The sequence below is a fragment of the Anopheles moucheti genome, chromosome 3, assembly GCF_943734755.1.
Source record: "Anopheles moucheti chromosome 3, idAnoMoucSN_F20_07, whole genome shotgun sequence".
In the NCBI taxonomy this organism is placed as follows: Eukaryota; Metazoa; Arthropoda; class Insecta; order Diptera; family Culicidae; genus Anopheles; species Anopheles moucheti.
In genome coordinates, this window is record NC_069141.1 from 19,196,035 (window position 1) to 19,327,640 (window position 131,606).

Sequence of the window (131,606 nt, forward strand, 5' to 3'; positions counted from 1 at the left end):
GCCATCTTGGCCGCCATCTTGTCCGCCATCTTGTCCGCCATCTTGTCCGCCATCTTGTCCGCCATCTTGGCCGCCATCTTGTCCGCCATCTTGTCCGCCATCTTGTCCGCCATCTTGGCCGCCATCTTGTCCGCCATCTTGTCCGCCATCTTGGCCGCCATCTTGTCCGCCATCTTGGCCGCCATCTTGTCCGCCATCTTGTCCGCCATCTTGTCCGCCATCTTGGCCGCCATCTTTTGTCCGCCATCTTTTGTCCGCCATCTTGTCCGCCATCTTGTCCGCCATCTTGTGTCCGCCATCTTGTCCGCCATCTGGTCCACCATCTTGGCCGCCATCTTGTCCGCCATCTTTTGTCCGCCATCTTGTCCGCCATCTTTTGTCCGCCATCTTGTCCGCCATCTTGTCCGCCATCTTGTCCGCCATCTTGTCCGCCATCTTGTCCGCCATCTTGGCCGCCATCTTGTCCGCCATCTTGTCCGCCATTTTGTCCGCCATCTTGTCCGCCATCTTTTGTCCGCCATCTTGGCCGCCATCTTGTCCGCCATCTTGGCCGCCATCTTGTCCGCCATCTTGTCCGCCATCTTGTCCGCCATCTTGTCCGCCATCTTGGCCGCCATCTTGTCCGCCATCTTGTCCGCCATCTTGTCCGCCATCTTGGCCGCCATCTTAGCCGCCATCTTGTCCGCCATCTTGGCCGCCATCTTGTCCGCCATCTTGGCCGCCATCTTGTCCGCCATCTTGTCCGCCATCTTGTCCGCCATCTTGGCCGCCATCTTGACCGCCATTTTGCATCCGCCATCTTGTCCGCCATCTTGTCCGCCATCTTGTCCGCCATCTTGGCCGCCATCTTGTCCGCCATCTTGGCCGCCATCTTGGCCGCCATCTTGTGTCCGCCATCTTGGCCGCTATCTTGTCCGCCATCTTGTCCGCCATCTTGACCGCCATCTTGTCCGCCATCTTGTCCGCCATCTTGTCCGCCATCTTGGCCGCCATCTTGTGTCCGCCATCTTGTATCCGCCATCTTGGCCGCCATCTTGTCCGCCATCTTGTCCGCCATCTTGTCCGCCATCTTGGCCGCCATCTTGTCCGCCATCTTGTCCGCCATCCTGTCCGCCATCTTGGCCGCCATCTTAGCCGCCATCTTGTCCGCCATCTTGGCCGCCATCTTGTCCGCCATCTTGGCCGCCATCTTGTCCGCCATCTTGTCCGCCATCTTGTCCGCCATCTTGGCCGCCATCTTGTCCATCATCTTGTCCGCCATCTTGTCCGCCATCTTGTCCGCCATCTTGGCCGCCATCTTGTCCGCCATCTTGTCCGCCATCTTGTCCGCCATTTTGGCCGCCATCTTGGCCGCCATCTTAGCCGCCATCTTAGCCGCCATCTTGTCCGCCATCTTGTCCGCCATCTTGTGTCCGCCATCTTGTCCGCCATCTTGGCCGCCATCTTGTCCATCATCTTGTCCGCCATCTTGTCCGCCATCTTGTCCGCCATCTTGGCCGCCATCTTGTCCGCCATCTTGGCCGCCATCTTGGCCGCCATCTTGTCCGCCATCTTGTCCGCCATCTTGTGTCCGCCATCTTGGTCGCCATCTTTTCCGCCATCTTGGTCGCCATCTTTTCCGCCGTCTTGGCCGCCATCTTGGCCGCCATTTTGTGTCCGCCATATTGTCCGCCATCTTGGCCGCCATCTTGTCCGCCATCTTGTCCGCCATCTTGTGTCCGCCATCTTGTCCGCCATCTGGTCCACCATCTTGGCCGCCATCTTGTCCGCCATCTTTTGTCCGCCATCTTGGCCGCCATCTTGTCCGCCATCTTGGCCGCCATCTTGTCCGCCATCTTGTCCGCCATCTTGTCCGCCATCTTGTCCGCCATCTTGGCCGCCATCTTGTCCGCCATCTTGTCCGCCATCTTGTCCGCCATCTTGTCCGCCATCTTAGCCGCCATCTTGTCCGCCATCTTGGCCGCCATCTTGTCCGCCATCTTGGCCGCCATCTTGTCCGCCATCTTGTCCGCCATCTTGTCCGCCATCTTGGCCGCCATCTTGACCGCCATTTTGCATCCGCCATCTTGTCCGCCATCTTGGCCGCCATCTTGTCCGCCATCTTGGCCGCCATCTTGTCCGCCATCTTGGCCGCCATCTTGGCCGCCATCTTGTGTCCGCCATCTTGGCCGCTATCTTGTCCGCCATCTTGTCCGCCATCTTGACCGCCATCTTGTGTCCGCCATTTTGGCCGCCATCTTGGCCGCCATCTTGACCGCCATCTTGTCCGCCATCTTGTGCGCCATCTTGGCCGCCATCTTGTGTCCGCCATCTTGTCCGCCATCTTGTCCGCCATCTTGTCCGCCATCTTGTCCGCCATCTTGTGTCCGCCATCTTGTCCGCCATCTTGGCCTCCATCTTGTCCATCATCTTGTCCGCCATCTTGTCCGCCATCTTGGCCGCCATCTTAGCCGCCATCTTGTCCGCCATCTTGGCCGCCATCTTGTCCGCCATCTTGGCCGCCATCTTGTCCGCCATCTTGTCCGCCATCTTGTCCGCCATCTTGGCCGCCATCTTGACCGCCATTTTGCATCCGCCATCTTGTCCGCCATCTTGGCCGCCATCTTGTCCGCCATCTTGGCCGCCATCTTGTCCGCCATCTTGGCCGCCATCTTGGCCGCCATCTTGTGTCCGCCATCTTGGCCGCTATCTTGTCCGCCATCTTGTCCGCCATCTTGACCGCCATCTTGTCCGCCATCTTGTCCGCCATCTTGTCCGCCATCTTGGCCGCCATCTTGTGTCCGCCATCTTGTGTCCGCCATCTTGGCCGCCATCTTGTCCGCCATCTTGTCCGCCATCTTGTCCGCCATCTTGTCCGCCATCTTGGCCGCCATCTTGTCCGCCATCTTGTCCGCCATCTTGTCCGCCATCTTGGCCGCCATCTTAGCCGCCATCTTGTCCGCCATCTTGGCCGCCATCTTGTCCGCCATCTTGGCCGCCATCTTGTCCGCCATCTTGTCCGCCATCTTGTCCGCCATCTTGGCCGCCATCTTGACCGCCATTTTGCATCCGCCATCTTGTCCGCCATCTTGGCCGCCATCTTGTCCGCCATCTTGGCCGCCATCTTGGCCGCCATCTTGTCCGCCATCTTGTCCGCCATCTTGTGTCCGCCATCTTGTCCGCCATCTTGTCCGCCATCTTAGTCGCCATCTTTTCCGCCGTCTTGGCCGCCATCTTGGCCGCCATTTTGTGTCCGCCATATTGTCCGCCATCTTGGCCGCCATCTTGTCCGCCATCTTGTCCGCCATCTTGTGTCCGCCATCTTGTCCGCCATCTGGTCCACCATCTTGGCCGCCATCTTGTCCGCCATCTTTTGTCCGCCATCTTGGCCGCCATCTTGTCCGCCATCTTGGCCGCCATCTTGTCCGCCATCTTGTCCGCCATCTTGTCCGCCATCTTGTCCGCCATCTTGGCCGCCATCTTGTCCGCCATCTTGTCCGCCATCTTGTCCGCCATCTTGGCCGCCATCTTAGCCGCCATCTTGTCCGCCATCTTGGCCGCCATCTTGACCGCCATCTGGTCCACCATCTTGGCCGTTATCTTGTGTCCGCCATCTTGTCCGCCATCTTGTCCGCCATCTTGTCCGCCATCTTGTCCGCCATCTTGTCCGCCATCTTGTCCGCCATCTTGTGTCCGCCATCTTGTCCGCCATCTTGGCCGCCATCTTGTCCATCATCTTGTCCGCCATCTTGTCCGCCATCTTGACCGCCATCTTGTGTCCGCCATCTTGTCCGCCATCTTGTTCGCCATCTTGGCCGCCATCTTGTCCGCCATCTTGTCCGCCATCTTGTCCGCCATCTTGTCCGCCATCTTGGCCGCCATCTTGTGTCCGCCATCTTGTCCGCCATCTTGTGTCCGCCATCTTGTCCGCCATCTGGTCCACCATCTTGGCCGCCATCTTGTCCGCCATCTTTTGTCCGCCATCTTGTCCGCCATCTTTTGTCCGCCATCTTGTCCGCCATCTTGTCCGCCATCTTGTCCGCCATCTTGTCCGCCATCTTGGCCGCCATCTTGTCCGCCATCTTGTCCGCCATTTTGTCCGCCATCTTGGCCGCCATCTTGTCCGCCATCTTGGCCGCCATCTTGTCCGCCATCTTTTCCGCCATCTTGTCCGCCATCTTGGCCGCCATCTTAGCCGCCATCTTGTCCGCCATCTTGGCCGCCATCTTGTCCGCCATCTTGGCCGCCATCTTGTCCGCCATCTTGTCCGCCATCTTGTCCGCCATCTTGTCCGCCATCTTGGCCGCCATCTTGTCCGCCATCTTGTCCGCCATCTTGACCGCCATTTTGCATCCGCCATCTTGCCCGCCATCTTGGCCGCCATCTTGTCCGCCATCTTGGCCGCCATCTTGTCCGCCATCTTGGCCGCCATCTTGGCCGCCATCTTGTGTCCGCCATCTTGGCCGCTATCTTGTCCGCCATCTTGTCCGCCATCTTGACCGCCATCTTGTGTCCGCCATTTTGGCCGCCATCTTGGCCGCCATCTTGACCGCCATCTTGTCCGCCATCTTGTGCGCCATCTTGGCCGCCATCTTGTGTCCGCCATCTTGTCCGCCATCTTGTCCGCCATCTTGTCCGCCATCTTGTCCGCCATCTTGTGTCCGCCATCTTGTCCGCCATCTTGGCCGCCATCTTGTCCATCATCTTGTCCGCCATCTTGTCCGCCATCTTGACCGCCATCTTGTGTCCGCCATCTTGTCCGCCATCTTGTTCGCCATCTTGGCCGCCATCTTGTCCGCCATCTTGTCCGCCATCTTGTCCGCCATCTTGTCCGCCATCTTGTCCGCCATCTTGTCCGCCATCTTGGCCGCCATCTTGTGTCCGCCATCTTGTGTCCGCCATCTTGTGTCCGCCATCTTGTCCGCCATCTTGTGTCCGCCATCTTGTCCGCCATCTTGTTCGCCATCTTGGCCGCCATCTTGTCCGCCATCTTGTCCGCCATCTTGTCCGCCATCTTGTCCGCCATCTTGTCCGCCATCTTGTCCGCCATCTTGGCCGCCATCTTGTGTCCGCCATCTTGTGTCCGCCATCTTGTCCGCCATCTTGTGTCCGCCATCTTGTCCGCCATCTGGTCCACCATCTTGGCCGCCATCTTGTCCGCCATCTTTTGTCCGCCATCTTGTCCGCCATCTTTTGTCCGCCATCTTGTCCGCCATCTTGTCCGCCATCTTGGCCGCCATCTTGTCCGCCATCTTGTCCGCCATCTTGTCCGCCATCTTGTCCGCCATCTTGGCCGCCATCTTGTCCGCCATCTTGTCCGCCATCTTGACCGCCATTTTGCATCCGCCATCTTGTCCGCCATCTTGGCCGCCTTTTTGTCCGCCATCTTGGCCGCCATCTTGTCCGCCATCTTGGCCGCCATCTTGGCCGCCATCTTGTGTCCGCCATCTTGGCCGCTATCTTGTCCGCCATCTTGTCCGCCATCTTGACCGCCATCTTGTGTCCGCCATTTTGGCCGCCATCTTGGCCGCCATCTTGACCGCCATCTTGTCCGCCATCTTGTGCGCCATCTTGGCCGCCATCTTGTGTCCGCCATCTTGTCCGCCATCTTGTCCGCCATCTTGTCCGCCATCTTGTCCGCCATCTTGTGTCCGCCATCTTGTCCGCCATCTTGGCCGCCATCTTGTCCATCATCTTGTCCGCCATCTTGTCCGCCATCTTGTTCGCCATCTTGGCCGCCATCTTGTCCGCCATCTTGTCCGCCATCTTGTCCGCCATCTTGTCCGCCATCTTGTCCGCCATCTTGTCCGCCATCTTGGCCGCCATCTTGTGTCCGCCATCTTGTGTCCGCCATCTTGTCCGCCATCTTGTGTCCGCCATCTTGTCCGCCATCTGGTCCACCATCTTGGCCGCCATCTTGTCCGCCATCTTTTGTCCGCCATCTTGTCCGCCATCTTTTGTCCGCCATCTTGTCCGCCATCTTGTCCGCCATCTTGGCCTCCATCTTGTCCGCCATCTTGTCCGCCATCTTGTCCGCCATCTTGTCCGCCATCTTGGCCGCCATCTTGTCCGCCATCTTGTCCGCCATCTTGACCGCCATTTTGCATCCGCCATCTTGTCCGCCATCTTGGCCGCCATCTTGTCCGCCATCTTGGCCGCCATCTTGTCCGCCATCTTGGCCGCCATCTTGGCCGCCATCTTGTGTCCGCCATCTTGGCCGCTATCTTGTCCGCCATCTTGTCCGCCATCTTGACCGCCATCTTGTGTCCGCCATTTTGGCCGCCATCTTGGCCGCCATCTTGACCGCCATCTTGTCCGCCATCTTGTGCGCCATCTTGGCCGCCATCTTGTGTCCGCCATCTTGTCCGCCATCTTGTCCGCCATCTTGTCCGCCATCTTGTCCGCCATCTTGTGTCCGCCATCTTGTCCGCCATCTTGGCCGCCATCTTGTCCATCATCTTGTCCGCCATCTTGTCCGCCATCTTGACCGCCATCTTGTGTCCGCCATCTTGTCCGCCATCTTGTTCGCCATCTTGGCCGCCATCTTGTCCGCCATCTTGTCCGCCATCTTGTCCGCCATCTTGTCCGCCATCTTGGCCGCCATCTTGTGTCCGCCATCTTGTGTCCGCCATCTTGTCCGCCATCTTGTGTCCGCCATCTTGTCCGCCATCTGGTCCACCATCTTGGCCGCCATCTTGTCCGCCATCTTTTGTCCGCCATCTTGTCCGCCATCTTTTGTCCGCCATCTTGTCCGCCATCTTGTCCGCCATCTTGTCCGCCATCTTGGCCGCCATCTTGTCCGCCATCTTGTCCGCCATTTTGTCCGCCATCTTGGCCGCCATCTTAGCCGCCATCTTGTCCGCCATCTTGGCCGCTATCTTGTCCGCCATCTTGTCCGCCATCTTGACCGCCATCTTGTGTCCGCCATTTTGGCCGCCATCTAGGCCGCCATCTTGACCGCCATTTTGCATCCGCCATCTTGTCCGCCATCTTGGCCGCCATCTTGTCCGCCATCTTGGCCGCCATCTTGTCCGCCATCTTGGCCGCCATCTTGGCCGCCATCTTGTGTCCGCCATCTTGGCCGCTATCTTGTCCGCCATCTTGGCCGCCATCTTGTCCGCCATCTTGGCCGCCATCTTGGCCGCCATTTTGTCCGCCATCTTGTTCGCCATTTTGCATCCGCCAACTTGGCCGCCATCTTGACCGCCATCTTTTGTCCGCCATCTTGTCCGCCATCTTGTCCGCCATCTTGGCCGCCATCTTGTCCGCCATCTTGTCCGCCATCTTGGCCGCCATCTTGTCCGCCATCTTGTCCGCCATCTTGGCCGCCATCTTGTCCGCCATCTTGTCCGCCATCTTGTCCGCCATCTTGTGTCCGCCATCTTTTGTCCGCCATCTTGTCCGCCATCTTGTCCGCCATCTTGTCCGCCATCTTGGCCGCCATCTTGACCGCCATTTTGCATCCGCCATCTTGGCCGCCATCTTGTCCGCCATCTTGGCCGCCATCTTGTCCGCCATCTTGGCCGCCATCTTGGCCGCCATTTTGTCCGCCATCTTGTTCGCCATTTTGCGTCCGCCATCTTAGCCGCCATCTTGTCCGCCATCTTGTCCGCCATCTTGTCCGCCATCTTAGCCGCCATCTTGTGTCCGCCATCTTGGCCGCCATTTTGTGTCCGCCATATTGTCCGCCATCTTGGCCGCCATCTTGTCCGCCATCTTGTGTCCGCCATCTTGTCCGCCATCTGGTCCACCATCTTGGCCGCCATCTTGTCCGCCATCTTTTGTCCGCCATCTTGGCCGCCATCTTGTCCGCCATCTTGGCTGCCATCTTGTCCGCCATCTTGTGTCCGCCATGTTGTCCGCCATCTTGTCCGCCATCTTGGCCGCCATCTTGTGTCCGCCATCTTGTCCGCCATCGTGGCCGCCATCTTGTCCGCCATATTGGCCGCCATCTTGTGTCCGCCATCTTGTCCGCCATCTTGGCCGCCATCTTGGTCGCCATCTTTTCCGCCGTCTTGGCCGCCATCTTGGCCGCCATTTTGTGTCCGCCATATTGTCCGCCATCTTGGCCGCCATCTTGTCCGCCATCTTGTGTCCGCCATCTTGTCCGCCATCTGGTCCACCATCTTGGCCGCCATCTTGTCCGCCATCTTTTGTCCGCCATCTTGGCCGCCATCTTGTCCGCCATCTTGGCTGCCATCTTGTCCGCCATCTTGTCCGCCATCTTGTCCGCCATTTTGTCCGCCATCTTGGCCGCCATCTTGTCCGCCATCTTGTCCGCCATCTTGTCCGCCATCTTGTCCGCCATCTTGTCCGCCATCTTGGCCGCCATCTTGTCCGCCATCTTGGCCGCCATCTTGTCCGCCATCTTGGCCGCCATCTTGACCGCCATTTTGCATCCGCCATCTTGGCCGCCATCTTGTCCGCCATCTTGGCCGCCATCTTGTCCGCCATCTTGGCCGCCATCTTGGCCGCCATCTTGGCCGCCATTTTGTCCGCCATCTTGTTCGCCATTTTGCATCCGCCATCTTGGCCGCCATCTTGTCCGCCATCTTGGCCGCCATCTTGTCCGCCATCTTGTCCGCCATCTTGGCCGCCATCTTGTGTCCGCCATCTTGGCCGCTATCTTGTCCGCCATCTTGTCCGCCATCTTGACCGCCATCTTGTGTCCGCCATTTTGGCCGCCATCTTGGCCGCCATCTTGACCGCCATCTTGTCCGCCATCTTGTCCGCCATCTTGGCCGCCATCTTGTGTCCGCCATCTTGTCCGCCATTTCGGTCGCCATCTTGTGTCCGCCATCTTGTCCGCCATTTTGTGTCCGCCATCTTGTCCGCCATCTTGGCCGCCATCTTGTCCATCATCTTGTCCGCCATCTTGTCCGCCATCTTGACCGCCATCTTGTGTCCGCCATCTTGTCCGCCATCTTGTTCGCCATCTTGGCCGCCATCTTGTCCGCCATCTTGTGTCCGCCATCTTGTCCGCCATCTTGGCCGCCATCTTGTGTCCGCCATCTTGTGTCCGCCATCTTGTCCGCCATCTTGTCCGCCATCTTGTCCGCCATCTGGTCCACCATCTTGGCCGCCATCTTGTCCGCCATCTTTTGTCCGCCATCTTGTCCGCCATCTTTGGTCCGCCATCTTGTCCGCCATCTTGTCCGCCATCTTGTCCGCCATCTTGTCCGCCATCTTGTCCGCCATCTTGGCCGCCATTTTGTCCGCCATCTTGGCCGCCATCTTGTCCGCCATCTTGTCCGCCATCTTGGCCGCCATCTTAGCCGCCATCTTGTCCGCCATCTTGGCCGCCATCTTGTCCGCCATCTTGGCCGCCATCTTATCCGCCATCTTGTCCGCCATCTTGGCCGCCATCTTGACCGCCATTTTGCATCCGCCATCTTGTCCGCCATCTTCTCCGCCATCTTGGCCGCCATCTTGTGTCCGCCATCTTGTCCGCCATCTTTTCCGCCATCTTGTCCGCCATCTTGTCCGCCATCTTGTGTCCGCCATCTTGAGTCCGCCATCTTGTCCGCCATCTTGTCCGCCATATTGTCCGCCATCTTGTCCGCCATCTTGGCCGCCATCTTGACCGCCATCTTTTGTCCGCCATCTTGTCCGCCATCTTGTCCGCCATCTTGGCCGCCATCTTGTCCGCCATCTTGTCCGCCATCTTGTCCGCCATCTTGGCCGCCATTTTGGCCGCCATCTTGTCCGCCATCTTGGCCGCCATCTTGTCCGCCATCTTGTCCGCCATCTTGTCCGCCATCTTGTCCGCCATCTTGTGTCCGCCATCTTTTGTCCGCCATCTTGTCCGCCATCTTGTCCGCCATCTTGTCCGCCATCTTGGCCGCCATCTTGTGTCCGCCATCTTGACCGCCATTTTGCATCCGCCATCTTGGCCGCCATCTTGTCCGCCATCTTGGCCGCCATCTTGTCCGCCATCTTGTCCGCCATCTTGGCCGCCATCTTGGCCGCCATTTGGTCCGCCATCTTGTCCGCCATTTTGCATCCGCCATCTTGGCCGCCATCTTGTCCGCCATCTTGGTCGCCATCTTGTCCGCCATCTTGGCCGCCATCTTGTGTCCGCCATCTTGGCCGCTATCTTGTCCGCCATCTTGTCCGCCATCTTGTCCGCCATCTTGACCGCCATCTTGTGTCCGCCATTTTGGCCGCCATCTTGGCCGCCATCTTGACCGCCATCTTGTCCGCCATCTTTCCCGCCATCTTGGCCGCCATCTTGTGTCCGCCATCTTGTCCGCCATCTTTTCAGCCATCTTGTCCGCCATCTTGTCCGCCATCTTGTGTCCGCCATCTTGTCCGCCATTTTGTGTCCGCCATCTTGTCCGCCATCTTGGCCGCCATCTTGTCCATCATCTTGTCCGCCATCTTGTCCGCCATCTTGACCGCCATCTTGTGTCCGCCATCTTGTCCGCCATCTAGTTCGCCATCTTGGCCGCCATCTTGTCCGCCATCTTGTCCGCCATCTTGTGTCCGCCATCTTGTCCGCCATCTTGGCCGCCATCTTGTGTCCGCCATCTTGTGTCCGCCATCTTGTCCGCCATCTTGTCCGCCATCTGGTCCACCATCTTGGCCGCCATCTTGTCCGCCATCTTTTGTCCGCCATCTTGTCCGCCATCTTTTGTCCGCCATCTTGTCCGCCATCTTGTCCGCCATCTTGTCCGCCATCTTGTCCGCCATCTTGGCCGCCATTTTGTCCGCCATTTTGTCCGCCATCTTGGCCGCCATCTTGTCCGCCATCTTGTCCGCCATCTTGTCCGCCATCTTGGCCGCCATCTTAGCCGCCATCTTGTCCGCCATCTTGGCCGCCATCTTGTCCGCCATCTTGGCCGCCATCTTATCCGCCATCTTGTCCGCCATCTTGGCCGCCATCTTGACCGCCATTTTGCATCCGCCATCTTGTCCGCCATCTTTTCCGCCATCTTGGCCGCCATCTTGTGTCCGCCATCTTGTCCGCCATCTTTTCCGCCATCTTGTCCGCCATCTTGTCCGCCATCTTGTGTCCGCCATCTTGAGTCCGCCATCTTGTCCGCCATCTTGTCCGCCATCTTGTCCGCCATCTTGTCCGCCATCTTGGCCGCCATCTTGACCGCCATCTTTTGTCCGCCATCTTGTCCGCCATCTTGTCCGCCATCTTGGCCGCCATCTTGTCCGCCATCTTGTCCGCCATCTTGTCCGCCATCTTGGCCGCCATCTTGGCCGCCATCTTGTCCGCCATCTTGGCCGCCATCTTGTCCGCCATCTTGTCCGCCATCTTGTCCGCCATCTTGTCCGCCATCTTGTGTCCGCCATCTTTTGTCCGCCATCTTGTCCGCCATCTTGTCCGCCATCTTGTCCGCCATCTTGGCCGCCATCTTGTGTCCGCCATGTTTTCCGCTATCTTGTCCGCCAACTTGGCCGCCATCTTGTGTCCGCCATCTTGTTCGCCATCTTGTCCGCCATCGTGGTCGCCATCTTGTCCGCCATATTGGCCGCCATCTTGTGTCCGCCATCTTGTCCGCCATCTTGTCCGCCATCTTGGTCGCCATCTTTTCCGCCGTCTTGGCCGCCATCTTGGCCGCCATTTTGTGTCCGCCATATTGTCCGCCATCTTGTCCGCCATCTTGTGTCCGCCATCTTGTCCGCCATCTGGTCCACCATCTTGGCCGCCATCTTGTCCGCCATCTTTTGTCCGCCATCTTGGCCGCCATCTTGTCCGCCATCTTGGCTGCCATCTTGTCCGCCATCTTGTCCGCCATCTTGTCCGCCATTTTGTCCGCCATCTTGGCCGCCATCTTGTCCGCCATCTTGTCCGCCATCTTGTCCGCCATCTTGGCCGCCATCTTAGCCGCCATCTTGTCCGCCATCTTGGCCGCCATCTTGTCCGCCATCTTGGCCGCCATCTTGTCCGCCATCTTGGCCGCCATCTTGTCCGCCATCTTGGCCGCCATCTTGACCGCCATTTTGCATCCGCCATCTTGGCCGCCATCTTGTCCGCCATCGTGGCCGCCATCTTGTCCGCCATCTTGGCCGCCATCTTGGCCGCCATTTTGTCCGCCATCTTGTTCGCCATTTTGCATCCGCCATCTTGGCCGCCATCTTGTCCGCCATCTTGGCCGCCATCTTGTCCGCCATCTTGGCCGCCATCTTGTCCGCCATCTTGGCCGCCATCTTGGCCGCCATCTTGTGTCCGCCATCTTGGCCGCTATCTTGTCCGCCATCTTGTCCGCCATCTTGACCGCCATCTTGTGTCCGCCATTTTGGCCGCCATCTTGGCCGCCATCTTGACCGCCATCTTGTCCGCCATCTTGTCCGCCATCTTGGCCGCCATCTTGTGTCCGCCATCTTGTCCGCCATCTTTTCCGCCATCTTGTCCGCCATCTTGTCCGCCATCTTGTGTCCGCCATCTTGTCCGCCATCTTGGCCGCCATCTTGGCCGCCATCTTGGCCGCCATCTTGTCCGCCATCTTGTCCGCCATCTTGGCCGCCATCTTGTGTCCGCCATCTTGTCCATCATCTTGTCCGCCATCTTGTCCGCCATCTTGACCGCCATCTTGTGTCCGCCATCTTGCCCGCCATCTTGTTCGCCATCTTGGCTGCCATCTTGTCCGCCATCTTGTCCGCCATCTTGTCCGCCATCTTGTCCGCCATCTTGTCCGCCATCTTGGCCGCCATCTTGTGTCCGCCATCTTGTGTCCGCCATCTTGTCCGCCATCTTGTGTCCGCCATCTTGTCCGCCATCTGGTCCACCATCTTGGCCGCCATCTTGTCCGCCATCTTTTGTCCGCCATCTTGTCCGCCATCTTTTGTCCGCCATCTTGTCCGCCATCTTGTCCGCCATCTTGTCCGCCATCTTGGCCGCCATCTTGTCCGCCATCTTGTCCGCCATTTTGTCCGCCATCTTGGCCGCCATCTTGTCCGCCATCTTGTCCGCCATCTTGGCCGCCATCTTGTCCGCCATCTTGTCCGCCATCTTGGCCGCCATCTTGTCCGCCATCTTGTCCGCCATCTTGTCCGCCATCTTGTCCGCCATCTTGGCCGCCATCTTGACCGCCATTTTGCATCCGCCATCTTGGCCGCCATCTTGTCCGCCATCTTGGCCGCCATCTTGTCCGCCATCTTGGCCGCCATCTTGGCCGCCATCTTGTCCGCCATCTTGTCCGCCATTTTGCATCCGCCATCTTGGCCGCCATCTTGTCCGCCATCTTGGCCGCCATCTTGTCCGCCATCTTGGCCGCCATCTTGTGTCCGCCATCTTGGCCGCTATCTTGTCCGCCATCTTGTCCGCCATCTTGTCCGCCATCTTGACCGCCATCTTGTGTCCGCCATTTTGGCCGCCATCTTGGCCGCCATCTTGACCGCCATCTTGTCCGCCATCTTTTCCGCCATCTTGGCCGCCATCTTGTGTCCGCCATCTTGTCCGCCATCTTTTCCGCCATCTTGTCCGCCATCTTGTCCGCCATCTTGTGTCCGCCATCTTGAGTCCGGCATCTTGTCCGCCATCTTGTCCGCCATCTTGTCCGCCATCTTGTCCGCCAACTTGGCCGCCATCTTGACCGCCATCTTTTGTCCGCCATCTTGTCCGCCATCTTGTCCGCCATCTTGGCCGCCATCTTGTCCGCCATCTTGTCCGCCATCTTGGCCGCCATCTTGGCCGCCATCTTGTCCGCCATCTTGGCCGCCATCTTGTCCGCCATCTTGTCCGCCATCTTGTCCGCCATCTTGTCCGCCATCTTGTGTCCGCCATCTTTTGTCCGCCATCTTGTCCGCCATCTTGTCCGCCATCTTGTCCGCCATCTTGTCCGCCATCTTGGCCGCCATCTTGACCGCCATTTTGCATCCGCCATCTTGGCCGCCATCTTGTCCGCCATCTTGGCCGCCATCTTGTCCGCCATCTTGGCCGCCATCTTGGCCGCCATTTTGTCCGCCATCTTGTTCGCCATTTTGCATCCGCCATCTTGGCCGCCATCTTGTCCGCCATCTTGGCCGCCATCTTGTCCGCCATCTTGTCCGCCATCTTGGCCGCCATCTTGTGTCCGCCATCTTGGCCGCCATTTTGTGTCCGCCATATTGTCCGCCATCTTGGCCGCCATCTTGTCCGCCATCTTGTGTCCGCCATCTTGTCCGCCATCTGGTCCACCATCTTGGCCGCCATCTTGTCCGCCATCTTTTGTCCGCCATCTTGGCCGCCATCTTGTCCGCCATCTTGGCTGCCATCTTGTCCGCCATCTTGTGTCCGCCATGTTGTCCGCCATCTTGTCCGCCATCTTGGCCGCCATTTTGTGTCCGCCATCTTGTCCGCCATCTTGTCCGCCATCGTGGCCGCCATCTTGTCCGCCATATTGGCCGCCATCTTGTGTCCGCCATCTTGTCCGCCATCTTGTCCGCCATCTTGGTCGCCATCTTTTCCGCCGTCTTGGCCACCATCTTGGCCGCCATTTTGTGTCCGCCATATTGTCCGCCATCTTGGCCGCCATCTTGTCCGCCATCTTGTGTCCGCCATCTTGTCCGCCATCTGGTCCACCATCTTGGCCGCCATCTTGTCCACCATCTTTTGTCCGCCATCTTGGCCGCCATCTTGTCCGCCATCTTGGCTGCCATCTTGTCCGCCATCTTGTCCGCCATCTTGTCCGCCATTTTGTCCGCCATCTTGGCCGCCATCTTGTCCGCCATCTTGTCCGCCATCTTGTCCGCCATCTTGGCCGCCATCTTAGCCGCCATCTTGTCCGCCATCTTGGCCGCCATCTTGTCCGCCATCTTGGCCGCCATCTTGTCCGCCATCTTGGCCGCCATCTTGACCGCCATTTTGCATCCGCCATCTTGGCCGCCATCTTGTCCGCCATCTTGTCCGCCATCTTGTCCGCCATCTTGGCCGCCATCTTGGCCGCCATTTTGTCCGCCATCTTGTTCGCCATTTTGCATCCGCCATTTTGTCCGCCATCTTGTTCGCCATTTTGCATCCGCCATCTTGTCCGCCATCTTGGCCGCCATCTTAGCCGCCATCTTGTCCGCCATCTTGGCCGCCATCTTGTCCGCCATCTTGTGTCCGCCATCTTGGCCGCTATCTTGTCCGCCATCTTGTCCGCCATCTTGACCGCCATCTTGTGTCCGCCATTTTGGCCGCCATCTTGGCCGCCATCTTGACCGCCATCTTGTCCGCCATCTTGTCCGCCATCTTGTCCGCCATCTTGTCCGCCATCTTGGCCGCCATCTTGGCCGCCATTTTGTCCGTCATCTTGTCCGCCATTTTGCATCCGCCATCTTGGCCGCCATCTTGTCCGCCATCTTGGCCGCCATCTTGTCCGCCATCTTGGCCGCCATCTTGTGTCCGCCATCTTGGCCGCTATCTTGTCCGCCATCTTGTCCGCCATCTTGTCCGCCATCTTGACCGCCATCTTGTGTCCGCCATTTTGTCCGCCATCTTGGCCGCCATCTTGACCGCCATCTTGTCCGCCATCTTTTCCGCCATCTTGGCCGCCATCTTGTGTCCGCCATCTTGTCCGCCATCTTTTCAGCCATCTTGTCCGCCATCTTGTCCGCCATCTTGTGTCCGCCATCTTGAGTCCGCCATCTTGTCCGCCATCTTGTCCGCCATCTTGTCCGCCATCTTGTCCGCCATCTTGGCCGCCATCTTGACCGCCATCTTTTGTCCGCCATCTTGTCCGCCATCTTGTCCGCCATCTTGGCCGCCATCTTGTCCGCCATCTTGTCCGCCATCTTGTCCGCCATCTTGGCCGCCATCTTGTCCGCCATCTTGTCCGCCATCTTGTCCGCCATCTTGTCCGCCATCTTGTCCGCCATCTTGGCCGCCATCTTGTGTCCGCCATGTTGTCCGCCATCTTGTCCGCCATCTTGGCCGCCATCTTGTGTCCGCCATCTTGTCCGCCATCTTGTCCGCCATCGTGGCCGCCATCTTGTACGCCATATTGGCCGCCATCTTGGCCGCCATCTTGACCGCCATCTTTTGTCCGCCATCTTGTCCGCCATCTTGGCCGCCATCTTGGCCGCCATCTTGTCCGCCATCTTGTCCGCCATCTTGGCCGCCATCTTGGCCGCCATCTTGGCCGCCATCTTGTCCGCCATCTTGGCCGCCATCTTGTCCGCCATCTTGTGTCCGCCATCTTGAGTCCGCCATCTTGTCCGCCATCTTGTCCGCCATCTTGTCCGCCATCTTGGCCGCCATCTTGTCCGCCATCTTGTCCGCCATCTTGTCCGCCATCTTGTCCGCCATCTTGTGTCCGCCATCTTTTGTCCGCCATCTTGTCCGCCATCTTGTCCGCCATCTTGGCCGCCATCTTGTCCGCCATCTTGTCCGCCATCTTGTCCGCCATCTTGTCCGCCATCTTGTGTCCGCCATCTTTTGTCCGCCATCTTGTCCGCCATCTTGTCCGCCATCTTGTCCGCCATCTTGTCCGCCATCTTGGCCGCCATCTTGTGTCCGCCATGTTGTCCGCCATCTTGTCCGCCATCTTGGCCGCCATCTTGTGTCCGCCATCTTGTCCGCCATCTTGTCCGCCATCGTGGCCGCCATCTTGTCCGCCATATTGGCCGCCATCTTGGCCGCCATCTTGACCGCCATCTTTTGTCCGCCATCTTGTCCGCCATCTTGGCCGCCATCTTGGCCGCCATCTTGTCCGCCATCTTGTCCGCCATCTTGGCCGCCATCTTGGCCGCCATCTTGTCCGCCATCTTGGCCGCCATCTTGTCCGCCATCTTGTGTCCGCCATCTTGAGTCCGCCATCTTGTCCGCCATCTTGTCCGCCATCTTGTCCGCCATCTTGTCCGCCATCTTGGCCGCCATCTTGACCGCCATCTTTTGTCCGCCATCTTGTCCGCCATCTTGGCCGCCATCTTGTCCGCCATCTTGTCCGCCATCTTGGCCGCCATCTTGTGTCCGCCATCTTGGCCGCCATTTTGTGTCCGCCATATTGTCCGCCATCTTGGCCGCCATCTTGTCCGCCATCTTTTCCGCCATCTTGTCCGCCATCTTGTCCGCCATCTTGTGTCCGCCATCTTGTCCGCCATCTTGTCCGCCATCTTGTCCGCCATCTTGTCCGCCATCTTGTCCGCCATCTTGGCCGCCATCTTGTGTCCGCCATGTTGTCCGCCATCTTGTCCGCCATCTTGGCCGCCATCTTGTGTCCGCCATCTTGTCCGCCATCTTGTCCGCCATCGTGGCCGCCATCTTGTCCGCCATATTGGCCGCCATCTTGGCCGCCATCTTGATCGCTATTTTGGGCGAGGGGGAAGGGGGGAGGGGGAAGGAAGATGTCACCTCTTGAGAGACATGCTCTCCTGGTATCGGAAATCTGAAAACAGCTGGTTTGTGTAAAAAGTTAGTGTATAAACATTGCATACCTTACGGCGGAAAATTGGTTGCAAAGTTAGTGTATAAACATTGCATACCTTACGGCGGAAAATTGGTTGCAAAGTAAGTGTATGCACATTGCATACCTTTCGGCGCAGTACCAGGAGCTACCGCTTCCGTGCATGCTCTCCTGGTGCTATAAATTCGGAAACTGGTAGTTTTCGAAGAAATTTTTCTCGACCTACGGGAAAGTTAGTGTTTAAACATTGCATAACTTTCGGCTTATTTTGAGCAAAATTGCTGCAAAATTTTACTCGACCAACGGGAAATTTAGTGTTTAAATATTGCATACCTTTCGGCGGTTTTCGACCAAAATTGCTGTACTAGGTGCTACCTCTTCCGTGGATGCTTTCCTGGTATCGGAAATCTCAAAATAGCTGGTTTTGAATGGAATTTCGTACCAGCCGACGGAAAGTGAGCGAGATGAAGGATGCTTTCCGTTTTATTGATCTTCCTTATTATCGATCGTTCTCACGTGTTTGATAGTATGCAATAGCAATAGTGATGGGCAAATTTGTCCCAAGCTGCAGATGTCACCTCTGGAAAAACAAGAAAGACAGAAATGGTATTCCAAGAACCATGAGGTATCAAATATCAAACGGAAGAGAGAATTCTAATGAATGTAATATGATGTTATTCATAATCTATAACAATGCTAGCTATTTCGTAGTACCGGCTTGCAAACTTGCAGAAATTGTGACAATCGGAATACTAAACACAATACTCCACCACAATACTGTTCCGAAATACGCAGGCAGGACATTTGCACGGTTCAATCAGTGAAAGATACCACACCACGAGTATCGCAATGGCAATAGCTTGCGAATATTGCGGAAGTGAAAACAAGCATGGTTTCCATTCTAGCATCTAACGGTAGGATCATTTACGAACAGATGAAAAAATATGAAAATCTTGAGATCGAAAAACCCGTTCAAAAAATAGAGTACATGAATAGGTTGAAGTAAAAGGACATATAAGGGTTCACGGGGCGGCCAGATGTTGTATTGGTAGCGCAGCCAGACCGGCAAAAGACAGGACCACGGAAAAATTTCATTTGAACCACCAAACCTCCGTAAGCAGCACTGACTATCCTACGGGTAAATAAATTTAAAAAAAACTAGAAATGGTAAGCTTAAACATCCTGAAGATGTCATGCCGATAAAGAAGAAGGAGTTTGAATACACTGCATACTTCTCTTGCGTAGCCGTGTAACCGGGCCGATATAGCTAATCAAATAGAAACAAATGTTTTATATAACCAAGGATATATAAAATCCAAGGAAATTTTCGATATACCAAGGATATTTTCGATCAATTTTTTTACCTTTTGAATAAGATTTTGTGCTATAAATTAACTCTGCTGCTTAATTTCCAAAAATCGCACAATCAGCACAAATTGTTTGGGGCCCCCAACACGGCGAGGCCCTAGGCGACCGCCTACTCCGCCTACCGTTTGATCCCCCGCTGGACGTCACCACTATCTGTGTTTGTCCCCGTGCTCGATGGTCTCGACTGTCTTCCTCGGCGACGTATCTTAAACATACCATGAGTCCAACACCCCGTGGAAACCGGATCGGGTACTGTAGTGGACGCATCATCTGGTTGGTCTCATACACTGGCCTTAAGGATCCTGTACACGATGTTGCAGCACAATCTTCCGTGTATATACCGTGCTACCGGCGATATCGTCACAAACACACATGACCCAACTGACCTGCAGTCGGTGCGTTGTTTCGGCACTGGTCAATACCTGGTATACGTGAAAGGAGGCAAAGGCGCAGCTCATCGCGAACAGACATGCGTTCATACGTATGACTGAACATCCGAGTTAGGAGATTGCGTGTGATAAATACTCGCTGCAGGATAAACAATAGCAATTAAGTTCACCACCAAATGCTGGTGCTTGAGTGTTTTGTTAAGTTAAGTTAAGATCGAAGAAGTATAACTGAGTGTTGCATGGCAAATATCCCGGAAGCACTGTGAGCGAACCAATTCGATGGCAAAGTGCTCCTTGGATGCTGTAGTTGTAAATTCCACCACGTGCTGCTTCTCGAAGTTGGGGCACGTATGATTGTAGCTCCATTTAGAAGAGTACAGATACAGTGGTAACTGGTGTTGGTGGTGATATAGCCGGTTCCGATATTGTATTCGAAGATGGTGATGGCCCTAGCGGACCATTTGAAGAAGATAGTTAGGGACGGCCCAGCGGCCGATCAAACGGTAGGCGGAGTAGGCCCCTTTTTACTGCGCTTTTCGCCTTGTCTGATTTCAAGTCCCCTCAATGTCCCCCTTCTCTCCTGCATCGTTTTTAAAATTAGAGACCCCAACTATAATTCCGCCCTGGGCCTCCAAGGGGATTGATCCTCCACTGTCCATGGTGATTCGGAAATGAATCGAAATTGAGCCATCACTCCTATTTTCGCTTCATAAACTCTGCGATCGGTCCTTTTAACATACCTTGTCCCATTGGAATGCAGGGTAGGATCCGGTTAGGGGTTGAGAACTACATTTTCCACTCCATTTCAGCAACGAACCTGAAGATACTACGAGCATCGTCTGTTCGGGAGGGTTGCATGGTACATGACGCACTCTGCCGCCACGTGCCCTTCACGTAATACGTGCACCAGGACCGGTACCGCTCTATTGTTTATGCAACAATTAAGTGCATCATCAAAAGCCATTTAGTAATGTTTGGTGTACCGTACGTATGTAGGTGCGCCTGTGGGACCACCGTAGGGGAATCTTTCCATGAAAAGGTGAAAAACACAATACGGTTAAAAAAAACCTCTTCGGATTCTTTATCCAGAAACGTTAGAACAACACACATCCACGTAGCACGTTTTCCCACCGGACCGTAACAGATCCGTCCCGGGTGAAATAAAAAAAAAAGGTATCGGTTTGTTATGTTTTCCACGCTCCCTTTAGCCCTTATTTTTGCTTTAACAAATCGGAAAAATTCTACCAAGCAAACCCGGAAAAGACCCTTCGTTAAGTGCGGAACTGTGCGAACGGGATGAAAGTAATGCGCGAATTTAGCGCGCCACGTGCTCACCTTCCGTTTTTTTTTTATGATATTTACAAATCACTCCACAAATCGTGTTCCGAATGTGTTATTCTACCGTGTGGATTAGGGTAAAAGTTCGTTTTTCATCCCTATTTTATAACGGCACACAGGTATTTGAAGGCTTTTGAGCTAAAGAGAAGAAAACAAATGGAAAAACCTCCCTCTTTGGAAAATGGGTTTCAATCAAGCGGAAGAATAACTATCCAAAAAAGGTGAATAGTTTTTCTACATAATTCTCCCACACAAGAACATGAAGAGGGTTTTGAGGTCATTTTGAGGACTTTTTATCCGATTTTGGTTGTTTTGTTGTTGTCGTACTGCTTTAGTTCTGTCAATCAATCATTATGATGCGACATTGGTAACATATCAGTCAATCGTTTTATTGTTAAAAAAGTTAACATAGTACAGTAAAGGGCTTAAAATTATTAGTGGACTTCAACACACTTGTTATTGTATGTTACTGTGATAAAAGACGCAAGAATATTATAACTCATGGAGAATAAACAAACAAACAAAAAAGCAGGGCAATATGCAATAAGCAATATCACATATTTAAGCATTTACCCTTCAAACATGACTGATGCGGTTGAAGTTTCGAAAAACATAGGATATTTCCAGTGCGAAGATATATTTTTGTATTAAAGAAATACACTTTTTCTCTGATCTTTACTCGAAATGCTGAACCTTAAGTATAAAATATATAATAAAAAAATAAATTATAATAAAATTCAAATAAATTAAAAACAAAATGTATAGAATTATAAAATATTTCACCAGTTAAAATTACCAGGTGGGTCATTGTAGTGTTTAAAAGATTTTAATATCTTTAATTTCAACTGTTTATTAATATTTATTATATTCTTATTTATTTCTTCTTGATAGTAATAAAATAACAGTCATTGGTGTGCTAGAATAATTAAAATTTTGTGTTAATTGAGGGATCTTGCGTTTAGAACATTTTTAGTTCATGGTAAAAAAAACTTCTTGTATATTATGTACAATAAGTAATTTTTTTTTCCTTATTTTTTCACAATACAATTCTCTTCCCAAGTATCATTCACAGCACACCGTACCGACGATACTTCACATTTCCATCACTTTTCGGAAGCATCAATAGATCGTGACCGATAGCATTCGAACGTGGCTTCCCGGAACGCAAGGACAAGATCAATCGGCAATCAATCGTCACCTAGCCGATTGGATCGATGGGTTGTACGGTTTATTTTATACCTTTTTTTTCCATCGGCGATATCCGCCACATTTACGGCCCCCGTGGGTCCGGCAGAACTTACGGCTTGACGATGACACCTGAAAAGGCCGCGGCTACAACCGAACAGAATTCTGGCCGCTGAGAGCGCTGGCGACGGTTGTGCAGGCCCACGTGAACGTGAGAGATAACCCATCAGCCCCAACATCGGGGGTACGTTGATGAAGTGCTATAAATCATGGCCGTGTTCTGCCGCGACACACGTCGGGGTTGAAGCGTCGGTTTACGGGTTTCCGCGGAATCAATAAAACTCCCCGTCCGCACTTAACACGCGCAACCGTGCTTCTCGCCAATTCCTCCCACGTGTACGCGAAACGGGGATTTAATCCTTTTATGCCACCGTTTTGAATGGTGGCACCGCCGAAGGGTTTCGAGCGAAAAGCGTTAAAACAACGCACGGGAGGCGGTGCAGCAAATAAAAAAAGCAACCTCAAAGTGTGAATGCTACATGATGTTTGCGGTGACCTGACCACCCTTTTTTCCCGTGGGTGCTCGAACGGAAAATTCCAACTCGCGTTCAGGCTCCCTTTTGTGAGTGTTTCCCATCGAGTTTGTAAATAAAATTGGAAAAATACTTACACGAACAGTGCACGCACGAGTGGGTCGATATTGTCGAGAAGTGATTGAGACGAAGGTTTTTTTTTCGTTAATAATTATTTTCAAACACCGATAGGGCACCGATACCGGTATCGTGATTCACGTGTTTCGCGGAGGCGTTGCGTTTGCAATGTGAAATAAGAGCCACATTTCATTTGCGCTTGCTGGATCGCATAAAGTTTCAACACTCTATGTTTATTGTTTTGATGTGTGTTTGTGTGATGTTTCTTTTTCGCTTAAATTCCTGTCATGCTTGCACTATAGCAGCCGAAACAGGAGCTGACTGTGATGCTGAGGGCTTTTGAAACAGTTTCAAGTTTATTTATCGGAATGCTTCGGTATAGATGGATGATTAGGTTGCCGGAATGGAGGAAAAACAAGGTTTCATCTGTACATTCTGCTTATCTCATAACGAGCTTTCTAGGAACGTTGCCTAATATGTTAAATAGATGATTTTTAAAGGAGAGCAACATGTTTCAAATTCGCTTTGGTTTACTGAATTTTACGCAACAATTCAATTTTTCTTATTTACTTATCAAATTTTGGCACTTAACATTTCATTTTTAATTAGTCGGTTTAATAATTGTTATTTTTGAGTTTCTGATTTACTCGTTTAATTCTCAGGCAAGTGCTTTATTTTTGCTGCGAAATTTAATATTTGAGCATTCTTTAAAAGAACATAAATCTTTTACCGAAGATAAACTGTAAAACATTTCACGATTAATGCACAGATCTTGATCTTAATATTTATTTAAATTAAACATCCCAACATAAAATAGCGAGGAAACTTGAAATTGATGTGAGTTCCCTTGATTCAGCTGCTACTCATTTTCACTTTGTGAGGTAGTCTGGAGCTCCATTTCTCACCCTTGTTGCATTCCTGAATAATCTCAAATTGGTGATCGAAAATTGGTGGTTGGAATTCCCTTAATCGAAACCCAAGAACCAGGTTAAAACATTTGTCCTCTGTCAACACATCGGTGAACGCATTCATAATCATTTCTGACAACCAATAACAGGTGATTTGGGGTGCTATTGTGTCCACAGGCCGTGTGGTTGGCTTCCTAAACTCTCATTTGTGTTAAAGCGTGGTAGGACTCCCTACTAGTAGTCCCACAACGATCGAAGGGCTTGGAAGGATGTCGTACACTTCCCACATATATCTATGCACTGCAGTTGGAAGCAACTTCGATATCTCCTGCACCCAAAGCGTCATTAAGATATAACGATGCCACCGAATTTCCATATATTTTGTATCGCTTTATTCGGTTTTAGGAAAACGGGAACCACGGACGAACGCGTTCGGTCTGCAGCCTGTTCTGGAATGACGGAGAAATCTCAGACACCCGATTGGGACACGGTCGGGGAACGCAATAGCAAGTAGCTGAGGTGGAATTTTTGGAGCTTGAGAAAATTGTCTAAATCTATCGTGGACTCCCATCATCATCAACATCATCGTCTTCAATTAATGCATATTCTAACTGGTTCGCACGTAGGAGTTGGAAGCGGACTTCCGCGGGTTGAACATAAAGATGGATACCAAATGATGTCATTCCATCCGTTGTCTTCCTGAATGATCCTCACATTGGACAGTGTGATGAGATTTGTTACTGCTCTTTCGGCTCCTTCCTCCACCTTCACCACAGACCGGGGAAACATTATTATTTGCAACATTTGTGACATTCTTCTTCCACCGTTTGATTGGTTGGGAGTTTACTGGTGTCCCGCGAGTGACAATGTTTGGCCGGTTCCTCCCACCATCGGGGAGACCTTCGCCTCCGAAAAGGTGGCGATCGTATTCTGCCGGTTTATTAGCGCCTCCATCGTCTACTGCTGTCGCGCGATCTCCGGTGGCACAAAATTAGAAGTATAAATAACGAACCTGTTGCTGGAGGAAGTGGCCGATTGTTTGTTGGACGCTCGGAAACGGAACATATTTATGTACTGGAATCTAAGCTTCGAACTGTTTCTCGTGGGGATTTTGGAGCCGAGCGTGATGGACTGGATTTCAACCGGCCATGTCTATTAGTATGGTTTTTCGTTTCCTATTTTTTCTTCGGTTAAAATATTGCTTGTTACTCGCTGTTTCGCCCTTGTTCCACCTTCCTTAAACTCAATTCCGTTCCATTCAATCTCGTTCATCGGTGTCATTGGTACAATATTTATCGTCGTTTGATGATGGCTCGGAAAAATGCAAAGTCCAACGGTTGTTTTTTTTCTCGTTTGTCTGTTTGTTTATTTGTTGTTGCTTCTTCAACGCATTAGGTTTCATGCGAATAAAATAAAATGAAAAAAAAACAGACCAAAGTCTTGCATTGTCACCGGCAGTGACATTATTCGGTGGAATTTCATTTTGGCTGCTGGTGTACCGTTGATCATTAGCACGGATGTTATGCGATCGGTTTGTCGGCGCTTCGTATACGGTAGCCGAAGGAGTGGTATCAAATTTTACGTCACATTTCATCGAAAGACCTTCGTTAGGGAGGTCTCATGAAAGGAATCATACCCAGGTTTTGTGACGTGACGTGCCACAGAAACATTTTCTTTAGTGATTGATGTTTTATTATCAACTTGATACAATGTATTATAAATATGGTTGTATCAACAAAATAAATAAGTTGCAGCAGTTATGTCACATGATAACATACTCCATAAAAGATTCAAAAAGCCTGTATTTATTTCAAAGTATGATAAAATTAAAGATAATGCAAAATTACGTCTTTTTAATTGGGTGTTGTTTGTTTCAATGAAGAAATCAAAATTAGTTAAATTATTTTAAAAGAATTGCTTTTGTTGATTATTTCAGGATACTAATAACTAATAATAAAACTAACTAATAATAACTAATAATGAAAATCTTTACGTAAACAGTTAAATTGATTATAATACCATAATCTAATAAAATCAGCTATAAAGTTTTAAGATCTATAGATAAAGAACTTTAACAAAGAGAAAACACAATCAACAAATCATTTATTTAATACGAGTCACAAAAAGATACACACAAAATAGAATACACACGGACTAATATCAGAATAAGACAGTGAGAAACAAACGGCGATAGTCGAAGCGAAAAAACACGTTTTATCTCATTTTATAAATTGCCTCGGTTGCTACTACCGGTCGCAAGTATACGCATTTGTGTCGACTTTGAGCCGGCTGATGGACGACGATCGTTCGGCTTGATCGTCCAACGAGAAAGCTGCATCCAGTGCGGGATGCTGACGTGATGCGCGCACGGCCGAAGATGTTACCACCGGAGCCCCCAAAATAATATGGGCAGCAGGGAAACAAAACATTAAAAAAACGAAATACTCGCTCCGTATACGCGCGAAAAGGTCGCAAGAGGCGCACTCGCGAGAGCGCGAAACGTAAGAACGCGACACGCGAAGAGATAACATACATAAAAACATTAACGGTTGCTTCTTATATGCGGGGTAAGTATATAAGGGTGAAGCTGGAGAAGTGCGAGAGACCGAAAGAGCGAGAAAGAGAATGAGGTAAAGGGATGAGAAAAGGAGAGACAAATTATGTTAAAGGGGAAATCAGATGCACCAAGAAACACAGAAAAAGCGAGATAATAAAAAGAAAATTTCATTCATGCTATTGTGACTGTTGCTGTCTTGCTATAAACATATTATTTTTTATAACGATTTACTAGGATAAATATATTTTCCATGAGACGATACAAATAATACTCAAACAAAAATGACAAAATAGTTAAAGAATTTCTCTTTCACACGAGAAAATTCCAATTTTCCCCACTTTACGCTACCACGACAATGTTTATGAGCCACCCTGTGCGTAAACAATTTGAGCTTCGTTTTCATTTTGTTCGCCTACCCCTTGTTTTTCCTTTTGTTGTACAGGGGTTGTTGAATCAAAAGCGTAAGCCACGCCTTCTCTTTGCTTCATCTCGCTCGTTCGCCATATGTTTTTGAAAAGCGCTTTTTCGCGGTCTCGGCATTCACGTCGCGCCAGTCGAACGGAAACCAACGCCGCAACAACGCATGCGCCCGCGCCCGTCGGTCAGAAAACAAACAGCTCGTTGTCGTCGCCGTCGTTGTCGTCATTGTCAGCAGCAGCAAAAGTGTTTCCCGGTTGTCGAGTGAATTTCGCGAGATTTTGTGGCGGTGTCGCGGACGATTTGTGTCTTTTTTTTGTGCTGCGTCGTGCGTCGTCCTTATTTGTTCCTTCCGCACAGTGATAATTTTCCCCTGATGTGTTCACGTGTGTATTGATCGAAGAGAGAGCGTGTACACGTTGCTGGCTTTGGTTTGGTTTTGCTTCCAATGGTGTGTCCTGTTGCTTTGGTGGGTCACTGTAACGCGCGATTCCTCCATTAACCATCCTCCCCGTTACGGTGGGCAAGCAGTCAAACCTGGAGCCAGCAGTGATCCCTGTGTGCGCGGTGTGTTTGCATCCGTGTCGACAAGTGTCTGTTGTTGCGTTCGCTCACGCATACACTTTTCCGTGTCCATGTCGGTGTGCCGTGTTGGGCTGATAAGGGTCGAATCATAGGATCATAGTAGCAGAAGGAAAAAATAACCAATCAATCGAATCTGCGTGGATGTGTAAGTGTTGACAGTGCGGGTGTGGTAGTGTGCTGATGAAAGGAAGAATTTTCATCAGGAACCTCCAGAGTTCTTAGTGCTTTCGTTCCAAGGTGAACTATGGATGATTTCAATCGCTTTAATGTCGTGATTTTAAGCACCCGCGTGTGTGACATTGATAGGAAGGTGTCCCACGGTTCCCACGGTTCCCACGGATAGGTGTCCCACGGTTCCTTCGATGTGTCGCCCCAGAAGCAACAGGGTACGAGCTATGAACGGTCATCAAGCGCTTAATATTGAAGTTTAGTATAAAATGAGTGCTTTGAACAAGTTTTAGATGCCAGTAAAGGTGTTCGATTCCTAAAGAAGAGTGTCCTGTGGTCAGTGCAATAGCGAGAGCGTGAAGGAATGTGTTATTCGTTGACGTTCTGAAGAGCCCTTCTTTAATAGAGCGAAATTAATCAAGAATTCGACCACAGTCATGCGAAGCTAGCGTTGCCAAACAGCTTACATTCGTGCCCGAAAGGAAGGACTGTGTTTTAATCACGATCACGAACCTGCTCAGTCATTATCATCATACGTCCGAATCGTTGTTGGAATATCCCAAAGGGAATTACTGGAAATCAACCTGGGCAGCCTGTTCCGGTGCGGGACCGTTTCGTGAATACGTGCGACACGGTGGCTACGGTGACGTTGCACACGGCAGAACACGGGGTGCCCGGTGCGAGGACCCCGCTGGGTGTAGTACCGGTCAACAGCATCAACCAGTCACCGATCTCTCACATGGGCGTGTGCACGGAGGAGCGCCCTGTAATGCATTGGGTGAGCAAAACTCTCTATTCTGTACTTACACACAATTCAGCCTACTTTGTCACGATGAGTTTGGGTTGATAAGAAAAGATAATTTTCACTGTAATTACCGGCAGGAAAAAAACCAGCCTTGCTCCATCCGGGTTACCGTCGGCAATATTATAATATTGCTAAAATGTCAAAAATTTGCTAGTCAGTAAAGACTTGGGCCTTGACCCTACATAATACACTCCCCTTGATAACCCTATGTCAAATATTCATCCGGCCTATGCTGATGCTCTAATTCCCGGTCATTTGCACCCTCCAGTCGGCTAGGAAGTGGAAGTGCAAATAAATATAATATTTTATTTAGTTGATAAAGCCGTTAATCAGTTCTTGGAATCCCATTTCCTGCCGGATGTAAACCGTTTGTTTGGGTGTTCATTGTGTTTTGTTCTTTTAGAAAATTTTCCCCTTGGTGCGTCTTGCTACAACAAGATTGCTCCTAATGATACCATTCCAGCGACAACTTGCCACAAATTAAGGCATTAGGCGTTGAACCACAATAGTCTCCAGGGTGGCATGTTTTCAAACCATTGGGAACAGCTTCAAGCACGCCCAGGGTCAGCGTCTATGTTTCACCTCAGCTCAAGTGCAGCCCCAAAATGTCAGGCCTGATAATCCCAAAAACCAAAAAAAAAAAATGGCAATTTGATTTCACATGGATGGGGTGTTAAAACACGCCGGATGAGGCCCTATTATCTGCACCGAGCAAAATAAAAATAAAACGGTTCGTTTGAACAGGAAGGATGAACCTAACGAAGTGCTAAGGTTTGAGAGTGATAATTTCTTCAACGAAACAATAAGTAACATTCGGGCGAAATGTTTCTGACCTAGGCAATGATGCTCCCTGTTTGGGTGATGACGTACCGCTCGGTGTAGCCTTATCTGGCTTGGTTTGGAAGTTGTGCAATGATGTTAAGAGAGAAGCTACAAAAACGAAAAATGATTGCGTTATTATATCAAGGACAGCAGAAGCGTTTCGTTGAACAAAAGGTTAAAGAGTATTTAATTGGTCGTTTTTTTTCGTCCGACGGCAGTTATCAATGAACTGCTTTCGCGATTGTTGTGTAATGAGTGAAATGGTACAATGATTCCTTTTGTTACGATGAGATACAATGAAGTCTGGAGAATTTGGGTTTTTTTAATGATTAGGATTTTAAGAACAAGAGTTAGCATTGATTAATAAAATGTAACATTAAGGTGAATTTAAATTTGAAGACAATACAATGGTTTGCACATTAAAAAACAATCTTCTGTATCCTGCTACTTTGTTTGTGATAACCAGAGGGCAAATGTAATTAATATTTGAAGCTATTAAGCGAAAAATAACAATAATGTTATGCCTTCCGTTGAATTTCTGCAATGCTCTGCTCACAGCTACAGTTGGTAACTCATCTGAACAAAAATCGATCGATTTTAGAATACTCAGTACGAATTGAACTTTCGATATAGAGAGTTAATTATCCTGTTATCAGTAAATCATTAAGATAATTAGGAAGATGATTCCATTATGCATTTAGCTTCGTTACAACTGCGGCCCATTGGATTAAACAACTGAGTTACCTCGAATACTCTAGGATATAGGATCTCAATTAATTTTGTTACGTTCTCCTTTTTCTTATTTTACAAACATCGTTAATATTGATTAACTGTTTAATCCAATGGTTGTAGAGCTAGTATAAGCATTATCCATCAAATTACCGATAAGATAATAAAATAAAATTCCAGGATTATCTCCAGAACGGGATTAGCATGCGGCTGTGGTGTCTGGTTAGTGTGTTGGAAGGAAGGAGAGGTGTCTCAGACGACAGAACCGGTACAAATTCTCATTTGAATCAAATTCAATGTTTTCAGCTTTCAAGTTAAGTCAAGCATAGTCAAATATAATTAAGCTATTTTGAGCCTGTCTCAAGAGCTCATGTGTTGATGATAAGAATCTGATTAAATTGGCGTAATAGACATAAAGGTCCAACAATTTCGAAAAATATACAACAGAACAAGTGATAAAATTAAAATTATAGTTGAAAATGAAAAAAATGAAAAAGTATGAAAAAAGAGAAAAATATATGAATTGAAAAATTATGAAAAAATAAAAAATGCAAGTGGATTACACACCAATTCCCAAAATCGTAGTTTAAAATTATGCAAATAATAATGCCAAGAACATTTGAACGGTCACTTTTAACGGTTAATCACTTCCATCAAATCAAGTGCCGGAAGCTGGATTAATCTTATACAATTCCTCACTCAAACATTGTCGCTTCCTGCCCAATCTCGATAGACCTTCCCCTTTTCTGAGGGAGCAAACCCTGAGGTGACAGAGTGTCACAGATTGCCAAAGGTTCTGGGTGAAGTACGGTGATTTCGTTGCGACTGTTTCACATTCCACACTTTGGCACTCGGTGCACTAATTAAATGTCAGCAATGTGCTCGTGATGGCGACATTGCAACCATCGGTATCCACCCTTGGCAACCGGGAATGATAACGCTGCAGCCGCTGGCGGAACGGTTCGGGGGGCCCAACCTTTGACTTTGCTGGGGACATCGGACCCGGTGCCGGTGAAATATGGGATGCTGCTTCCGAATTTCCCGAAATAGCAGCAATCTAAATCATGATCAAAGATTCGTTGCGCACGTATTAGGATTGAAAATATTCGGTTTGCCGCAGGCAACCGTCGCATCACATTTGCCGACTGGTGGAACCTCGCCCGACAGAAAAAAAGCGTTTGAATCCACCCAGAAGGCAAAAGAATTTAGGCGAGCTCCAAACGATCGTTCGGCATTTCACAAAGCTTGTTTGTTTACATTTTCTTTTCAACACTCTAGTTTGCCTTTTTTGTGCATGGTTCTGTATTTGTCCAGATTAATTCCTATCGCTTACATGTTTACTGAAACGCATGGGATTTAATAACCTTCAAACGGCTTCGAACCGGTAGCAAATTAATTGATAGCTTCGTGACAGAAATTGAATATGGCAAAGTTTGTTTTTCTTTCCGTATTTCGCCTGCGAAAACAACGCAATAGACCATAAAACCTATCATGTCACACTTGCCATCCTCTAAATCCTGAATCTCGAAATCCCGTGCTCCTTATCTAATCGTGGCAGCTGCCGGGGAAAATCAAATAAAAATTTAATCCTTCAAACGGTTTGTCGGTGCGGTACACACTTCAAACGAGTGTTTTTGTAAACCCAAAGCGACGCACATTGCGATTATGGGTTGTTGTTTAGATTAATCGAAAAGGGTAATTTAGCGGCAATCGCACGGTACGAGCAAACGAAAATCAATCGTTTGATTAGACAGCTTGTTTGGTGAATGGATTACAGCTGGAAGATGACTTGTTTCAATTAGTCGTATTAGTGGAAGAAAAAATTACTTTCAAATATTAGTTAGCGAAAAACAGAACTAGTTAGGGAATAGAATTATTTCCCGAAATGTACATTGCACAAGCAAGCATTACATTGCTACGAGAACTAGTCAATTAATATATGTTGATTGGAAGTTATTGCTTAATGTTTTCATTGAACACTCCAAACTATTTTTATTTAAACTCTTCAAATCAACCTGCAATTCATGGTAAAAGTTGTGCAGTTATTGTTTTAAAACTAACGGACAATCCACCTGCTGGTAAATTAGGCCCCGGATAATAGACATTTTACTCTACCCGACGCTCGGTTTTCCACAGCCGTGAACAATACTTTTCCTTACGCCACGATCGTCAACTTAGATCATGGAACCTGTCAGTCTGGCAGGCGGGAAGTAGATCCGATGGGCGCAAGATGATGGCAAACACAACGGATCATCGAAATGTTCATTCTTCATTTTCATAGTTTTCCCTCCCATCTGCTCCCTTCCCCATTCTCTTCCAGTCTCTTCATCGGCATGGAAAAACACCAACATAATCACCAGTAGCGATCAAGATTTTCCAGCTCACTCGCAGCCGTCTCGCCGTTCTAGCGAAGTTCTAGCGCAAAGCGAACGCACCGCTAATTATCGTGGAAAATCGCCACCACACCTCCCTTTCGAGCACTCGGCACTCCCAGGCTTTCCACGATGAGTCCTGTCTAATTGCGTAAATTTTGTGTCTGTGCGCACACCAGCTGAAATTGGAGGCTGAATTCGGGAGCAAGTTTGAAATCTGATGACTTGAAGTTGTTGTTCTTTTTTTTATTCTTCGAGTATGTTTTTAGATAGGGTGTGGGTTTTCCCTTGTTTGTTTTTCCTTCCCTTCTTGTTGCTCCGCTTGCTGCCAGCATCAGATTTATCCGTGGGCCCGTGCGTAGATCGGGTTCGCGTTGGATAATTTCCCCGGGAAACAGTCGATGGAAAGTTGACGGCGCGTGGCCGTCATCTTCGCGCATCGCTCGCCGCGGTTCGTTTGGAGAAATGGCGCGCAGAGGAAAATGTGCGTACAATTCCCTACCGGTGCAAGTGGCACAGGGGTCCGGGTCTGTTCACGCGCGCGCGTTTGTTTATTTGCTCGCCAGTGGACCGAAAGCAATTGCGCATCCCGGTGGCGGGCATCCACTGCCATTTTTCGCATCTTGCTCGTGGATGCAGTGCAAGTGCAATCGAAAATGCACCACTGGAGGAATGGTTGTAGCGGGCGCTTCGCGCTGAACACAAGAAAGAAGGATCGTTTAAAACTATGCGATTAATGCGATTGCGCAAGGCACCCTTTGGCGGTACATTTTTGATGGCAGTTTATGTGTGTTTGTGTTTTTTTTTCTTCTTCTTAACACATATTTTTGCACGATCGCAATCGGGGCCATGATCGGATTTTCGCCCATGTATGTACCCTTTGAGGGTACCTCGGTGAGACGAGGTTGTGTTTCGTTTTGCACCCAATAAGATCAATTTATCTAGCCTTACCCAATTGCATTGGCTTGTAGTTTACTGTGGGGGAAAAATAAAAGAAAAAAAAAACATTCAAGCATTTCATGTGCACCTTTGGTGTGTACCGGTTGACCATAAACGTTGATAAGCGAAGCTCGATGCTTATCCTCGATGGCATGAATGCCCTTTAGATTCACTCACCTCTGGTAGGAAGTGTAAAGGAGCGGGAAATTGGAGAGAGAGGAGGAGAGGAAGAGGTAAACCGATATGGATCGATTTTGGTGATGATCGATCGAATGGGGCCCGGCGACGGTGTACAAATCGGTCGATCGTACCCAACACGAAACCCCCGGGCGTTTGATTGATCGATGGTTTTTAGCTCGGAAAACTCGGAAAACGTACACGAATCACGTTTCTTGCGCCGTGTGACCAAATGTGTCTCCTACGTTGGGGCTTCCTCCGGTTATGCATGCGACAAGCGCGCGATGCAACGAAAACTAGGCCAAGCATGGGGGTTTTTTGGTGTGTGTGTGTGTGTGTGGAAAGCGAACCCTTAACCGAAACGGTCAACTCAAGCTAAGCTTTAAGGAAACAAACCCTTAAGACGAGTTGGCGAGTTGCAAAAAAAAAGCTGCGTTGGTAAAATGTAACTTACAGCAAAGTAGAAAAAAAAAATCGAGAGCAATATGATCTGCCATCGTTACACACCCGGTGCGACCGATCCTTACACACCGACCGATCGCTGTTGCGTAAGTGCGTTCGAAACACGAAACCCTGGGAATGGGGTCCATAATCGATGTGGTCGTGATGCGAATGGTGAATCGATGGCTTTGGTGACGTTCCGTTGCTTACACGGTTGCAATGGAACGGCGGTGCAACGGAGAGCCAAATTGAGTGCGAAAACTGCTGCTGCTGTTGCTGCTAAGAAGCGACCGTTTTGTTCGCCCGAGTGAGAAATAATGATAATTTACGCGACGCGAGAAACTTTTGTAACAGTTTCGGTATGCGTTCGACGATGCAGTTGCAGGGAAGAGAGTTGATAAGGTAAGGTGATATAAAACTTCGAATAAAAAAGTAAGCGATTTTATGAGTGGCAAGGTGTGTAGTAATCGAATGAAAATGGCGGGATTTTTTTTCTTATGGTGGAAAAATTAAGTAAGAAATGATTGTTATAAAAAAATGTGTTATTTCTATACAATAAGATGAAAAAAATAATCACTTGAAGGACCAGGCTAGTCCTGTCCTGAAGGTGAATGTATAGAATTCAACGTTATAAGCATTTTAATATTTTTTCACAATGAATTCAATTTTTAAACCTTTTTAATTGTCGTGCAGCTCTTAGCTCTCAGCAAGTAAATTTACACTGATGAATCAGGCTATTTCAAGGACTTCAAAAGCTTTTGTTTTGCTTCTATGTATAAGTTTAACATGGATACGACTGAATGATTTTAATTTTCCTTCAAAAAACTTCAGTCAAAGTTCTCTAGAAGTAGTTTGGAATATTTAAATATTTTAACTGGTTTAATAGAAATGGCAAGAACTTAAGTTATTTCCGTTTTTTAACACAACATATACTTATTCACAAAAATAAACATGTACATAGATCGATTTTAGTGACATTTCATCAGTGTTGAAATTATTTTAGATTAAAAATGACTGATAGGTCGTTGTAGTGTTAACGCGTGCATCTCGAGATGTGTTATAATTACGCTAGGCAAGTTTGGCTCGAAATCATCCATCCAAGCATTATTTATGCTGCACTATTCCAGAGCACCAAAGAATGCAACGGAAACCCAAATCGCGATGGTATGTGCATGCTCGACGGGGAGGACATAAAGAGCCATTTTAAAGCTGTCACTGTACGTCCACATGTGATACAACACGCGTGACAGTAACGAGAAATAAAATTGTGATTTATATCGTTCCCGCTAGATTTATTACAATCTTTCGCGGTAAGCGAGCGGCGCGCTCACGCTCGTGTCTGTGTGAATTTACGATGCCTAGATGAGCGTGAGATGAACGGGTAGACGGGAAGGAACGGTGGCAAACGCGAAGCAAACTACTCCACCAGGGGACGGAGGGGACGCGAGGTTTTAGTGATTTTATTTGAATATTTAGTAAAGATTCAGTTTTGGAATGGCGGGATTTTGTGTGTTTGAACAAATTAATCAAACATAAAATGTACAGCTACTAACTGTACAATCAAGCGGCATTTACCAATTCCGCACACGGAGCGCACACACTGTAAATCAATGCAAAATTATAATGAAAACTATAATGTCCGCTCCTTCAACCCATTGTCCTAAAAGCTAGTGGCGAATAGTTGTGTGTCTATTGTTTTGTTTTATTTAAGCACCGTTCTTATAACACCACCGTGCGGTGTAACATCACCGTTAACAATGTTGCACACTGCATAAATCGACCGATCACAAAACTTGGCCCCACTCATTAGTGGCGGCTATAAACCGTCCGGTTGGAGTGCTGCTAGCCTGAAGTTAGCGAGCAAAAAAAAAAATACACACCATACCTCATTTTACTCGGTCTCGCGGCATTTGAACTAAATCTGGTGGACAGACGGATTGTGGGCTTGCGGGCGGAAGGATGAACGAAAAGTGAATAATCACATTTGGACACCCCTTATTTAACTTTGATTTGTTGCACCTACCACTATGCCCCAAGGAGTAAAGGATACAAAACCTGCCGATACGGGCGCATGAGCACGTGCATATATAAAAAAAAACGCACACACACCAACGAGCGCGTCGCTAAACCCGAGACAGTTAGACAAATATTTGTGAAGTGTCATTTAATTATTTATATAAATATGGATTGAGCTGGATGGGGTGATTTTTCATGTTCCGCTTCCGGTTGTGTCGGTGGCGGCAGAAAACACAGGGAAGCGAAGGGAAATGTGAGACAAATCCGGGCGCTAGCAACAGCAGAGAAGTGTTTGTTTTTTCCGTTCTTACTGCGGGCGGAAAAGGCAAATAGGCGCCGAGACAGAAACAGAGAGACTCATTTTTCATGTCTCATCGTTTGAGGGACGCTCGCCGACAGCGGGAAAATTCAAGCACGGCGTAGTGCATGCGGCAGGAACAGATGTTTCGTGTTTGAGAATTGCTACTCGGTGCGGAGTTACGGAAAATCTTCCAATAGCAAGAGCAAGGTTGACACATTAGAAGTGATCAATCTGCTCGCCGATGGGAGTTTCGGAACGAGGTTTTTTCCTTCCCAATGCGGAAACCCTCTTTGGAAATAAGACACAATTAAACTCTCCAAAGACAAGGCTCCAAACATCCGATCTGCTAATTCTTGTCTGAAGTTGGCCCCTTGTACACGGTGGGAGAATTCATGTGCTGTCTGAAAATCTTTTAATTTCTGATGTATTTTAGTGATTATTGACACTAGTCAACATCATGAAAGTTGGAGTTCCAGGTAGGAGCTACTTTTCCGTATAGAAATCCTCGGATGAGCTTAAATCAAACCGAAATAATAAGTTAATACTAATGAAGCTAAGTAATTTTATTATTGAAACTTTTATATTTTATAATTAATTGTTTTATAACTTTACACTTCTTCGTTACAATATCAAGACGTTTTAATTTTCTGCTAATGTCCACGCAATGTCCCAACAAAAAGAGGCAGTGAGGGAAAGTGCATGGAAATGTTTGCGGTGACGTACCGGTGACACTAATTTGCGCTTGTCAAACTCGAAAGTCGTACTCGGAAGTCCATACCAATGGGGTGGAACACACGCCGATGGGGTGGGAAAATGAATGCTTGACAGGTTGAGGTTATTAATTTACGATCGATGGCCGGATCCGAACGATATCGTTTTGCTGATGAGTTGTGGCATGTGTTGCCACGGCAAGGTTGGTGCCGGGGGTTTTGGTTGAGTGCCGGCATGGTAATTTGTATGACATGCATGAGAAATGCGTGCTTGCGATATATCGGACTACATAATCAGTGACACGAAGTGACGTCCGATAAACGTACCTTCACTAGGAAGGATTGTTTAGCGTTTTTATGAAAGGATGAAAAGCTAGATTTGTCGCTAGATTATCAGTTGTGAAGTGATAAAACATTGTGGTGAACAAGCGCTAAAGAGATACTACTGAGCGTTCAAACAATGTTTGTAATCTTCATATGACTTATGGCCAATGATAAAACAACGCGAGGACACAATCTGATGGAAATAAATTCCAGTAGAACTTTCGCTGGTTGAGAAAAACAATTCCACCGCCAAAGCAAACACACTGCTATCAAACCTGCATAAATCATCGTTATCAACATCAGGCGCGTGTGTCCTCTGGCTTGAATGGTCGTATTGTAGCAGCCGAGTGCTTGTGTTTTTGTAGAAAAAACAACGTCGACAACCATAGGTCAGTATTTTCCTATACCGCGAACGATAACGCACCAACGGAATGATGATTGTACCAGGTCATGTAAGGGTTGCGCCGATCGATGTCATCGCGCAGGGCACTAAAACACTTATTCGTGCGTACTAAGCATGCTATAAAACCACACAATTTTACCCCTAAACTATGAACTCAACTAACTTCCTCCCAATCGGAAGCGATTGATTGGAAAACAAATTACAAACCAATTGATTAAGGCTTTCATTAGAATGGTTAATGAATTGACGACTGATCCATGTTCGAATTGCGTTCTATTTACAAAACTTATCTGCCACCCTTTTTTGCCCTTCTCTAGCAGAAAATGTGCGTGATGTTATTGAAATAAAAATCGATTTTTTGTACCGTTTTGACCGCTATTGAAAGACTATCTTGTAAGGGTTGCGGCATGCTTTGAAGTCGCTGCTGTTTGGGCATAGGCAAAACGTTTTTGTGGTCGCCTGTCGCCACATGTTGGGCAAAGGTTACACGCATGGCTGTCCTTTGTCGTGAGGGTTGAGGGTTCTAAATAGAACACTCGAAACATTGATTGCGTTCTATTTTGAAACATTCTTTCAATGCTTTTTTTCCATGTCCGACACATTAGGTGTATTTGCATCGGTAAGTAGAACATGAGAAGACCATTTTATATTCTGTATAAATAAATATAAAAACGTCAGTAGAAACTTTTGCACTGGAAGTTATGAGTTGACCTATCTTTTCACCATGATACGGTTGAGTGCGGTAGATATTTTCGGTAGCTTTAAGGCGAACATTGTTGGACCTCATATTTGAGCATATTTCGGGCATCATTTCGTTATCTTATCATACAAACCTCGGTGGAAAAAGGGTAAATTTTTATCCTATCTCGAGCTTTTCATTCGTTTCTTCAAACACTTTTAGTAGCATTTTTATTCTTTGTTTCGCTCGGATTTCATTTTCCTACCAGCCGAAATGGAACTGTCGGAAAATTATGAATGCGAATGTATAAACAGTTCCGACCGTTCAGACCATTTGTGCCTGTGTGTGTGTGTATGTATGTATGTATGTTTACGAGAAGGTTCATTGGAGCATGAAATTTTTATATTATCTAGAAATGCCAAAAAGACCAGACGCTTTTTCAAAGTGCACGAAAGGCATGAAAGCACACCCCGAAGCGAGCCGATGTATGCAAGGAAAAAAGGAAAAGCAAATGCATCTCCAATCGAATGCAGCAGCCCATGGGCAGACAGGGCAAAGGATGGAACAGACGCGTCAGCTTGCTTATATTTATTCTGGGCGCTGCAATTGTATTTCTTTACCTTCGGCTCGTTCATTCCGATTCCGATTTTCCATCCGTGCAGTTGCATCTGCATTGCTGTGTGCATTTTGCAATGCACTGGGAATGGAATGGCAGCGCGCGGAAAGCAAGAATGGGTGGTGAGGGTGACGGGAAGTGTGAAAGAGAAAAATGAATCACCTTCAAGGTGGTGGCATAAATAAGAAAAGGGACAGCAGATTTGCAAAAACATTTTCTCGGTCCCTTGCGTATTTGCTTGTCTGAGTTGTGGATTTGTAAATGTACAATTATTTTAATTCTGTTTGCCGTTGACGGTCTGGTGGCGTTGGGGCTGAACAGATCGTCCGTTTTTTTTTGTTGTAACTTTGCACGATTTTTTTGCCCTTTTTTATAAAAAAAGTGTTCAATAGTCTGGTAACAAAAAATGGTTCAAAAACCCACTTATTGGTTAGCAAATATTAAAAAAAAAACTCCCCAACGAAGAAGGAAATAACATAGCTAAAATCATCCACAAACAAAACTCCCCTCGCAAGAGAAGTCAGGATACAATAGGGACGATACTTTTGTTACACTCGTGCTTCATTCAAATTCGCACATTCAATAAAGCAAGGGTGGTCCTGCTTGGGAACGCATTATGCATGCGTTCCAACATTTATTGTTTTCGCATATATGACGCTTAATTGACATAATCAAAGATCAAAGTGGACAGCCGGACGTAAGCCGGGCTAAGCATTATCCCTTTTATCTTTTTATTAGTTGTTCTGCAGCTTGCTGGTATTTATGTTTTTTTTTCTTCGTATAAGAATGTTTATGCAACATTGTAGAAAAGTTTTGAATAGAATGTTTGCTCTCTTTACTCCACAGCACCCGAGTGCTCGGTTTCTGGGCCCGCCGCGAGAGCGAAGCCCGGACCTGTCGAATGCATGCCAGCTCAACAGCAACAACAATAACCTCAACCATCGGACCTGCATCTCCTGCACGGATACGTGCGAACACAGCCTGAAAGTGGCCGGCGGCAACGGTTTGCTAGGTGTCAACCATCTTTACGCGGACAGCTGCCACAGGTGAGCTGCCACAGCGAGCATAAAGCACTGATGCGCGGTATTGGCAAAGCATAATGGTATATCTTCCTTTTGTCAAACAGTTTCGAGTCACCCGATCGGCTGATAGCGGACAGACCAAATTACTATGCCGATCTCAACCGGAGCGACTGCTCGGACAGCTCCAGCGTGCTGAATAGCTGCATCCAGCTCAAATCGGAACCACCGGGCGGTCCGAGCAGTCCGGAATCTTCCAACGAGTTACCGCCGACCGGGCTGGACGAGTGTGCGGGCTGTGATATGCCGATTCAGGTAGGTGTTGCCTGACGCTATTGGGCGGGTTGGGCATTATAGAACGATTCCTTAGATCGTCATTTCAATAACTTGTAATGATAGTACTAGAGGTGTGCTCGGTGAATTTGTTGAAGACTACAGGACATCTTTTGAATCAAGAGTCGGCTCTTTACAGATTAAAGAGTACCTGAAGATGAATGAATATAAGGACACTTTACATTATTGCTTTAAATCAAACGAATGATTCAGAATGATGTGAACATGTTTGAAGTTTTGAAGTTCAAATATTCATGATTGCTAAAGATGAAGAGATACTGAATCATTCATTCGGTTAAAAGTTTAATTCAAATTGATACATTTCGTATCAGGTTTTACTATCTCAACAATAACATTACTTAGAGTCCCTAAAAACACACACACATTCTTAAGATTTCTTGACACAACTGCAATTATTTCCGGTTCAAATTCAATCATTACCACACAGTACACGCACATCCGATACATCTGTTGTCAATCTGATCCGATCTATCCAGAAGGAGTTCTCACATTCAGCACCTTGTTACAATGGTTGTGGTTTGCCATTTAATTTTTTGTCTTTATGCCTGTTTTCGAAATTCAATACATCCCGTAACCGCACTCGTTAGAATGCGAGAGAGAGGAACGAAACAAGCTGCAAAAGTAAAAGTAAACCCTAACGCAAAACGACAAACATACGTCAATTAGGGAAAAGGGTCGAAAAAAATGGCAATCAAAATTGCATTTCATCATTGTTTAAGTTTTCAATTATCTGCTCTGTTGTGTTGAGCTCATTTTCGAATGGATTTATTAAGTGCTCAAACCGGCAGTGAAGCAAAATCTGTTGCATTAAATTAACCGCATTAACCGGCCGGCACTCATTTGCATTGATTTGCCCGGGTTTTTTTTTCTGCACACACTCACTGTTTTGCGATGGTTGCGAATCAGGTTTGAAAATCATAACACCTTCCAGATGTATCGTTATTGATACGTTACCATCAAAGAAAACTTTCCCGAATGGATCAGTCAGCTGTCAGTAGGATTTGGTTGAGGTTGAGGTTATGCGGTCGACGTTATTTTTTTGGGATTATCGCTCTTTGAATTGTGTTTCCGGACCATTATGAAGTGTAATGTTGAAGTTCTTTTAATATATCAGTTTAAGCTACCAAACCAGCAACGATTCCTACCAACCGGTCAAGAGCCGATAATTGACCAATTTTTAATCTACACTTCGGGCGTCGGTACTGCAGAAAGGAAACCGACCCGCATGCCGCAAGCTTGTGCACGATTTTGTTTGGTTATTTAAGTTTTTTGGTGCGTATGTGTTTTTCTCCATCCCGCTGCGTTTTGTAAGCGTGCTAAAATTTGAGTGTCCAATTTTCGGTAGAAACAAAGAGTTGCATTTTGAATACAATGATGCTACCGTGTGCTAGCGGGTGCTCAGCTTTACTTATGTTGAAACTCAACCACGAAAATACATTTCACTTCGAGCACTTCGAGCAGCAAGCGCACGCACGATCACCTTACCGGGACAGTGCAGTAATTATGCACTTTTGCCAAAGTGTTGGCAAAATTACGTAATCTTTCTATTGCAGTTCTGGGACCGATTAGCGGACGTTTCAGTTGAGTGCCCGGCGAGGGAGAGTGTTTGCTAGTGAGAAAATTGATTTCACTTTCCGTCCGTTGTCCTGATGTATTTCTGGTGTTGTATTTCGTTCGCAGGATCGCTTCTACCTGTCAGCTGTGGAGCGCAAGTGGCACGCTAGCTGTCTACAATGTTGCATCTGCCGGCAAACCCTCGAAGGTGCCAATTCCTGCTTTTCACGCGATGGCAATATTTACTGCAAAACAGACTACTACAGGTGAGTGTGATGCCACGGGATGGGTAAACTGGGGACGAGATGTGGCGATAAGTCGAAGCTGGGGGGATGGGCATTTAGCATAAATTACCAGCCCACGGTAACGCATCGTAGCAGCGAAAGGGTGGGTCTAATTGTCCGACGGATTAGTCCGTGGGGACGATGGTGATGGGGAATGGGCCTCCCCCTTGGGGGTCTCAACTTGCGAGTGCGTTTGGGGCTGCGTGCGTTGCATGATGCATGCTACGTCACGATCCGTTTCAAGGCCGAGCGCGTCCTCGCTAACGACTTTTTCGATGTTTTTACGATGCTACGAAGTACTGCATGAATTTTGTCATAAAAAGTTTTAAAGAAGCATATCTCACTTTTAAATGCAGCACAATTAAGAATATGTACATCTAGTGATGGAAATTCTATTGATCCTCGTAATGTGTTTGTGCACATTTGATAACGTGCGGTTAATTTTGTAGAAGATTTTTACTCAATTCCCAATGATTTCCTGTGTCTAAATTTGGTGAAACTTCTTCCTTTTGCAAAGTTTGCACTGTACACGCTACGATTTATGGTCATAGATAAGAACCAGCGGGAGACATAACCACAGGAAATGAAACAAAAAACCACTGCAAACGCAAAAGAATGGGTGATAAGACCCCTTTCTATTCAGCACGAACCGCCAAGGTTATCGATCGGTGATCTTCTGCCGCATGCTGCAATAGCTTGCGTATTGAAGTGTGAAATAAATTGAATCAATCCGGCTGGATGCTTTCGGTGCGGACAATAGACACGGACGTCTGTTTCGATCACATGACCGATGGTCAGTGTTTCTTATCTAGCGTTTGGAGCAGCGACACTGCCGCTCGTGCATTTGTTTGCTACGCTCCGTTAGAATGGTTTGCAATAACAGGACCATTGCCCAGCCGGTTCCGGACGATAACCAAGCGGATTCTATCAAAAGACGGTAAATTATTGTACCACATCAAAGACGTTGGGTGAACCGATGTCGCAAAGTATTTGCAAAACAATTAACAAGTTTGTAAACAATTTTTGTAACGCTTGGCAACTGGGTCGATTGTGATTGTGGAAGAAGTTAGTGAGGGATAATCAATTGCTTCCCAGTAGTGACAAAACATGATGGGAATTTTATTGTGTTTTTTTTTGTTGTGAAATTCACACTGTCTAGTGAAGTCATGGGAAATGAGCGGCATGTGGCTAGGGATCACTTTAAACAAAACATGCCTACGACAAAAACAATTTACGAATATTAAAAGTTATTTTATGTTTGAGAAAAAATGTTATAGAAATAGAAATACACACGATCCTGCAAACATCCAACCGTGGCCAATCGCGACGATGCGCTTTAATCTTCCGTCTTGGGGCATTAGATCAAGCTCGTTGAGTTCGTCCGGGAAGTGATGCGCAAATAAAATTATATAACCCGGAAAAATGTTGCGAACTTGCACGATCGACGCGAATGATCAGCGTCGGTTATTCAAAGAAGCATAGTCTTATAACAGGATAAGAACAGCAAGATGCCAACAGATTTGTAAGGTGCGTGGCTTAGACGAAATGTGTGATGCATGCGGTTCCGCTCGTTGTTTGCCCGAGGCAGGACTATTAGGTAGTAAAAAGTATTATTGGCGAGCATATAACCCATCACATTAGATATCGCATGCAGAAACACATTGTGTGCCTTCCCATTCAAAGTTCAAGTTTATTTTTTATCTTGAAAGTTGGATATTTCATTGTAATATTTTTTTTTCATTACACATGATCGTCTTTAACTCACATTTATTTTATATTAATATTTCGAAAAAATATGCAACACCAACCGTTCTCATCACAGTCGGTGAGCTTTCCAATTTGTTTACGAAGAAATACTAGCTTTCCGATTTTCCACGGCTGTGGCTTCTCACCCATATCAACAGTGCGTGCCATAAATAATAGCAATCAGCAATACCGACCGTTCGACTGCCTGTGGGAGTTCTGGGTAGTACAAACCGTGGACTGGACTGCGGGGTTGGGCGATGAACGAGTAGCAATAAATTGTTGCCGAAATTTATTACTTTACACTTTTATTGCACTTTGCGTCCCATCGACGATCTGGTTTTTGGGGGTGTAAAGTGAATCCGATACGCGAATGCCGCGATTTCGTTTGATTTTACGTTTTTTTTATCACTCGAAAGACGTTCCATTGCTGATGATGATCGTTTGCAGATGTTTTTTTAAACTCTAAAAAAGTTTATGTTATATGCGATCAAACGAAGCACCATCAAGGCTAGTGCAGAATGGTAGGTGCGGTAGTGAACTGGGATTTGAATATATTTCTAACAAACTAAAATATAACCACAGCTCTAAAATCACCCGTTAACTCTGGTCAGTTGCGATTTGTTCAACGTAGCTATGTAATAAAACCCAGCACATAAATGAGGCAAAATATGGTACACCGACAAACTTCTCTACCAAACCAGCCATGTAACACGGCTCACATCCAACGCTGACAACCGTAACGACTTCTCACCACTAGCACTGGCGAAGAATGTTTACATCAAGCGTTTGAGGTTGCTAGAAGTTCTCTCACCTAGTACGAGGCTACCTCAGAAGAGCAACACCAGTAAATGAATCACATTCTGGTGAAGTTGATCCAACAAAATGTTGTGCATTAAAAAATAAAATAGTAGGGTTCCTCGCTTGCGGAGTCGTTGTAGTCGTTTGTTTTCGCAAGCTAAGTTAAAGCATTCCTGCTGCGTTTGTTGTGTTGGAGATGCAAAAAAAAGGAAAATGAAACAGAGGAACATAGTAGCACCGGCGTACGATCTCACTAGCTTCCGACTCGCCAACGTGCATGGCGTATTGCGTCAGAATTTAAATAGCTGTCGAACACGTGTTTTACATAGCACCGATCGCGGATCGACGATCATAAATATTAATTGATCGGCTTTTGCACTGTATGTGTGTGTGTTTTTTTCATCACACGTCTGAAGCAGCACATGCAGCAGAGAGGACGTATGGATATAGATCGGTTTTCCTTAACCATGTGAGCAGTGTTGTGCGTATCCCGGTTATTCTTCGTGCGCCCCAATGCAGATTACACGCGTTTGTGAACAACGCCTTTCGTGTTGAGGTAACACTGGCTCAATGATACTTACCTTCTAAATGATACACCGGCAGCGTTCGATAAGAGCGTGTGTAATACCACGGATCGCGCACAACAATGTTGAACCAGCGCATGAAGAACTCGGTATGAACTGCCATTCAAAGGTATGCATATGAGCGCACCCCGGGTGGAAGATGGTGCAGCGTGCGAAAGAGGGAAAGAAAGGGAAAGAAATTACTCGTCGGCAATAGCTGCCGGACTGTTTGGAATGTAAAATGATAATGCAAGCGAGAAAAAAACACGGAGTAAAACCTCACGCAGATACCAAAAACAAAACAAAAAATGGCACAGAAGGCAAAAAATAATATACAAAAGGAATGATAAATTGCTTTTGTAATAGCACATCAAACGCACGATATGAATTTACAACAGATATGCTAAATCGAACATGGAAACCCGGGGAGTGCAAGCAGAAGGTTTTTTGTTTTTTGCAAATGAACTTGCAACATGATGTGTAAATGGGAGTAGTAGATGTAATCCCGTTTCTTGTTCTGTTTTTTTTTTCTGCTGCCATCTTACAACTGACGTACAACGTACAACTTAATATTCGTGACACGATTTTACATATTAGCACCTTGATAAGGTGAGTTTTTGTAGCTATAGAAATGATACGTTTTGCTACATGTTACAAGTTTCTTTTTCTGTTACCGTAAGTAATGCTACGTAAAGGAATGCAAAAGATATGTACACGATCGAGTGAATGAAGGAAAACATTCCTGAAGTGATCCTTGTTAAACGCCACCGAGCAGGGAGTAAACCGAATGTCACTGTTGCGAGAGGTAGCGATTGATATGACATTATAATTCATCCACCCGGTTACTGTCATTTTTAAATAATTTATGACACCACGGTTGCGTGTTCGCTTTCACGTGCGTTGCCTTACCCTAAGGACCTTAACAGATCGTTTCGATGCGCTGCTGCTCCTGCGGCGGCGCTATCTTTCGCTATCGGTCGACGATCTAGGCATAGGGAACTGGGGATGAACCTAGTTCACCTATTTTTCTAGGTCATTTCTATACGGTCCGATGCGTTACGATTTCAATACTGACATAAGAAACGAACACCAGGTAAAGCCATGCACCTGTCCCGGTATGTCCTGTGTCACATTCCGTTGCGTTTCCAGTTGCTGCTAGGGACGAAGGGTATTCTATGACCCGTTTCTAGTGCTCGTGTTTTGTTGCTATCCACCTTCCGGTCTCTGCGTGCGTAGGATCGCACCCTACCGGGCAAACCCGCGGTGGTCGATAATTTATGTTTCATTTATCAAAACTAAGGGGAAAATGTAATGGGCCCTACTGGTGATGGTGACCTTCTTGTACTGTGGCGCCCCGTTAAAGGCACAGAGCCAGAGAGTCCTTGTTCTCACACACATGGTTTGAAACAATAGGAGGGCACGATTCGATTGAGTTCTCAGAGCATGTTGCTTTGACGTTTTTCTTTTGTACACGATGATGAGCGATCCTTTCGAATGTGGACAAAAGAAAAAGCCACACGTCATGACTTTATTTCGAGTGGTTTTTTCCTACCGGGAGCTCCGAAAAGGTCCTTTATGTAATAGTACAGTAATCTTAATAGCCATTTAGCACTGGAGTGATAATGATTTATTCGATTGTTGAACAAAGTGAAGTTTTCATTTTGGTTGGTAACGTCCGCTTAAGGTCGTAATCAAACCAGGAAAAGACCGTGAAATACGTGGCTTTCAGGGTGCAACCTTTCGGCTTGTTCCCACCAAAAAAAAACTACTGCATTAATCACAGGGCGATTTGGGACGCATGTTTGCATGGCGCCAAGAAAATTTAACGACTTTTCCTCCGATCGGCCCCAGAGCATTTATCGATCGTATTTAAATGAGATCGTTCGATCGGTTATGGAGTAGGTGCGATTCGGTGTTCCGGGACAAGATGTGTTGTGCGATCGTATTAAAGGTGGGTTGTTTTATGGCGATCGGTTCCAAATCACTGGCGCGACTGGTTTTGTCGCACTCGTTTATATTTCGAGCGCAATGTGAATATGGGAATTTATGTCCGCACGACCTGTTTGGAGAGTGTAATAAAAAAAGTCCCCGCACCCCGGGTGGTGATACTGCTCATTAATGCATTCGGAGTGCATTCTAATGCACTGCACTGAAAGAATGCAGTCGAAAGGTTTTGTCTGTTGTGCTCTCAAATCAGCGAGAAAAGCACGCTATCAAACACCAAGTTGAGCGGAGTGTCGCCAATGCATCAGCTTTGCCTGGTGGGTGCACTACTGTAATGAATCGCTGCAACTGTTCCAGCTCGTGTCGCTCGTCTAAAAGATTTGTGTTTGACATGCGGTAGACGCCGGAACTGTCAATCATACCGATGGCAACAGTAAACTAAATGAGATTCTTGATCCATTCCATGGTTCGATTCGAGGGCGATGTTGTGACTGACAGCTACGGTCGGGATCGCTCGAGAGGGCAGATTAATTTGTAATGAGTCGCAATTAGTCTGCTGCGTCGCGTAAATGCACTTATTATCTCGCTTGTTATCAGTACTCTGTGGGTCACTGCATTGGGGTGCTGTTGCTGTGGCATCGTGTAAGATTTGACGCACAGGAAATCGTGCTATGTAGCAGAACTCATCATGAAGATGTTCTTCGTTAAATAATTTGTTTCAACACTGCTTTACTGCCACTACGCAAGGAGAATATTAGAGACGATTGGAAAAATTTCGGCTAAAGTCACGCTTTTTATACATTAATCTTATGCAACCCAGTTGGGCATGTAACGCTTTCTTGTTTCTGGCAGAAATTTTCGACGATGCGCGTGTTGAGGTGCTGAAATATTCAAACGATTTCTATTTCCGAATACTAACGACATGCTAACGAAGGTGTCTAAAATTTGTAAATTCAAATTTCAAAAGATGCATACCGTACTTAACATTAGCCAACGGAAAATTCCACCCTCTAGGGTGTGGACTGATCAAAGAGGTGTGAAAGGGTTTTTTTTCCAAAGAAATGGCATAATCCTTCCGTACTGCGGTAGCTACTTCGGCGATACCTTTTTTTCTACGGCAATTATTCAAACGCAGGTTAAGAAAAGGTGCAATTTCCATTCGAAAAACATTTCGGCACACACATACTGCGGCACGCTGGCAACCACCGCTGACACCACGTTAACGCAATTCCAGTGCAAATTGGAAACAAATGGTTTCGGTATATGGTCATTCATCATGCCATAGTTTTCGAATGGTTCTCTATTACGTTCGGGCGTGATGTTTGGTCGTTTTTTTTGGGGGAGGAATCGTTTTCTTCTCCCTCCGCTTTCCTTCTTCTCTGCTTCTTTTCATTTGACCGACAACGAACATGCGGAGCACGGACGCACGATTAAGTGATTTTCTGGTGCACTGAACTGTAAGAAAACTATTTCTTACGCCCATTAGACGTCCCTTTTCCCCTGCGATGGTGGTGCGGTTATGGGACGGTAGATTTTGATCTTTTTTTTTTGCCGGTTTCGGCCGGTCGCTTAGTTTTCCACTCTTGGGGTGGATTATTAATTTTCTAGCACGAAACCGGCCGCTACCACCGAGCACCGAAGTTTGCTACCGGTCGTACGCCACTGCATTGCTTTGGCCGGCCACTGTTTTGTCAGCCATTGATCGAAAGTATAACAGACAAAAAAAAACACAACAACATTCAACAAAACCGAAATATTAGAAAAATCACGCCTCGTTTGCTACTTCGCACAGAAGCGGAAGCAATGATTTAACGGTGAAACATGGCGGATACAGGTGGACATGATCATTATGTCACGTCCCATCCGCTGTTCGTTAATAGTTGTTGTGTGTTGTTTTACTAATTCGATGATGATCTTGAGAGATATTTCGAGCCGATTTAAAACAATCAGCAACGGTACGGTAATGTGCGCGTTGAGTAACATAATATTAATATTTTATCGTCCCTAACGTGGCGATCGAGATCTGTATGTGCGAATGTTACAACCGCTGCACAATTCATTTCAAATTTTAACGATGGTAATGATATGTGTGACACGTTTCATATATTCTGCTGCGGATTTGGATTACAATGTGAGCCCATTTCACTAAGCATCTTTCCTTCCAGCCAACGACCATTAGGTGAGACGACCTCCCTAGACCACACGGGAAAAGAAGGTCGCGCTCTTGCGTATTCTGCTGCTTCCGTTTGATGTTTTGTGATGATTATTAATATTAAGCACGCACAGCAGAATTTGACCGCACAAAATGTTTGTGCCGAAAACAAAACAGAAAAGATGTTTAAGATAACGAACTAGACACCAGTAGCAACTTCCGAATAGAAATGTACGGATGTACGTAACAAGCAACAAGCTACAAGCTAAATTGATATTGACATGATTTCCATTCTTTCCATTCAGCGCGGTCGCATAAATTCCGTTTGTTTTGCTATTTGCTACGATGAAGATGGAAGAACTCGGACAGTTGTTTTGAAAATTCAACTGCTGTTTCTTGGGGGTGATTTGGGGCCTCATAAATAATACACCACTGTTGCAGGGCGTTAAAATTTTTAAACCTACTAACGCATTCAAAAGGTGTTGCGAAATGGGTTAAGCTAGGAGCAGAGTTTGCGATGAACAAGCTGGGTAATATGCCGTTCTAAAGATTGGCATTTGTATACAAATATCATCTGTCCTGCATTAAGTTTAAAATAATTCAGATTAAATATTATTTTGTTTAGGAAGAGATATACGAAAAACACCGACCAACATGTTATTAAGTTACAGCTCTAGAAGCATACTTATCCACATGCAAAACGCTTATTTTTAATGTTTAAACACGTTTTTCTAAAAACATCGTATTGCATTTTCGAATGTGTTATTAAATGTACTAATTAAGGAAATGAAATGTCGATAACATTATTATCTTTATTTCCATCTCCAGCAATCATTCTGACTCCAATTTTCTGATGCATCTCTAATGCACAACCATTCGATTAGGATGTGCTTTAATTTCATTTGCTCATTTGTACCGAAAAGAAAATACACCCATTTAAATCGGGGGGGTCGTTTTATTTTTGTTTTGTTCGATGTGAAAACGAGTGAACTAAAACGAAGTTACAGAACCAACAATCAACACCGGAAGCTCCGGGAACAATGTTTATCCAATAAAGGCCATTTAGTTGGTATTTTTTTCATAAAGCGAAACGGAAGGCGGAAGCCTTCCGGGCGCCCGATAAGCAACGGGGGCAAGCAGCACAGTGATGTAGAAATTACAATTTCAAATCGCTTAACCTCCGAAAGTACAACAATAAAATAGCTATTAAAATTGATATCGCGTTCTTTTGCGGTACAGTCTTCCCATTTTTTTGGTTGTTTTGGGGTGGCTTAGATTCCAACCTGTTGCTGAGGGTGCATTTAATTTATATCCGCCCGAAAAAAAAAACAACAATAACAAAAGCTAGCTCGGTCGCTCAGCCAGTATCGGTGCCGAAGTGCATTTCATTGAGATTAAGCTTCCAAAGTCACCGTGCCTCGTGCGTTCGTTCGATTGGATGCTCATTAACGGTGCGGGCTGGAGGTGCGTCTGAACGCGGCTGGTCGGAACGCGCCAACCAATCAACATAGTTGGCCGCTCGCCTCTCCGGGGTGGACACACGTGGGATGAATGACCATTAAAGGGAGTAAAACGAGTCGTTAAGATCGTGGTCTAACAAGCTATAAATACATAATTCAGCGAGCGGCTTACCACAGACCGTGGACCGTTCGGTATCGGGCGATTGCATTTTAATGCAGCAATTAGACATTCTTCGACTACCATTACACTACCGGGCCGGGAACACTCGTATGCACTCGTGACGGAAAGCTTCCTGTTTGTATCTGTGTGTGTGTGGATGGGTTTGCTTCCGACTGGGACGGATCATCTCCGGACATCGATAGATCGATGGGACCGCCCTTCCGTCAGCGAGGGTGCCTCTCGGTTGGTTTCCATAATTCATGGGCTCATTCCGCTCCACCTGGGAAAATTCTCCCTCCCGGTGGTGGGATAAACACGTTGCCGCTGCTGAGCTGGGAAGCAAACGATCCCGAAAATAATAGAAGCATAAAACAACCGTTCCAGGCAGAACATTTCTGCTGCACTTGCAACAAGACCCAGATAAATTCCAGAGATGCCTGTTTTGAACGGTGTCTTGCAGCAAGAAACTCCCCGAAGACGGCAGCAGTTGTTATCGGTTTCGGTGCATCTTGACGATGGTTCGGTATCGGTTTTCGGTCACCCGCGTTCCTTTCGACATTCGCCGACACAGGTGGAGCCAACGAAAGCGTTCATATGTCGGCGAGAATAATACCAAAATTAATTACACCTGTGGTTCGTTGCACTCGCTTAGAAATGGTTGCGTTGCGGAGAGAAAAAAAAAGGTTCGGTTATTAAAATAATTAAAGCATAATGCTGTATCGTTACGGAAAGATCTAGCTGAAGTACTGTACGCCGGCAAGTATAATATTTAAAAATTATTGTTTATGATTTGTTTATGATTATGAGATAATTACACTGCTGGAAAACGGACCATCGCGGGCTGCCGTTAGAGAATGGACGATGATACGCTTTCTGAGACATTGAGTTGTTAGTTGAGGCATCAGCGAGATCATCAACCACCACCACCACGTGTGTGCTCGTTAGAATTGGAATGAATTCATCACATATTTTTCGAGCACGTTATTTGGCGCTTATCGGGTCAATTTATCCGACACAAGAAGGAAGCACCTGAGTCCTCGATCTTCATGTTCGCTGGTGCCGGTGCTCAATCAAAACGCATCGATCTTGTGCCGTGTGCTTTCCCCGGGACCCTTGTCGTTTTATCAACCTTTAAAGTCCCATCCGGTGCCCTTCAAATCCAGCGAGAGCGAATAAACTTTTCTCGTTAATCCTGCAAACGGACGTGGACGTTCGCTGTTATCGGAGCTTCATAATCATGCTTTACTTATCAAAACAATCGTAACGAGTGTACCTGTCGGGTTGCGCTGCGCTAACTTCAGCGTGGTAATAAAAGAAGGAAAACCTTACTGCCGGGAATAATAATTTTCTCGCCAGTACGAATGCGATCTTCCAGTAGCCCCAAGACACGGGGTGATGTGGTTTCACTTAATCAACATCGGGTACCGCGGGAATCATTACAGCCCCGGCGAACGATCCCATAACCATCATCATCAGGCGCGATAATCATTGTGCTTCGGGAATGAAACCACCGGGGTGGGCCAATTGGCACATAATTTTCACCGAGATTTTTTTTTCCTTTCTTCCTGGAACTTGACTCGGTGCCGGGTTGGATAGTGCGGGCTGCTATGCTGTAGCACGCGCGTGCTACGATGTGATAATTAGGGTGACAAATTTGATTATATGTACACAGTGGACGGACCCGGACGGACGGCCACGACACGGTCCGCGGGTGCGACAGATTGTTGTTTGTTGTTATTAAAGCATTAGCTGTGTTATTATTTGTTCGCGGTACGTTCCCTCCCGAGTGTGTCCGCTACTTTCTCGTTCCCTGCGATCTAAAGGTAATTACACCGATGGAGAACCTTCCAACGGTTGCGTACCGGCGCTGGTGGTGGCTTTTTGTTTGTGATTAATATTTGTTATTTTCTGATTTCCTCGTCGCGATTAGAAGCGGCGACGCTCGAATGGACTGCAGCGTGGTTGAATCTAGAGCCGTCTAGCGCTGCGGTCTCGGTTTGCCCGTACCATTGTACCGGCCCGAGAATGGAATGAAAAATTGCACTCGGAAGCCCCCCGGTCGAGTGGCCAAACGCTTCAGACCTCGATCGATCGCGAGACCCCGGCGTGAATCGAGAGATCTCATAAATTACACTGCACTAATTACTCGTCCAGCGACATCCAATCAACGCTTGGCGCGTGACTTTCACGCCTGACCGGGTGTGTAGGAAGCAGGCAACGGACAATCCACGCACGGCACGATTACGGTTGAGTGCCAAAATGATAACAGTTGACAGGCGCCTTGAAGGGAACGCGCGCACACGCACTCCCGAAACCGGCGCCGAAGTGAAGTTGTCAAGCCGACCGATTTTCGATGCTGCTTGCTGCTTGCGCTTGGCTTTGGAGGAGATACGCATTTCATCTGGCTGATAAGTATTCATGACCCCGCCGATTACCTATTCACGGGTAAGCCCCAGAGTCAGATTCGGTGAATTCGTTACCATTCGCCTGTACCGTTGGAGTTCGGTGTCGATTAGCTAATTTCGAGACCAATTAAGATTTGGGGGCCTCCTAGCACCGAGGTCTCTGTGCGTGGCTGCTGATAGCCGGATGTGAACCGTGGAAAACAAAAAAGACAACCGCAGCGTAACACCCTAAAAGCTGTCAATGTGCCTCCACACAGGCCAGGCGATAACCATTACGCTTAATGGGTGTGATTAATTATAGATAGAATTGCCAAAACCCCACACTGGCTGGGCTGGCTGGAATGCTGCCAAAATTGGAGCGGCACGAATTAGGTTAAGTGTTCGTTTGATACAAATTCCAATTAGCCGTGATTGCAAATTTTATTTGACAGCTCGGCTGTTTCATGGCTGCTGCCGTGCGGTAGGTGTTAAATAAATATTTCGGTAAAGTGACCGATTGAAGATGTAACGGTGGTTTTTTCGCGGGTTGCAAATGTCGCTAGATAAGGGTGAGCTAGCGGCGAAAGCTTCTTGGAATTTTGGTATCGAGAAGGCTAAAAATGCAGCGAAACGTAAAACGGAAATAGACGAACTTAATTTGCATTTAAATTAACACATTAATGAGAACTTCCTTCCAACCTATCCATGATTTTGCGACTGCTGTAAAATAACCGGAACAGAAGGGAGATTCGATCATAAGGGAAACGAGCCCGATCATTTCAAACAACGCAAATGGATCATTTTGAACCAATTTCAAACTAAAGTTCAGCAGTTTACTAGTACCATGTCGTTACTGGGTACGGGTCTGCATGACCTTGACATTTCATTCAGCTGGAAACTGTTGCCACTGTGCTCTCTTCCAGGGTTCCGGTTGATCTTCTCGACCAACCCGCTCGATGAACCAGGTGAAGGGCCTTTGACACTATGCACCAATTATCTGGCTGCCAGTGCTAGTCGCGTTGCATGCGGCACTTACCTGACCTGCCGACTGGGAGCAATTATTTCATTAGGTTTCATTTATTTGCACCGGTAATTGTTCAATTACTAACCGACATTCCCGAGGTTGATACACGGTAGTGGTTGTGGCACCGTGCACCGTGGGTTTGATCAAGCGTAAAGCAACGTTCCTCCTGACACGTCCATTCGTATGGTGAAGATCTGCCCTCCAGCAGCTGAGAAAAAGCCGTTACTCCCAAGAAAATTTCGGAATGCAGAAAGGGCACTCACGTTGGCACTTACTCGATTCGGAGTATTAACATGACATCTAGCGTGAAATTGACACAATGGTGGAGTACTTAGTTGCATATTTCAGAATGTTTCGGTTCCGACGTAAATGTTTTGCGGTAAATCTTAATTCATAATTAAAAGAAATTGTACGGTGGGCATGGTGTTGTTTTTTTTTTTGTTAATTACTCGTTTGGCATTCTGTGATTGTGGATTTTCTGGAGAATGAGAGATCGTTTTGTCTCAATTTGAGACCATAACGCCTCCTCTATCCTCTGACAACTTTACGAGCTAACTCACCTGGTGTTTATTCGAAAGACATGATCAGCCCTCTGAAACCTAGTGATTGTTTCAGAGAACTTGGATTGTTGCAAATAAGTGTTCAGACTATACAACAGACTATAGAATAATCGGTTGACAGCAGGCACTTTGGAGTATTGCTCATCATCATTGTTTTTATGGATGAGAACTTTTAGGCAAGAGTCCTATACCAAGAGGTGAAATACGGACTCTTGCCTAGGTTAGGATTTGTTAACAAGTCCACTGATGGTGTCCTCATCATTTTTTTTGTCATCAATATACAAACGGAGGTTTTCCACGGTTTGGTCAATCCTCTGTTGAATATCCTTTGACCAGAGGTGGCTATATCTCAGAATCTTTAAAATAGGACAAAAAGTTGCAGTGACGCGTACTAGCTGACGCTTTATTGAAGAGTAAACAGGTTAGCCCAGCTCCATGGCACAAATAGTACGTATCTTGGACCCTGGATAATTTCCATCCACCACCACCGAATCTGTGGCATTGATCATTACTAGTGTGGTAAATTTGCCCGGAAATTAACAAAAGTTCGTTACGTTGAAAACAAGTATTTTCTTGGTTTTCTATCGCCCAAATGTAGTTTACTAGAGTAAACCTCACTTAGACAACTTACATGAGAGCTTATTAATTTCAACCTCTTGTTTAACCGTATGTACAGAACGAGATTTGCTCGAAACCCCACGACGATAAACCTCGTTTCCCTTCCAGCGCGAATACAATGCATTTTCTTTTCGGCAAACTTACACGCTTCCGGGGAGCGTTTATGGCCTTTTCCCAGCTGTGCGTCGGTAGCGTCCCGCACTCGTTGGTTCGTAAATGTTTCCGATTCTTTTTTTTTTAGAGTTTTGCTTCAAATTGCTGGCAACTTGCCAAACGTCAGACACAGTTAGACGGCCCGGGATCGAGGTCGTGAATGAGTCGGTGAAATATTACTACGATGCGTTTTAGTAGCTGGGTTTTACTCCAATTCGGTTCATTTCAATGCATGAAATAAAACTACTACGCCAACTGCAAAAAAACAGATGCTGCATGTGGGTCTAGAAAGCAAAAGGTTCATTCATGTTCGTTCCCTTTGTACGCTCGTGTCGCTTTGTCCCAACCGCTGCCAAGGGGGGCTTAGGAGACTACGCCTTGGAGTGCGTTCTTTCTTCAAACGGCGTACGTTTTCTCACTGTCTGAGCTCGTGGTTTAATAGTTGTGCTGCTTTGAAATTCAAACAGTGAGCGAATTATCATAAACGAAAACAGACCAGCAAGCAAAGCGAGTAGGGAAAGGGGGTTGGTTCTTTTTTTGCCCCGTCCCAAAACGCCACAAACGTCACAGCGCGCCACCAGAGCTGGGAGCGAACAGTTTTACGGCTGTGCAGGGGTATTTTATTATTGATTTTAAATACAACGTTTTGTGCCAAATGATGGCCCCCTCCCCCCCCGAGTCGGTGGTTCGTCTGTGTGCCTTTAGGTTGTTTGCGTTCGCGTGTGCACCCACCAGTGTTCTAGCGCAATGAAGATGTACAAAGCTGTGCGCGCGCATATCTTCGTAGCGGCCGCTCAGGAACTGCTCCGGTTGACTGCTTCCGGATGACTCCCGGAGGGTGCGAGAGCAGTTCGTCTTCTCCTAGCGCGGCTTGCTGTTTATGCTAAACGTTTTAACGGTGGCGCTGGTGGCCGCATGTATCCACCACTGGGGAGAACCTGTCATCCGGTCCGTCACAGGTCACGGCAGACAATGGTTGCGACTACTGCTGCGAAGCGTATTTTTCCTGCCCACTGTCCAGCACAAAAAGGCCGTTTGCTGGGTGTAACGGGGTTCGGGCGCTATAGAAAAAAAAAACGATCCCCGTCGCGTACCCACTCGCGGTGCCGAGAGTGAATGTGGGCCCAACTTTTAACAGATAAAAGGTTATATAGCCCCATGCCGCCCAGAGGAACTGTTCTGTGTGTGCGCGGTGTTCATATTTTATCTTCCAAAAGGCATCTTGAGTATCGCGCGTCCCCAGCATGCAGGCGACACGGTAACACGCCTCGGCCCTGCACTCGCCCTGCGAAAGGCAGCGAGAAACGTGATTCGCCCTATCCCGCGGCCACAATCTTCGAACATGTGTAGCTACATGGGATATAAATAAAAGAGTTAGATAAATTTAATTTATCTTGATTTAAATATCATTTTCCTCGTTGTGGGTCTCCCGCTCAGCCACCCCCCCCCCCCCCCCCCCCCCCGGGGTCGGTTGTTGGCTTTGAGCACGGTTCAAGATTAGCAGACCGCTGAGGTACAGGTGCAGATGAGCGGTTTTTCGAATCTTGCAGGTTAAATCTTTCAATCCTGTTAACGTCGTCGTCGTCGTCGCCGTCGTGGTCCGGTATGTGTCGCACTTGCTGTTCTACAGTTGGTATGGCGCTACAGCAAGCATTTGACGCAGGTTGAATTCTTTTTTCTTCCTGCAGACCGGTTCACAACAGGAAGAAAACATAAAAGCAAAGCAAGAAAAAAGCGCGCGCAAAATAATCAACCAAGGAAAGGTGACTGTGACTCCCTATATGAACCGTATGGATTATGCTGCACTGGATGAAACATTCGTTTTTTTTTTACGATTGTTTTAAACCTTGTAGCGCGAGATGCATGTTATTCTGCATGGATGTTTTGTTTTTGTTCTCGTTCTTCTTGCCAAGTGATCTTGTGCAGCTCGTACATCGGATCGCGGCTTAAGAGAGAGAGAGAGCTCCGGTTGCCGGGGTAACATTTTCCATCATCATAAATTACGACAAATATTAATAAATAATATTTTAAACCGCTTGGACTTGCACTGCGGTATGAAAGTGGATATTTTTTACACTGTTGCTTTTGGCGACAAAATGGTTCGAAAATTTATGTGATTTGTCTTACTCGAAGACGGGAAAGTTCTGGGGAAGGGGAGACATTCGGAGAGACACTATGCATGGCTTTGAATATGTTTCGTTGCCGAGATTACTTCTTTTTGGTGCCTTTGCCCTCAGAACAGGGCAAATTACAAGGCTATTAAAGTGAGCAGGATGTTTTCTGACATGTTAGCGGTGTGGGCGAGCTCTTAACATGTTCATTGCCCAACTTAAGTTCACCCAAGGATGAGAGAAATCGTTACGCTTTATTCGATTATCGCACCTTCACGGGTCAAATTGATTTGTTGATAATTTAAACAAATCTAAACCCTTAATTTAAGGGGGTTTGTTTTTGGAAAAATCTCCTGCCATGTGCTACCGTTCAAATCATTCCATTTCCTAATTAATTATGATTTCCAATATACCCTTCAGGCTGATAACCAAATTATACCACACGAGGTATGTGAAAATGTCTTCATTAAGCTATGACGATCATTGATCTGCCTTTGCGCCATCATTTCACCCTATTAATCTGCCGATAAGCAGGAGGGACTTTCGCCCGCCGTCGTAATAGCGGCGTAATATACCTGCCTTATTAGAAAAACCTCAGAAATTACCTCAGTAACTTACAAAAAAAACTATTTTGCTTTCAAATAAATCACATACAAAAAAGGCAGAAACACACACCCCTAGCACTGCTTACGAATGGGGTGATTTGCTAATGTTGCATTAAAGCACATTAGCGCCGTCCGCGATTTCCGCGGTGAAATCGTCACCCGCAAATGACTTGCCGGCCCACTGACCAGCCGCGGCCCCGGCTTTGTCTGCAGAGCGAACCGGTGCCGGTAAGATAATGCGTGTGGTGAGCATCAAACAACCGACAGCAACAGCGGGAGGGTGAAAAAAATAAACAGAAGATCACAATGAATTAACGCACCGGCATTGACTTAATAAGTCATTTAGTAATTTTAGGCGTGGGTGCGACCCCACGTGATGGGGCGCCAATTGATGGATTGGTCCGGTCCGTGTGGTTGGGCATATAAAGCAACCCCCCACCACCATCGGTCAGGTCCCGCGGGCTCATCAGAAAGTCAGATAAGTCACCGTGCGTGAAATGAGCCTAAAAGGTTTAGGTTCTTCTTTTTTCGGGTTTTTTGCTGTCCACTGTAGATACGCCTTCATCTCGCTCTGCTTTGTTGGGTGTTTTTCATAGGCAGGTTGTGGGGTTATGTAGGCCACGACATCTACCACCGTTTGATGGTTCAAAGTGTATGGAAAATTCTACCCAAAAGGCATAGTAATGTAAGTAACTCCTCTAAGATAAGATAAATCTAAAAGATACTTGAGATTCTGGACGTAGAATTCTTTAAGTTCTGACTGTAGCAGAGTCATTTTTTGTACTTCCGGTAAGCTTTCGTTGGCCCATGACCTTAACTTGAATGATACACACATGATCTTGATCGCGACTTCGATTTCTTATCGTATGCTCGATGGTCGATCGAGATTGTCATATTTAACGTATCCAGACAGACCCGGAAAGGTACTCATCAGGCAGCGACATTCAAAGAACACACAGTGATAAAATGTGCAACGTGGAGAAGACGTCGCCTCTGCTGCCGATTGAAACCTATCGTCATCCCCATAACAAATAATGATAATAATCATAATCAACCGTCATCAGCATCATCATCGGCCTGTTTGTCTGTTCTGTCTGGCCCTGTTCGGACCGATCGTTCTTTGTGGACATCAGTGGATGTCCGGCTGCAAGCGCAACTTCATAACGGTTCCCGAAGAGGACGAACTCGACCATATAATTGAATGTTGAAATGATAATTTGACTTGTGCGATTGATTTTGTGCGTGTGATAAAGAAAAGTCAGCAAACGGATAGGAAACCTTTCGGTGCGATCTCCCCGGGCCACGCTCACTGGGACGTCCCCGGAGGGGGGGGGGGGGTTCCTTCGTGTTCCTGCACATGCCCGAACGCTGGGTTATGTCGAACGGTTACGAAATGGTGAACAGGGTCCCAAAGCTGAATCGTGACGTTTGTGAAGCGCCGTACAGAAAACTGCGCAAACCCCGTTTTCTGGGAGGTTTATTAGAAGGGCTTCGGCGGTCGCGAAGGGACTGACCCTGCCATAAAGCCAACGGTTCATTCTGTTGCGTTTACTGTTCATAAAGATATTCGGTTGTATTTTTGGTTATTCGTTTTTGGAGGGCTTCTAGTTTATGGCCACGGCGAGTTACGAGCTGCACGGCGGACGTTTCGAAAGTTACCATAAAACGCAGAAACGCCGGCAGCTCTTGGTGTAATAATCTCCGGCTGTGTGTGCATTCCGGATGCAGCGCTGATGCACAGCAGTGTTGAAATGAAACGAAATATTGAGACGAAAAGAAAAAAAAATACCCGTGGCGCCCCGGACGGACGGATATGCCCCGGAGGGGTTGAACGGTGGATGAGTTTTCCGTTTTTGGGTTTTGTTCCTCCCCATTTATGATATTTGTTATTCCGCGGTGCCATTGTTGGGTATCAATAAATGTAGCATCTTGCGGTCAGTGGTTTTCGAAGGTGTGTATGTATATGGCGACTACAATCATACAATCATATAATTGCGAGGGTTGTTTTGGTTCCCTGAAGACGTGGTCTAGGGTTAAGTTGGAGTTCAAAAGAATAGATCAGGTTAAAGGAACATCATACAATGTTTAAATGATTATCTGGAGAGTGTCTATTTGCAACGTACTTGTCATCTTGGTACTCAAGAAGTTTTAGGGAAAAAATACCATTGTAAAAAGAAAGGTATCCTCTTACATGGTCAAACGGTTTCGTGACTTGTCAACAACGGGCAGCAGCGAACGAGAACTCCAAAAACCGATCCATTTCGTCGCAGGTGGACCTCATGGAAGCTTCATGACCTCGAGACACTGGAGCGAGACATCAGCACGCACCACGAGAGCGCCCAGCAACCAGATGCAACCCGCTCACGAGCCTCATGATGGACAGGCGCAAGTCTTCCTCCACCACCATCCAGTGGTGGCAGTAAAATTTATACACTTTTTGGAAGCACCCCGAACCTGTCAGCTCCGCTGTGAAGCATAAAAAAAAGCAACAACGAGCAGAGCGAGAGTGACGTGAAGAAGCCGCGCTGCAGCTGTGCGGAAGGGCGTCCACACGTAGAACGAGTTCCTGGTAGTCTGTCCCGCAGCGGTTTGCTATCCGCTTAGATGTTAATCTTGCGTAAAACATGCAAGCATTTATTAGAGGAAGTACTTTATGCGTGCCCGAGCGACTTTCGAGCCTATGGGTGATTGCTTTCAGGTGCGTTGTGAAGTTACTCGCATCGGGGCGTCTTACGGTTCGCTGTTCTAGGTAATGGTAGAATCAGCAACAACAAAAAATGGAGTTACACATGAAGTGACTTTTAAAGCAAACATATGAAGCATTGAGTTTACAAAACAAAAAAAAATCAATCCATCGCACTCCGAGTCCTGGTAAGGCTTCGAGCGAAGTTCTGTGCTCTCGACTATTTTGTGATAAAACACTTAGCTCGTAAAACTCAAACCTACTTCTGCCACCATTAAACCAACCATCATCATTTTTTGTCACCCAGTACGCACGAACGGAGCTGATCTTTATTTCTGCACTTCAATGAAGATGTTCGCAAAGTTAATGGTTTGGTATGACTCCTCGGCCATAGCTGGCAGCACAATCGTTGCTTTTAAGATCGACGGCGATGATGATGAACACTCCCGGTACATGAGAGCCCGTACGCGTATCAGTTGTGTGATTCATGGCCTTTTAACAACTTTATGATGTACGGCCTTCGCTCGTGCAGCGTTCCTTCGTTCCGGCTGCTACGAGTTCTTTCTGCTGAACTCTCCCAATGAGATTGATGTCATAATAATTCAAAAAAAAGAGGAATGGAAATCTTACCACCATGCGTAAAACACAAGTGGACGAAGGATATTTAAACCACCGGCCGGTTGGTTTTATTTCTCTCCCCGCGTCTTTCCGCCAACAGCACCAGATATATGGACGTGCGGATGATAAATGGAGTCGCGGCGACATTTCTCGATATGATTGATTTTTCTGTCAAAATGTAGCCCACGAACCGTGACACATCGAGCGCCAAAGTGACCGTTACTGGACGTGCCCATGGGCACTATTACTTCGCTCACGATGACAGGTTGATAAGAAGGTAGCTGGAGGGAAAGGACGGTTTATTTGTGCGTTTGTGTGAACCGGAGCAGCTGGCAATGAAAGAAAAAGTCGTGCTTTTGCATGTCATCGCAAACCCCGCGGCCCCGGTCGGTGCAATCAAAACGATGTCAAACCCAATCCAATCGTTGCGGTGGATGATTGCAAAGGACGTTAGCGGGCGGTTGATGGTAGAAGGTGTATGCATGAGGTAAACATATCTTGCCAAAGGTGTAAACATTCTCAGGTATCTTACGGCTGTGTTTGCTTTTTGCAGAGGTAAGGTTCCGAATCAATAGGCCGTTTATTATTAGAAGCAACACATCGTCGATATGTAAACGATGAAGGATATATCGGTTGTGTTAGAATTTCCCTTTCGTGACAGTTGTATGGTGAAGATTGTTTTTAATAGTTTTGCAACATCATCGTCGTCGTCGTCTGCGTCGCATTTCACGGCCCATCAGTTCCATAATTAATAGGAACCCGTCAGGTGTTTCCGTACGGTTTTGCGATCCGCTTTTGCGAAAGGTTCTGTGCAGGCATGTAAGAACGATCGGATGGCCAAAAGCACTTCGAACAAATCGAAGCAAAGAAACACGAGAAGGCGAAGTTGCTCTCGAGCAACAGTCGAGCTGACAACTTAATTAAAGGGTACCTTTCGGAGCAGGACAACGAAGCAGGACAGGACAACTGCGGTTGTGGTGACACGAGTTTTACAAGACAAGACCTAAACCAGCTAGGACCCCGTATCGATCTGGAAGGGTAAGCCGTTGTGTTATAAATTATGCAAAGATAAGTCCTCTCGTCCTCCGGGAGAACTAGACGCCGGGAGGCCTGCTTTCCATGGTGGGAACGACATTCAATCCATCGGCCGGCTGGTGGCCGATATTGGCGGCAAAAACCGATCCAATTCCGGCGAGAAGTTTTATGAGGTTCATCTCAACGGTTTATGAGATGCAGTTGGTGCTCGTGCACAGTCAAACATCATCAAGACTTTGAGGGCAGTAAGATTATGTTTTCGGTTCGGACTAGGAAGGAGAGTTTGATTTCCACTAGTACCGTGCGTCCGTTATTCCAGTCTCCCAGCAAACTTGGCGGCCACAATGCTGCTTTCAATCTATGCCCCCATGCTGGCGCCTTTTTCCGTCCCACGATACGAACGGTCGTTGCGATGGTCGTGATGTGGTTTTTTTGTTGTTGTTGCTGTTGTTGCTGGTTTGAGAGATGGTTTCTGAGAGATCATCGGCGTCGGTAAATGGGCTGGTTAAGTTTTATTAGACCCATAAAGATTTGATCAAATCACCGCCCGCGAGCGAGATTAGTGCCTTCACGGACGCCTAGCCCGTGAGTCTACAGTCCACCATCACCTCACCCGGTGCGGTGTCGTTTTGGTGTGTTTGAGAAATTTTGTGCTAATTTAATGACAATTATGATTATGCGCGACAAAGTGTACGATTTGTAACTGAATGATTGTGATGAGGAGATACATTTTTGGGAAGGAAAACTGTCGACGAGGAGGAGCAGAAATTGAACTGATATATGGGAAATAAATTCTCAGTATCAAGTATATTAGTATCAGTATTAATTCAAATGGTTAATATTTTAACTCAATATGCGTCAGCAAAAGTCTTGCTTATTGGAAAAATATGCAAATGTGTGCTATTTTGAAGAAGCATAACAGCGATAAGGTAATCTAATAGAATCTTCATATCTCCAAGAATATGCAGTCTTATAAATTTTCACACGACCTGCACCAGCAAAGCATGGACACAAACGGATCGTTGTTTAGCGATAAACACCCGCACGATCTTTCATCAGTATCGATGATCGGTAAGCAGAGGACATCAATGTGTCATTAATTGATGATTCAATTTCGCTAACTTATCGTCCCCGTGCCCGTGGCTTCAGTATTTTTGCGAGTGACTTTATTTTAAGGCACCCCAAACATTCCAAAAAACCCAATCGTGATCCGGTGGTCCGATAAGGTCCCAAACCCGGCCCCGATTTGCTCGAGAGAATAAAGCAAGCCAGAAGGAAGTTTAGCAGACATCGTTCAACAGCGCGCGCAAAGTAGAGATTAGTGTTCGAAGATTAGGCGTTGACAGGAAATGGCTTCACTCCTTTCGGTGGCGAGCTGCTGCGGTGGTTCGCTGCCGCTGGTTGCTGGAGTCCCGGGCACCGGCAAACCACCCGGTATCAGGCAGGTGGGCTTCGGATAAATCGACTATTTATTCAAATTTTTGCTCACGGTCCTGCGCGTCCTTTCTTTGCGGGGCCGTATCACACGTTTGGGGAATATTTGTGCGTTTTGATTCTCCACCTTTTGTGGCTTTTTTTTTGGCGACAATTTCAACCCCGGGGCGGTGAAAAATGTTGATGCTGATGTATATTAGAATTTATAGGATTACTACCATTGTTGGAATCTCGCCGGATCCCGGACATTATCTTGGTAGCGAAATCTTTCGGTGAAACTGTCCATTCCGGGACGAAAAGGGAGAATTATTGACATGAATCTCATTACCACTCATTAAGGGTGACTAAGAATTATCACTTCTTTGGCGCGGTTTTTCGTTCCGGTGTTCTGGCAGTGTTGGGCCAGGTTTTCGGAATGAAGCGATACCATCAATCCCTTCCCGATTAAGCGGTTGAAGTATGGCAGATTTTTTATGTGTGAAGCAAAAAAAATGTAGGTCGCCTGTTGACCCCGTGAGGATATTCCCTGTATGCTACTTTCTTTTTTTTTCGATAGACGACATCTCGATTGGGTAACCTTGGGAAGGCTCTCGTCTACGGTTTGAATTCGGGCGGGGCTCAGAGCGTAAGAAGCAAACGATGCCTCCGGCAACAGACTACCTATGGCAGCACCGCAAATCGCATGGAGGTCGCGTTGTTCCCAGCCCTTGGCGGTCCCTTATTTGTAGCCTCCCCGGTATTTGTCACATCGAGTCGCGTCGCGTATCGAGACGCCGTTTCCCGCCCCATTCCCGGTCGACGCGGCAGGATTCCCGGTGTTCCGCATCCGCTTGAACCGAAGGGTTTAGCCCTCGTGACCCCGAGGACTTTCCCTCACCGGAACTCCCGCTGGGATAATGCGCCGGTATCGGGAGCGTCGCTTGTTTATGCTGCAGCTCAATTACTGCACCGGAGGGAAGACACACAGACGTCGCGCCGTGTCAATCAACGCCGCGGCTTGTTGTTTGGTGTGCGGTGCAGCTTGAAAAACATATTTTCCTGTTATTGTAATCCATTGTTTGTGGGTTGTCCGGTGAAAGATACCGGCGCGAAATTTTGCCCGGCTGAGGGTTCTGGTTCCGGTTCCAACTTCCAACACCGGTGCCCGATGGGGGGTCTTGCTGTGAATCGTTCATGCAAGCCGTCGTTGGTACACCACCCCGTGAAACATGTTTCACAGATACATGGGCAGACCATGGGCTAACCGGTGGGTTTGTTCGATTCTCCAGGGGTCGATTGAATAAATTCGATAATTACGGTATTTGTTTAAGGATAAACACTGTCACGCATGATTTCGGGTGGGATTTTACATCCCTGGACATGCAGACGGCAGGGCTTGCAATGACTGGTTTCCAAAACGGCTTTGCCTGTTCCAATCGTATGGGAATTGTTTTGAAAAGAAAATGGATAAGTTTTAGTACCAAACAGTGTTGAAAAGTGTGGTTTCGATAACGGTCGCTTCCTGATGCTTTCGGATAGCTCGGAGGCATATTCCTATTGAAGCGTTGAAGGTTCCTCATGTGTTTCATGGCAAACTGAACTGGCAAGAGATTCTTTCTTCCCTTCAAAACCGGATTAAGAACATTTTACACCATCCAGCCAGCGAGCGTTCGAAAAATTTATAGCTGGTGTGGTTATATTTTTACGACCCTTGAACGTATTTGGACCATCATTCATAATTCTGTTGCGTGGCTAGTTTTGGGCACACAGCGCGTCATTTCACCCCCGGAGGACATAGTTTGCAACTGGTCGCGTTGTTGTATTATTTGCATAATCAGCACGTTTCGCTCGCAGCGGTAATAAACTGCACTCCATAAAGCTGACGATGCACACATCGGGAACGTTGTAAACCCGTACCGATCCTCGGTGGGCGTACGCGTACTCCGTTCCGTCCGTGGGCAAGTGTCCGCATGGTCGTCCCCGTTGAGTTGAACCGTCCGACAGACTACGCGTAACGGCGCCGCGAACGATATTTTCAAATCGTAATCGGATATCTTGCGGCCGGTTAGATCCTTATCTGGTTCCCCGGTGCGCTGCCTGTTGCCGCAGGTATCATCCGGTTCCTGCGGGGCAGATCGTTGCCTTCCCGGCGGGTAAAAAAGACTTTGTACAAGTACGCAAAAATAATACAACACGTGTAAATATATATCATCCACGCAAGATGGCGTTGCGTTGCCATCGCACGGTGAGCATGTCGTGATGGTTTACAAGCGCATGCGAATGCCGGATGCCATCAGCACAACGTATCAACTCGTGGAATATTCGTTGAAGATTACGAGGATTTAAAAAAGTATGATTTATGCTGCTGCACTTTCGGCATCCGAGCGGACAATCCGTGCTGATTATTGCTGACGGTTTTCATCCTTCCGCAGCGAAAGACACGTTTTATTTCTGCCCCTTTTTTGGATAAGGATCCACCAGATCTTCGGTGCTAGATATATACATATCCGCCAGAGCATTCTGTTTGGTGACGCATAAAATTCTCATCCAAAACCTTCCCGACACGCTCGGTCTCATCGACGTGTCAAACGGAGTGGCGTGTTTCGTTATGTATGCGTTTTGATGTCGGTGACGTGTTTACGGAGCTCGCCGGATCGGAATTCGCCCGGATCGGTCAGCGAGCTGACAACGACCTTGCCCCCGGGTCCGGGACAACACAAGTGCCTCGAAATGGTATCGCATTTCCTCGTGCCAGCAGCGATCGGGGAGCTGGAAAACGAGTTCACCCTGTGCAACGGTACAGCACCGAAGGGAACGGCGTGAATCACCCAATAAATTAAGCCACTCGTCGACAGGCTGACAGGAGAGGCGAATGAAAACGAGCCCCGTAAACGTCCCGTACGGTGATGCAGGTCCTTACGATTTCGTGCTGAAGGTTTGGCCGTAAATCAGACATTTTACCGTCCAGTTGCTGAATTGGTGCGTTTGGGGTTTTGGACGACTGACGAGTTACTCGAACGCTTGGGAACCTGGTGAGTTGTGTGGCGTTGGGAAATATTGAGGCTACTATTACGTGACGACATCAGCTCTTCGTGACTGCTCCCATCGTATCGTCCAAGGAGCTGAGGCTCACCTTACAAAACCTCAATATCACTCACCGTTTCTTCACTCAGAAGCTGGAAGTTTGAATGGCGTGTATCTAAAATGTTGGAAAAACGATACACTATTCCGCCCGCCCGGCATTAGACCAGAACGATTCAATAAAGCTCATTTATAATTCAATATAGTGTTCATTTTTATATTCGACGCCAACAGCGGCGTGTGACATTTTGGGTCCTGCCCGTACGTATACTCAGCTATGCGAAGGCGAACATTGGCTGGCCGTTTTGGCTTCACCACGAACAGCTTGTCGCTTGTTGGTTTGTTGGGCGAAGAAAAACATGGCCTTCTTTTCTGTCGTGTTCGACCCATCTTCGCTTTTGGCTGGGAATGCCCGAACAGCAGAAGCTGGCGATCATACACCTCGTAGCCAAAGGGGTTTGTGTCGTTTTAGTGAGTTGTTTAGCGTTTATCAGTTTCCCATCAGCAGCAACAGCAGCAGCAGTAACAGCAACAGCCTTCCACTATGTATGCCCCGTTGTTGCCGGTGCGACAGATATCATCGCTATCGGTCTACACCATCGCGGGCGCTTTCCATTCCCAGCGCTTGTTTCGATCCTGCCCGCACGGCCCCGGCAGCCCCCCGTCTTTCGGCCCCGGGCCTCTGCGTGATCTTCTGGCAGGTCCAGCGAAACCTGCCCCCTAGAAGAGATTCTGTTTCCTTTTTATTATCGTTTTATAAGAAAATCAATAAAAAATATCTTAATTTTAGATCTCCTCTCTCTCTCCCCGAATACATTGGGAGCCCCGTGAGCGTTTGGGGGGCAAGTATGTTCTCGCATGGTTGTGGACCGCCGCGTACAACGCTGCTAATGGTGATTTGTGTTCGGACGCGCGTGTCTCACCGGGTGGAGCGGTCCACCAGCACACCAGCACCAGGAGATCGATGTGGTCCATAGCGTACGAAAGCGGCAGGCGCAAACAGAAGGGTGGTTGATATCTGAAGAGGGAAGAATAATGCTTCGCTTCTGCCAACCCCGGGGGAAATGTTCGGTCTGGTGGTTAAGGAATCGTTTAGGGAAATAATTTACGGTTATTATTGCGCGTGAGTGATCTCTACAGCACTACAGGAAAATCAACGAAATAGACACAAAATCTTGCGATCACACACTGCCACATGACTTGTGGGTTTATTTTATTTTCCATTTCTGTTTGGGAACTCAAGCCGACTCAAGCTTAGTGCGTTTGGTGTTGGATTGTTTTGTAGATCGAGTAACGATAGCGATAGTGTCCAGTGATAAAGTGTCTTAGAGCTTTTTGTTAGATTTTGTTTTGTTAGAGCTTAGATTTCCATTCCGAGAAATTCATCCGGGTGATCGTCCCGTTGTGGGTGATGTTTTAACTCTCCCAAACACCCAAATGCGATCATGTAACAACGTGTCGCTGGGAAGGGTTTTGTTGCGAAGGTTAAGCTTTTACATGCATGAGAAGATCTCTTTTTTTATGAGGTCAAGCTGCACTTTTAAGAGCAAACTTTCGGTCGACGGAGATTTATTCACCACACCGGATGACGTTTCTTGGAGTTTTTTGTACAGAGTGATACAAAGGTCCGCCGTAAATGTCTGTCGCGGTTCTGATTCGATGCAATTATTGTAGCTTCGGAAACCTTGGTTTAGCTAGCGAGATTTACTACACCTGCACCCTGAACCTCACGTTGGTTTCAGCCGCATCGTTCTCGTAAGCTTAAATCGTATTGATACTTTTTTTTGTCTTTGCTCGCATGCTTACACACGGATCACTTTGGCAGTGTAATAAAACCTATTCATAGGCCATTTAGTGATCGTAAACGAGTGAGTACAGGCGCGAGCGCGCGCGCGCACGCGCATTGAACCATAAATTCTGGATGTTCTGACTGGCTGTGTTTTTTATTGTTGTCGCAAATATGAATTCGCGTCGGTGTCATCGTAAAGCTGTTGCATTTGGTCGTTGTGATTCACGGCTCGGAAATGACTTGGCCAATAGCCAACGGTCACGGGATATTGGCGATGTTGTGTTGGGTGAATGATTTTCAAGGAAGTTGGTATTAAAAAAAACTGTGTATTTTTGTTTCACTGTGCCTCGATCAGTGCACGCATTTGGTACATTAATGTCAATCTATCAAGCAGAACTGTTTTTAGTTGTCGTTTTTTTGTGCACTTGAGTTGTTGTGTGTTTTTGCTGTGTACTTGAACGAAGAACTTGATGTTCGGTTTGGTGGATAAAATATGATCGTAAAGTGCGTAGTTTTGTGAAGCTGTCCTATAAATTCGTATAATGAGCCATTTTACTAGTGATGAATTCAAAGATCAAATAGCGCAAGTTCAAGCAAAAGCCATTTTAAATGATCGTACCCCGGCTTCTAGAACACAAACTTACCGCAAAGAAGCGTTAAAAAAGCGCCTTCCCCACCCCCGGGTATCTATCACCTACCATGGCGGAGACGATGTGCGAGCATTTAAACGCATCTTGGGCACATTTCCGAAAGTCATAAAGCTTAAATTTACGACAAATAAATCATTCCTCGCACGGGGAGTGAAATGAATAAAAACGTTGCAGAATGAAATCCGAGTAACAAAAAAAAAAAACAGAAAAGAAAAGATGCTCAAAGTAACTAATCTAAACCGTAGCGAAATGAGTTAAGCGACTGTGGCCATTCTGTCCGTCAGTCAGTCAGTTAAAGTTGGACTTGATCTGGCGTTGGGTGGAGAGACGACTCTACTGAGCTCTACCGAGCTCAGCAACCAATAAGAGCCAGCACGTAGGGAGAAAATAGAGGCAACAGCGAATGGCGGCTTGTACGTACAAGTTGTTGGTCCGGCCCGGATCTTCTTGGATCCGAATCTTTGCCATCCTAACCGTTTGTCGCCTTAACGCGCCCGCTCCGACCGTCCACCGTTTGGTTCGGTGCCGGTGTGTTCCAAAACCGGAACGAATCTCATACCTCCGGACGTCCCGCCATGCGGTGCCGCGAATGGGATTATGATGAATGGCCGTACCCGAGACATTCGTCTTCCGTGAACGGGTACATGATTTACGGATATCTCAATTTAGATATCATATTTTACAGTTCGCCACCCTTCTCCTCCTTCCATTCTGTGGGGTGTGGGGTGTGGGGGAAGGTGGATTGGCGGGGGACGAGTGTGGGGGGAATGATAAATTTCCTCACCGTGAAGGCACTGAGCCTGCTTTCGGTTTCGGTGTCTTGAGCGATGTGTTTCAACCTTGCCGTGTATGGGCCTAATGTACCGTGCGTCTGGTGGAAATTTGATCCCAGTGCATCGTGTCCCGTGGGCTTGGCACAATAATCGCCATGCCTCCGACCAATCCGGCAGGCTCCGGCTTTACCGGTCTTCATGACAATCTAGGGCCCGGGGTGATAAAATATCACCCAAAAAACATTGCAGCGATGCAATTTTCCTGCCCCGTGCGGCAAGAAAGGATGGAAAATGACGACAATATGTTGAACATAAAAATTTTACTTAAAAAAAGACAAGACTACGAAACGTACGAGGTAAAACAGTTTCTTGCGAAAACGGTCACATGTGGCAGCTTATAAATCATTGCAAAAAAGAAAAGACACCAAACCAAACGCCGTGAAAACTGAACCAGAAAACAGTTGAAAACAAAAAAAGCTGCATGTGAATTGGCCGGTTGGTGCGATGGGTGCCATCGGTTTGATGCGGTGCGAGATGGATTTAATGTCGTGTTCTGAGAATCAGAGCAAATTTTTCATCGGAATAACAAATAAAAATGCCATTCCTTGTTTGGCCGCGATGTGGCGTCACATTCTTGGGGATTGGGACCTTATCGTCCGCAAGCTGATCGCGGTGCCAGATGAGTCCGAGCTAAAGATGCTTAATTTTTCACGCCCTAATGTTGTTTGATCGCAGATTTTCGGTATTGTTTCGATTATTAAGCGACAAGCTTAAGGAATTCTAAGGGAGTTCTTGACACTTTTAATGGAAGATCTTTTAAAATTGTTTGGATATTTTAGGCAAATACTTTTTGCTGTGCATAAATAATACAATTATTGCTGTGTTCATCTTGCAGTAACTGAGGCATGCAAATGAGTCTCATCAGAGAGGCGCTTTCAAGAAATTTTGTCGGCAAACTGAGCCCGCGGCAATCAAGCGACGAGCCGCTAGCTCCAAAGATACCGACACCAGCACACTTTTTTTTTTTGGTTTTGTGGTATATCATTGCGAATGTTAATTTAGCCGAAAAATTGACGTCAAGTCACTTGCGCACGCAGCGGCATAACAATGCAACAGAATTCCGCGGAAAAGTTACCAACCCGCCCGAACGAGTTGCGGATGCAGTGAGGCGAAAAATCTGCACCCTGTCTACGGCTAAGTGAAATTTTCACGAACGCCAAACAAAAAAGAAAAGACACACTCAAACCAGCCGGCTCGAGTCATCGTGAAACGGCAAACGATGCAAACTGGTTTTCACGATTGTCAAAATATGATGTGCAAAATGCAAATGCATACATGCACCCATGGGAAACGGGTTGCGTTGTTTGTTTTGTGGGCAGATGATGTGATGATTTGTTTACGCCACACGCTTTGTTATTGAGGGTAATGAAAACAATGACCCAATGGGGGTGGGTCGAGAAGCGTTTGTGTTAAATTTGGAAGATATACAAATATGTAAGAGTTCGTCGCTTAACGCTCCTTTCTGCATTCAATCACTGATTCAGTTTTTATTTTTTTCCATCAAAGATAAGAAACCTTAATCAAATCAAAGAACTACCTTCTGGAAATCGATTAATCTTGTTGCATTCCTTGTCCGGTTTTATTTTTCTCCCCCACGGAACCATCATAATCCCGGTCAATGAAAACGATTTTGACAGCTTTCCGCCGTGAGTGACTGTGCGCTAGTCACAACAGCACGAAACGGGAGCAACAAAAAAGGGGTAAAACCCCCAAAACCTCCCCAAAACCAAAAATACACCTTTGCCACCTTTAAATGGAGTGATCTTAAAGAACACGCAAAAGGCAGAATGTGGAAAAGTCGGAGAAGTGAAAAAAAAAAACCTTCCGAAAGAAAAACAAACAAATGCGTAAACAAAACACTGAACACACTGAGCGAAAGAAAAGAGTTGAAAATTGAAAAATTATGCAAATTAAATGTTAATTTTATTTAATCAACGAGTAATTTATGAATATTTGAAAAATTTGAATAAGACGAAAGGCGAACAACGACTGAACAACTGAACTACGAAATACAAATTTTCAACAGCAGCAGCAGCAGCAAAAAAAAATCGCATTCACTCGCGCTACACAGTCCACCCAATGGAAAGGAACGGGATGTGTGTACAGCCAACATTCCCTCGTGCACTAAGTGAGGAACACTTACCGGCATGGTTACGTGGGAGCGAGCGCGAAGTAAGTTTCGTTTCGTATTCTGCCAGTGGACAGCCCAAGTCTCCCGGTCCCCGGGCATATCAACCAGCAGCAAGCCAATGTCCACACGGTTTTGGGGGTAGATTAACAACAAGAACAAAAAAAACGACCTCGATGAAAATGCCCCGACTACCCCAGAGCGATCATCAACGAAATATACGAGGACAGCGCGCGATACTACTCATTTGTATTCTGAGCTTTTAATAAAGATAAGAACCGAAAAACGAGAAATGGCTTCTTGTGGAAAGGCAAACCCATCGGTGTGTACGTATGTGTGGTTTAGGCTTTTTTTTTGTCCTGCCTTTACTTTGGTTCCCCGTGCGCCTACTTGAAGCTCGGCAAAATGTTCGCCGGTGGTGGTCGTGCGGGATTTTGTTGGTTTCGTTTTTTTTTTGTTTTGTGGGAGCTGAGAAAGTAAATGGCTCTGTTAGGAGCAACCGGCCAACGTGCAACTGCTGCATCTGCATTTACCTCGGACGGCATGGTAGCGAAAACCGGCAACGGGCTTCCTGCCGGTAGGCCCGGGTGCTAAGTGGGTCAATTAATTTTTTCCGGACACGGCCGATTTATAACCGCCGGTGCGTTGCACTTTGGCTGTCGCCACCACGCAATGCTGCCCCGCCGGACCCGCCGGTGGTGATTCGAGCTATCGGTAAAGTGTCAAAGTTAATATACGGTGTGGGGCCTTTCGGGGTTGTATGCTTCCCCGTCATGGGGACTGCCGTGGGACGACTTTTGGGGACGATAATTTAATCAACGTCGTTTGCCCTATCGACGATGATAAACGAACGAGCGTGACTCGCGCTGGGAGCGCTCGCATTATCGTAATTTGGTGAGGTATGATCGCGCTTTCCTGGCACTTTTCGTCGAATGCCTGACAGTGACGATGATGGCCATGCTTATCGTGCCCGTTTGTGTTGGAATGGAACTTACCAGCATGGTAGATTATCCTTGTTTTTCTCTCGAATGAATGAATGGTAGGTCGGTTCCAAATGAGTTCGATTTGATTTCGGGATTTGCAGCGTAAAAAAGTTCTAAGACCTCTCAAATATCAAACGAGATTTATAAGGACTTCCACACAAATGTCTGTCGGTTCACCAGCATCTCAGCCACGCTGAACATTTACAGCGAATGTTTACTGCTTTACGGCGTGGGCCATTTTATCTTCGGACAACTTCCCACCATCTGGAAGCCGGTTACCGAAATAAAAAAAAAAACCACGTTAGCGACTGTCAGCCGAGAAGCGAATTAGTTAGACAAACAAATGACACCCCAAAGATGGCTGGCGTTGATCGGTTAGTGTTGACGGTGAAGGGAGTACACCACCCGGATAAGCGGATCATTATTTAGGCGAAAGCATAACGATGAGCACTTAACCGCGCGGTAGCGGTTTGAAAGATCGTCGTCAATTTCTTGAACAATCGAACTCTTCTGTTGATCGTAATAATCTATTGGAATAATTATCTACCTATCATACCGTACCAAATTGCAGTTACGGGACGATCAAACACAAGATTAACGGGTTGAGTTTACTTCGGGATAGGGGGAATCGAATCGATTCGTGTTGGCAAATAACAGGGACAGTTAGCAAGTCACTCATGTACACATTGTCTCTACCCGTCTTGCTTAGAGTTCCTATAATTCGTTGATGTTTTACTTGGCTAACGAAAATTCAGAGCACCTAAAGCAGCACCATTTGTCAACGATCTTCGTGTCTAGGCCGTCATGTCGCGTCCCGGGATTCTGCTAACAGATGTTCTATTCTCACCCATGAATTAGCGAAAACGGCACCAATGTTCAACCACCGCGCATTGCGCCGTTATGAATGTGACGCCGACAGGCTTATTTATGAATGAAACACGAACGTGTGTTGGCCACATGGTTTTTTGCGAAACGGAAATCTTCCCCAAATCTGCCCAGGGCGGGACACGTCTGGGGACACCTCTAAATCAGTCACCCGGGTCATCGGGTGTTCGGGCTTTTGTCGTCAAGATTGAAATCATCGACCAATGTTCAATGTTAACGCTCGTAGACGCGGTCAAAGATAGAATCTTGGTGACCGCCATCGACACACACGGTACCGTGGCAAGGGGGATTTATGCAACCGAAGGTCGTAAATAAGGAAATTTGTTAGCCATCAGGTTTGGATTTCCCAGTGTGGCTCCCAGCGTGGATTCGTCGTTTCCCCCGGTACCCCAGACTCTTTCACAAGGGCTCAGTGCTGCCGGCAGGAAGCTGCCGAGCGGATCGAATTCCCTCGCTGGGAGCAGTTATGAGTTATGAACCCGCTGGAAGTATTCGCACGCCGTTCGCTGTCCCCAAAGTCGTTGACGCATCCGCGGGAGCTTGCACAGAATCGCTGTCGGGGAGGGGGGTTCCCCCGTTCCGACTCCCCACCAAGGCTGGTGGAACGGAGAGAAAGATCGTAAACGAATGCGCGTTCCCAGCAGGTGATGGATAAATTTGGGATAAGCAATGCGCGTACCGTACCGGGATATCATTGCTACCTTCGTCGTCCAAACCGATGCGCGATGCTTGAAGATCATCACCATTTTTCGCTCCTCTCTCTCTTGCTTTTCTCCACCACCACCATTGACTACATGGGGCCCTGCATTGAGGTTCCTTCGTGCGATTCGTTTTCGCAAAACAACACCACGTTAAAGACTTGGGGAGGATGCGTGGATGCGATATTATTGAAATTTTTACGATCCACAAACAAAACATTAAATACCCCATATAAGCTTGCTAAAGAGCCCAGCGAGCGATAACAGTAAAACCCAATATTTTATGTCTCTATTTATGAATATCTGTACCTCGCCTCACGTTTCACCCCACTCCGTACCGTGCTCTTTCACTCGAACTTTTCACTCACAGTTCGCCGTTGGTAGATGGCGAGGTTTCGCTGCATTTTGATTGCAACTTGCACTTCATTGGATGCGGGGCCGCTTTCAATGTGGGTTCGGTTGTCACAGCAAGGCGCGGTGCAAAACGGTTTCTTCTCCGTTTTTTTAATTCATGTCATCGGGGGCGAAGATCAAAAACCCTCTTACGGTGCGGAATGTGCGGAATAATTTTGTGTGCCAATTGGAGAGCCCCGAGAGCTGGCAGGGAAGGACCGCACGCTGCAGGTGCACAGGGCCGCATAGTGGCGGCCGAAGCGGACTGGCGGTTTGCGTGGTGGGCAAATTTTATAGGAATATAGATTAAATCATAAGATCATAAAATCAGCATCCCCAGCGGGGGCACGGAGAGTACCCGCTGCTCGTCCGTCCGTCAGCTGTTCCGGAGCTTAGGAGTTTTCGTGTTGGAGATCGAGGACAACACCTCGTCGTCTCGGGCTCGCTGTTGTGGGCTCAGGAAAACATAAAGTTTGGAATAAAATTTCACCCATAAAATGCGGTATCCAGCAGCGATGCGAGCGAAGCCTTTCTGGGGTCACTTTATAGATCGACGTACGCGCACGGCTTGGTACGTACGCGGCAGGGAGACACTTTACGATATGAGATGCGAGGAAGAGTCGCAAATCGGGGTGTTTTTGTTTTTGTTTTTACAACTATTTAGCTCATCAATATTCGTTACAAGCATATAACCTCAAAACAGAGCAACATGTACATTAATTACTAATAAAACAAACTTTGAAAGATCTGTGCCAACAGAATATCTCGTAGAAAGCATGGTAGATACTTCAAAAGCTACTACAAACTCCCAGAGATTCTAACCAGAAGGTTGCATTTGGAGACAAAATCAAAATGATTTTCTAATATCCAAGAAGAGTGCGCCATCTTTCACAATTTCATAACGCTCCGTTCACTGTCTGTTTCGTAACGCCCAAATTTTCCTTTCCTTAAACAACATCATAACTCATCTTGGGCCGTCGACGGGGCCTTAGTTCTGGGTCCCTGCACATGACAAGCTCTTCGCGCATCGATGGACTCATATCTCCGGGACCGGGCCGCCGAGTGACGTAGGCAAATGAGCGCGGTTCGCGGTTGGGAAATTTTCGGAGGGAATATGATTAAGGCGGTCGAACGATGTAGAACGAAAAATGTTGCATACCGCCTACAACATAAATTTCGAACGTTCCGTTTTTCCACCGAACTGGAACGAAGTTTCGGGTCGGAACATTTGGGAAGTAGTTGCTCCTCGTTTTGTTTCATTCTGAGCTGGTATTTTTGAAGGGTGCCTTCCCTTTTGGTTTTGGTTTTGTGCTCGGAATTCTCGGAAACGAATCTCCCGTTTCGACGTCGGTGGGCTCGGACACGGATCGCTGAGGACACTTGTTGTCGAGGCGCGTAATGTGAGTCGCGACTCATCCCGGGGGCTCTGTAGCATTATGCAAGATTAATGGGACGGTATGGCGTCTCAGTTTGCGGTGGAATGTGCGGCATCACGAGGGCGCACGTTATCGGAAGCGGGGAACTTGTAGAATTCCGGTGGGAAACAGACGGCTGCCGGATAGTGACGATGAAGGTTTACTTAATAAGGCGTTTGTCTTTGGCACTCTTCCATCCCGCAGGGTATTCGGCTCGCGACGATGCTCCAAATGCTTGGCATCGATTAGTTCCTCCGAGTTGGTGATGCGCGCCCGGCACCTGGTGTTCCATATACGCTGCTTCTCCTGCGCCGTCTGCAATACGCCGCTCACCAAGGGCGACCACTTCACGATACGGGACTCGGCCGTCTTCTGTCGGTAAGTTGGCTGATATTTGAACCATGCTGCCATCGTCACGAGTTGAAAATGCCAGAAGACTTTATTGGGTTTCGCTCCTTCTTCCTCAGATCACACATTGAGCTTCCGCTTGAGGCCACGACACCGCTACCTGGCATGCCGATGCAGTGTCCTTACCAGAGCCAGTACGGTACGTCGCCGAGCGCACCGCTCAGCCCGAGCGACTCGACCACGAGCGGCGGCAAGCTGAATCCGGCCACCTATTACCCACCGCATGGCGTCACCGGTCTACCGCAGCAACCGCGTCAGAAGGGACGACCTCGGAAGCGGAAACCCAAAGACATCGAAGCCATGACGGCAAGCCTCGGTAAGTTGAATTTCCCTTTATTGCAGCATACCCATGGGGTGGGTAAACTACTTTTGCTACAAACTTTACCAGATAAGAAATGGGAATGCGAAAAAAAAGCGTTACAAAATGTTTCATCTGCTGGGGGGGGGGGGGGGGGGCTACTTTTTTCTCTGTTGGGAAATGTACGATCACTCGCAGACATACCATTGCGAGGTCTGATGAACTCACCGTATCATATGTTACATTGTCTGATAACGATCAGTAACGTTTGAATTTCGCAAAAGTATGAATTTATGATCCGGTTCGGATGAAGCGAAAAGGCGAACATAGGGGCAGGGCAGTTTGTAATACAGTTGTTTCACCTCCCGGAAACCCACCCCTCCGCACCCCTTATTTCTCACCCCACACGAGTGAGACACGCACGGCATCATAGATTCATTTATTTTGTCTTCATTTAATTTCAAACTCCGACTACACTGGATCTCTTCGCGTTGTGTGCTATGATCGCGTGTTTGAACCGCTGGCTTAGCTGGCAGATAAGCTGCTTTTGACCCAGACACAAGTAGAGACAGATAGAGTGAGGATAAGGGAGAGAGTGCCTTCCGCGAGCAAACGATCGACTAGGGGATCGCTGTTCGCACGCCTCTACGCAACATGGTTCGGTGAAAATTTATGATGCTACCCAGGGACCCGGCGACTTCCCCCTTTCTACCACCAAGCGTGCCCCCTCTTTCCCTCTCCCCTCATTCCCCTCTCTGGCCGACATCTTTCCCTGGAAGAGGAGTCGTCGGTGCAGCAGCTTTTTGCGGCAAGCGCCGGGGTGACAGAAATAAATAAATATTTAGTATGTAACGTTTGTGCGGAGTGATGAACGATGCTGATACGATGGTGTACGCGGCATCTGCCCGGCGTTGGGCGGGTTTTCGCGCAACTGTTTCGCACCGCTCTGGTCGGGCAGAAAAAGAAAGGAGCAACGACAACAGCAACGGGCAACCACAAGAAGTAGCGATCTCTGCGACCTGGCTGCGACCATGATGGCTATCGTTGTAATTGCTTCAGTGAGCTTTTAGCTACCGCTTCGATGGCGATGTGCCAGAAGGTCTGGAAAATGGGGGGGAAGGGAACTCGGCCAGGTTTATCCATTTGGCTTTTGCAGATATTGTTTTATGCTGTATCGCTTTTATTTCCAACTGCTCGCCGTATGCACGTACCGAGCATAGACTGTGACGCTGGCTTGACCTTTTCCGTTTGAATTCTTCGCCGTATCGTTTTATTGCTAGCATTTTTGTTTTGTTTTTGGTTTGAAGTCAGACTTGCTTCCCCGCATGCTTGGCATGGCAGCAAACGGCCATCAAGGCAGATGGTGCGGCCGCGTGTGTGTTCGGTTTTTGAGTGACAGGTCATGTCGCGGAATGTTGTTACGTTTTGCGATCCGCAAACCAAAAAAAAAAACAAACTAACTGCTAAACCAGAAGGGGTTTCAGAATGAAAAATGAAAGGATTTTTTTCTTACTCCGCACTGCAACAAGCAAGACATGGCTGCTTGAGCATATTTCGCGGGGTTGATTAATATGCCATGATTAACTTGATAGTAAACATGATGTAAATATTCATGATTTATAAGAAAATTCAAAACACAATGTAACAGCCATATGTGACTCTAAATGTTTTTCCTTGGGCGAACCTAGTGCGAGAATTTTGAGCCTATGGTTCTTGGGATTCGTGGAGATTTTTTTTTTTTAATTCCGAAAAAGGTTTTATTCAAACCCTCAGCGGCAGTTGCGAGTGCTCATGATGTGCCATTTACAAACGAGATCCATTTAAGACACGCGATTCGGTGATCGACTTCCAAATGTGCTCATTTCGTCCCAATCGTACAGGAATTTCTAGCATTTCGATCTCAGTTTCTCTGGAAGCTGGCGTGCTGCTGGTGCAGACACTCGGTAGCTTAATTGGGCGTGATTTGATGAGACTAAATAGTCTCATCCCCTTAGACCTAAAAGGTGGTAAGCTTCCGGGCACTTCAGCGAATTGGACCATCATCAGCCGAGAGTTACGATCTCTTTAAGATCTCTTAAGATCCGAAAGCGGTTCCCAACCGGAAATGGCTTCCGTGTTGCTTTGCATGTTCTGGTGCCTTTTCTCGGAAATTGGACGATCGAAAGTTCTTTCCTGCTATCACAGGCTCGGAATCATGAAACATCCGACTGTCCTAAAATGTTTGTGATGACTATTAGAGAGACATCATCACGGGACACGGGGATAGACCGTTTGCTACCGGGCCAGAAGGTGGGAAAAGGAAAACAGGAAAAAAATAGCCCTGGGGGAGCGTTTAGGCAGCTTCCAGGAATACCCGGCGGCCGAATTACCCGGACCAGTGTGTCTGTCGGCGGGATCGCTTATCTCTATTAGCACTCACCCGAAATGGATGAAAAATAGACAAATGCGAGCTGCACGCCTTCTGCGAGCCGACCGGTTGGAAGGGTTCCGGCCGTGCAGCAAGGCCGCCAGGGTCTTGTCTCGAGGTCGCACCTCTTTCTTTAGTGCTCTTCCACGACGATGCTCGCTGACTTCTTTTGCCCGGGTTCACGATTATATTGCCGTACCGGTAAAGGGCGCGGGATGTTGGCGGGAGTTTTGTTGTTTTCTCGTGCGATCATTCTTTCATCGGCCCAGAAGGCCGTAAAGAAGTCGAAAAGTTAATAAACATATCATAAAGAGAGAGAGAGAGATTGTAAAAGGTCGTAGGTTCAATAAAAAGCCGTGGCATGCTTGCCACGCTGCCTCCTCGAAGCCCACGGGTCGTACCCAGCGGGTCACTATGTCTCAGGGTGTACGCTGGAAAGATACACCGGTCATGGGAGAACGTCGCGGCTAGCACGGGTTATAGAATGTGCTATCAACCGGTTCGAAAGGACCCGATCGGGTTCATAGAGAAGATTCTTATCGGACGCGCTTTCCGTCGGTTTCGAAGCTCACACACTCGCCCCAAAAGATCAGCAGGACACAGATGTGACGATGCGCAGGGGTTTTTTCTTTTGTCATCTGGTTGGCCAGTTCATTTTTTTGTTTTACTTTTCTGGATTGGATTACTTTGGGTTAATTTATGATCGCGACAGTTGCTTTCCCAGCATTCTGACCTGATTTCGTAAAACGTAACGTTTGTTACGTTTTATGTTGGTTGTTTTTTGTCTTTATGCTGTAACCGCTCGGGATATTGAGCTGTAACGTGATCCTCCATACTGTTGTTGTAGCACCAGAGGAGGAAAAAACGCAGCTCCAGAATAGATTAATTTATCGCTTTATGATTTGGGAAGCAATATTTACGAACAGAAAGCTTATCGGGCTGCTCACAGCTCGCATCATAAGCGGCAGACGTTCCGAGAAACAAAAAAATCGTTCTTCGCTTTTAAATCACTCATTTTACTGGGTTTCCAGTTAAAAAATGCATCGTTTTGAATCCATACTTGATCGGCAAATCGTGATTGTTCATACCTTTTGAAAATGTTTAATCAAAAACGCTGTAATAAAACCAGCTACATAAAGCATGGGCATGTTCGAGCACGTGAAGAAGAATCTGCAAAACGGAACTCGTAGGAATGTTTTATTATTTGTACGAACTTTACGATCCCTTTATGATCTCCGCAGCCCTATTGGCGGGCTGGCGTTAAACATGTTAATAACAACCTTCAACACCGTCCATCCCTCGTATGAGATCGATTCTTCGGTCACTTCTTACAAGACCGAAAGGATTGCGCGTTTCTATGCTGTTCTTGTAATTTCAAGGACTACAAAACCGACCGATGACGTTTCAGTCGCCTGGGCCAGACAGAACGGTTGATCGGCAGTCGGCCTGCGAACAGTCGAAAGGAAATGAAATCTGTTTGCCCATCGGCATCATTCGGCTGCTGGTTAGTCAGTTTTTATGTCAATGTTTGCACTGCCCACTGACCGATAGACTCGACTCCCTCGATGGCGGCGTCCGCACACAAAGGCACTGTGGCACCGTGGCTATTCTTTTGGGGCAGTGGAAATACATCCCAAGCAGCACAAAAAAGAGAAGAAAAGCAGTCAAACAATAAAAAGGAAATCAAACTCGCGAGGAAGTGCAGACAGTACCATTGTTTTTCGTAATGATTAACGACTGTCGTGCCCCTGGAAGCGGGGAACCCTTTTTGGTGGAGCGGGAGCATGACCGAGCGGGCAAACAAGGCACGATGCTGCGGGTGTGCAGTCTGTTTGATTTTGAGCAAAAGCGAGACCGGTACCCGGTGCGGTAAGATCCACTTGCGATGGGTGCATCGAATTGGTCGGGTAACCGTGTTACCCGGCTGGTCGTCTTGGTCGATTCACCGGACGAACCGGTTTTTCGATTGTTTAATCAGAGAGCTCCTCCTTCTCATTCCGTGGGCATTCTTGGATGCTTTTACAAGACGATGCCAGACATCTTCCGCAAGACGCAACGATTAGTTCGTTAAATGATCGGTTTTTACATTCGGGTGGAATATCTCAGTCAACTCTGTAATGTGTCCTTTTTTAAGCTTTAAAACAAAACGTTACTTTGTAGTTTAAATCCACCGAAAGGACACATTTTCTTCTATCCCGAAGGGACATTTATCCAATTCTCACCAGCAGCAGCGTTTAAGTCTTTTTTCCGCAGCAAACCGCTACAATTACGCACCTTTTTTCCGATTTACAAAAATCGTGAACGCAATTTTCTGTACCACCTTAAAATGATCATCCCTTCGGGCTCTTACGCAGAATCAGTGGCCAACTGTTAACCAAATTTGAGAAGGCTTAAGCTCAAGAAAAAAAAGTTAACCAAAAAAAAAACAGAAGCTTAAGCCGTCGACTTTAACGCCCTCCGGTGGGTAGCTGTTTGGCTGTTTTCCTGTTTCCTGTGGCTGTCCGTTATTGTTTTTTTTTCTTTTCTTCTTCCTCTTCTGCTTCGTTTATGTGTTCTCCTCCCCCGAGGTTTATTCTCCGATTTCTTTGATTTGACAACTTCAGGCGCCTGAAGGTCCATGGTCGATGGCCAAAAGGGAGCCGAAACCGTACCATACGTTCGGTAACTTCATCGAGCGAGCCAAAGCGAGACAACGAAACCTGCTAAAAGATGAACAAATGAAAAGAAAAGTATATGAAAGAAGCCTGAAGGCATCAAGAACACAACGCTTAACTAATATTAAGCAAAGAAGGCCCTCCAAACATTTCGAACCAAAAAAAAAAAAACCCCTATATCAAAAGTGTACAAGAACGAACCGACGAGGAAAACAGTATCATTGTCCGGTGCGTCCGACTGGACCTTTGGAACCCGGTTATTATTTGGCTGTCGGTACCGCTTGCGGGTGTACACCGTTCCGGGCTCCCTTTTCCCTACGATCGTTTATGTTGGCTCCTGGCCGACCCATCCAGCTTCCATGCACGGCGCGTATCGGCTACCGGTTAACGTGTTGCGGTCTGCCTTCAAGTGAGAAGAAATCATACACACCACGTTGCGTTGCGGTAGCATAATTCTAATAGTCCGATCGGATAGATCATGCGCTTGCAGGCGGCTTTGTAGTGATCCGTTGTATTTTTCTTTTCTGTTCGCCTTGTAGTGGCTCACGAAACCCCAACGTCAAAGGGGGTGGTACCGTCTCCCGTCTCCTCGAGCAGGTCTGTAATTTGTCTGGGTCTGATGGTACTTTGAAGGTACGGTTACGTATCGATCGCTGGTCAATAGTGGCCCAAGCAGCACGGCCCTATGGTCTATGATTTTTTTTTTCATGAACATTATTATGTAGAGCGGGTTTTGTATATGCGGACCCTTTGTTCTCCAGCGCGGCTACTGGAAGTTGGAGCCCGAGTTCCGATCAGCATCGCACCCACCCACCTATCGGGGAGGTTGATCTGGCCGACCTTAAGCTTGATAGGAAGCTGGGGATTTGCGTAACATCAGGTAGCCGGTCGGGCTACCGGTCAGAGGTCGAGTTCAGACAAGAGCAGATCAACCCAGTTTAAAGAGCAAGACAGGAGCAATCTACAACACAAAAAAAAACAACCCAAGCGGTCAGTTAAAGGAATCTTAACTGGAAATGGGAGTAACGAAAAAAAACCCAACCGAACCTTCAACAGTTTCCGTGGGAACAGTTTCCTAGAATTACGTCCAATTCCACCGCTGGGTGGGAAGATGGAGCACCTTTTATGACACAAAGTTGTAAACATTTGGTACCTGTTTAGTGTACGGGGCTCATCGTACATTACATTTCGTACATTGAAGACTTCAGCTCAAAGTCAGTGTTTCACCTGTTGATTGTGTTTTTAAAGCGTTGCCTAAAACTGAAGAGTTCCTAAGGTATAGCAAGTTTTGCGTCACTAGCGTTCATGTTTTTGGGGCCTGTGGTAGTTGAAGATTTTGACGACGTTCAGGATTGAGACTTTCCCTATTCGTTTGTTTGCGTTACCTAGAAACATCTCTAGCAGAGATCTTCCTAAACTTGAGTTACCATGTTTTTCCAACTCTACCGTACATCGGCTGCATTGCTGTGTAGTAAAAATAGTTCCAACCTTACGTTCTCGTAACACTCTCGATGTCCCCGATAAAGACATATCGGGTTGTTTTACGATTATTATGTGTTCATGTGTGTGTACGTTGGACGTCTGCGGAGCTATTTCTGGTCCGGGCTGAAACGAGTTGCTTCCAACCTGCAGATCATGACCGGTGTGCGCTCGTCGACACAGCATCCCGAAACCGAGGTTACGATGTACAATTTCCTTCCCAACTGTAACAACGCCCGGCTGTAACCCAACGGTGAGCAAGAGAGAGGGTGCGCCGGTCAGCTTACGATTCGGTTTTATGGTGCTTGACCAGCTACAAAACTCACATTGAGTTCAGGGATAGTCACACCCGCTGATGGCACAAGTGGCCCTTAGACATACGGGGTCATGGTGGTTGAGGACGGCGAGCAACAAGAGAACTACGACACTAAAACCCAGGCCTTTACATCTACCGACACACAATGAACAAGTAGCCACCAGACGGGGTAGCCAGAGGGACCGGGTGGATCGGGGCTTTTCTTCTCCTTCTCGGCCACGAGAAACAAAAACAAAATCCGCAACAGCAATTCACTGCTGGCTCTGGGTGCTCTGGGAGTGAGTTAGCAATAAAGCTAGTCTAGCAAATATCGCTGTGAACGGTGGTCCGGGGCTAATCCAATCGTGATGCTGTTTTTGTGTTGCCCATTTTCTTTAATCTCCCTCCCCGTTTCGCTCGTTTTGCAGACCTGAACACCGAGTATTTGGATCTGGGATTTAGCCGGGGTCTTGGGTCATCGTCGCGGGCCAAACGGATGCGGACGTCCTTCAAGCATCATCAGCTCCGTACGATGAAGTCCTACTTCGCCATCAACCACAATCCGGACGCGAAGGATCTGAAGCAGCTGTCACAGAAGACGGGACTGCCGAAGCGTGTGCTACAGGTAAGCATCAGCATTAACTAATGTGTTTATACCGAATAGTTCAATATACTTTCGTTAGGCAACTTCATAGAAAATGGTTGAATATTTCAAAATTCGAAAGTCTTTTAAATATGCAATAAAATTTTGATCTCAGCAACCATTTTCCACCATCATTCACGATGAATTCTAATATCCAACCGTTTCCTCTCTATCCACCCCAAAACCCCGCCAATCCATCAGGTTTGGTTCCAGAACGCACGCGCAAAATGGCGCCGGATGATGATGAAGCAGGAAGGCAAAATCATCGATTCGGACAAGGGCGACGGTTCGCTCGATCTGGACGGTTACGTTTCGCATAGCCCCGGTTCCTACATTATGGGCGGCCCGGGTAGCCCATCGTCGCTCGACTAGCAACACTCACAGTCGAGAATGCAATGGCAAGTGCATCTTCGGCGCTGGATACGACGGTTGCTCGGCGGTACGGCACCCGCCAGCAATGGCCACAGTGAAGCGACCACACCGGTGCCAAGCTCCCAGTGAATTGTGGACGGATAGTGTACGGCTTTTATGTGTGCGTGTTGGTGAAAGTTCTGTGTGTGACAAGTGCAAAAGGTAGCAGCAACAACAACGAAAAAAAAACAAACATCCAATCATGCGCCTAAAATCAATGGAAAACTCATTTTTTGTCTGGTATGTGTGCGTGGTACAGCAGAAATCGGAACACCAAGCGACCATCCCCAAGTGAATGGTAACAAAAGCGACACGGGAAAAAAGCGAGCGAAGGAAATGTAAATCAAATCCTCCAAAAACAGGTTGTGCGTTCGTGGTCTCACCATTTTGCGGTGCCCGCCAGATCGTGCGTGTGCTACCGTGGCTGCACACGGTCATGTCGCGGGAACACAATGATGTTATTATATTCAAATTTTCCGTTTTTATTTTCCCGATCCCTCCTTCGCTTTTGGCGACCGATCATTCGATGCGTTGGGACGAGAAGCGGAACATTGGTGCATCGCAAATGTGAGGGGAGATCAGAGACAGTAAAACGAAACTTACCCGAACATGCAATGCAATGTACCGAAAGGGTAGGCATGTCGCCCGTTAGCTTCATAGCGGTGGTTGAATTCTTTCTCCACTTGCCCGAGTGCTCGAACATCATTTCCCCGGTACACCCGCTCGGTACACCTTTCAGCAGGGTCGTTTGTTGGGGTAAAGGCACTCCGGCATTCGGTGCCTTTGCTCGCCCATGGCTCAGTAGGCGGGTTCGAAATGATGGAAAAATCTCTCCGTACGAAACAAAAATCCGAGAGAAGAAACAAAAAAAGCCCATCATACAGGAAGCAATAGTGAGCAAAAATGTTGTAGCAGAAAAAATGTATAAAAACCGCACACAAAAAACGAACATAAACGCCCAGTAAAAAGTAAGGGGTTGAAGAGGAATAAAAAAGACGAAACAACTAAAAAATCAAATGAAACTCGTATGAAACTGTACAAAAAAAACAGCAAAAGCAGCAGCACAGTAAAAAAAAACACAACAAACAGTGCAACATACACGCTGAGATATGAGCAAAAGATAGAACAAGAGAAGAGCAAACACACACACGCACACAAAAGAAGAGAAAAAAAAGACAAGCGTACACATTTTATAAACCAGCGAATCCAAAACCGAATAGTTTACTGTTGGGGTATCGGTGGTAGGAAAAATTGCTTCAAGCTCGTAGCAAGAAAAAACTCAACCGTGTGGCGTGAGTGGAAAGCAACAAACGCAACGGAAAGAGTTAAAAGAAAACAAAAAGTGAATATAACAACAAAAAAATGGCGGCATAGTTGGGGGGCCCTGCTAGCTAAACATCACCGACAAACACACACACACACACGGTCAGGTCGGTGTGGAAGAGATTCTTAATAATAATGTATGCACATATGATTACCAGCCTTTTATATGTGTATGCATACTTGTGTATGATTTTCTCATGTTCATGATCAGTTCACAAAACGCGTCCGGTGCGTTCTTGTTGGCTGGGTTGTCCATGTCGCTTCAGGTTGATCTATCGCTTACTGACCAAGATCGACAGCTATTTTTTTGAACATGCTTTTTTTTTCTTAACTCTCCCAGAAGTTCCCAGTGCGTAGGATTGGTCCGCAAAGGATAATCTCACGAACGGTTGTGACGTTGCTCATTGATTTGAATCGGAGTTGATTGATCAATCTCCGGTAGCATTCGTCCGCCGTTCCGAGAATTTCATTCCAGGACTCATGAATTGCAAATTGACGGACCCATTGCGTTCGCTGGGTTGGGATCGGTTTGGGGTGGTGAAACCCGAACCCCGAACGGGAAAAGGATAACGCCAAACGCATTGGCGATTATCCCACAATGGTGATCCCAAGTCCGATGGCAATGTCGCTCCAGTGTAATAAATTCAACTTCAGTGTGTATGGTTGAACAAGACAATCGATTTTTGCCCACCGTTCGAAACCCTTATGCGTTTATGTTGTGTCGCTTTTCTTGTACAACTTCGCTGAACGGCATTGCTACCGCCCTCTTCGCTTGTTAAAGAAAATGGCCATTTTCTGGTGTTCTCATTTCCATTGAATGGAAGCATTAACTAAATGTATTCTTCGATCGATCAGCAAACATTCAAACGTGTCTCCTTCGTCTCCCTTTCAAAAGCCCTTTCCACACCACAAACGTTGTACAGGAGAAAAAAAAAGAAACACTTACCTGAAAGTTGCATAAGTTACAGCGAAACTTAAAGCCAAAATCCTAATTTACTTCCGGTGTTGCTTAACTTCCCCGTTTCGGAACGATGATGTCCCCGGCCCGACATGTAGTAACTGTCGTGTTGCAAGCTACGACAAACAAATTTAAAATTTATGAAGCAAATCAAGACCCTCCTTCCCGCTGCGATGGGCTCAACCCAAGCAAAGACGAAAAACCTCAAGAAAAAATATTGCTCTGTGACAGCAACAGGACAACAGATTCTGTACGCCCCAAAACAGTTAAGGGTAGTAGCTCATAATTTATCGTGGATGCTGTAGGAAAAGATGTTTGTTTTCCACCACCGTTCTCCGTCTGTATTACGGCCCTTTTCCTAAGCGGAGTATGAAGTTAGGATAATTATTGTGACGCTACCAGATGTGGCACAGTCAACTCACGGTAGCCCAAATTCAATGCTCAAACAGTTTCAGGAGGCGACAAAATGTCGGGACCGAGCACTAGAATTAAGTCTGCGGTAGTACGGTATCATTCACAGACAGACCCACACACACAATCCCCACTGTACAGCGCAGCTAGCGAGTAAATACTTAAGATTAGACATTAGAAATCTTTCTTCTGGTGTGTGAAGGAAACTAGAAGCATAGAGTGTTGTTTTCGGGAAAGCGCAAGACGCTTCGGACGCTTATCCTAAGGAATGGAAAATTCTTATTTATATCAATGCGAAGCTAGGGTGTACGATACAGCTCAACACAGGTACGTTTTAAGGAAGTGCTACTGGAAGGGAAAACAAGTTTAGCTAGTGATAACATTTTCGAAAACAAAAACTTCTGCCCATTGCCCCACGGATGGATGCGGAGGGTGAAAAACATGAATGTGACCGAAAATGGCGGCATATGCTCTACAGGCGAAGGATAAATAAAGAGAAAGAGAATTAAAAAAAAAAAACACACACACATTAAAATACTTGAGCTTTAATAACTGTTGGTTTTTCCTATTTATTACTTCCGAAACACGGTGCGACACACATCCGTCAGGTAAGGAGCACTCGAAGCACAAAAAAAACAAACCAAACGCACGCTGAAGTGGCAGGATCCGTCCTCACCGGGAGGTTATGTTTGTCGCACGTGTTTCCCATTCACGCCAACACACCAACCGCGGCTGGGACGGCGACTCCTGTACGATGGTGAGCTCATTATTTCACCTCGCACGTGTCGCACCTAGCGTCCATCTCGCGCCGTGCCATCAAAGGATGCTTGGAAGAAAAATCCTCTCCCGATGTTGCGCGGCACTGCAACCTCGTGGGGGAAAGAAAACAGTGTGTGGGTAGAGGATTCGGGACTCTCTACCTCTATCACGAAGGGTGACAAAAAGGTGGTGGCGATTACGTGGTCTCAGGAAAGGCAACGTGGACACGTGCAGGATCAAACGGGACGGTATGCTCCAATACGTAAGGTGGCACAACGTCCATTCGGTGGCAATCCGGTGGGTGTGCATTAATACGATTTTAATCAGAAATAATTGAATGCTTCCTGTAGTGCGCGGGAAAGCTGATGCTGAGTGAAGCTGTTACTGCACAGTTTTAGTTTAACGTCTTAATTATTACTCCATGATATTTTTTTACAGGGTAAATAAACTAGCTCGAATTGAAACGGCCAAATTGGTGCAATCTCGTAATCTTTTCAAGTTGAAAGGAAATATGTAAAGATAGATCTTCAATCTATACCACTGTTTTTAACATGTTTAAAATTAATTTAAATTTGTGAAAAATTTACTGAAAAACATCTGAAGCTGTAAAGTATCCCCGATTCGCATGATTCCGTTTGCCGGGAAGTAATTCGTTTGGCCAACAGACATCGGGTAAGTACGGTAGCCAGTGATGTCTGTTTTGCCTAAATGGCGGCCTCTCTTTGGAGGCCCTCAGTTGTAACGTCTCATACCATCCTTCCAGACACCGAAAGAAATCACTCACTGAAGTACGTAGAGCTGCAGTTGCGAGCAGTTAAAAGTATAGTGCAATAAAGCAACAAAAAAAGCAACGAAATGATTTGTTGGAGAAAAATCAAACCCGTGTAAAAAAAGACGAAATCTTCCTTGTATTTTTTCACCCGCTTACCTTTTTTTGCCGTATAAACTTTCGTATTCTTCAGAGAGTCATGATTTTTTTTCTCTCCTACCCTTACTCCATTCGGCCCAGTTAATATTGGTCAAAATATAGCGCTTTCTAATTATAAGCCTCTAGACCAGAAGGGATCCGAAGGAAACATAATGAAAGAAAACTTCAAGTGTACGAGCAGACGAAGGTCCACCGAAGGTCCTAGAATGTTGGGCAAAATTTGGTGAAAAAAGTGGAATAAAAAAAAAACTGTAAAAGCTTGCAGAAAGAACCAGCACGTAACCCCAGACAAAGACATTTCGAACATTCGAAAAACTGAAATTGGAACTTTTGTAACGCTGTGCAAACGCACATCGCAGTCGGCATTGATTTGTGTGCAAAAAGCGAGACGGTGCGAGAGTAAAGAACGCAAAAAAAAGTCGTGCACCTTCTTTGATTGCGCAAAAAAATAGGGATCGAGTTCCGTAACGTTGGGGTGCCGGAAGATGGCACACCCGGAGGCCAAAGAAAAGATGCCTCAAATTACAGTAATTACCACACGAGGTGGACGAGGAAGATGCTCCGTTTTTTTTCGCTCTCTCTCTCTCTCTTTCCCTTCCAAATGACCAAAGGCAAGTGATCATGCCCAAGTGTGTTGGCGGTGGCAACTTGCGGTAGCTATGAATGTCGAGTGGAGACACGCAAATGATCATAATTTCCACCTAATAATATAGAATTGTCAAGCTACTGAAATTGTGCCCGACTCTGAACGCTCGGCAGACGGTTGGAATCGATCGGTTGTTCGAAAATCGATCGTTACGGTGTAATGTGTTCCCCCTGTGTTCCGCAAATCAACAAAAGCAAAATGAAGAACGGCAATGACTTTTTCTCTGCGGAAAACGGAATGACATTTGTGCTGCTGTCTGGTGTGCTAGGGCCCTGGAGGGTGGAGTGTCCGGTTTGGTTTGTGTTTTTTTTTTTGTTTATCTCCTGAAGGTGAGATGAACGTCTCCAAAGCTTTCCTGTGCTCGATTTCAAGGAAATCTCAGATAAACGGTTATCAGTCGTTTGCCGTTTCATTGAGTAATATATAGGGGTTTGCAGCCGGAGTGCACCCCTGTGAGTCCCTGAGGATGCGCTGGACGTTATGATTATTTGAATGACTGGCATTTTCATGTCCTTGTACCGGTTTGGTGATCGGTTCGGGAGGATCGTTGGTTGATGATAGGTGTATATATTTAGGCATGCGTGCGTGCAGCAGCTTTTGTAGGACTGTTTCAGAATGAGGTTCAGGAATGATTAATCGCTCTTAGAGGGGTTTTTGTGCCTAAAAAAACGAACATCGTATTCAGTGTATTGTGGAAGTAATGAAAGAACATTCAATTGAGAGTTGGTCAAATCGTTTGACACGAAGCACAAGTTTTGCAACAACAGCTGATCAGTAAGTTGTCGTAAAATCAATTTCTCTGCCATGTTGACACAAGGTTGATCACTTTTAAATTGACAAGGTTAATGATGCCTTGCGTTGTCTATTTCTTTGCCTCAGGATGTGATGGTTCCCGCTGAGATCCTGTATGAATATTGTCCATTAAAAGAGAGAAATTATTATTGAATTACGCAAAAAATTGACAGCATTGAATAGCTCATTAACTAGATAAAGATTGTAGATTTATTAAGCAACTCATTCGAAGAACCATTCGGTCTAAAATTTCTAGAAAACAAGCATTAGGCTCAACAAAAAACATCACTAAAAGAATAATGTGCTACATGTATCTTCGGCAAAACAGATTAACCAACATCCTAACAAAAAGGGTTTTTTTTCTGGAATAGGTACACAGAAATGGTGGTCCTGGTGTAATAAATTAGAAATACTACACGCCATCGGACGCCACAATTGCTCGCCATCTTTCATTTCTCCCGGTCGGTTTAAAGCAGGCAAGTGCACGCGAAAGAAGCCTGCCGGGGAAATCTCTTTGCACGATCACACGAATACGATGCGTAACGAAGTTTGATTTAGGTTTTGGGCGCTGCCCTGCCTGCTAGAAGACGTGTCAAACGGCACTTGTTTGGTGGTTTAGAACGAAATTAGAAAATGGATAAGAAACAGTCAAACATAAAAGGGACAGTTTTGCATTCCGGTTCGGTTCGCAGGGGCCTTCAAGTCTGCCTCTGTTGAATAATGGTCCAACAGATCGAATTTCCACCTTTTCCCAAAAGGTTTCCTATGCACATTGCACACCACGGTCAAAGGCGTTTCCCTCTGGCGGTATTTAGCGCTTTGGTTACCAGCAAGATATATCGCCCCGGACACCGGACACCGGATCGAACTGCAAAGTGCGGCGAAATGGTAACGAGACGCCCTCGGAGGCGCCTAGAGGACGCGATCTGGGAACCCGTTGTAGACCCGTTGTTCATCGATCGCCTTCAAAATTTTCCTCCTCCCGCTGCATTCTTGTCTGCGAGCGGAATAGCTCTTGCGCGATTTGCGCCCCAGGGCATTCCGAGTCCGAACTCAGGAAAGGGTACACAACAACCACCACAGTGGCATATAATCATATACCGATGCTCGATTCGAATGATCTACCACCAATCGATCCGTGGGCTTGGTTTCGGTGGCGTTCAGACGGTCATGTTTTGTTTGCGCATGGGAGGAAGAATCTTCGATCGATCGCGAGATGTTGGCCCCCGTAGAAGGAAACGGAACATCGGGCTGCAATCGTGCGTTGAAGCGTCGCGAGGGTGTAATAAAATTTATACCGAGTACCGAGCGGTACGATTGAAATGGGTAGTATTCGAACATTTTATGGCCACCATTTCGGAGTCAACAGGTATAGCCGAATTGTTGCCGATGCCGTGTCTGCGATTTGCGTACCGACCAAGGCCCGCGAATCATCTTCAACCGGTTCGAGGGGGGGGCCGGTGGCAGCTAGGCAGACTGGGACGGCGGGAGAAGCTTCCTTTTGTGAGATGCCAGGCAGCGGCCGCAGTATCTATTCGGGGTCCAGGTTTTATGACATCCCGCGGTGGCTCTTGGGGAATCGTTCTCGGGATCGTAAACCCCCTGCCCGTCCCGAGCGCTAAGCCCGAAATGATCCTCGGTGGATTTGTAGCGAGCGAGTGGATAGATTTCAGAACCAATAAAATAAAAGTTTATCGTTTTCAGAATGATGGTGTTTAGATAAGTTGTCCACACGCGAAGGCTGTTCGTGGGAGGGGGGGCTGCGGTGATGCCGTGCGGAACACACAGCGATGTGGAGGAATTCGATACGTGCCGGACAGGTCGGTCGTGTTGCGATAGGGGAGTGCGATTTGGTCAGCTTCGTACGGTGTTGTGCCTTTCGTTGGCTGGAGCTTGTTGCTGCTGAAATGGCTTTCGGATGCAGCATAAAAACCGATATCTGATCCGCAGGCTTAAACCATTGACTTCCGCTTCTGATCGGACAGTGGTTGATCGGATCGGAAAAGATTTACAGCAACAAGCAGCCACGTAAAAGTGTGTTAGTGTCGATGAAAATGTTCACAATTGCTTAAAAATTAAACAAATCGTTTTAAGAATATTTTTACGAAAGTAACTAATGAAATTAATTAAGTAAACCTAACGACCACATAATTATGTTACCTACTGTACTGAGGTCGTACAATTGTGTCACATATTTAATATTTCGTGTTGATATTGCTTTACTTGATTTTAAACAAGTCAAACATCTTTAAGCACCATTTGACATCCGCATTACGTTCGTTACGCACTGGCCCTTAAATCATCAGCCTCTCCAACCGCCAGAGCATCATTCTCGTTCGGTACCATTCATTATCACGATCGGCATCTCTGGCTCACACGCCAAAGACTACTTCATCGTCAACAATTCGCCCATAAAATCCTTTCCCCCAGTGCGCTGTCGGCACTCTATTGTTGATTGCGGAAATTGAAAAGGACATTATCAACATCGACGATCAACCGTGTCCTATCATTAGCGGGTCCTTTCCCTTCTGACACGGTTTTGAAAATTCTACCCTCTAGAATGCGGAACAGTCAAGGGGACGTCGTGTGCGGAAAATCACAACATAAATTCACGCCCGATTGAAACCTTCGGTTCACCCACCAACAACGGCAGAGGGTGAACATGATGGAAGGCAGGGATATAAAATCCTTCCCTGCGCACCACACCGTGGTTCGTTTCGGGGCCCGGCGTGTACCGTGATTGTATGCTACCGATCGTTATCTCGCTAACTAGCCAAAATGACAAATAACAACAAGCCATTCGACGAAGGGACATCAATATGCAGTCCCCTCTCTCTGGAATCGAAGCGCTCGTGTCCTTTCTACCAGTAAAACATCAAAAAAGGGGAAAAGCGCAAAAAAAAAGAAACGAACACCGTATTATGTCAACCCAGACCAAGTAGTTGGAATTTCCCTAAATGATCCCCGGAAAAGTGCTGTCGACACATGTTTCCGTTTAGGTGCGTTCGCTAATTTTCGCCAAAACGCCCTCGCCGGGTGCAGTGTAATGAATTCACTGAACGTGTCACTGTTTCCTGGTATCGACCGTACCCGAGCTGTGAGGATGGGGCGATTGTGCGTGTTGAAAAGATTTACGACAAGGGTCTCACTCACTGTGGACCGCGGTGCCACCGGAAGTGGAATGGCTCAATTTGGTTCATTTGCTGCCGGGAGTGTGCCTGTGTGGCTGTGGTTTTGTACGATTTTTTTTCTTCTTGTGGGTGCGATAAAATAACGATTAAGGAGCGGACACAAGTTCGGTACCACTTTTCCGGACAATAAAAAATGAACTATAATAATGTTATTTTTTGGCCCATGGATTATTACGATTAACCGTGTTTTCCGGATGGCAAAATAATTTACCCACTGGTCATTGCTTGTGCGTTGTGTCGTAAATGGTATAAATATGATAATAATATTATTTGCCATCTTGTTAGGATAATGGTTTTGCGTAATGATCAATGGAGAATCGTATGTTTGAATTAGTTCTCGTGGGAATACATACACCACACTGATCACACGGACGATAATGGAAGAAATATGAGTTATTTTGTAGAAGACTGTTGTAAGTACATTATTTTAAGGTTGATGGGGAACCCTTAACACATGCTGGAGCAAAGAAAAAAGACTTAGCTTAACAATTGACTTGGAAAATCTCAAAAAAGGTGGAAAGATTCTATATTAACCTGGTATTAAATTAATTAGTATTAAAGATATTATATCAACCACATCAACTTGAAGAACATCAAGGATTAATAAAAAAATCATCCAATTTCATCTTAAATACATTATAAACAATGATGATAAGTTTTAGAAAAACATGATTTCTTCTTGCCAAATCAATTAATGAGACGCCAAAACGTCACAACAGTTTCAATTTTCAAAAATAATTTTTAACTGTGTTGATTTACAAATTTTAATATTTTTATACAAAGATATGTATTTATGGTGCATTTGTTTATTTAAAAAAAACTATTTAAAAAAAAAAACAATATACTCAACTTCTTCTCAATTTCAAGTTGTAGCATACTAACTCTTGTCAAAAAGTGACTTTCAACTTGGAATTGTTTGCTTTATGTTTGTTTGAGCAATTTATTTTCAGACACATTCCTTCAACTCAAACAACACCTTGAAATCTGACCTTGATGTTGTTCTACGACAATTCTCCACCCACTCAGATTTGCCTTAAGCTTTCCGTTGATTCCTGACTATTCACTGTCGATCGTTCACTTGTTTTCTAGACGGAGCAGAACGGTTTAGTGAAACTGAAGAAAAAGGCGAGGAAAACACACTCACGCATCCGTCCAATCATCCATTTCGTCTGGCATCCATCAATCCGTCGTTTGGTACAATTCATCGGCTTTCATTCATACAACCGAAACGATCACCGCATATTCATTCATTACTTGGCTTTGAAGATTATGACATGCAGTCGGTGTATGTGTGCTCGCCCGCTTTTTACGTTGAATACCCCGATAAACCGGTGCGATAGACCGTCCCGGCATCGGGCGAACATGACGGCCACGATCTTGCGTCCATGTACACCGTGAGTCTCCACGATGTATGTACGGCGGCAACCTGCGTGTGTTGTGCATGTAAATAGCATACCGCCTTGAGTCGCTGCGTCACTGTCGCATTGACCTGTTATTTCGAACCAACTGAGCCCCGGATGAAGCCATTCATCGTGCACATGTTCCGGCCACTTTTGGAAGCCGACTGTCGGTAGCGGCCGCGACCGTACCGACGTTGGCGTTGATGATCAAGCATAATTTTGCATCCAGAACACCGGGTGTACCCGCTCGACATTCTCTGCCGGAACGTCCGTTCGGTTGGCGTCCTTCTACAGCACCTTCCGAATGGCGGACAATGCGGGTGTTATTATGCCGCTAGGAAGCAAAAAGGTAGGAATGTTCATCTGCCCACAAACGCTACCCACAAAGAATGGTACTGCTGTATCATGGCCAGTCATGGCTAGTGGTCGGGAGCGGAACGAACCGATCCTATTTAGGCGTAATTCTCGCGTCCGGATCTTGACGCGGACATGCAGCATCTCATCGGTTCCCTCGCACAAACGTTAGAGGGGAGGAAAGATAAACATACCACGTCGTTGAATGGCGGCATGCCACATAGCGGACGGAATTTGCCACCGATTGTCAGCCCGGATCGGTGCACAAACGCAAATGTTTGCACAAGGACCTCGACGGTGAGGCCAGGCAACGCATGAAAAGCAGGAAATCGGAAGCGGAACGCGCGTTCCTTTAAATCCTTGCCCTCGCCCTCGATGACGACAACAATTCGATCGGCAGGCCGTCGACTCGGGTGGAACGTCGTTTGCCGATGCCACGTGGCCACCGACTCCTCATTAGTGGCGTGTTACATGATATGCCAATAGGGCGCATTACGTCCTGACGGTAAGTCGACCGGTCGGGATTTGCTTGTTATGTGGTGCGGTTCCGTGTGTCCCGCGGGACGGTATTCGGTGGAATGAGTGCAAGGAGCCGGAATTTCAGCCCGACGGATCGGTGTGCGCTTTGTTCGCTTCGTACCGCGTGCCGCTCGGTTGTAAGCCGATATAATCCGACTACGGGAGTGATTGGGTGAGGGTGGATACGGGTGGTTTAAAACTCGGTACGCCCCCGGGGTGTGCAGTAGGGTGGGGAAAATTTTCAAACGAAAGGAAAAACACGCGATAGCAAGCGCCCGAAGGAAAATTATGTTAGCGGGATCGATTTGCAAAGGAATTTTGCCCCATCGGTGGAGTCATCGGGGGGTTTTGTGTTAAAAAAAAAATCAAATATTTAAAGACGGGTAGAGAGAGCTTTAAATATTTAAAAAATGGAAAAGAATGAAGTTCTAGGGGCTTTAATAACTTTATCTTTGATTTTATGTTGAAAATATTGAAAATGTTACAAGTTACAATTGAAAAGGCTTCTACAATTTTAATGTCATGATCACGTCCTTCGTGATGTTAAATTTACTTTTAAAGTTAAAATTTCCATAATTGTTGGTAATAACCAATGACCATGAAATATATTAAAAAAAAACAGATATTTATGAGACTTTCTAAACTAGTAAAATAATATTTCAACTGTCTTAAATAGTTTTAACAATATTATTAATATGTGATTTACTAGTTTTGAAACGCTATAATAAATACATTACTTTGTATGACTGAGAATCAATAATAAAATTATCGGCAAATCCTTGGCAACAATATAATATTCTAATCAAATTAACTGATGTGAGAAATACAATCACGATGCAATTACCATTTCAAACAAACGAGCACCATCATAACCTTCTCTCACTCTCCATCCAGTACCGGTAGCAATAAAACCGTCCCATTACGCTCCACCGGTTGAAATTGTTATACCAAATCATTAAATTCCAAGCCCCCAAAAATGGGCCCAAAACTCGTGCCGATCGGTGTTAATTCACTCGTCACCCACAGCGGTTAGTTGATCGGTACGCTCCCGAACCATTCCCGTCACGACACTTTCATTCATCCATCGCAACCGCAAACGCGCACACGCAACAATAAAACGCGCATACACGATATTCGTGCGTTAATCCAATATTTTACGCCAAGCGCCACGGGAAAGACACGGTGAGAATGAAAAGGAAACATTAACACACGGCCAACGACAAAAAAACCCAACACCGACAAAAGGTAATGATCGGTAAGAATTTTAATGAAAGAATTAATCGTTATCTTTTTGTCCACCGGGATGATAATTACTTGCCTCAAAAAAATGGGGGGAAAGGTTAGGGAGAGAAAAACGAAAAAAAAAACAGAACACAAGCCCCCCCCCCCTCGACTTATACAAGCATCCATGCAATAATACGCATCCGCAAGGACGTGAGGGCAGCTAACTTTCGCACCCAAAAAAATGCCATTAAAACTATTAGCATAATTGCAATTGATAATGGTTGGGCACCGCACGCTTTCGTTACGGGTCCGTAACCGTCCGTAACGGGTCCGTAACGGATCTGCGATCGTATTTTGGAACGCACCGCCTGGGTGGGGAGCGTTTTGTAAGCATGCAAGTAAAAATGTTATTACCGCTTCCGAGTCGTGTGCGGTAGCGATCGTCAAACGTAAAATGGAGGATTATTAATGCATTTTAATGTCACATTTATTCATTCGAATGCGCCGAACATATGCTACCAAATTTGTTTGGAATTTGTGCTATTTGCGGTAGACAAATATGGCAGTTTGATAAATAGTTGTTTCAATAGAGGAAGCTAATGCTTGCACAATCTAACTAAACAACACCAGCGAAGAGCGTAAGGATGGCGCGGCAAAGATAGCAATCATTCAGCAGAATCTGGTCTAATCTGACGGCAGTCATGTTTGGAGTGAGGATCAAAAAGTTTAGCAAATAAATCCCACCAAACCGTCATGGGACGGAAACTGGAGCGGAATCGTGAGGGGAAAGTTGAAGGGTAACCCTTAGCTACAGGGCTGACGCTTCCCGTTTTTCCATAGCATAGGTCGAACATAAGGGTTGTTGCTGCATCCCTATTTTTGAAGGGCCTTACAAACAGCAATCTTGTGCGTTTTTTTTTCTTCTCTCTGTCCCCGTTGTTTTGTTAACCCCGTAAGCCGATTTAATGTGATGCAAAAGACTCACCCTGTGCAAGTGGGTGGTTTGGGAAGGACGGCTCGGATCGGGGGGTATAAGATGCTTAAAAAACATATGATTCATATCAAACCCCTCGAACTGGTTCCGTACGCAAATTGTATAACTCCATGGAGTTTTTTTTTCATTCTCTGCCTTTCTCACAAAGGGTGAAAACAACCGCCTGGAGTACGGTCGAGCTGATTATTGAAAGACTCAAGTAGCGACACGTTTTCCGTACCGAGTGGTTTGATTCCTCCAAAGGGTCTTGCGCAAACACACTTCAATCGTTCGGAATTGCTGTGTTTTTTGGAGTACAATTGAATTTAGACGCTTGCGAAGGCGAAAGAAAGGGAGTGAGCCTAAGGTTTTTGTGGCCATGGGGAATAGAAAAATAGGTCGGGTGTGTCCTTGCCCGGTTTCATTCTTCATCGTACCATCGTACTTAGGCAAGCGAAAGGTACTTGCGGTAATTTGGTGAGATATGTTTTGTGAAAGATTCGATAAGTCAGCGAGAGAAGAGGGTTCTATCAAATAGTCGATGGGCAATGATTAGAAGAACGTTTCGTCATAACTGAAATAAATGTTTTTCAAACATCGTATCTTATCTGCGCAATGATTGGAAACTTGGATTTAAACACGATAACATGATAGCATAATAAAGAAAGTGTTTGAATATGACAACATACACGATGTGATTTCCTCTTCCAAAGCCTTTTTGTAAGTATTATTTTATCGTTTAAAACAAACCACAGGAAGAGATAAAAATAAAATAAAAACATAAAGAGCACCACAGTTTTGGGATCTATCAAAATATTAACATGTTAGCCTAAAAAAAATGACAATCGGTTGACAGCTCACTAAACACGTTCTGTTGTGTTCACGTTATCCGTTCCTCTCACAGCAACCGAGATCATCTCACCTGGTACAGCTCAACCGCAGCCTACTCATTCATTTTTCGACTGTACGCTGGGTTGCCTTCCGATGGAAAGTTCGCCCTCGTAAAGACCGCACGACCATCAACGCTCCGGTCTAATCGTACCTGACGCTTCACAATCATCACCAATCAATTCGAATCAATCTAAAAATCATAAATAACACCGTATCGCATTTCATAATACGTTGGGATACACTGGGGTTAGCGAGGGTACGGTGTGCAGGAATAGCAAGATATGTCCAGGAGCAACAAAACTTCAGGGCACCTCAGGAAGTACACGCGGGTCCCCGCCGTCCGTCCGGGTCCGTTTCAACGGGTAGGGAACAAGTTCATTCTCGCGCCGGTTTCATCTCTCGTGTACGGGGCACGACAGTTCTATCGATCGGTCGATCCTTCATCGTATCGATCAGCATCAGGTTGTTTCGCCCGTTGACGTTTGTCGTCTTACAGACTGCGTACCTTTGCCGGGGGAAGACCGGTACTGTTTTTTTTTTTCTGTCGTTGTCCCATGTGTTTTTAATTCTTCCTGGTCCTGTTTGGACATCCATCCGGAACGGAAAGCAAACGGACTCGTAGACTGTGTGGATGGAGGCAGTAGGAATGGGATTGGAACTACGACCATTACACGATCCAAATGGCTGACGGCCGAGTGGTATCGGTTACAACCGTCCGGCATCGATCGTAGCGGAATCGGACCGGACGGACATAGATTGATCATCGACGATTATTATTTATTGTTTAATGTGTGCTTCAATAGGCGTGGGCATCGGATTGGTAAGTGTTTTGTTTTATTTTCAAACCAAGGATTACTATAAAGAAGACTTTAAGAGAACCGACGATATATGTAGAATACTTTTATAGCTTCAAGAAATAATTTACTTAACTGTTTTGAGGACAAGATAATTACTTCTAGAATAACTTGAAGGACTTTTAAACAAGCTCCATGAATATTATAAAAAACTTATTGAGGGACTTAATTTTTTGTGAGAGTTATCGTCACCAACATTAAATAACAGCATTATAATGGTAATATCAAATAATTCAATTTTACACTCGTATTGCTCAGCCTATCTAGCATTTTCTCATGTCCATTGTTTCCAAGCGGATAGTTTATCATCTCCAATATGTGTACATGTCTCCTCAAATGCGCATTCCAATACCCGACGATAGCATAAACCTGACCGGAAACGATAACACAACAAGCCTATCGGTGGGCGCCAATTGGACGACTTTTTCCCTGTTTTTACCACACCATGGTGTGGACGACTCACAACAGGTTTGACGGTCGTACGCTCTATCACTTCCAAACGGCCAGGAGCTATCGCAAGTTGTGAAGGAACTTTAATAATCTCCGTGACATTTTTTATTCCCCCCATTCTCCGGCCTTGCGCTCGGAAGGGGATCGTTGCGCATGGTGAATAATTTATCATTTCCACGTTGATCCTGAAACTGAAATTGCTCGATCACTCGATCGCAGACGCAGAGAACCGGGTTTTACCGTGCGCGTCAAGATCCCCGGATGAAGCTCGTTGTGATTTGATCGATGAAGTAACACGTTCACGTTTCACGAGACGGATAAAGAGTGTTACCCATGTCACCCCGATAGCCCTGTAATAAATCGGAAACAAATTTTCCACAACCCAAAAACCCCGGGTGCGGGTGCGTTGCCATCGTTCGATTAGAAAGTTATTTATTATTTATCTTCCGCCTCCGTACGATGGACGCCTCCGGGAAAAGTGACACTTGAGCGTCGGCAGCCGTCAGTGAGATGGCGTGAGATGACGGGACTTTACGGGTCACTTTACTTTCTGACACGGAACACACACACATACACACACGCAAAAAAACCACGCACACATGTATGCAACCACACGTTCACAGCGGGGTTCGAATTTTCCGACATGTGACGAGAAAAGAAAAGCGTCGGAAATAGCTGTCGGAGCTGCAGGGAACGGAAGGTAACGCATGTGCCACCACAGGCGTTGAACTGTGACAAACGATCCGGAACGTTTCCAGCATCCCTGCACTTGTGTGACAGCAACGGGCCCAGCTACACCTACGGCCGATCCATTCGCCCGTCACTGTTCTCGTTAAGCGAAATGAGTGCGCGAGATCAAAGTGCAGACGTGTGGAAATCTGTCAGGCACATTCACGTGACGGTACGCACCGGTCCGCCGAGGGCACGGTCAAACCGTCGAGGTGTGGAGCGTGATGGTAGGCTGCCGGTTCTTTCATTGAGCTACCTTATTACCGTTCAACTCAGCAAACGATATGCTTCGGAATTGCGTTCTCAGGTGTGCTTTCTTCTCCATCTGGAGCTATTGTACTTGTATGAAAAACAAATTACAAACATTAATAATTCAACATTCATGATCATTGATCTTTCCATAATATTCCACTAACTGTTGAAATGTTCAAAGTTTCTAGAACTATTAAAGTAGAAAGACTTTTTGACTGACAAGTTGCTGCTTTCTTTATCCTTTAACTTTACTATAATACTTCAAATGAACAGTCATCAAACACGTTTTAGTAAACAAAATAGTCAACACTAACCAACGAACTAGAAATTACTTCACTTTAACTTAGAAACTATAAAAATGTCGAAAAGGTTTCGTCAATCCTGTTCGCTACGGTCGACCGTAACGACACATTAGAGCATATCGAAAATGTGACATGACACGTCCCACAAATGTGAGACCAAACGGACCATCTTCGATCATCCTTCCTTCCCACAGCATTTGCCACATTTTCCCAACATCAACGCAGCACGCCCGTCAATCCGCAAAACCAAAGGCCTGCGGCACTTGTGTTCCCGGAGCAGCCTGAATGGCAGCTCATAAAACTATGAAATATTACCATTTGCGTGAAATATGATGCTCAAACGACCCGCCACCATCCTGACCGGGTGTTGTAAGCTGTTTGGTATGTTTTGTCGGCCCGGACCGGCAATAGTGCCGTGTGGATGTGGCGCTTGTACGTGGTACATGCGCTTCAAACCCACTAGAACACGAGATGGAATCGAATTTCATCGCCTCGGTCGATCCTCGTCGTCGGATGGTTTCCATCGATGTGTTTGCAAAAGAAAGCAGGACGATCACTTGCGGTTGAGAAGGCGTGAAAGTCTGCCGTAAGCAAGGGCGTTGCTTACCCGGCAAACGATACGGTTCTGGATCGTTGGGGGGGAATTGTTTTTGTGGTCTTAAACGATCGGTTTTCTCGCACGCTCTGTATCATATCGTTCGGGGAAGTGTTATTTCCTTTTCTCATGGCTTTCTCACACATCACACGCGTGTCAATTTTCCGTTTTTCCGATTTCGTCATATTTCGGGATAAAATAGCTCCTTAGCATTGCTATTTGATTAGACGATTTTTCAATAACTAAAAGTGGATAATTCATTGGAGTGAATCAATTTTACATAAAATTCAGCCTTCTTTTTTGTGTTTCTATTAGCCAAACCTTGTAATAAATTATTATTTATTGCTCCGGAAAGCACGACCACTTCATACGACTGCGGCGAAAAAAAACCTCCGCTAACCAGCTAATCAAACAAATCACTTCCCACTCACAATCAGCACAAATGTCGCATATGTTACAATCCTTCTGCACCGTTTTGATGCACCAATCAATGGGGTGAACCCGGACAACAACTCCACCAGCACCGGTAATTGTGATTTATATGAATAGCTCGATAAACATCTCGAATATGTTTGGTTACAATTTTCCATCACTAAGTGATTATTTCTCCTTGTTACTGCCTGTCTGGAGGCGAGTCTGCCAGAAAAATAAGGGGTTATTATTGACTGGTCGGCTGGTGTGAGCTGTACCATTCCTACGGTCATCGCGATAGGGCGATGAAGGTGGCTCGATAAGATTAGAAAAGCTTCCCAGGTGGGCCTACCGGCAATGGAAGTAGGGCTGTACTCTACCGTGGCCGGGACTCACCATGACCATATGTCAACAATTTGGTACCAACAAACAGCTAACGATGATCCACGCGCTAGAAGGATTGAAACCGTGATTAAATCCGAAGAATCCTTCCAGCATTCTGGCCCACCGAGCCGAGTGGATTAAAAGGGGCGACTCGGGCTGATCGAGCCTCGATCGATCGTATCAGTCATTAGGCTGTCTTCAGCTGTCCATCGTGTTCGCAGCGGGGGAAAATCCAACCAACAAATCGCATTTTCCCTTCCCAAATGGTGGCGCGGATCGTCGAACCGGTGGGTTGCGATTGTGCAACACACGACACCGTTTTGTCTGCGGGTCTGCGTCAGGACGGTTTAGACGATACCCGTCGATCGGTCCATCTTTGGCGTACATTTTCATTGAGACCCTTGCAACCAGACAGCACGACGATCGCCATCTTTCTCGTGTGCGCACGCGGCGGAAGGATCGGGCGGGACATCTGGAAATGGAAACTGGTTGCTACCCAAAAATGAATCTCGTATCGATGAAACGCACCCCCTCCCCCCCCCTCCCATCCCCATCCACTTCCCCCTACACCTACCCCGGGACATTGTTGAAGGGGTGGATGTACCGAAATGAGACGAATTACGCAGTGACAGTTTGCTCAATCGATTCGCGGATCGTAGATGGCAATAGTGCGTTTTTATTTCTATCCCGATCGAGGCAAACGCGTGCAGACGACCATCTCGCAACCATGCATGGTGAGGTCCAATTCGTAACGTGCTAGGCGCATACAGCGCCAGGACGTAGAGTTGGTGCACCATAGCAGTGCATCAGTTTTTCAGTTATCGGTTTTGGCGTGATAATGTTTTGGTTCGTGCGTGTGTGTGCTGCGTGCTTTTTTTCCCTTCCTATCGGTGGAAATCGTGCACTCGGTCACATGCTGCGCTTGTTTTCCATTTATGTCCACCGCAAATAGCCATCACAGCTGACCCGATACACGTGCAAAAAGGGTGTTGCAAAATTATGAGGATGGTTGGTGAGTTTGGCCGTTCGGAAAACCGTCTTAAACTGTTTTAACTTTTTTAGATACTTTTAGGATAAAAGCATATTATGATAATATAGAAAAAATTCAACCTAAACGCAGCTGCTGCATATTTTTAAACCCAATTGAAAGCAAACAGCAGTCGCAAGCCGCAGCTTAGCGAAGGATTTTTCGGTAGCTTTTGGACACTAAAAAAGCAGCAATCAGCTGGAAGTGGCGATAATATTTCCGCAAATTAAGGCACCTGCTTTCAGCTACTTGAAAAGAAAGAAAAACCAACAGACCGACTACGCCATCCGACGAATTCTTTCGCCAAGTCTACCCGAGTGATGGATTGCATTCAACAGCACCAACCGGTATGGCGAGGATATAAGAAGTTGGTAGCAGCAAAAAAATAAATTTTTTAAACACCCTTTTTTCCATTCCAGCTCACACAGGCGTGTTGCGGGATATTTCAGCATAAGCATAAACCGTGGTATGAAAAATTATTTCGCTTTAGCATCACGATTGATGGGTGGTGCGTTGAAAAGAAACTTTACTGCAGATGGAAAATAAACGCAAAGATGGCGGTGTTTTTTTTTGTGCTCTTGTGAATAATCTCATGGTGAAAAGGTGCGAAAAATGCGTTGCGCTTCATTGTGGTTATAAGGTGGAAAACTACCAATAATTTTGTGTATTTTAATGGAAATGCACAATTTAATGGAGGTTGCAAAAAAAAAAATATCGCAATATGTTTGTGGTTTTCACGCATCGCTGTGGTTGCTCTGTGCAAATTGTGCAAGTTTTTGTGAGACAATTTTTCTGATCCATGTAGTACAAAGTTAAGCAAACTACATTTTAGATTGTAAGGAGAGGCCTCAAGAATTATGTTTTATTTTCTCTATTATTATTTTAATATGATACAGCATGAAACTCTCCTTTTCTGAACAGGTTATTGTATGATTAACTTAGTTTGTTGTGAGTTTTGATTTTATTTTTAGAGTTGGTCAACACTTCTTTAAGTTAAGAAAGGTTTTAAAAAACTTCACATGTTTTAAGTATCCTCTACTGTATTATTTGTCAACTTTTTGCTAATTTGCTCAATTGATCATCCACAGTCTATTCAACATCAGCTGGTTCTGCATGACTTGTGCTCTGCACATATCCTTTCAGGACTTCCCAAGCTACCAGCGAACATGTTGGTGTCACACCTGATAAAACGTTAAAATTTGCAGGTGTTCCTTGCACGTCACTTGCTGATTCTCCCGATTCATAATCCACGCTAACGCATTGTCCATTGAGAGCGAGTCTACCGGCAACTCGGGGCAGTACCCGTATCGGATGCGCTCGAGTGCTTTCGATTCCTGTCGGGCGTATCGCTTAATCCTTACATGGCGCTTCCGCGCCCAATTGTCTACGTCGATATCACTCCCGAACACAAAGCCTCTCCTGCTCTGGATCGTCAGCCATGTACCTACCGCCGGGATAGAACTCTGTGTGGCACGGCGGTGAACCGAAACCTTGTCCCACTCGTGTCACTCGCATTTCACTCGCCGACTGTTCGGTCCGATCCCCCTCCAATATCCGGTTACGGACTTTTGACAGAAATCAAATTGCAAGCCCGTATCCGTGGCAAATCCGAGCAAGCTTCCCGATCATTTAATTCATGCGCCGAGAGAGTTTGAATGTTCAAGGGTCTCGAAAGGCATATCTCCCGGGGGAGGGTGGGTTTGGTGCATGTTTCAAGAATCACACAAAAAGGCTCAAATTTGACACGCTCACTCGGCCGACTAATGCCCAATAATGTTGTCCGGGAAACTGATGAACGGGTCCCGCGGACTGGCGGATCCGATTGCTACGTCTTGCTTTTTTTGGTACCGCTGACAAAAGAAAGACATCAAATGATGGCTGGTGGATTGGTTCCGTATGGTTTTTTTTCTCTTCTTTTGGCGAGAGCATATAAGTGGTGTAGCTGTACTACGATTAAGGCAAGGATTAAAGCAATTAATAAGTTATTATTTCGTTCCAGCTTTTCAGTACGGATAAATCACGCTGTATGCAATATTTTATTTTAAACATAAATCCTTTTTTTTCTTCTTCCAGTATCAAAAGTATCACTCCAACCAGTATCAAAAGGGCCCTAAAGGGAACTATAAATTTTCACATTTCGCTCATACAAAAACAGTATCCAAAAAAACGCACCCCGTTTTCCGGAAGCCTTTGAAACGATTTATGACCACGCGCAATATGAGCTACCGGAGACAACATAGTGATAACATGCGCAATTGCGCATAATATATCCATAAAGTGCAGCGAGCAGCAAACCAAAACCAAAACCGGAACAAGTTTATCACTTCATGGCCAGTCCCAATCGAGAGTAAATAGAGAGCCAAATTCGGAAAATCTACAACACTATTAACGGGGCAACTAATTTCGTGAACAATACCGGAACATACGGGATGTAGCCCGGCGACGACAGCTTCCCGACCGCAATTAACAGGGTGCTAATAAAAAACTTTAATAAATTACCTCATTAGAATAAGAATGAGCCCCCAGCGATGCGAGCCCTACGCGTGTGTGTGCGTGAGGATTTGGGTATTTACATACAACACTGGGCTCATTTGCATGAAACTGTCATCGCCCCTTTTTTCCTGGGAAGAGGTGCGGTTTGTAGGGTCATTCATGAAGAGATAAAGTATGAGTGTGTGATAGAGATTGTTGCTTGTAGCCCAGGATAAGTATCTTACGTCGGTAGCTTATGTGGTTAAGGGTGGGAATTGATGCTTCTTTATTAAAGAGCAACACTTCTCATCAATAAGCTTAAAACCTACACGAAGAAAGTGTCGAAAGATCTTCAGAAATTGACGTAGCTTAATAAGAGACTAACATCACATCAATCTCCATACTGCTTGATGAACATCCAAAACGATGATCACTCTCGGTAGAAAATTTTCAAACAAGCGAAACTATATTCACATGGATCACATTAAATCCATTATTAAAAGAATCTTCTTTATCTTCGCTACGATCTTCTGCTCTTTTTATAATGTATCCCTTACCTCCATTGCTCCCAGGCTCCGTGCCGCGCTTGGTAGTAAAATGATGTCATAAATAATCATTAGCACTCATAATTACATGCCGTACCCTGTACCGGTGTTGCACCCATTGGCGCCATTAGACCCGCTAGCTAAAGGTGACAGAAATAAAACAAAAAAAACACACTCACGCCATCTGATAAATCTGCGATGATTCGTTCTGGGGTACCCATTACGGGAAAGAACGAAAAAAAAACAACAGCAAGATGAATTCCTCCCGGGAGAATTTCCGGCGCGATGCAATGAAAATTTTACGGTACAACTTGTGAATGAGCATGTTGCTCGGTAGCGATCAAATGAATGGCCGCCGTTGGCCATCAGAAATGCTGCTACGAAAGCTGATCAACAACTGCATCCAATGTACCATACATACTCATCGTTCGATGATGGGCGCTATCATTGAAATTGGCTGGAATTGTGTCTGAATCACCGGTCGAGACGTGGAGCATAATTCGCAATCTCGTAGGACAGGAAAATTCCCGAAAAACCGGTTTTTCCCGAATTGCAGTGACGCAAGTGTATTATTTCCAGTGACATTTTTATGATTTATTGTTCATTGTTTGGTTGCCTGTTTTAGTGTATTATTATTGAGTTAATAGTAAATCGAACCAAGATTACTATACAGAGGTGGTTCTCGAAATAAATTATTGATGCAGATCGTGGAAAACACTGTTGCTCCTAATAAAGTTTTGAATTTATTCATCATTCTTAGAACTAGAATTCATCATCAATTAGTTTGCTTAAATTGCTTGTATTGGATTTAACAAATTCACTGAGCTATAAAATTTCAGCATTAGCATTTCTATAAATTAGCGTACATCAAATACCGTGTATTTAGGGCAACCACCTGTATTCGAGTTTATTTTTAATAAATTTGCAGAAAGGACATTATATGGAAAGCTTTTACATAGCTGGTTTAATAAGTTCGGGGTAATATTTCAATCGGGTAACTCGAAAACCTCAAAACTAAGCATGTTGTACAAAAAGTTATATTAATTATTATTACTTGTAATCATATCAGTTCCACTCGCTGTACTCTAGTGATTCTTTGCTGCACAAAACTGTATTTAATAATTTCTCAACAATTTAAGAAGAACATCTTCAAAGCAATGTACAATCTCAAAGCTCTTCACTCTCCATCACAGTCTCGCAGCTCTAGGACTCGTTACATTGCCTACCGATGTAACCGATCTCACATAAATCAGCCAACAAATCATCACAAAACACAACCACAATTCATCTTCATCAGCTGGCCCTTCGGTTTCTGGTCGGTTGGCTTGAGAGAGTTCGCAAAAAAAAACTCAGCAACCATTTCTTCCCGCGCTTTGCCCACCTTACCCTTTATCGATCGCTTTCATACATATATGTGGTTTTTTTTCTTCTTGATTCAAGTTGCATTTTATCGTTGCGAGTGCAATCTCGCAGTTTCCCAACCATGGCCGACGGCAAAACGACGCTTTATCATTGCACCACCTTCCCGCACAGCACGCCCGGGCCCGCACCGCCCGGAGGCTCATCTTACCAACTGCTCACACATCGACACTAACTTTGATGTTCGATCGAAATGGATCGAAATCGTGTCATTGTCCGGTTTCGTCTCCCATTCCACTACCACCGAAAAAAAAAACACACAGACACAAACCCTCCCAATCAGTCTTTCGGTGAAGGCGAAGAGGATGATGCAGATGCAGTGTTACACCCGGTTGCGTCGAAGCGCATCGCTACCGAAGTATTTATTGCTGTCGCTATCCGCGGCAATCCACGTACGGCCTTGATATACACCGGCAGACCGGTAGCACAGTTCGGCGGCTTTTTTTGTATCAGCGATAGATGCATACACCCGGACCGGAATTGGCCATTCGGGCCTGGGGCCGGGCGCACAGAGCGCGCGCGATCGTACGTCCGTGCGATCGGGTGCGTAATCGCGAGTAAATGGAAATTAATTGAGAAGCTATGTTCGCAAGATTACTTTTCCCGCTTGGAAGGGTTTTGTTGTTTTTGTATTATTGATTTAAACTCCGGACTCGGTGGCTGGAAACATGAAATCGGAACACCGGGAGTCAGGAGCGGACGATCAGATCACTTCGATGCATGTTTTACGCTCAAGGGTTAACATTTAGCGTTGTAAACGTGATCGGTGGTTACACTTGCACTGCACAAGACATAATGCAACATATTGCAATGGTCTGAAACAGTGGAAAGTTTTAGAAGCTTTAATTTAGTAACAGGTCTTCTTCATCGTTTCGGGATCATTTCAACCAATAATCGATTAACCGACCCATTAATTATCATCGTCATATGAACTGTGACAAGATGCAATTATTATCGAAAAAGGTAGAAGGCTGTGACATAACATTAATTATATTTATATAAGGATCCATTAGGAAATCAACTAAAATATGCACAAACATAAAACTAGTCTTTTGTGTTTCGTTCATGTTTTTTAAAGCAACAGCAAAATAATTAAAAAATTCTATGCAACAACATCGAGAAGATGAAAATGAAAATTTACAAATATAAATAAGAGGTAACATCTAAAATTTCCTTCTGGATTGATTGTTTGATTTAAAGATTGCAAAAATGAATATGATAAAATAGGAAAACGCAACAGTTATATGAATAATTTCAATTTTTTTACTGTCAATACTAACCACCCGTCATCAGATAATGCGTTTGATAATCGTACATTAGGCTTTAAGTTTTTGATCATTGTTTTAAATTTGAAACTATTTCCTACTGACGATTCACTTTTAGATGAAACTGATTGGTATCCTAGAAGAGTGTTCAAACTATCGCAAAAACAAATTGTTTTACCTCACTTATTTCCAAAAGCGTTCCAATACAGTTACAGTCCTCAACGATTCCATCACTGCTTGGTCGATCGCCAACTTTTGTTCTTAATGCATCTTGCACACACAGCGGGCTACGGCCGACACACAGCCACAATTAAAATGTATCTCAAAGCGTGATCTTAAAGGTACGGAAAATGGGTACACCCTTTCTCAAGCCTTAGTGGGAAGCAATGTGGCCATTTGGTCGCTGATTGGACACCGACTGTTTCTCTACCACCAAGCGCGGCAATGAGATAGTCCCAAGCGCCAAATTTTCAGTCAATTTGACAACGTTGTGCCACTCGCCGCAACCGCGCCAGGTAATCAAACTGTTTTATTATGCATTTGGCCCTAATGCGGATGCAGCTCGGTGCATCCGCAGGATGAGTTTTGTGTATTATCAGATTTTCTGCCAGGCCTTATCGTCAGCAATGGAAAACAGCAGCAGCAGTACTATGTGCTATAAAAATATAATGATTAAACTGAACGAACACGGGCAAGAATGTTGCAAGAACGTGGACGTAAAATCTATGGTGACCGATTACGATCTACCATTGTAAAGCCAAACCAACCGAAGCTGTGCAACGGTGCAAACGTGGAGTCAGTTAGCAAACGTTAAACAAATTTGGAGCATGTCGAACGGGATGGAAACGTATAGACAAAAAAAAACACGCAGGAATATAATTATGGAAAATTGTTTCGCCACATGTGGTTCCTCATTATAAATCCATCCTTGCAAGGGATGCAAACTTGTTGCAAAACGCACAGGAAACCATTTTTGAGACCCACTTTTATTTGCACCAATAAAATGTTGCGATACTATCAACACTATAAGATGCGCTGACTGCATGCTTTTAATTAGACGACGCTATGCAGTTTTCCTTACGCAATCTTCATTAATAGATGAATGATTTTTGCGGGGCTACAATTTCGTACGTTCCTTTCACACGCCGAACCAATTTCCCGTGGAAATGACGGAAATCTTGCTGCACAATCAAACCTCTATATCAGCCTCCCGCTGGGTGGATGGGTTAATACGAGGGCCACAGCCACGTAACAGCGATAACAAGTGAACGAAGCAATTCAAATGTCCGTATCTACTCGGCACCACATTGCTTCGATAAATATGAATTTATTCCGGCCTCGATAAGCACCCTCGGGACAACACCACTTCTGTTGGTCACTAAATAAATTTTGCTGGTGCTACCTGAAGCGTACGACCGAGCAGCCTTTTCTGTTTCTCTTTTGTGAACTTTTTTTTCGGGGTTCTTATTTATTTGATGGGTTACAAATTTAGAACGGGTTGGTAACATTTAGTCATGAAAATAAATAATATTTGCTCCTCATTGTGAGTATAATGAGGGCATAAAATAACTAAATGAATGCCTTAAATTTCGCTTAAACTGTGCCTAAGCACAAGCTGCAACGTAACGACTGCAAGGAACCTGCAATAATAGATGAAAGGATGCGTCTGTAGTGAAACATCTTTATGGCACCATTTTACATTTCTAACCAGTTTTTAAATCGCGGTTCTTACAAATGACCACCGATTGCATCTGTCATTAACGGAAAAAAAAAGTCGGGACATTAAAAATAAACGCTCAAGCAAATGGCGAATGGTACCATTTGTCCGAAACAAAAATTTGTCCGAAATAAATTTTAGCCTTCCGGGGCAACACTGCATTTTACGTGCATTTGCACCGGTCGTTTTTTTTGTCTCGGTTTTTGTGTTTTTTTTTAGTACAACACCACTTTAATGAGGCCATTTGTTGAAGACCGAGGTAACAAAACGACTAAAAAAAAAGGAAGGAAGGAAACAACGACACAACTTCGCGCACAGTTTCCCATTTCCGGACCAGGAGCTTCCGCTTTCCGGGCGCAGGTCCGTAAGCTTCCTGTGTTAGCTGGTGGAGTCATTCGTGGGGCTGTTCAGTTTATAGTTTTGGGTGATTTTTTTCTCGTTTGGCTACTGCTTATCGATGCAATTTGTATTTTCCCGAGCAATGCTTCATTTGACATGGAAGGTTAAAATTTTCTTTGGCGGTGTAGTTTGGTGCTCGTAAAACTTTTGTTTGGTGTGTGCATATCCTTGAAGAGTGGGGTGGAACGATGACATTTCTTTTGCTAATTTGAACGAGTTGCTTGAGTTGAAGGGTTCATAAAAACAAATTAAAGAATTGCGGTTGTTATTTAAATGAAAAAAAAAATGAATCCGCTTATTTTGGATGATAAATATAATCCTCAATTTAAATTACAAGCAGGAAAAATATACGATAACTTCAAAGTTAATTTTTTTTTTTGTAAATAATACCTACAAACCTTATCTTTAATCTGCAAACATGTTCCCATATTATTGTTTTTTGTCTCTCATCATCAAACATCGATTTGGCACTGGGGTGATTCTTAAATATTTTTAAATGGGCTGTAAAAAAAATGATTTCAGAATTCGCTTAATATAAATTCGATTGTTATCCTACCTAAATTATTTACTATTGTAGCAAACTCAAGTTGATGATCATTAAAGACACCAGAGACACATTTTTAAAGTAACTTAATATAATTAATCTGCCTACTAAAGATATTATTTCAAGGAAAAATACAACTTAAAGTGTAACAGAATAATAAACTATTTCATAAAATCCAAGTACATGTGCACCAATAATGTAATGTACAAAAACCCATTACCTATTCCGGCTGTATCGTAGTAATGTCTGTCGTAACACTGTTCATGTAACAGTAATTTCATTAAAACATAAATCTGCGTTTAAGTACTTCCTGTGATGAGCAGATACACCAAACCACTAAACGACAAGCTTACAACAAAAAAAACATTGATGGGGTTTCCCCCCAAAAATCCACATCAGATAACACATCCCACTAAAAACACACTGCTTTAAAGTTACATTTACATGCCGCGTGTTGCTGCTGTTTGTCGCCTAGCTTTAATTGGTAACCGAACCAAGCAGCACCCGGACCAGAAGCCCGTACGCAAACAAATAAATTATAACGCTGAATAGTACGCATCCCGTACGCGGTTCGTGGGTGTCACTTGAGTGGCTGTGGATGACGGGAGACGGGCCATGACAACAACAAAACATCAACCGTAATAGCAATGAAAATACACCAGCTCGTGTCAACGTGGCCAGAAAGGTGACTCGTACTCGCACCCTCATGTAGCTGGTGTGCTTTGTATGTGTGATTGTAGTAGCATCGACATCATTAAACATAACGTCCACTATGACGAGGGTGGTCAACAACCAGAGGGACGAGTACGCGACCAGATAGGGGAGAGAAATCAGATGCACGTAACACTCCCCCATGATCCCCAACGGGGTTGTTTTTAGTGTGGCTTTAATAAAAGTTACCCATCATTCGCAACCTGTCAGCATTTATTTAAAGTCGCTCCACTTACCTACCACCGGAGGACAATGAACATTCAAACGAGTAAGGCAAGCTTTTTTGTGCGGAGAGGGGGTGGATGTTAGAAGAAGACAAAGCTGATGGAAAGAAAACAAAATGAAAACAAAACGACACATAAAAATGAGGAGTGTATGAAACAACAGAGGGAGATGCAGAAACGAAATCTCATCAACACCCGGTGGCAAGGAAGATCCCATAAGATTTTATAGCACAAAACACACGGAAAGGGCGCGCGCGCGCGCACATACACACAGAGGAAAAGTGAAATATAAACAATGCTCCAAAGGCAGCATAAAGATTCAAAAAGCTGAACGAACAACTTTTTCCACCATCCGTAGACACCTACGACGGCATTACCGGCACACACAGCCGTAGGTGGCGATGCATGGTTGCCAAGGTAATTCGAATGGCAGTGGCAGTGTTTCGTCGAGTCGTAACAAAACTCAGCTCGTCGCTTCCTTCATCGTTTGCGGTGTGCACAAGATGCATTCTTTGTGTATGTTCGCCATGCCAGCGTAAGGATGGTGTTTGGCTTTGTGTCAACTTATTTATGATCGTCCGCTTGTGCTGACACGAAACGTCCACCCACGCGTATGGAACGTGGAATTCTTCCGGTGAGCAGAGAATGAAGTTTGCCCATTGAAAGCAGAAGCAAAATACGTAAAATGCATACCACCATAAAAGGGCCGGTTAGGAAGATGTAGGGTAAGTTATGTTTGTATGAGTGTTATTGTTTTCGCCTTTTACTGTTTAGCAACAGAATAAAACTTTTTTCTAAAGTAATATAACAAATACCAAAAAGAAAAATTAAAAAAAAATTGTATCAATTTAGTATTTATATAAATTGTTATTTTAAATAACCAAACCATCACAATACATTTGACACTGTATGCTCGACCTCACGTGTTACTTCAAATTGAAATCATAACGACCTAGTGTGCAACATTCACATGTTTCGTGGAAAATAAAAAAGGGGCGTGTACAATTCGTTGGCTCACGCACACAGCTACAGAGGACGCAAAATGAAATCGTTGCTATCCCAAGGAAAACAGTTCGACCAAGCGCCATACAAAATTTGAGAGTGCTCGCTCTAACAGCTATTCTCCTCTTGCTCGTACTCGCGCATGTTCGAAAATGCACTGCCCCTTTGCCCATTCCGCAGGCCTCCCCACCGCTCTTCTCCCACACATTTTGAGCACGACTGCATTTGGTGTGTATGTATAGGTTGTTGTGGCTGAAAATTATCAGAGAGCTTTCTATGTATGGGAGAGTTTGTTAAGTTTGGCTTCCCCCCTCGTCCCTTCTTCCTCCGTCTCACCACCGCACCGATCAGCTGAGCGTTTGGCGACGCCGAAAGCGCTCGGCGTTCAACCAAATCTGATACGAGATTCGATGTACAATTTATGTATATTTCCACTTTATAATTATTCTGTTTATAACACGATCTTACTATGATGCGCTGAAATGATCAAATGCTAACGATAATACACACGGATATGTACCATAGCTTGTTTTATTTGCCACTTTTTTACTTTGACTGTTATCCGATTTTATCACCGGTAGAGTAAGTTCCACAAGGTGTACGTGGCCGTAGAAGATGATCGGCAAGTTGGCCCTAGCAGAGTTATTGAATTCTAGTGCTGTGTTTGTCGGTTTGAAATACAGTTCCTTAAATCGGAGGCGGTACTTGAATCGGTACAACCGCTGCCGGAAGGACTGGAAGATGTTAATCGATTATCATATAGTCATATCTGGACTCTTACGATAGCTTTTCAAACGACAGCGGCATCGAAGGGGGCACTGACCGGTCTTTTGGCTATATGTCGATTAGCGATGGCATCCGCTACTGGGCGATTCATCAACATGATTTTGCAGTTGCCCGACCCTGAAAATCCTTGCTGCCAACCAAACATGGGAGGGAAACTACTGCGCTTGACCATGAGCACTACTGGCACAACGGATTGAAAAAGACGTTGTTCAGTTACTTTTCCGTTTCTTTACTGAGCCAGACCACCGAAACAGTGATCCACTAGGACACCGCAGCAATGATACGCCGCGAAGGTGTTCCTGTCGGTAATCGGCTGCACAGCCAGGATCTGGGCACCGTAGCACAAATCCCATGCTGATGGGATAACGCGATGGCAAACTGGACATCATGACAAGGTGAACAAAGCCCCAGTGCGACCAGGTTTCATCGGGTCTGAGACAGATCGCCCAGTTCAGTGAAGTGTAGAAGGATTCGGAATTAGCCTTCTACAGTTCCTTGTGCCATGGTATTCCTGTCACCAACGCGCACTAAGCAAAGTGGTCACTTGCGGCTGAAATGTTGGACGAATTGGTGAATACGGTTAGCAACGATCACAAGTCGGGTTTCTCTGTAATAGCAACCTGCGTTTACCGCTCAAATATGTATCGAGCATCAGCGTATTCGTACAACTATGTAATATTTGCATGCCAGTAAAAGCACGGATTCACCCATTACTGACCAGAATGTGAGATAAGTAATGATATCAGATTATCGCCCAGATTGTGATATGTTACACAAGATAATCAAGTACAATACATTTGCTTTTTGTTCGTGTAGCCGTATGTGGTCACTTGATTGTATTACAAGACAACAGAACAGCTGATGGTGACATATCCTAATGCTGGTGATGGTGGAGTAGGAGCTGAGAGAGTAGAAGAAATCTTATTAGATTGGTGAACGGGTCAACGGGTGAATAGGTGTTTCGCGTTAGCACGCATCAAATTTCTTGCCTCGTTCGATGCTCGGCTCTCAAAAAAGGGATAAGGATACTCTTCCCTCTAGCAGAAAAAGGGTATTACACAAATGTGTCCGATCATACATCGGCATCACCAGAACTGTTCAGCGGCAACTCGGTCAGCGATATGTCCTGCCCATCCTGACCATAACACGGTTGTCGCTGGACATTGGCTTTTATGATGCGCAAGCCTCCGCTACGATAGAGAGTCCAGGTACTGTGGAGGAGAACCGCAGTTATGTAGTACATTGTGTCCTTAATCGACGCACTTTACTTTGCTTACTTACCGACATGGTTTGATTATGGCTATTTTGTATGCCTAAGCATACACGCCCTCGCCACCACGTCACACACACACACGGTACTTTATCACCGACCGGTGTCTCGATCGACGCGCTGCGCGTACAACAAAATTTAGCTGTTTGCACACTTTCCCATCGTGGATCGAACAGCGGACACCGTAAACTCCCTGGTAAGCTAGTATTAAAACTCTCCGGTTCGAAACCGTCGATCTTCTCTCTACTTTACTTACAGAAAAAGAAAATACACACCCGGCCTTGCGCAGTTTCACATCAGTACCACCCCCCTTGCGAAATACTCAAGCAATCCTATACAATTCGACAGCGACAGAAAATCCAACTAGAAACGGACGAGACGAACACACGCGGCTACACCGCCACAGACAGGACTACAACAGTACACGTACACCCGGGAGAATGAGAATAGGGAAGCGAAGCGAGAGAACGGCGGTCGCCTTTTTACCCACACCAACGCGATCGCGGCCATTATTTTTTTTCGAACTGCGCTTCGGTCGGATTCGACATGCATTTTTCGTCGGTGCATCCAATTTTGGGTCGAACTGTTCTGAGGTTCGACCCAAAGTTCGACCGCGGTTCGGTGGTCGAACTGGGGTCGAACTTTGGGTCGAACTTGGTGCATTTCGTACCCCTGGGTATGTTGCAACGGCGTTTCCCATTGTTGCGCAACATAAGAAATGCAACAGCATGCAGTAGACTGCATTTACGATGCATTTGCACGTGCCGATATCGTTTTTTAAAAACAAAATTAAATAGCAAAAATGTGTTAAATTACCCAGTACTGCAATAAACTATACAAGGTTTAAAAGATAATACGTAAAATAAGATTAAATAAAATATAAGTCTAAAAACCGTACATCTGTTTGGTGAAGAACAGTAATTATTATTAAATTTGAATAATTTTATTAAACAGAAGAACATTGACTAATGAAACGAAAGAAAATCATTATCTGCAGCAATTAAACGATTAATCAGTTACAGAATGAACCTGTACATAAGAAAAGCATCTTTTTATTATTGTGTTTAGGGAAATAAATTATCAGCTGATTATTTTCCCGAGTTGATACAACTACCCCAACCCCTACTCTTCCTCCTCCTATTCCTTTCCTCACAAGTGTTGCAGTACGTTCGAATGCAATCCGAAATTGCTAAACTAGCCAAAACGGTCTTCCAGACGTACGGTCGCTCTGTGCGATGCCCTTGTCCAGCGATCGGAACAAAACGTGTTTCATTGGGCATATGGAAACAAAAACGACCTTTCTTCCTTTTTTCCCTCCGCCCATCGTTCGTTGCTTTCGGTGTTGGGAGGGAAGTTTCTGTTCCGTCTGCCCGTTTTCGTTTTGATTCGCCACAAAGACCCGTAACACACACACACACAAACACACGCACGCACGCGATCGGTTCGATCGACATATAAGAAACATCTCGCGGGAAAATGTGTTCCTTAGCGGTGCTGTTTTTATGCATACGCCGGTTTCGCGCAAAGATGGATCGCTGCAATCGTGGATGGGGCGAATTAAAAATGAAACATTTTTCAAATATTTCCGCTCCTGAAAAGGCAAAGCAGACAAAACGAATGGGGGTAAGATATAAAGGGGAGAGGGTTTCGCTTCTGTCAACCAGGGGTCTGCATTTACCGCGCGCAAAATAATAGCCACTCTCTGCCAAAGCGCAATTCTTCAATCGAATCCGATCGCACCGAGGCAAGCTTTCGCATCGCCCGGGCGCGTCTGCACGGGCCGGTAATCGAATCAACAAAAGCCCGTGCGGCTGGAACTGTCACAACTGGAATGAAGTATCTCGCGACCGCCGTCGAGAAATGGGGCCGCGCATCATCAAACGTCAGGGACCATGAGAAAAAGCAAACACTTCCCCGCAGTCGATCGTTCCGGGAAGGGAAGAAGCTCGAGAAAAAACTTCATCAAACCAACCGAACATCGCCGGAGCTCGCCAGCTTCTGCGGCAAATCACAAATATGTCGAACCGGGCGATCCTTTTGTTTCCCGTCTCACAGCAACACAGGTCCCCGTGTTGATGGTGTAAAAATGACCAAACACACCGGGCGACACTGGTTACAATTAAAAACAAATTACCCACCTACCCCTTTCGCCATCGCGATCGCGAACAGCCTTAGGGCGGTCGATTTGTGGGCGATTGGGTCGCCCGTTTTGCCCGTATGCTCGTGGCATTACGAACTAATTGTTCAATTTCACGGTACCACGAGGCGGTGGCGGTGTTCAACGAAAGAGTCTTCCCCATTTAACGGGCGAAGACGTGAGGGATCTGTTTTTTTGTGTTGCTGTAAGGGTACAGCTTCCACGATCGTTGATCGAAGGGACCTCATTGGACCGAATACGTGATATTATTTCAAAAACTTATGCACAAAAACGCTTATGTGGGAAACAGTAGCAAATGAATGTGTCTAGTCGGTGAGCTGTATGATCAAATTAGGGAATATGGTTGTTAACTTCTTGTAAATTGAAACCAATACATGGACACTATGTTGTATTAGGTGTTAATATTAGTTGATTTTACTTCATTCATTTTCTTAAAGTAAAATACACATCAAAAGTAAACCATTATTTTGTTTCGCAAGAATAAAGTTCTCTGAGTTAGCGAACAAGTTAGAGTACTTAAAAAACTTTAATATTAAAAGGTCTTTATGGTAAAGTTTACTAGCTAGACTCGATGATACAAACAGGTGTCAGATATATTATGCAAGCAGACTTTTCTGCATTTGACTTTTTAGTAATACATTCGTTTTCTCACATACATATTATGTTAGGGTGTTTTCTAAAAGCTTAGTCATTTACCTACCTTTACCTTGCACAGCAAAATTATTTGTATAACATTTTCGGTTAATTATTGTAAATAAATTACTACATTAAACCAGATAGAAGGAATAGTCTGTTGAGTTATATTAGTTCATTTTTGTAACAATAAAAAAAACGAAAATATTCCAATACAACAAATTATAAACATATAAACAAAGACAAATAAATTAAACAAGGATAACAATGTAAGTCTACACCTACATCATCATTTTAAAGCACACAATGTTCACACCAATCCATCAGTTGTACACTGCCAAACACAATAAAGCACCATTTCTATTGCGTTCCGTTTTGTTCCATTTGTTCCACCACTGCGCTTATCTTATCTATGCCCGATTTGTTGATTCATTAATTAGCACCGTGGAATCGTGCCAACAGCAGTCGACAGTCGTCATGCAGGTAATATCTAAGTAGCACGCGATTTACCCATTGACAACACCGGGCAGGGAACGATTTCAACAAACTTCAAAACCCTCCAGCTTAGAATGGAAGCCTAAAGATGAAAACATTCTCAGGTAGGGTAGGGCTGATACGGCGAACGAAACGCAACGGGGTCAGAGTCTGAGAGAGTGAGAACGCCTCACATGGTTTGACGGTAGCATTACACATTAAATAAACTGTTCACTTTATTTGATGATCCTGTCTTGCGTTCGATCTCGGCCTGTAAAGCGTTTCATTTCAACCGAGTCGAGTTCATGGTGTAGAACCGCCGATGATAACGAACCGTTCGGAGAGAGAGAGAAAGAGAGAGAGGGGAAGGGGGTTTGTAAATGGAAACCGTACGCTCGAGAAACACTAATTTCCCAAAAACATATAAACTGCAGCCCCGTAAGCACATTTTTTCCCTCCGCGTGAATGGTGCAAATGCTACCGTTTTGTGCTTCCGCGATTACGCGGCACCATTTAGAGCATCACTTGATGGGCTGTGGGTATGCTAGTCTTCAGTTTAGTTAAGTTTCATGTACTTTAGTCCGTTAATTTCGATTTACTGCCAATTTATGGTGCGTTCGGGCGTGTTGTCGGGCGCTTAAATGCTGCGCTCCGCATTGCTCGTAGGGACTGTAACTGCTGCCTGGCAAAAGAGCAGGTCGATCAGCAGGCACACACACACACTCACACCTGGTACTGAAGCGTTGGGGACGGTTAGACTCGTAAAATATCGACCCCAGCAAAGGGGCTTTTTTCGAAACGAATTAAATCAATTATCCCACCAAACACGACTTTGATGAAGTGGCCCTTTTGCCTTACTTCACGCTGTACGTTGGTTCGTTGGTACGTTTTTTTAAAGCCTTTTCTCCATTTTCGTACCTTCTCTTCAGCAATGCTGGATCAAAAAACGAAATACTGAAACCACGACGTTACACCGAACATTGAAACATCGCATTCAAAGTGAAACAAATCAAAGGTGTCATCCTCGCAGCAGTCATGAGATCAAATGATCGTTCGTACTGTTAAATGCGAATATCACAGCAGCAGATTTTATCGGTGGCCTCACTCCCCCAAAATAAAAAAGCAACGATGGATATACATCCAATTTACAGAAGATTTGCGTTCGGTGGTGTTTGCCTTTACCATTTTACCTGCAACCGTCGCCAGTTCGGTGCCGACGATCATTCATTACCAGACCGGCAGCAAAATGGCGTTTTCATCAAGTTAATCGCCCAATTTAGCATCCTGCTCTCGAGCCAAGCAAGGAAGCGATCACTTTGTCAGCATTGGAGTCCCGAAGCACATACACACACAAACAAAAAAAAACGGTAAGCCTAAAACTAATTCTGAGGTGCTCCGGCATTTGCCACACCGGTATACCAGTGCCAGAGCTCAGATTTCATTCATTAATTTTCTTCCCAGTGGAAGCCGTTGACTTCGTACCGAAAACAGGCAACAACAACAAAAATAACACGATCGAACGATCGGACTAGCGTCGGCACGCAACTCGTCCCCAACACCCCCCGAAGAAGCAAAAAAAAAACATCCCCAAACATTCGAACCGGTAAATCATCGCCACTATAAGATGCCTTAACCGGAGGGTGGTTCGCTTTGTTTCTCGGTGGAAGGGAAAATTCACGCATTAGCGCCAAATAAAAGACACACGCGGGCCAAGTTTGTTCGACCAAGGCAGGAAGAAAATCATCACTCTTCTAATGTCAGGGCCGTCGGTCAGTCCGGAGAGGGCGGGGGGGAGGGACCGAGCGCCCGAAATTCGGAAGTGGCATGTTTTCATCGAATTCTCGGCCAAATACATATTCATCCGCCCTATTGCTGGTGCGGTGCTTTCGGATCACTTTGTTCGCGTTGCGCGGACCTTGATAAGCGTATACGAACCTATTAGAAACAGCGATTGACGGCTTTAGAACGGTTGATAAATAATGTATCCTTTTGCTGGCACAAGTCAACCCTGGTGCGGTGCGGAGGGCGATAATTGGTAATTGAATTAAGTCGACTTCATCCGCGGGCGCGGGCCCCCAGTCACAGAGGGTTTTAGCATCCGTGTGTTTGTTTTTTTTTTGTTGTTGAGGTTGTTGTGTTTTATTTTTGCTTTTACGCTTCCCTATGGGCTTTCCCTAGAGAAACCGAGAAAAAGTGCTGAGTGGTGCGACCATTTTGTTTGATTATCGTTAGAGAGTTACCGAACAGGTATTTGGCCCGGGGGTGGTGTCGCGTGCGGGCAGGAAGAGGTTCCGGTTGGCAAAACTAGTTTCCACCAAAAACTTATCCTTAATTCATTTGTACCGATTGTTATTCTAGCCTGTCAATAGAACGTTCTATTTGAATAATTCTGGCCGCGAGCGGCTTCATCGACGATCGCTACCCACCTGAAGGGGAATGAGAAGCAATAATTAATGACGGGCTGACGTACATTTATTCGGCTGTTTCAATTAGCTTGATGGGTCAGTTATGCTAAATTCGGTAGTGCTGTCGATGAATAACGAACGCCCAACATTCCATTGTATGCTCATCGACTCGTTGGTGATTTAATTATTTATGTGGTCTCTGAAGAATTAACAACAATGTTCACAAAACAATCACACAATATGTTAAGTTTGAAAAAACGAACCAACATTACAAAGTTGCAAACAGTCTAGACGGACCGTAACGAATGCGGAATGTTTACTCTCTCTATCAGATACCGTTTAGTTACAAATTTGATTGCACCTCTTCTGGGTATTTGTTCCATTTTTGCATCTAAACACGCGTAAACGAAAGGTACGAGTTTACATATCAGCAAACAATTGGCCAAAAACAAACAAAATGGTCCTCATTTCTAATCAGCAAACAAATTACCCCTAATAGCCGTGTTTTCCCTATAAATATCTATACCCGCAGCCAATTAGCTTCGTATAGGAAAAACAAAACAATTAACAGTTGCTGAACAAAAGTTGCAAAGTCTGCAGGTCGAAACACCCGGAGCGCATTCTTACAACCTACCGGAATTTAGCTCATCAGCAGCAAACGATGTGCCCGAGTGGGAAATTACTTACTCACGAGTAGTAGTAAAGTGAAACAATTCCACCGACCAATGGTTGTCGTACGACGGGAATTTTCTAGTCAAATTTTTCAGCTCAGATGAATGCATCTGTCTATAAAAGGGAGAAGCGTATTAGTAAGTATAACTAGCCTTCGTTATGTTTGCAGGAATTATGCTGTCCTTTGAAATGTGAGGATCCAAACAAGGATCACCAAAGTCGGACGGGCTGTCATGTTGAATGCCTACAAGGAGCTAATTGTTTTCCTCTACGCTCACCTAGCTACAGGTGTTGTATTTATAGAACAATTACGACTTGATTGTGGCGGAGACGCTCAGATTTCACAACAACAAAAAACTAATTGAGTCTAGCAACAAAAAATCATTTCGTGTGATGATGTGAACCTGCATTGTGAGCATATTTTCTGCGTGTACCTATATGGCTTAATGACATATTTCACATAATCTTCCTACGATGATCGGTAAATAACATACAGCGAATGAAACGATTTTTGTTGCAAAAGTTGCAACATTTGCAACTGTGCACTGTTTTCACTTTGAACAGTGAGAACTGTCCACTCGAAGCTGCCATCCAAAGCGCGGGGACACCCCAAACAAGGGTAGTTGAGATCTAGAGGAATCTTAATTAATTGTGCTCAAACAACAAATTCATCCCCAATTGGTACTCAGCAGTTTAGACACGAACACGAGCAAAACTCCCATGGCCATGGGCGTTCTGTCTTTGCGCCACGATTTCACCCACGATGGCGGTTCTGTGAAGGACACAAAAAGCGTGTAGAGCGCCCCGTTTAAGGAAGCAGGTGGTTTTTCAATCTCTGTTGCGCCTCGGAAACGCTCTGAAAGGAAAACTGTGTAGCTCAGCAAAAAAAAAAGCACACACTCATATGGACACACGCCAGCAGCAGTATGAGCATGAGTGAGTGACAATTTGTTTCGTGACAAATCCATAAACGGAAACCCAGTGGTGGCAACGATATGTGAGTGTTTGGAAAATTGTGATTATTCGATAGATGGGAAGGAGTTGAATGGGAGATGAATTTCTAAAGGGGTATTTAAGGAGCGCACCTTTAATGATGATTTGTAATTTGATTTGAGATTTGAAACATTAAGAAGAGGTCTTCCAATAAAACTATTTATAGCAGTTTGAAAGTGTAATAACACGGCCGGACACATGCTTTTGGCACTCTGAATCATATTATTTTTTTGAAATTGAACAACTCTATCGTATTCCATGGAAGACTTAATTAATTAATTTAAATTAATTTGCACACGTAAATTATTACATAGTTCGTTCATTAATTATATCATTACTTTTAAATGTTATTAAAAAACTTCAACGATACAAATTTTAGGGCTGGGAGTATTCTTTCACAGAATAAACTTAAGCGCTGGAAACTAAAACAGGAAAAACAAAGTCGTCTTCATCTTATCTCATATCCTCATGCCGTTTCCACGGATACCGCTGCCTGATCGAGAGTTCATTCTTTCGCGCTCATCCTGACGGTGACTGACACAATGTCAAACACTTGGTCGTGTGAAGCTGTTTGAAGGTGATTTTCCACCAAACAACAAAGATTGTCACGTGGAGGAGGGTGTGTGCCCAATGTCCACTGAGGAAGCTCCATGCAACATCAGCGGTAGGGTGGGAAAAATGTTTCCTCCCCATACTAACAATTTTCTCTGCGTTTGTGAGCATGTGTGTGTGTGAATATGCGCGAAAATGGGTGGGAGATTTTCCGAAGTGTTTTTTTTCTGCCACCCTGTAAAAAAAAGGGAGAGAATCAATCTTCTATCTCTTTGTGTCAGACGATGGTGGTTGGTATTGGTGTGATACTCAGAACAAGAATAGGGGTGAATTCTTATCAGTACACTATAAGACTCGCCCATGGGTACTGTTTAAAAAAATTGAGATGATTATAAAGAAAAATATAGAATAATAAATTTACTCACAGTTAATCAAATCGTCCAACTAAGAATCTCACATAACTCCCTCAAAAGAACGTACTTTTTCAATAATTTCACCAGGCATTCTTGGATCGGCAGTACTTTCTGCGCATGTCCGGTAACGCGTTTGGGGTGACAAATACCAATATGGGGGAGGAGGATATTACGCCGTCATTCACGTTGTGAGAAATGTATACTCACCCCGTTTGGTGAGCTTCTCTTGCTCACGAAATAATGCTTCCCCTTTGAGAAAATCTTTCACCAAACCCAGCCATCGCGCATCTCTCGGCGTTATTCGCATACTTCCCAGCACACATCATAATCACAGAATCTCATTTCTTTTTCGATTTCCCATTCACCCACGTTTTAAAAACGTGTCCTTTTGCGTACGTGCCACACACTTACGCACACTCCCCTTTGCGAATGTATTCAAAACTCGCCCATTGTTGAGGACGATTGCAGGGGCGATGGATTGCGTGGCGCACATCGGGTGGACGTGCTGGAAAAGCACCACCCACGGTCACCCTCCCCAAACATGATATTTCTCTTCAGCTTTTCTCACTCTCTCTCTCTCTGTTTCTCCCTCTCTCTGTCTTGCACACTGTTACCTCCGGTCACAATCATCCAGCAGCACGGTACGTTGCAATACCCAGGGTTGGTTATGGTTTTGAATATGACGCGGTGGCGATAACAAAAATGGTTATAAAAAAGTCCCTCTGCTCTCGTGTACGTGCATGGAAATAGTAGTTCCGATTTGGTCCTCGGTTTGTGTGCATTTTTGTTTTATTGTGACGCGCACCGGCGGTGGTTCAGACGCTCGGAGGCTTTTCTTTTCCGTTTGCTCGCTGGTGGTATCCAAGGTGTACCGAAGGTTCCGAACCCCGATTCGTATCGGTGTGCGAGGGCATTTGACAAAACCGGGCCAACAAGCATGAGTTTGAGCGTGTGTGTGTCTGTTCTTGTTCTTCAACAATTGGAACTCTTCCGTGCGGCCGTGCCGTGTGATAAGGTGTACGCACCGGTTTCGGCATCGGCCCCCAAAGGTGTCATGGTGTCTGTGTGCGGCCCAACACGAGCACCGAGCGTACGGCGGTGCAAAAGCAGGAAAAATCGGCCCAAACTGACGGAGAAAAACTTACCCCAATACCATTGTTTTCTCTGCCAGTGTATGGAGATGAGCCCTGTACACGGCCAACGGTTACCGTCGTGCTGAGTGATAAGTTCGCCGCGGTACATCCAGTAGTGAAGTGGTCGCGAACAACCCGGTAGAGTGATGTTGTTGTGCAGTGGTGTTTAAATTATGCAAACGGTTTCAAAAAATCGGTGCCAGCTCCTTTGGTCCTTTAGCTCGGTGACCCAAATGCAAGTTCCGCCAAAAGCGCTCCGGTCCGGTAACTGACGACAACAACAAACAGAACCAAACAATCCGGACACTCTTGCGCTCCGCAGGCGATTTGTCGTCCTTGGCGTCGTCTTGAGAGGCAACGAAATCCGAAAACCCGGGTCCGTCTGCTCTCGCGACCGTTACCGGGGATACTAATTAACAGCATCAGACAGCCGGGCACACCACTACACGCTGCTGAGTGTGAGTGATGATTATTGGCGGTGCCTGTCGGGTTATCTAAACACCCACACTTGAAGAAGACGATAACGCAGTGGCCGATATTTACACAACAAAAAGCACCACCGCATCCCGCATTTGTGTAAAAGGGGTGTGAAGGGTGAATTGGTGGTGAAAGGAGGCGGTGGTTCTAATTATCCTTGTGAAGTGTTTTTATCCCGATGCCGGGAAGGGGTGTGTGTGTTTGTGTGCTCGTCTGACAGTGGTGTGATATTTGCGCCACCGATCGTATCAATCAAACTGGAGAAACGCTACATTAATGCCAGCGCACGTCGGGAAGATATGTAGTGAATTTAATTAATTCACCACTTACTGGCCGGATGGGTACGATCGTTTGTGTCGCGTCGGTTCGCTGTATGCCGCGTGTGCTCTTGTGCCGATCCCTATCAGGTGCATCGTAATCACCATCAATGTGTTTGTTTTCATCCATCGTGTTTTGTCTGGTGGTGAACTATATATTTTCCACCAACAGATGTGCATCTTCGCATCGAAGTGTGTCTCATGTCGCCCTTGAGCATATATTTTTTTTTTTTTTGGTTTGGAAGGATCACAGCTGGAATGACATTCCGTCGGGAAGATCCTTCGCTTTGGTTGTTTGATCTTTCGCCGACAATCGGGCGGAAGTGTTGAGTTACCGTCGGGATGTTTCCGTAAGGAAGCGGTGCATTGACAGTTTCGAGAGAAAATTTGTAAATGAAAATACCTAACTGCACATAAAGGGAACTATTATTGTAATGCTTTTTAACAGTTTTTGCTAAAATGATACGGTTTTTTAGAAAGGGGAAATTTATAATTCACATTAGAATTTTCAAAAGTAATTAAAAAGGCAAATAGACGTTCATTTAATTATACTGAATATTATTTACAATGAACGGGATGTTTCCATAAGGAAGCGGTGCATTGACAGTTTCGAGAGAAAATTTGTAAATGAAAATACCTAACTGCACATAAAGGGAACTATTATTGTAATGCTTTTTAACAGTTTTTGCTAAAATGATACGGTTTTTTTTAGAAAGGGGAAATTTATAATTCACATTAGAATTTTCAAAAGTAATTAAAAAGGCAAATAGACGTTCATTTAATTATACTGAATATTATTTACAATGAACTGAAGTTTATAGGTCCAATTTTTTTATATCTTTTGTGAATGTTTGTAAAATAATATTATTTTACAAGTCGGAAATAATATAGAAATATCTTTACTAATTGTAGGATTGTAAGCTTTTTTGTATAGAGTTATGGAACTCCCCTTAACCTAAATAAATCATTTGAATTACTGTGATATTATTTCTAATTACTAATTGGCGCTCAGAAGATTGAAGAGATTTTTAAGGTTCACACTTTCAATAGAAAATTGAATTGAAAAAAAATAATTTTGCGGATACTTCATAACGTTTTGTCAACATGTTATTAAACACACTAAAATCTAAATTAATATTTCATAGGATCTCTAGAACTAGATCTATTCTAGATAATAAATAGTTAAAGGAATTGATAAGCACACAAATAGATAATAACTAAATCAATTTAATTTCATTTAATTGATAAAATTTCAATCGAACAAAATCATTTCGGAATGTTGAGTAATAATGAAACAATGAAAATAATAAAACAAATAACAATCGAACGTTATTCAAAAGAAATTCTTAAAACAAATTCCAATGAAATTCGAAATTCTTTTTAAAATGAAAGAGAAGCTTTGAAACACATCATAGAAGCTATCATACAACGTATTAAAATTAATTAATTTATTTCATAAATTATACAGATTTTTTAAATTATTACTTGATTTTCCAGAACTTAAAACCAGCTAACAAGTAAAGTTAGAAAATTCTGCTACTTCACGCTTCTGAAAAGGAAAAAAAAATTAATTTAATACGATTTAATTTCAACCAGATCATGACAGGTATTTTAGTTAAACAAAAATTGCATGACAGGTTCAATTGATGAGCTAACAAAATGTATTCAAAAGATGTATTTTTGTGGATGTGACCAAATCTCTGCCATATTTTCAACCCTCAAGATGCTCAGTTTTGGACAATAGACAACCTGTTCTTCAGTGCAAGATGTTTCAAACCGATGGCTGTGCAAATTTTTCTATCACAATTAATCTCGTCTATCGATCGTTGTTCACACCAGTGACGTTCGCTCATTCACGTCCAACGCTGGACGGTAAGGGCCCGGAAGCGGAATTACATTAACCTCCAATTGCCCTCCCGGCACTCTTTACCCTCCCCCGCCAACCCCGCTTCAGCCGGCCAAACCCCTTGCTTCCCATCCACGCATTCAGGTTTAATTTATTTATAATTCCATAATGATACGATATCAATTAATTAATGTCTGCAAATGGATGGTTTAATTTTCATAATTGTACGTTTCACGATGCTGAATTTTTAATGCACTGAGCTCGGCAAACGTTTTTCTTTTACCCATGTGAGCTCATGTGACGTGTGGAGTTTGGGGGCTTCTTGCGGCAAGATTTCTTTCCTTTCTCGCGTGAAACGTTCGGAGTGGCCAGCTAGCGCTCCACTCGTACGGCCACGGTTCAACAAACGTGCCGTCTTGCCATGTCGCCATGTTTGTCTGCCGATCGGTTCCATCAGGAAATCAAAGGACAGTGGTGCTACCTAGTGCGCCTGCGTTGTGCTGGCTCTCTCCCTCGCTCTTTCGCTCACAGAAATGATGTTTTAGCGCGTTATCAAACTACACAGCCTCATCGGGGCGACGGCCAGCAGGTCCATACCGCGAGATGCCACCTCACGCGAAAGGTTTGTTTTCCACCCTCCCCCAACAAAACATGGCTGTCGATCGATTAACGGTTTCGGCTAGGTTGCTTTTACCGACGGCAGTTTGCTTCCTTTTCTCTCGGCCAGTTGCAAGACACATGATGGACAAATTCATGGGAACTGATTTTATGTGAGAAAAGGAAGGGTCTGCTGCAATGGCGGTATGAAACCGACACGTGTAATGCAAGGCTACAAACTAAGAACCATGTAGGAAAGTCTAAAATAAGAAAGCAAACCCCAATCTTCCCATTAAAAAACGATCACGTTTCACGTGAACGATACACGGCCTATGATTTACATGTCATGCTAATGTAATGAATCATAATTAAAAAAGATGCATTTCTGGCCAGCGTTCAAGCTGTGTCATTTGTGTACCGAATCGCTTACCCCTATCGATCAGCACACACACCGCAAAAACACAAATGCTGGAATCTTGCATGAAAATAAGAAGGAACCGCCTGGTACCAAACCGCAATCAGTGGCTATCATCTGGACACCCCAGAGGTCCCGAGACCCGAGCAATAATATACGATGAACAAATAATTTATGATTTTTAATTGAACACGTACACTACCGTGCGATGCAGTATGGAAAGATCCATCCGTTCTTCTGCCTTCTTTTGCTCCCCTTCCTGTCCGGAAGGTTGTTGTTTAATTGGCCCCAACATATCACCCCGAAAAACGGGTTTCGGTGGTTTGTTTTTCTCGGTGCTTCTTTCGCGAGCTGTAGGGCGTTGTGCTAAAGCGGGAAAGTAACGTATGAAAAAGCGATCTCGAGCAATGGGGGCCGTTACAGTGTTTGCTGCCGTTCTTGGACAGAAGAGCCATCGATTTACAAGTGTCAAACCCCGTAGGTTCGAAACATGGCAGCTTCCCAGGCGCCACCTGGCGTGGAAACTCGATGGGAAGCACGGTGTGCCATACCCAACATTCAACCTTCCTGCCCGATACTGCACAATCTTAATTGATTTAATCTTACGGTGCAGATACATCTCGCTGAAGTCGTTTTGTCCAGCATTCGTGCCGAATGGCGTTGGCGCCAAACGGCGCTCGACACATCGCCCCCGGTGTGTCACCGCGTCGTTCGCGATCGATGGCGCCCCGGGCCGGTTTTTCCTTGCCGACGCTGGCAGAGTGTTAGTGTGTATAAGCACGGTGCACCCGTTTACCGTTGGTTCCCTTACCGACTGTCGTCGTTCGTCGGTTCATTCATTAATGCCCGGCCACGATCGGGCAGTGCTCGGGGTGTGGGAAATTTGCATGAAATTAGCATAAACGGCTTTGCCACTCGTGCGTCTTTCAGGCGCTGCAAAAGGATGCTGCCCTGCTGCTGGCGGGTGGATTTTTGCAAGGTGGGAAAAGATAATTCAATTACTCTACTCACCGTCGCTGCTGCTCGGGCCGGTAAATACTGTGGGGATGGAAAACACCGAGCGAGGAGTGTTGTTAAACGTTATAATTTAATAAAAGCTCCCACTCCCATGTGTAGCTGCGACGTGACAAACGAGCTCCATCGGGGACCGGGTGCGTTTAGATTAAACGGTGTTCCGTGGGGTGGTTTCAAGTGGCGGTTGATAATGCTGGTAGGATAGTACGGGCGTGCTGCCACTTGCACGTGAACATGCACTCGAACTAACCTTCCACCGGCACGCAAATCGATGGCGAAACCATTTAAATGCGACACTGATCGTATGGGTTTGATAGGTTTTGGTGCTTTTTTATTCTTTCTTTCTTGCCCTACTACCTGAGTGAGTGTATCTTATCATACACGCCCGGGAAGAATAAGTCTTTAGGAAAAGGGATTCGAACCCGTTGGAATCGATTTGGCAAAACCGAGAGGCAAAACCCGACCTCCACTGCCAATTATTATCTCAATCGATGTCAAACCGCTTCGGACGTTGGTGCACCAAAGACGCCTCAAGATGCTTTGTCGGAAGCATCGGCTCTCCGTACTCGCTTTGACGGATCGAATTGTGCGATCGATCAATCGAACCTACCGTGCCTCCCCTGTTCGGTCGGCACGTCAACCGGATGGATGGATCGTGAATGGGTTTGGTGCGGTGAATGCTTTTTTCCGATGCCGCCATCAAATGCCGATGTCCCGTCACCGCGCGTCGGCCTAAAGAGTGCGCTGGACTGCCAGGTCGCCCGGTAGTGACAGTTAGTGAATGATTTATCTATTTTCTGCACCGAAACCGTTTTTCCCGAACCGCCGGGGGTTGGAAGGGGGGGGAGGGGGGAGGTTTCCGGGGAAATTGGGCTGGACATATTATTTTCACCACC

At 46.0% G+C, this 131,606-nt stretch overlaps 1 protein-coding gene across 1 annotated transcript; it reads left to right on the forward strand.

The window, feature by feature from the left end:
• The first annotated feature begins 27,601 nt into the window (after nt 1-27,601).
• On the forward strand, nt 27,602-84,868 carry LOC128302070 (protein apterous-like). The gene is made up of 8 exons (XM_053038791.1): nt 27,602-27,640; nt 39,043-39,242; nt 39,323-39,530; nt 41,250-41,389; nt 76,494-76,667; nt 76,757-77,013; nt 84,259-84,455; nt 84,675-84,868. The coding sequence occupies exons 1-8, from the start codon at nt 27,602-27,604 to the stop codon at nt 84,843-84,845; spliced, it is 1,386 nt and encodes a 461-aa protein (XP_052894751.1). The 3' UTR covers nt 84,846-84,868.
• Nucleotides 84,869-131,606: the final 46,738 nt, after the last annotated feature.

Bases quoted from the DNA above. Each gene is read 5' to 3' on its own strand.
- LOC128302070 (XM_053038791.1), top strand. From the start codon at position 27,602: ATGGGCGTGTGCACGGAGGAGCGCCCTGTAATGCATTGG. The intron at 41,390-76,493 runs GTGAGTGTGATG...TCCATCCCGCAG, and splicing joins TGCAAAACAGACTACTACAG to GGTATTCGGCTCGCGACGAT. The intron at 77,014-84,258 runs GTAAGTTGAATT...CTCGTTTTGCAG, and splicing joins AGCCATGACGGCAAGCCTCG to ACCTGAACACCGAGTATTTG.